The sequence below is a fragment of the Pararge aegeria genome, chromosome 6 (genome assembly GCF_905163445.1).
Source record: "Pararge aegeria chromosome 6, ilParAegt1.1, whole genome shotgun sequence".
Taxonomy (NCBI): domain Eukaryota; kingdom Metazoa; phylum Arthropoda; class Insecta; order Lepidoptera; family Nymphalidae; genus Pararge; species Pararge aegeria.
In genome coordinates this window covers 12,708,501-12,852,679 of record NC_053185.1, presented here as the reverse complement: position 1 = coordinate 12,852,679, position 144,179 = coordinate 12,708,501, and the positions used below count along the sequence as shown (strand labels likewise).

Below are 144,179 nucleotides of genomic sequence, written 5' to 3'. Positions count from 1 at the left end.
ATGTTTTGGTTTTTGTGTTAACACGTGCTGGTGGTACAAAGAGCGGCAGCTGGGGGGGCGTTCAGGGCGGCACCGGCCCGCCTAGCAAATCGGGAACACTAACGATAAACCCCTTACGCATTAGGTTATTTGGTCACGCGTTTTACTTACGCTTTATTACAAAACACAACGCAACGTTTTTGTAAATACTTTTTGGACTCAAGGGGCTCGGACTCGTTGGAAAAAAGGTAGTAAAGTTATACTTAAGTAATAAAACCCAAAAAATTACAGTCTGTTGAAAAATGAAGATTTCATCGTTATTCTTATGAGAGGTTGATTTCGTCGTCGTCTGGTTATGAAAAATTTGGACAGAAGGGTGTTTGTGTGTAGATCATGGTGGTGTCTTCACGAGATAGAAGCCGTGTCTGAAACATTAACACAGTTGATCTAGTAACGTCGTTCAATAAACGTGCTAAACACGATGTTATATCGTGTGCGCGAATTATAATCCATATGGAGTACATATCTCAAAAAGGATTTTCACCTTTTTCCTTCTGGGAGTATTTGTAATTGAACTCTCGAGAAAGCTTTACATCCCTCTATCCGATGAGAGATAAGGTGTACCAAGGTGCTAAACATGTGCGACATTAATATGGTTGGTCATAATGAATTAGACATGTATATGAGACTATCGTGAGGTCATGAGGAAACTGCAACAAAGTGTACACAACGTTCCCGCAATCGATCCCCAGCACGCAACTCAAATTTTTCGGATAAATTAAAACCGTTATTAATTAGTTAATTAATAAAATAAATTTAAGGAGTTTAAAATATCACTTTCTTAACCGGTGAAAAAAACATCGCGAGGAAATCTGCATGCCTCATAGTTCTCAATAACATTAGATTAAGTGTGTCAAGCCTACCACTACCTACCTACCTCTGCATTTGGTCAACGTGCTGGACTACAGCCTTAACTTTCCTCATTCTTAAAGAATACCGGTAGTAGGCCGGTAATATTGGAGAACATCATAATTTTATTTTTTTCCCTCGCATGTTCTCTTTACAAGGTGTTTACAATTTAATAATAAATGCATAATTTTGATCACTTTCAAGCTTTCTGTCCATAAAACTATATCTCTCTGTCACGTCATGAAAGAAAACCTTTATGAGGCAGTGGGACATTTACGTGGCTGGTGCATTTAAAAATCAGCCATAAGATAACTGCAATAATTGCGAACACATTATTGCAGCCATCTTATGGCTGATTGTTAAATCTATATATCTCATCATCGTGTAATACACGATGTTGAATCGTTCCCGCAATAAAACTAAATGAATTGTACGGGACGGGAACCTGAAAGGTTTTCAAAAAATTTTGTACCACTTTGATTACTTTTAAGCTCCAACCTCCAGAAAATTCTATGACGTTATAAGAAAGAAAGGTTATGTCGAGCAGTGGGACATTTAGCTACATGGCTAGTGAAGAGGTAGCTTTCACAATCAGACATAAGATAACTGCAACAATGTGTTCGCAACGTCATCGTGTAATACACGATGTTGAATCATTCCCGCAATAAAACCAAATGAATTTTACAGCTCCATAAATAATGGTCAATATGTCGAGCAGTATTGTCGATGCTGACAAATTGCCGCTCTCGCTTGCCGCCGCATTGTGCGCTACTGTGGCGAGGATCTTTTGTCATCCTTCAGCACAAAGCTGCGACATAACACGATGACTATTCTCTGTATCATTTTCACCTCTCGTAAAGAATGTTGCGAATCGGTTTTTATTATGCCTCGCGGGTCAAAGGCGGTGGTGTCTACGATTTGATTAATGGCGGAATTTATTTGCTTTTCATGTTTGAAGCTAGAACATGTTGGAAAAAATCTGTTTGTGTAATTTGTGAATGAATAATGTTTTATTCAAACAGGCTAGAGTGAAAAGTAAACAAAATAAGCTTTTGTATAAAAACCGTATGTTTGCCTGAATGGTATTGTATTTATTTTTATATTGATATTCATGTTTGCCTGAGCGTTATTGTACCTACCTATGCAAGAAAGTAAATTAAATAAAAAATCAAGCGTTTGGAACTACCTTAAAAGCATAACGACGCTTGGTAGACCTTTGCTGTCTTGAGAAACTTATCTCAACCGCATCGAATGTTTATGTTCTATTATACTATCAAGTCAGTAGCCTTTTCGGGTTGGATTTACGTCTAGTTACTTATTACTTACTAGGTCGTAGGCATCATCTTCAACACCAGTCTATGATTTTTCTACCGAATTTTTGGACTTTATTGGGCAACACCAAATTCTTAACTGTCAATTTCTTGAAAGAAAGCATAATAAGCATGTTGACTCTATCAGGGAATTGAACCCATAACCTTGTGAGTTGTTATAGAACAGGCCAACGCTAGATAGCCTTACTCCTTAGTGTATGTTTTCAAGTAAACTAAAGTCACATGGATGTGACTAGCTAGCTTCAATCTGTCATTTTGTATGGAGAAACCTTCAGGAGAAACCTTAGAATGATGAATATACCTTAGGAAGACGTCCAAAGTTGACGATTCCATAACAATTTGGCAGATTTTCAAAGTTAAATTTGTTAACTTGATTAGTTACGCCTCAGTAGTCTCTCATCAATCAAAGAGTCAAACATATAGCTATATTAGGTACTAGAAGTACTTCTCAATAATTGCGAATACACGTAATTATCAAATTTCATTGAATGTTACAAGTTCCGTTTAAACCAGGCTGTTTTTGTTTTTCTTTAGTTTAGTTTAAAGATTATTTATTTTTCGTTATTTAATTGTACTAGTTAAAGAGGGTGTGAACCGTAGCCCGGCACTCCTTATAGATATTTGCTTTAAAATCGAACTACACAATAACATTATTGTGCCTATACAAAAATAAATTACTGTGAAAATGAAATAAAAACCGCGTCCCCTTCTATTAAGTGATGATGTAGCGATACTACGAGCGTAGTTGCTGACGCTAACTTCGTTCTTTGATACAATTTTGTAAATTTAAAGGTCATTGGAATATGGAATCTAATATATGAGTATAAAGTTTTAATTTCAATAAGTGATAGTCCTGTATCGTTGCAATGAAATACAATATCTATAGTACCCGTGACGGGTGAATGGAGTATAAAAAATACATAAATCAAAGTCAAAAAGGCATAGAGAATAGGCAGAGCGGCGGTCGAGTTGTTTGTCACCAGCTGGAGCTGCCGATGACTGACAAAGCATTATTCTCGTGTTCCCATCAATAATGAGGGTAATTTTGTCACATTAGTTACTCGACGTATTTGGCTATTGTTGCATTTTATTATTTTGAGATATTATTTTTACGAAGGTAGGTTTAACAATTTTATGTTATATTACTTGCCAGATTTTTGTAGATCGGACTTACTGATTTAATAGGGCTTAGGGGGTACATAATTATGTGAATCCACATCACTTGCAAAAATATATAAGGTATACTTTATGATATTATATATTATACCTTATATATTTTGAAGGTACCTTTTATAAGTTTTATATTATAATATCTAATTTCATTCTAAGGAGATCCACTTCTGCACACGCCTACTCATTAGATAAGAGTTGTCCTTTGTAGGGATTCCTACACTCCTCGGTTCAGTGCTTCCTTTATCCATGGATTTTTGATGTCACATGGTAACCGAGTGGGAGGTCAGCCGAAGTTCGTGTCCCGAAGCGGAGTTGCCATTACATAACTTTGTGCTTAAAGTCCATCTTGTGTGATGAGCATGAATGTTTTTCAGTGTCTGGGTGTTTATATGTATATTTTAAGTATTTATGTATATTATTCATAAAAATATTCATCAGTCGTCTTAGTACCCATAACACAAGCTACGCTTACTTTGGGGCTAGATGGCGATGTGTGTATTGTCATAGTCATATATTTATTTATTTATTTAATTTCGAACTCCTTGAGCTATGTTTGTTATTTTGGTCTTATACGGAACACTTAATTTTTATAATCACAGAAAAGTAATGTTATGATATTTTCTTGTAAGAATTTTATTAATTTCCATGTATTTTTTGGGAAAAGCTCCGGCGGAAAAGGCAATGCTTGACTCGTGTTATTCCTACTTAACTAAATACCTAAGTAATATTTTTTCGGCTAAGGCAACAATATAGATACCGCTTTTATTTATAAACGTCTTTGTAAACACTTTTGCTAAATTAAGCGACTGTGGGCTTTCGGTTCCACCTTCATAATCTGAAGCTATCGTCAATCCGATGACTTGGGCTCAAAACATGGTGGGTATTCAGCGTACTCATATTTACCTACGTTATTTGAGGCTAAAAGCTTTTGTGGTAAAGGTCCTAAATGAACACTGAATAGCAATTTCTAAGTGTGGTATTAAAATGTCTTCATTATCCATAATTTCGCCTTTTGCCACATTCGTGACTAAAATATTTAGTGGCATATTTTGACGGGAGCTACAGTGAATGCTATTATGTATTGCGGCGGAAGTATTTTACGATATTGCTATTTCTAAACTGTCTTGGAGGAGTTTACTGAGAAATTTTTTAATCTACTGTGAGGTAAATTAATTGAGTAAATTGAATAGTGTTAATCAAATCACCTTTTCAGTTGCAATTAATTCATTATTTTTGCAATACGGGATCGAAAATGTTTTTACTCCTCATCGCTCATCAATAAAAGTCCACTGCTGGACTAAAGGCCTCTCCAGGAGGGTTTGCCAACACTGGGCAGGACCGGATTGGTGACCACAATAGATGGTAGCCGTATTTGTAGAACAGAGAACGCTGTTGACCGTGCTCTGTTATATTCCCGTAGTCGCCTCGACACGACACCTGCGGGTAGAGGAGGGGTGACAACTGTATTCTGTATCTGCCGTGACCGCACGACGTCATTAGCTAACACAATTGTTAACAAAATAAAATGAAATATTTGTAGGTATATATAATGAAGTATTTAATTTTACAATAAACACTAGATTTGGGCTTTTTTATGTATTCATTTACAGACCATCGAAAACATCGCGTAGCGGCGTATCGACAGACCAGCACTTCAAAGGGCATGCAAGGAACATGTCCTGCAAAGACCCGTCCTGTGTCCAACAACCTTTGGCGTAGGTGTTAAGCCTTGGGTGCCTATAACTACACCAAAAACCACGCCCTTAAAACCAGAACACAGCATTGTAACAATATTGTTTTGCGGCAGAAATAAGCTTGGAGATATTATATATATTCTCAACGTAGGGTACCTTCCTGGACGAGCTGTCCCAATAAGCATACCTATTATATATATTTTCAACGTAGTTTCCGGACGAGCTGCCACAATAAGCTTTACTACAACTAAATATATCTATATTATATTATATTAGGTTATATAGCGGTTAAAACCTTCATAAAATCAGTACGGGTCGAACGCTCAAGATTATTGCCGTGATCAAAAGGGTCATGGATGGTAGATACGAGTACCTACTCCCTATTTACATGGATGTAGATGGCATATGGAAGTACAAACGTTCGTCACCGGAGCTTGTGGTTACGCGCAACGCCATCTGGCGCCCTAATTACTTCCTACGCTTTGAATCCACTGCCTTTACGGCCTTTTGTAAGTTAACATTTAACTTTTTTTTTAATTTTTAAAAGCAAATTACCTACGTAATAAAGAAATAAGAAAGTACACCACACAAAGGCAAACTTGTAGAAAGTTGCCGGTTTCAATTCCTGTTGGAATTAAACTGCCGTAAAATTGATAGTTTGCTGTAAACCGCAGCTTTGGAATGTAATTGTATGTTAGATTTTAAATAGGTATGTTTAAAATTATAATTTTAATATTTAATTATACATAGATACCTACCTCAAAATGACTGATGTTCTTTGAGGAATTAATAGGTTGTCAATAGTAACAAACATTTTTTTTTAACTATATGATGTTTGTTACTTTTGACATATTTATCTATTTACTTATTTTATAAAAGTGGTGACAGCCAGGTTAAGGCTTTGGCTTGCCTTTCGGGGGACCGAGTTCGATTCCGGCGATGCGTATATCTGTAACTTTTCGGAGTAGTGTGCGCTTTTAAGTAAAGTAGTTAAATGAATACTAGATTTAACGGTACAGGAAAACATCGTAAGGAAACCGGCATGCCTAAGAGTTTTCACAGCGTTCTAAAAGGAGTAGCACAGCAACGCGCAGCATACCTTGGCTCCCCAGCATCGGTCTCTGAAGCACTTGGTGACCTGGGCGGCCTGCTAAGCTTCTGGAGTGAGCCCGGCTCGCTGGAGTGACCCAGCGGGGAGCGGTACCAGTGGCACTACGTACAACGGAAGTACGGAGCCGACCAAGTACGGAGACAAGCCCAGAGAAAGAAGAAGAAGAAGATTAACGTTCTCAAAGGAGTGTTAGTCTACCAATCCGCACTTGGCCAGCGTGGTGGACTTACTGCATATACCTTCCTCATTTTGAAAGGAGACCCGTGCCTGTAGTAAGCCAGTAATAGAGTAGTAGTAACAAAAGTTTAATGAAATTAAGACTGCGCTCTTTTATATAAAAATAATTACAATACAATTTAAAAGTTCCTAGTAACGTTTACTGTATAGTTACCTCCGCTACTCCTTACTAGATGTCGTTAGAGACTTTCCTTCTCAGCGTGATATTTAAGAGATGTTAGCCATGTAGTTGGCACTAGGTTAAGAATGATGATGATAATACGAGTAGCATCTTTGTATCCATACTATATATAATAATATATTAAATAACCTCAAAGACCTAAGTTTGGACGGCCGAATGGCGCAGTGGGCAGCGAAACTGCTTTCTGAGTCCAAGGCCGTGGGTTCGATTCCCACAACTGGAAAATGTTTGTGTGATGAACATAAATGTTTTTCAGTGTCTGGGTGTTTATGTGTATATTATAAGTATTTCTGTATATTATTCATAAAAATATTCATCAGTCGTCTTAGTACCCATAACACAAGCTTCGCTTACTTAAGGGCTAGGTGACGATGTGTGTATAAAAATATAATATATATATAAATAAAGTAAAAAATAATACTCCGAAAATTAAGAGGTGCCCGGGATCGGGGGTTCGTTCCCCCTCGAAAGTAAGGCTGAAATCCTAACTACTAGGCTATCACCACTTACCTCCTACTCCTCACCTTTCATAGATATTACGAAAAGAAATAAATAGTTATTCATCAATGTGCTACAAAGACCTACGGAATGTACCTAAGTACCTATATACAGAAATACGTATAAATATTTCTGGAATAGTGTGTATTCGAAAGACCATAAGTATTTGACCTTTTATTTTGTAGATTGCACAGGAAAATCAATTTTCAAGATTAACTAAGCTAATCTTTTTTTTTATGTTTATAGACGAGCGCTCGACGGCAATTACACGTGATGATGATTATGCAGCCTAAGGTGGAGTGTGCTTGCCTAGAAGATGCCTATTCACTCTTGATTTGAAGGTACTCATATTGTAGGTGCTGGGGAAATTGGAAGCTGGAAGATCATTCTAGATTCTTGCGGTGCGAATCAGAAACGAAGATGCAAATCGCTTCGTACGCGTCCGCGGTACGGCAACCACTTAGGGATGCAGATCCTTACGGTGCCTCGCAGTTCGATGCTAAAAAGGTGAAGGAGGACCTAGATCAAACAGTTCTTGAGCACACTCTCCGAAATATATCTTATAGAAGGGCAGGCAACCTTGCGCCGATGCTATAAACTCTAAAGTAATTCTTAAAATGAAATAAAAATAGGTTCCCACAACCCACATTCCTTCTTTTCAGTGTTTGAGGTCCAAATTATTTATATAAGGTATTGCACGTGAATAATAAATCTTATATCTTTAAACAAGCAATTCTTGTATATTGAAATCTCGAAATCGGCTCCAACGATTTTCATGAAATTTAGTATACAGGGGTTATCGGGAGCGATAAATCGATCTAGCTATAATTCATTTTTAGAAAATGTCATTTTATTCAAGTTTTATTGTTAAAAATATATATAAAAGGAATCTCGGAATCGGCTCCAACGATTTTTATGAAATTTAGTATACAAGGGTTTCAACAGGGGGCGATAAATCGATCTAGCTAGGATTTATTTAAATTGGAATCTCAGAATCATTTATTACATATATGAGTCGAGACTTAAAAATAGTCGTATGTCCAATACGACTATTTTTTTTTAAGTCGACGATTATTACGATATTTTAAGTCGACTCTTCGCGGACGAAGTCGCGCGGGTATGAATAAAATGAGGACACCTATTCACATTTAATTATATTATAATGTAATTACGGTTACCCTATTAAGCAGTAAGCATGATTCATTTGTGAACGGTGCACAAAAACAAATCCCATAATTAAATATGCACAGCCCATTTCACCTGAAAAACCGTTCCGAATATATGTCCAAATATTTAAAGCAACCGACGTGTTGGTCTCAACTCAAGCGATCTAATTCAATTAATTTATTTCATCCACCAATTAATGGAACAGCAGCGAAGCGACCGAGCGCAGAAAACGCAAACAAAATACGACTATTTATTATTTTCCCTTTGTGTCGCCGGATTCGGAATAAGCCTGGGCGGCGCCACTCCACAATGGACTCGGGGCTCTATTATATTGATAAAACAATAAGCGCTTTATTAAAAAAGACATTCAATAATTTATTTTATTCATATTTTATTCGCACCAAACCGGACTGGTTTGGCGAAACAAAAGCGTTCAATACAGCCACGGCAGATAAATTATATGTTTATTGATGATAAATACTGTATTTCTATAGAGATGGCCTTACTGATAGAACATTTAAGGTTAGAACGGCTAGATTTATTTATTTCAAACCACCTTCATGTGAAATACCTAATATGCATTAGCTTATTCGTTTCAATGCAAATCTCAGAAATAAACTTGAACTGGAAATTGGTTGGTCTAAAAGTTATGCTATCCTAGTTTTAACCTATCAATTTTGTCAAGTTACGATATTCTGTATAACCAAATTGGCGTTAAAAGAAATAGTTCTCGTTGGTGCAACTATTCAAAGAATTTATGAATAATCCTCGTCATACGCCATCTGTTTGGGGTGGATTGAGACATTTTTGCAAAATAGCTGCGTAATTACACACTTCCGCATCCGGGTGCGCGTGCGCAGACGTTGCCGCCCACGCCCACCGAAGCTAGGAATTTGTGAAATGTTTCACTATTTTTGCCAATAGTAGAGGCAATTAAGGACATTAAATATGGCATAAATTAAACCCCGAAACTTTTAATTGTCGCAATTCGGAGTGTACTGGAATTACGTCCGTCCGCCGTACATTAGAGTACATATTTGGATAACTTTCTTTTCATCATCATCAAAACAAGTGATATTTCATTTCCTTAAATTAAAAACGCGAATAACTTCCAAAAGGTAGAAGTGCGTGCGTTGGAACGAACTCGGTTCTCCCGAAAGGGAGGCCAAACCTTGAACCCCTATGATGATAGGACAACCCAACTTAAAAATAAGCCAATTCATTTATAGGAATTTACGTAACTATTTATAGGTCTCGCACGTCTACCGTGTTACATAGCTGTAAAGATTTATTATAATTAGAGAATATTAGTTTTTGCTCCAACACACGACTATCATTAACATTTTGACACTTGGCAAGTTGGCAAAAAAGAGGGCAAATGTCACAAATTATCGCATTGACTTATGACCCATAGTAATGTGTGATCATCAGCCCCACTGTCTTCAAGTTTGAAGAGATGTTTTTTCTGACACAACATAACGTGGTATCTTTACCACATTATGCAAAGAAGGAGTTACGCGCTAGACTGGATTCTCTGGAGCTCAAAGAAGAGGTGATAGTCTAGTAGTTGGAGCTTCGTTGAGACCGAGTTCGGGGCACGCTTCTTTAACTACTCGAAGTTATGCGCGTGCGTTTAATATAAGGAATTGTATACTGGCTTAAACCGTGAAGAGGAACATCGTGAGGGGCTCTGCATGCCTGAAAGTTCTCCGTAACGTTCTTAATCGTGTTCACTAAGCCGTACTTGGCCAGCGTGGTGAATTACGGCCTAAAGAGCGGAGACCTCCCACGCTACTGCAGTTAACTCTATGATAACTATTAATATCAGATGTTAATGACCTGAAGAATGCCAAGAAAAAATCTGCGGCAGAATGGGACAAATTAGAAGGTCTAAGGCACTCCAAGAAATTCTTGCGCGCAATTGGAGCTTGTTTTCCAAACAAGATTAACAGACTGAGTAGGAGACAGGCAAGATACGCCATAGCGGCCATAACAGGACACTTTGGCACAGGGTCCATGCTGCTCAAAATGGGCATAATTTATGACCCTACATGTAGGGCCTGCAACGAGGAGGCTAGAAAGCGGTTGGACCTCTTGGGAGTGGCATATCCACAACCAGAGGATTACTGTTCCTCCAACCTAAAAGCTTCAATCTAACTCTTAGAATGGATTTTTGAAGCTATTTAGCACAAAAGATCCTGGAGGGTCGAAGTGCATCCGCTGAAGCGGGCCTCATAACAAGATAGATAGATAGATAATGACCTGAAGCGTACAGCTTATAGATTTATGGAAGTATAGTAAAGATCAGTACAAAACCAGCCAAGATCGCCAGTCAACCGGTATTCTACAGTGTGCTTAGGTATTAACGATTTAGATTAAGCCTCAGCTGTCTATCGGCACATATTTCGAAAAGATCAGCTTTGAAAAAAAAAAAAACTTACGTTGTGGATTTCCGTTAAGACTTAACTATGAAGTATTTACTTCGTCGTTTTTGATAAACAGCGCAAATACCGATGATATAAATAAAAAAACTAAAGATGATGAGTCGATACCTGCAAATTAAGTAGGATGTTTTAAGGTATTGGTAGTGTCTTTTCGGGTTCTTTCTCATTGATTTAGAGGTTTATTGGTTAGGCAACATCGTCATTTACCATTTGGCTTGATTATATACAAGCGTTAGTCTATTTATTTAAGTTGCAACCTTTACATAAAGTTTGCTTTACATGCTTGACGCTAGAGTGAAAGAAATTTGGGAACGATTGAACGTCATTAGCATAGCAACATTCGGCACGGAATAGGAATGAGGTTGGCGTACGACATGAATGACAAAGTGGATGCAAATGGGGGCTTTGTCGGCAAGGCGCACCCGTCGCCAATCAAAGGTAACCGACGGATGTACTGAATATTGCTGTACGTTTTCTTCCTATTTACTGAAACGTCGGTTACGTTTAGGTGGAGGTATGTTGATACAGAATGAAAGGGAGATAAAAGAAAAGGTGGGAAGATGATCTTAAAGAGGTGGCGGGACGACCGTGGCGTAGAACAGAACAGGAGTGGCGTGGAAGTCTCTGGAGGAGGTCCATGTTAAAGGAAAAACTGATGCAAATTCAGAATAAAGGATAAGGATAATTACTAAGATTATGATTCCTGTGCGGATATTAGGAGCTCAGGTTTACGTAAGCTTATAACAAAGTTTTCTGGCTTTCCTTTTCTTTTAAACAAGAATACTTATTCTTGTTCATCTTTTAGGCAAGTGCACTACTCCAGTTAGTTGTGATTGCAGCCAAGCGACAGTTTAACTAAACAAGAATAGTTTAATCGTATTAACATTAGGCATTTTTCCCGTCCTTATTATGTCGAGGAGGTCAGATAGCAATCGTTACTTGAAAAGTTAAATAGCGTGTCAAATCTGTGATGGCATACTAAGCAGAAGTGGGGAAAACAAGAAACAACTCTGTCAAAGATTACTTTTATTACGATTATCCTCCCTATATGAGAGAAAGAATATTATTCCCTAGAGCTTAGAACTCTCTACGCTGCTTCAATGCGGCTTGGCAGGTTTAGATAGTAATTAAAACGCAAGTATTATTCTAGATAAGTACATATACCTATAAACTAGTTTTAAACAAAAGAAACCGTAGCAAGGATTTGAGGCTTGGCTTCGACGTTAAAAGCTTTGCCAAGTGTTTGACAAGTTCTACTGACGTTAAAAAACTAATTTTCGTAACGTCCCTTATCTAGGGTTGGTACCAGCTGTAAGGTTATGATGATACGGTCTGTCTGTCTATTACAAAGTTGATACATCAAAAATATATTTGTAGAAAATCGGTAATTAGTAAAAATATGTCAACACGATCAAAGCGTCAGCTGTTAACCATATAAAAAAACGTTATCTGTTTGAGGGCTATATTAAAACACATACATATGTATACGGTATATTTTATAATAACCATCTTTTTGCCTATACGTTTTGTCTATACCTTCTATGTTTGTATTTTCTCTGATTAACTTAAATAAATATAGCGAATGTCCTACACTAACAAAAGTATTTGCACAAAGCGTCACGATTGCTTTCAAACATCAAAAAGAGCAAAATGAAGCAGAAACTAATAAAGTGACGCAATAGAAGATTGCTTTAATGTTTAAACCCCAAACGAGGGCTGATTGAAATGCTCCCCTCGCCCTGAATAAGACCAGTCTTCATTTTAGTCAATAGAAGCGCTAATTTGCATCGTCCTTTGACTAAATTACAATTTAGAATATAAATACAAGAAAATCTAATATCTGTTTTATGGATAGGGATAATAAATGTGCGAAATAATTATATGTCTTGACTAAATGTGCAGGGGGTTAGTTTAGGGTGGCCCTAAAGGCATAATCCATCAAATGAAAAACAAGCAAATGGGTCAACTTAATAAAGACTTTTATAATGTTAAGTGAACTACTACCTTAAAACATAAGTAGGTAAATATCTTAGGAATTTGCCAAAAAGTACCTAAATCGTATTCGAATAGGATTAAACAAACATATAAACGGGTGTAAGGTGTTAGGATTTAGGTACACATTTGACAGATTTCCTTAACATAAACTATCGGTCGTCAAAATTATTCCTCACTGTAAGTTTATAGGGCGATTAAAAAATACCTAAGCCTTAAAGACAAACAGGTGTATAAAATCGAACTAGAAACCCCTTCCAAAATGGTTTAGTCAATTTGGCAGTCTTCAAGTTCGCGTTAAGTATTCGCAAGGGGACGCGTCGAATCCCCAGGGCAATTTTCTGTCATTATTTTATCACGTCACAAAAAGACGATTCGGGATTGCGATAGCATGGATCTGTTTATTTACGTAGGTGGGACTTTTAAACAAGGAAAATAAATATCCACCTACAAGTTATAGCACTTTCTTTATTCGTTTTTTTAAATAATAATTGATGTAAAATCTCGAGCCTTACCTCATTTTCCTGAATTTAAATTATATCACCAGATTATTTCACATACAATTTACTATACCTTAGTCAAAATCATTATAATTAAGATACCAGTTTTTAAACCAGAAATGCAGGTTCATTTCATACTTCCAGATTTGTAACTATATTACGTGGTATCCTAAATACGGATCCGTATATTCCATTAGCCCCAAGGCAATTTGCTGGCATTATTTTATCACGTCACAAAAAACGAGTCAGATTTGCGCGGCGTCGCGTCGTCGGCGTATTTACGAATTTTAAACTCGTTTGACAGTGTGTGAAAACATGACACCCTCCGCGTTTTATTGGGGTCTGGCTTCATTATCTAGTATTTATTCTTGACTGACGTCAATAAATTGTTTGTTTTCCTGATAGTGTTTCGTTGTGCTTACGTATTTAATTTAGTTCTGCTATGTACCTACTGTTATATAATATAACGAAACATTGTATTGTATTAATTTTGAAATCAGTACACATTTATAATTGTCAGTTTTATCAGAATTGTCAGAATTATTTTATCTACTTACTCTTAATGTCTATTAGCGTTTCATTTTATATCATTAGCAGTAACATTTATTAGCTTACGATTCACAATAACAGGAGAAATAAAGGGTTGTTTTCATTTCCGTGATTAGTGCTGCCAAGTCAGTCAAGATTTATCATCTCTCAGAAAACGAGTGTCAAATGTCGGTGTACGGCGGATATGCGTTATGACTGAGCGCGCTACTAAATTATAACATTTTGACTTGACAGCCCTTGTCACGCTTATATAGAGCACGTTTAACGGGGATTTGCCTTAAGCGAACATAGAAATAAGTGGAAACGCTGCGATTTTATTTAAATGTATAAATATTGATTAATTTATAAAGCTGTACCTTGTAGTATACTGCATAATGCATACAATGTACCAAAGAAAAATTTAAATATAAAATTACTTAACTTATTATGCTATCTGCTCTTTATTTTTGAAGGATATTTGATGCACCTAACCCTGATGTTAATGTAAAATAACTAAATAGTAAAAAAAAGCTAATCCGGCGTGCAGTTTACCCACGGCAGAAGTAAAACTTCTGAAAGTAGTCTGCGAGAGATTGTATATATATATATATACTGAGATTATATACCTATAATATATCACAATCAGGAGTATTAGTATTGGTCTCCACCCACAATGAGAAGGAGTTAAGGCCGTAGTCCACCACGCTGGCTCAGTGCAGATTGTTGGACTTCACACACCTTCGAGAACCATTATGGAGAACACTCAGCTATGCAGGTTTCCTCACGATATCTTCCTTCACTGTTGAAGCAAGTGATATTTTAATTGCTTATAACGCACATAACTTAGAAAAGTTAGAGGTGCGTGCTGGGATTCGAACTCGCTCCCCCGAAAGTCAAAGTCCTACCCAATGGGCTATCAGCGCTTCGATTTCGACTTTAAAATAAAACCATGGAAACTGAATAATTAATGTAACATTATTCAGTTTTTGTAAAATAGAAAACATAATGTGTAATTTATTCTATCTCTTTCCCTCCTATACCTTTTTATGTTAGTGTTTATTTATTTATCTACAAATTATTTAGTTTCCATGGTAACCAAAATATTCATACATTGATGTGTTTCTTTCTTCATCGTGACTTATTTTCGTTTCGTCCAGTTTAAAATCATAACGGTTCTAAAGAAGTAACACTTCAAAATAATACTTCGTTTGCTGATTAAAAATTTGTCTATTTTCATCAGAGCACAATATATTTTTTAAATTATTAACTCAATGCATTTTATGTTTCTGCAGTAGCGATATGTCAATGTAGTTGGGAAGATCGTAATATGAGCTTCTGTTTTATGATGTATGTTGACAGACGCTCTTGATTTTTCTAAAAAAAAAAACATCCAAATACTTTATTGTTTTCCATCGAATTCATTATAATTACCTTAGTATGCAACTAATATAGAAACCTGTTAACGTCCTACTGCTGGGTACGGGCCTTGACTCTCAAAGGGGAGCTGTACAAAGACCCACCATGCTTCTCCAATGTGGGTTTAATAGCAAATTATTGTGCTAGAAGACTCATTGGTAACCTAGGCAGTAAAAACTTTGCTGGTCCGCTGAAATCTGATTGTGCCTAACGAAGTAACTTGTTACTAACAAAACTTAAAAAACAAAAAACTTGTAAAAACATCTTTTTTTTTTGTGATTAAAAACTTTTTATTTAGGTCGTCTATTTTGTAAACTCAGGTTTTGCTAAATTGGCGCAGAGCAAAGGTGTAAGCTTCATCTTTCAAGACAACTGTTTGTTTACTGGTAACCTGACCAGTAAAACAAAGTAAAAAAAAAACTTAGCGCTTTACAGTTTATAATCATTGTACAGAAATTGAATATGGAAAAAAATGTGCGTCCAATGATTTTTATTATGTACAAAGATGCGTTCCTAAAAATCCAGCTTATTGTAGCTTCCTTTGAATATTGAGGAATGGCAGATTAATGTGTGTTCGAAGAAGTCGATATTACTTCTGAAGGGGGTCTAAAACTTATGATTTACTGCGGGCGGCTCGCTGTTAAAAAGTTGTAAACTGCCTGTGTTTCCGTTCTTCGCAACATTGTAGTAACGTTTATTTTGCTATCTGCTTTACCATCGCATTTGAATGCGTTATTGGCTTTTGATCATACCTTTGGAAATATTTTTATGTTCCATTTATTGCTTTCTGAATATTGTTTGTCCATTTTTATTTTGAAGGAAATCACTATATGTCATTATATAATTAAATTGATGTAAAAAATATTGTCTAAAATAAACTAAAATTGATCGTGATATCGGAGCGTTTTAACTTTTGAATTGTCAATAACTTGAAATACTTAAATGTTAATTATGTCGTATCAATGACATAAGCATTACAGTTTATGAAAAAATACGGTGCTGTGTTATGCAAAATTCCTTTTTGAACTGCGACACAACAAACAATGCATCTTTCAAAAAGTAATATTCAAGATAAAACAAAATACTTACTCTTACCTAATAAACTGTAGATACTTACGGTACATTGTAGGTATGTTACCTTATAATGTATCGTAAGTGCAGTTTCTACATTTACTTATAAATTCAAAATTCAAAATTCAAGTAGGCCTAATATAAGCACTTTTGAAACGTCAAGTCTGTCTGTTTGTAGTGATTCTACCACCGGCCACCGGTTCGGAAGGCAGATTCTACCGAGAAGAAGCCGGCAAGAAACTCAGCAGTTGCTCTTTTCCAACATCAACAATTTACATTTTGCATTTTAACATTCATTTTTCTATCTTGTGAGAGCTGAAAGCGGAGCCGGATGCTTCCAAGCAACCTTGTCATTAAAATGTAGTATGTAGTAGTATGTATAGTATGTAGATATGTTATTAATTCTTACGATGAGCAGTTTTTGTTTATGGCGGTTTTAATTAGCAGCAGTTTGGTCAAATTGCAAATTCGGCCAAAGCTTGTAAAGTTTTCTAAGAAACGCGTCCACATGTGCCTGGCGGCGTCGCTTTGCATCTAGGGCGCCAAAATTTACGAGCCCTTATTAATCATACACGCAAATTACTGTAATGTGATCTTTCTTGTTATAGTTTTTATATATGAAAGTTAATGGGTATACCGTAATTAAAAACATAAGTAGATACCTACTAGGCTATTTTTGATGTCATCCAAATCGTGTTAGTTCAGATTTAAAATTATGTTTTTGAGCATTGGTAGTAGCCGTCTAAGTTCTATGTACGATCTATAGAGAATACGATAAATCTGGTAAGTTGAGGCAGTTAGACTCGCGTTAGACTTGAATTTTTTGAAATGTATTTAAGTATTCGTATTAACCAATGTTTTGGGATATTGCATATTTTTTTGAAACACGGATAAAAATCGAATAAGTCCTTAGAAAAATTGTCATAGTTTTCTACGTTAGAGTCTTTCTTTTTAGCCCTGTATGGGTCATTCTCTTAATAATTAGGGAACTTATGAACACTAATAACTAACAAAATTTCTGTTAGGTTACTTAGACGTGTCGCCAAGCTATTCATGCATCGTTCCGGTACTATGCGGTCTACATGCCAACCAAATGTGATACCAAATTTACGAGGTGCGGCCCATTATGCAGCGCCAATGGTCCCAATAAGTGTTCTAATTGATTTCGATACTTACGTCTCTCTACTTATGGACTTTCGTAACTAGTGGCTATAAGGCTAATAAACTGCCACATAATGATTTCTGCATCGACGGTACGAGATCCGTGGCTTAAATGGCAAAGCATTCTCGCTGCGAATGCTGAATACCAGGTTCAACCACCGGTTCGTAAATTATAATATGCATTTGCATAAAAGATGTTAGCTCTTCCAAAAGTATGGAATCACTTTAATTAAAATAGAAAATTACTTCTTCTGGCTAAACGACCTGCTGAAGTATACCTACCTGTTTAAACTACATCCAATGTCTCCGGTCTTTCGTTCCTTTTGAAGTTCCGTTCCATTTCACTAAAGAATACGAGGAGCAATAAGACTTAACGTATTGCCTCTCACGCCACATGTAACATCGACCTCAAAGGAGAAAACTTATGAATCTCTTAGGTAAGTACTTGGAACATTACAGAGAACGTTTAAACATTACAGCATGCGCGGGTTAAATTGAACACCTGTTGAACTAAATATAAATAAATTTATCGCTTAGTACGTGCAGACTTCAGAGTAATGGACTACGAAATATAATTTAAATTTGTTCTTTTTTTGCAATATGTTTTTTAAATCTAAGTTCAGACTGTTTAATAATTTTAAAAAGTTTATTTTCCTGAGATTTGTTCCTTGTTTGTTATCTGAATTGATTTTTGATACTAAAATAATCTAGATCTATCATTTATAATGTTCATCGCCATCATCACATTAGCGAATGGTAAGTGTGTTTGTTTGTTTCCTCGTTTGTTTGTTCCGCTTCTGATCAGCTTGGGGCTTAATACGATTGTATAGCTGAGACAAATGTGATGAATAGGTATTTGAAAAAAATATTGCCGACGATTTGGGTCTGTCTTCCCCCGTAGAGTGCGCTGTAGCTTAGACCGATTATTCCTATAAAATTTTGACCCTATCGACGTTTCGTATATCCCTGTTATCTCGTCGAAAACTGAACCGATTCAATTATTTATTTTATGAACATTTTAAGATAGACTAAGTCTAGTTTTGTTTCATGTTATTTCTTTTTCAATTTGTCTTTGTGTCCTCTGAACTTGCCGGTAAAAAAGTTGATTGATTAGTCATTTTAAAGGCAAGATTTTTTAAAGTTTTTAGCTTTTTACGAAAAAGATTTTATGGCAACGTGTCTACAGTAAATTTTGATTTTACAAAAAAAAATTATTGCTCTAGCAGCATGTTCCAGGGAGAAAATAGGGGAATACTTTCTTATGGAGAATTCTGCTTTGTTTTGCTCTTATGACTCCATGGAACTCTTTTTATAAGTATCTATTGCTCACGTAGTTGTTGTAGTGGATGCTCTGTTTATAGGCGATGGTTCATGTTTTTCAACTTAGAATCAGGTGGGTTTCTGCATCATCAATTATTAATATCAGTCGAAGTCATGATCATCATCATCATCATGTCAACCAATCGAAGTCCACTGCTGGACATTGGTCTTTTGTAGTGAGTTACACACAATACACGGTCCTGGGCCGCTTGCCTCCAGCGACCTCCAGCGGCTCCCAGCGGCTCGCCTGATGTCATCTGTCCCCCTCGTTGGGGGCCGACCTACGATGCGTTTACCGGTGGGGGGTCGCTATTCCAGCACCTTCAGACCCCAACGTCCATCGGTTCTCTGAGCTATGTGCCCTGCCCTTTGCCACTTTAGCTTCGCGACTCAGTAGTAGTAGTAAATTATTATCATCAGTTGTGGTATGCTTTTTGTGACAGAGATCATCACAAAAAGCCTATAAACAGAGCATCCACAAATACAACAAATGTGTATGAACCAAGCAAGGAAGTAGTAGTAGAACTTTTTGTGACAGACATCCGGGCAAGTAATACTGTCATGCTTATTGCTGCTCGGCAGCAGTAATAAGCAAGACGGTATTATTGCTGCTTTACGGTCTGGAGGGCGTGAGTTTCGGTGTAATTACAGGCAAATGAGGCTTCAGCGCGGTTTAGCAACGGCGCTGTCAACTTCCATTTTCCTAGCTGTTTGCCCTGCTCATTGATCACTGCTGCTTCGAAACTCTTTGAGCTATATTATAGTTTACTACGGTGAATTTATACCTTTCTCCGAGTAAATCGTGAAAATGGTGTAATTCGTAGAAAAAAGGTTTCTAGCGCACTTTTTACGTGGCATAACTTAAATCCAAGTAGTTATTGCGTTTTGCTCGCTTAACAGATGAGGGGTCCATCGCTACTGGAATACGAAACAGGCAATGGGAACGTGAAGACCCTCATGCTCAATCAGTTTGCGAGTAATTCAGTTAGGGAGATAAATCTGTGTTTAGTTAGGGTACGAGGCTTAACTTTATTATGGAGCTCTACGTAATACGAACTTGATTTGATTATGGAGGTCAAATGATTTGGTTTATTGTCTGAAATGTAATTTCTATTTGCATTTGCACGATAATACGTCGGTAACTTACTGATTAAATGATGGCAAAATGTAGTGCCCATATTTTATTTAGAAGAATCGGTAGTTTTACTACTATTTAAAAAATACGTTGTTGATATCCGCATCTAATATGAGTTAAGAATGCAAATTAATATTCACCTTTTGGTTTTGCAGGCCTGTCTACAAACTATTGATTAATGCGAATCCAGCGAGCCCAATCTCGATGGGTACTATAGATACTATTTCTACAACAGATTACTAAGTATAGCTAAAGTCATTCTGTACTGGAGGAGATTAAAGTGGGTAAGCGGATATGCAAACCTGACGGCAATGTCTTAAAACTTATCACTTTTAAAACCAAATCTGGATTTTCTAGTCAAATTCTGCTCGCATATCCAGCGACATATATTTCTATAACTACTACCTTCTCAAAGTGTCAAACAAGCCTGCCATCATTATCCTATCAATCGATGGAAGTCAACTGTATAGATTACACGTCATAGGTCTTGTGCGCCTGCGTCCAGTGACTATGAAGACAGCTCTTGTCAAAGTCAAAGTCAAAGTCAAAAATATATTTATTCAAGTATAGGTGGCCCATAGGTGGCACTTTTGATGCGTACACAAGAATTACACGGTAGTGAGATGATGGCGATAACCACATTCGTAAACTTAAAACTAAAGCTACGAGGGTTCCAAACGCGTCCTGGTCTAAGAAGAAGCCCACAACAAACTTAGCCGGGTGTTTTTTTTTTGTTCATGTCATTTTAAATTATTAGATTTAAGAGCAACCTGGTTAGAGCAATAATATACACCCAAGCTTTTTTATCGATTACGTAGTCCTTTATACTATAATATGACTTTTCTATGAGATTACGTTTAATACAAACTTTAAACTTTTTAAGAGACATCTCCAAGATGTCAATTGTTAGTTTATTGTAGAATTGTATGCAATTTCCTTTAAACGAGTTATGAATTTTATGTAACCTATTTGCTGCACTGTAAGTTTATTCTTACTTCTAATGTTTAAATTATTGCAGTCACATTTTTCCTTAAATTTAGAAATGTTTTTATGAACGTACATTAAATTTTCAAATATGTACTGACTATACACTGTCATTATTATAAAATCTTTAAATTTATCTCTTAATGACTCTCTCGGACCCATTTTGTAGATCGAACGAACAGCCCTCTTCTGCAGCACGAAAATAGTGCTAAAATCAGCAGCATTACCCCAAAGTAAAATTCCATATGACATAATGCTGTGAAAGTAACTAAAATATACCAGTCTAGCAGTTTCTACGTCGGTCATATGGCGTATCTTCTTTACTGCATAGGCAGCAGAACTAAGCCTGTTCGATAAATTATTTACATGAGGGCCCATTATTCCTAGAAAAACTGTCGTATCCTCCAGTTTCAGTTCCTCATTATTAAGTAGTACAGTGGTTTTCACGTGTTTAACATTAGGTAAAGTGAATTTTATACACTTGGTTTTTTTCCGTTAAGAACCAAATTATTAGCTTCAAACCACTGTACCACGTAGTTGTTTACGTCGTCAAAAGCTAGTTCACGTCGATTTATTTTAAAAGAAAGTGATGTATCATCGGCAAACAGAACTATCCCGTGTTTGTCATCCAGGAAGGTCATTACATATATATATTCGTCCAAACATTCATAACTAGCTGTTGCCGCTATCTTCGTCCGCATTTATTGCGGTTATTAATAGAATAAAAAGTAGCCTCCGTCCTCTTAGCTAACTCTACGCCAACAATCTAGTCATTGGTTTGCCTAGTTTGAGCGTAAAGTAAGGACAAACAAACAAACTTTTGCTTTTGCTTTTTTATAAATTAAGGAGGATTATTATTACCAAATTTCAGCTAAATCGGATATCTGCACGTAATTGATCCAAGATAAGAAAATTTAAACTAAGAGCAATTTTAAAAAACTTTATCCATTTATGGAGTCGGGCAGTAAAAATAACTGCACACTGTGGCGTAAATTTCAATGAAGTAAACAAATACCTCGACTATTTATTATACAAACACCAGCAAGAACATCATTCAAGCAAATAGAGATATCAATGGCGGCTCCGACCACCATCGCGAGTCATTAATAACATCTAGGAGCTGGTGGCTGAAAATTTTCAATAATTATTCCGCGAGGCAGATCTTCAATGGGTCAGACGGCTTTCGCACATTTTCCATGTAATGTTTAAAACTTTTTTCATTTATTGGATCAATAATCTATACCCAAGTCCCAAGAATAGTATACCCAAGTCTGTGTCCCACTCCTGGATGATAAAATATATCTAAGTATCAAGAGTTTCATCAAAATTCATACGGATGTATACTAATATGCGATAGTTTGGATGGACGCTTGTTACTCAAATCCGAACGGCTTAACGGATCTTGGTGGAGTTTAGCATAGAGATAGATTAGAGTCTATGTGTAGTTATAGTCTCTAGAGTAGCACATAAGCTAGTTTTTATCGCAAAAAGTGTGCCGGGGGATGGATATGGTTTTGTTCTTCATCGAGATCGACACGTTTTTCGCATTTTGGTAATTTGGGATAAGAGAATAAAATAGACATACGCATCAAAATTTGGGCAAAAATTGGTCTACCGGTAGATCTGGTAGACTTAACCCTAGCAAGAAAACAAGCGCTAGGAAACAACATTAAATATAATATTATAATCTTTGGTGATATACCGACAGCAGCTGCACCTACCGGCTCCAATTGTATTAAAAAAAAAATTAAAATTAAAAATATTTATTTCGTTTCGCACAGCAAAATAATACTTTGAAATTGGGGTCATCCTAGTAAGTTACTAGTATTACTACTAGCACTTGTGGCAGGCGGCCCCGCTCTTCCATAACATAATATACAAACTGAAATAAATAAGTAGATCAAAGTTATATAAATCAAAATTAAGTATAATTTAAAGTTATAAGGTTAACCAAACATAATTACAACATGTGTGTCTACTTGAGTTGCGTTTGTGTGTGTGTGTATGTGTGTGTGTGGTCGTGTGTGGTCGTGTGCGTGTGTTTGTGTGCGTATCTGTGTAAGTGAGAGTATGTGTAACCGAATGGATGTATAAGTGTGTTATAAACGTGTGCTTGTGTGTCTTTTCGTGACAATGTATGGGATGCAAAATTCATACGTACATTTGTTGCATCAAATCCTCCGTTTCATAATAGTTTAATTTATGTAACCACTCAGTAAGCACTTTTTTGCAATTATGAAGTGCTAATGGATAAATATTTAACTTACTATAAATTATGTTGTAGAGATAAGTCGATTTTCTGGTAAATTATTGGGAAGCAAATTTAGTCCTTCTTGGAATTGAATGTAAAACCATATTTGTTCTCCTCGTTTTAAGTTTGCCAGTATTGTAACGTAATTTTTTATGTACTCTTAGTAATGATGAAAGTAAATATAATTTTCTTACCGTTAGTAACTCACAATGGTTATATAGGTCTACAGTTGAAAAGCTGTATGGTTTGAAAAACATAACTTTTAGTAAAGATCTTTGACCTCTTTCCACTTCTAGAAACTTGAAGCAGCACCCCATGTTGAAATGCAATATCCCAAAATGGATTGACCCAATGTTATATAAATCTGAGTCAATATTTTTTTTGTTATTACGTGTCTCAGCGTTTTAAAAATCCAGACAAGCTTCCTTATTCTTCCATTCACAAATTCGACATGAGGGTGCCATGAGAGTCGCCAATCTAACATTACACCTAGATATTTGTTTGTTGTTACTTTGTTAAGTACAGGACAATTACAATTACCAGAATTTAGATTACTACATTCATGATTTTTAACAAGGAAATTATTGTGACGTTGTGTTTTTGAATTGATTGTAAAGATTGATTTGCAAACTATCCAGGAACACATTGTAATATATACACAAAATTTCATTCCAATCGATGCAGCCGATTTGGATGAGTTAATTGACTAACATACGTGCAGAAAATTATATAGTTACATTAAGAAGACGTGTTTAGCTACTATAACCATCTAACATGCATGTTTGATTTACTTTTTTGAAGGCCGATTGGCGCAGTTTGCCGCGACCCTGCTTTCTGAGACCAAGGCCGTGGGTTCGATTCCCACTAATGGAAAATGTTTGTGTGACGAGCATGAACATTTTTCAGTGTCTGAGTGTTTGTATGTATATTGTATTCATGTATGTTACTCCTACTTTGTGTCATCTTACTACCGCTACGCTTACTTTGGAGCTAGATGGCGATGTGTGTATTGTCGTGGTATATTCATTTATTTGTTTATTTATTTTAACTTTTTGAAATTGAAATTGAAATTAAATTTTTACTTCCAAGGCTCCACGGAAGACATTGCTATACAGCGTTAAACTACTAGCGCTGTTACCTTACTTGGCTTTATTTTCTTGTTTACGTTTCAATCTTGTAACAAAATAGCCACCAGCTCCCTAGCTATAATGAAAGATTAAGCTAGGCCGCGACACGAGCGCCGTAATAGAGTCTGCGGCTTGCAGGTTTACTTAGTTTTTCGAGCACGAGCTGATGCCCACCCGCAGAGGCGACACTCGCTCCCCCGCCTCATTATTTGTGGTTTCAATTGCTTTTTAGGCTGCCTTTCCATTAAAGATATGCGAGAATGAATAGGGCTATAGCTAAGCTTAGCGTACATCGCGTGGCGCGTAAAGTCTTGAATGAAAGAATTAACAAACTCAAACTCTTGTCGACAAGGAAAAAAGCTTCGACTTATCTATATTGTTGACAAAAGAAATAAATACAGCACAGCGTATTTGAACATTGCTTTTTAGGCCATTTTAAATTTTTCCATAAGAGATCAGTAGCCTACAGCGATCAAATCTTGTTCTTACAATATTTGATGAAAACGACTCCTAGATTGTGAGCGAGCTTTTGTACTAAGGCTATTGTGAGGATGAGGAGCAAGGAGTGTAGCTTAGAGTAGCTCTGGTTAAGAAGAATTTAACGAATGAACGACTACATTTTGTACACCATACTACAGAAAACATCGATAAAAATACATCACATTACTTAATGTTATCTTGATATCTGAGAAAGTGTAGCGTAGTGTGTAGCTTAGCATAAGTTTAGTGGAAAAGACTTATATTAATAAATGCCCGTTAATTGGAAACCATAAAAATTAAGTAAAATAGAGAAAGAAGCGTCACACACCTGACAGCACTGGAAAACACTTGATATAAATGCATACATAATGCACACTAACAAAAGTACAGAGAATAGAGAAACAGTCCAAATCAACATATACCTACATTGCATTTTAGGCTGCCATTCTATTAGAGGTGTTTGAGGATGAAAATTAAGTAAACCAGATCGATCGCGATATACTTAGCTAGCAAACACGTTAGTTAAAAATACATACAAATAACCTGACCTTTAAAACTTCTGTTATCCTCTCTGCCCTTCTTTGTGTTTCTAGATACTAGGATTACTTCATTTTTAGAGCTGAGTTAAGCTTCGATTTAGTGTTATTGAAAACAACATAATCTCTCCATGTATTTATTAGTGAACGGATACTTTGAGCTTTTTTTTTAAATTGTTTGCACGGAGGAGAGTGGGATAAGGGAAAAGTGCTAATACTGCCAAAGTCTGCGTTCAAAGTGCAAAAATTAATTTTGTGATAAAACTAAAAATTTAATAAATTATTACGAATTTCGTGCGATCACTGGATACTGCACCAGTAACCTTGTAACCTTTATAGCTGTCTTTTTAAGAACTGGGTTCAACTGGGTTGGGAAATTTCAATAATTTTAGCGCTTTTGGTTGTTTCTTTCATCAATATCAAAAAACACAGCTACGCTCTGTCGCTTAGCTACCTCGCACATCCTTGGTGGATGCCAGCCTCATTTGTGGTTTCAATTGCTTTTTACGATGAGCGTCGCCCTCTTTGCGGCCTCACTATAAATTACTTCCAAACGTCGTAATCAACACGCGGTGTGAAGTGGATATCCAACATTTTACAGTAGCTTTAAGGATCACTTTCAAATGAGCTTTTATATGGTGTTAAAGTTGTTTATTTGTTTTGAGTTCACCGAATTTCTTGATTAAAAAGTTGTTGAATATCAAAACCATGATGGTATTATTATCTTTACTGATATCTATTACCTATATCTATAAATATACGGGTATATATATATATATCATCAGAGGGAAACTTTTATACCTACCTATAAGGTAGTAATTTTTTTAAACCTTAAATAAGATTAACATAGTTTGCCTGCAACTGTGTTGTTGAATACTGTTAAACCAAGTTATCTAATAGTAAAAGGGTTATAGTTCTCTCTTGTTTTATCCCGAATCGATTCAGTAAGCAAGTTCTGAGTAATATCTATGTATCTTAAATCCATTTAGCTAACAACATCTTTCGTGCTAGTTTATCATATAGTTTATGTATTGAAATTCATATATTGATATTCATATATATTGAAAATAAAAATATAATGATTGTAGTCACTCTGCCATCGGTTCCAAAGGCGGACTCTACCTAGAATCTGATAAGAAAATCAGCAGTTGCTCTTTGAAATATCATCGTTTACAAATTGACAATAATTTTTCTACCTTGTGAGAGTAGAGAGCAGAGCTAACTCAGCAACAGTGTCTTTAAAAAAGTCATTGTTTTGATTGAACACAATTTTTAAAATATACTTAGGTACTTCATTGGAAATTACCTCCGGATTCAGGAATGCCAAAATTAGGTATAATGTACATTAATTAAGGATGAGTTAATTATCTAGATTCGCGTGCAGTACGCTATGGTCATATATTTATTCATATTCATATAGTATATTTTTCAATGCAGCCGATTTAAGAAGTTTACCTACGGAATCTCAGTTTCGGTATGAAAAATTCAAAGCTGTCCGACAGTAAACTGAGACAATAGGCCATCTAAAAAAAACAACTATTCTTGTTGTTATGAAAGTAATCTTCAGTGAAGTTTTTTTTAAGTTATACTTCTTTTGGCGCGTTCGGGAAAAATTATGAGAGTACATTAATTATACGATGCGCGCACACACGGTCACAAAAAGCCGACACCGTGAAGTTAGCTATAAGGTTTGACAGTGTACAATTTCAATAGTCGAAGTCTGCGGGCTCATTCCAGTGATTTAATTAATTTAAATTGTACAAAAATCTCAAATTTTAATGTTGAGATGAACTATTACTCTATTCTATTGGGTAGTACTTATTCCAAATTTAATTATGTTAATTGTATTAAGTGTAGTAATTTAATTATGTTAAGTGTGTTTCTGGCACAAGTAAAATAATTACTTAAAAGGATGTCCCAACAACGGATAAATGTTAAATGTAAAACGTATTTTTTGAATAAAAATTTTTTCATTTTTTTTTTCATTTAATTATGTCAATTTCTTTAATTATGTATATTTTATTTTTTGTTATATTTAAATAAACTTTATTGAACTAAATAATGCGTTATAATAAAACGTTCAATGTATTTATTATCTATTGTTAGTGTCGTTTTTTCTACAAACGTAGAATAAGGCGAAAGATAAAATTTTTGAAAAGATTTTTATCTTGTTTTGCCAAAGAAGTATAACTTCTGACGGGTGTTCATAAGAACACAAACTTTTTTTAAAAGTTAGTATTTCAAACACTGATATCTTGTTATGGCAAAGAAGTATAACTTCCGACGGGTGTACATAAGTGCACACACTTTTTTTTAAAGTTAGTATTTCAAACACTGCATAAAAACCACTTGGGTTTAATATCTCATGGTTGTCAATGTAAAACATGCTTCTTCATAAAATTGGATTTCGTTATATAATATTTATAATCCAGTTAGCGGTAACTTTGTAAAAAAAAATCGGTAGGCTACATAATGTGTAATTTAAAAACGGGTCACTAGGCATTATATCTACCTAGCTTTGCGAAAACAGCGATTTGCCTGAGATATTTTGTTTTAAAAACTATGCATGCTTATTTGACATAAGAACTGCACTGCTCTTGACGAAATTTTACTCTTTCGGGGTATTCTTGAGTTAAGTAGGACTCACAACTTCCCGTAAACAAATTATTATATTTATGACAGCAGGTGAGTCTATTTTGGGTATATTGTTTAACGGGGGATGTCAGAATTGGTGATATTAAAAAAAACAACATTTTAAAAAACACGACTTTCCTTTTTTTACTAAAAGACTAATCAGCAAGTTGCATAGTTTGACATGAAAAATTACAGACAAATTTCAAACTATTTCCACACTCTCCCCCTATACTTATAACTTATAACCCATTACGAGTTAGTATTCAAAATAAGGTGGTTCAAAGAAGGGCTAAACACGAAGCTGTGTGCAAAGCTATTAACAAATATCCGCTTAGCATTGATGGAAAAGGACATAGAGTTTCGCATCTTACAATCATCGCATCGCACAGCTAACTCGCAGGTGTATGCCCAACTAAGAATATACGCCTGTAGACCAACAACTGACGGTTTGAAAAATCGTATTTTTGTGCCAAGTGATTTAGATTAGTCGGTACCCAAGTACGAAGCGGTAATAGCCCAGTTGGTAGGACTTCGACTACAATTTCGGGAGGCAGAGTTAGAATCCCAGCGCGCACCTCTAACTTTTATAAGTTATCTGCGTTGCAAGCAATTAAAATATCACTTGCTTAAACGGTGTAGGAAAATATCATCAACCTGCATGCCTGACTGTTCCTGACACTCCACAAAACTCTCAAAGGTGTGTAGATTCCACCAATCCGTACTGGGCGAGCGTGGTGGACCATGGCCTTAACACCTTCTCATTGTTGGAGGAGACCCATGCCCTGTTGTGGGCCGTAATGGGTTGATATGATGATGACGATGACCCAGGTACGTGCGATTATTATTGCATAACATTTATATTATCTGCATCTCTTGATATAGAAAATTTAAGCCAACTTTATATAAATAAATACCTACTGTATTTATTTCAATTTTACCTCTAAGTTGATTAGTTTTTGAGTTGTTTGTTCAAACTATAACATATTTATTATGCACGATACATGTCGCTTGTGCATTGATTTCTTGCGTATCTTATCAAAAATATTGATCAGTTTCATAATAACAAAAATACCTCAGTATATATCTACAACGTTACTTAAGTAAGACGTTTAGGTACAGTGATGTGGAACATTTGAAATATATAAAAGATCTTATCGGATGGTAAAATAAAATAAAAATGCAAATTCCACTCGGAAAATATATATTTTCAATTTTTATAAAATCATATTATCAGGCATTTTAATTCGCACAATTTTGTACACAATATAACAAATAGAAATTTACAGTTTATTTACTTCTAAGCTAAAATAGCACTTTTTATTAACTACATGCATTGAGAATTTTATCAATAAATCATATTATCATAATGAATAATAAAATGTAGTAAAAATGCAAATTTCACTCGGAAAATATATTCATTTTAAAATCATACTATCGGGAATTTTCAGTTGCACAATATTGTTCACTAATACTATGGTAATCAAACAAAATTAATTTACAGATTTTTGTCTTAGCTAAAATAGCACTTTTTGAATGTTGAAATTGAATTTTGCACCAATCACTCATTTATTGATTAATTTGTATGAAATAAATAAGTTATTTCCTTTTGTTTATTGATTGAAAATTGTTTAAAACAACCCTCATAGGACTGTTATTTCCTTAATGGTTTGTCAGATTTTTTATAATATAATAAATATTTTTTTTATAAAGGCAATTGGTTATACATTAAGAAATACATAAGTGTTTACTTCAAATATGAAAAAGATAAAAGTTCAATGGTTTTTATCAATATAAACGCCATAATTCTCGGTATCTAATTGTTAGATTTCAATTCTAAAAATTTTACTGCAAAAATCAGAACGAGGATACCTTGTGTGTTGAGATAGTACCTACTGTGTTCATGTAATAAAAACAAATTTAAATAAAAATAATATTTAGATAATCGTATTTCGCTAAATCTTCAGCGATCAAAACATACTGTAGAAATGAATAATTAAAAACTTTAAAAATTTTACAGATAAAATTATTACAATATTTTGCTTTGAATCTGCAGATTATTTTAACAATGTGTTTTTACATAAAATTCTTTGAAATGTAATTTACAAATTAACAATTATTTATATTAGGTATAGACAAAAAATATATAATATAAATACAATTTGCTATTGTGATTTGCTGAGGTAATTATTATAGAAATATTAATAATCTATCTTTACAATATGAATAAAGGTCGAATCATTTTAGACAGTGCACGCGTGCGATGCATGCCGTGTACTAGTAGTACTAGTAGTAATAACTAATACTACTACTTCTACTACGACTAGTGCTTATGTCTTACGTAAAATATCCTTATAGAAATATTCAACATATTTTTATATGAACAAATGTCGTATCTACACCAGCTGTCTTATTGTATAACCCCTCTGGCAGGTTGATTATCGATCGTATATTATTACAGACATGATTTGCCAGTGGCAAATTTTGTATGGCGTTGAATTAAGCAACTATCAGAAAGTTGGGGACACAATACAAGGGCTGGTCGCGTCGCTGCCCCTTCCGGGTGCAAAACTATTCGAAAGTTCGAGCCCTGACACGGCTGCACGGTACGTGTATGGCTTAGCATGAATCAACCTTAAGTCTATACTGTAATTATTTAAATAAATTACAACTGCGATTTTGGACTAAGAGTGCGGTTCTACTTACTCTATTCATCAATTACAATATAATATCCAGTTATAACTATTAATAGACAATATTTAATAATATCTATTTCTATACTGTACACTTTCAAGTCTCACCACAATTCACTATAAGGCAGCGTTCACACTGCTAAGTCTTCAATTCATCACTACAGATTGTCGTTAAACAGTGTTTGATATGTTGGCTATGTACAGGCGGAGGCGGTGGCAGCGGGGTCTCGCACGGCCAGAGATATCACAGCAGCGACGTATGATGCGGCACGGTCAGCGCCGCGCCCCCGCGTCACACCAGTGTCCCCGGCTTCACATCTAGTGGATGCTCTGGCGACCGACTTCCTATACCACTTTCTCCCTGGCTATTCTCCTCTGAATCTGAACAAGAATCTGAACTACCTTTCTTGCCTCCGTTATGTGTCTTTACATGCTTTGCTAGGTGATCGGATCGCATGAAACGCTTATTGCAAACTGGACAGGCAAACCTCTTCTCACCTGTGTGCGTTCGTAAATGCCGCTGTAATTCATCTGATCGCGTAAACCTTTTACCGCAAAATAGCCAGTTGCATACGAAAGGTCTTTCACCAGTGTGCCAGCGTAAGTGAGCTTTTAGGTGGGACGTCTTTCCGTACACTTTACCGCATCCGGGTATATGACAACTGTGAATATTTTTCTTTCGGAGGTGTGCGCCGGCGGGACCAAGACGTTCGGCCTCTTGACAATTGGGACAGTCGCATGTGGCCCGACCAGCGTATCTTCTTTGTGATCTAGGAGATGGCGCCTGGGCCGTTGGTGCAGGAGAACCAGGTCCATGGAGACCAAACGATCCTTGAGTTGGTAGTACGGACTTGTAAGCATCTTGTAACAGGTGAGGTGCTGGAGGGAGTAAGTGGGCTCCACCCGAAAGCGAATGTGTCAACTGGGAATAATCTTGTCCGGCATAATTGGCCATCTGCCCTCCTACGTCGAGCCACCCACTGTGTACATCCCACCAAGTGCTACCCACGGCGCTAACACCGCCCATTTCAGCTGCTTTAAGTTGGCTGCCTCCAGTTCCAACGTTAAATGGCCAAGATTCATATGGATGCCTTGAGTACATAGAGCCGAGACTTGCGCTCGATTCACTTTTACCAAGAAGTTGATCACCAGATGAGGGGAAGTAAAGGTCGTTGCCATAACCAGGGGCTGCAGAGCATGACGTTGGTGCGCGCGCGTATGAAGCACACGCTGGTGGTTGTGACCGTGGTGCGATGCCCCCACCGGGCGGCGAGTGAGTGCCGGGACTCTTCTTCCATGGATGGAATCCTTTGCCGACAGCCGCGTCAGCTAGTGGCGGAGGTGATTTACTCGAAAGCTTGTTGCACTGAGCCGCAAGCATCGCCAAAGGCGTGCCGCGTAAGCTCGGGTGTTCCTGTAAAGAAAGAACACATAAAATTAATATTGAATGTATTTTTATTTAGCTTTAATTATGGAACCGTGAGAAAGGACTGCTTCTGATTTATGACCTAATTTATATGTGAACTAATACAGCAGTGCTCAAATTAGGCCTGCGGGTATACAAAAACCATATAAATAAATCGTAAGAAGTTTATAGGTAGCGTTTTTACAATTAAGTAGATCGGTGACAGCTCCCGACCGCTACCGCTCGCCGCGGGACGTCGTAATTAATAAATACTGTCTGTTGTCGATTTTCCATTGTACATTTTTGTATGCACGCACTTTGATTTCAAAATACACAGCTCCAATAGAATATGTAGTGTGATAATTTTACAAGCTCACTATAATGGCTTAACAGATTTTGATGTAATTTAGTATCCAGTTAACTGACGTGGTGCTTTATAGATATCTTTTATCAAACCTACTTATATTAAGAATGCGAAAGTTTTTATGCTTCTTTCTGGAAGCAGCAATTTTCATATTTATCGCATTAATAGTGGGTAGCGATACAATGCACGTGGATAAGCTTACGGGCAAAGCTATTTTCTTATATTCCATCACACAACGCTATATAAGTCGTCTGTCACAGCGAAAGAATATGTGCATAAATTACAAACAATCCTTCCGTCGGTATTCATTTCGTTCAATAAAGAGCAGAGAAGGAACATCCGACCGGATATTTCACCCTAATATGAGACAAAGGCTCGATAAAAAAGCTTCATTGTACGCAATAATATAATCCGGGGATCACGACTCGGCCGGGACGGGGCGCACGGCCACGCCCAGTACATTGTGATTGGCGCAGCTGTCGCCGCAATGTGCGCGCGGCCTTACAACTGTCGATTTCGATCGAGTTCTACTACTTGTTAGAACTGAGATCTAATTCGAATTTATTACGATACATATACAAAATGTACATATACAAAATGTATATGTATCGTAATACATGTCTACAGTTTTAGTTAAGCATTAAAAAAAAAAATCTCTCAGTGAAGAAAATTACATAGGTGAGTTGTAATTGTCTAGTTAAATTTAAAATTAAAACGTGACTCATTAAAATATAAACAAAAAAAAAAAGATATTGTGTAACAGCAGTGTTTTCTTACTAGGTGACGATATGTACTGTTGCCCGCGGTCTAAGTCCGCGTTTATTATTTCCCTGAGAACCGTTTGTTTTTGTAGGATAAAAAGCCTATACTACTTTCCATCATAATAATATTATAATAAGGGTTTTTTTTTAATATTTTTAAAACGTACTTCACTCTAAAACTAATAAAAATATCGTTTGGTTGCATAATAAAAATGGATAGTACCTATACATTTTCAAACTGCACGCTACAGATAGTACGTGATATCTAATGTAAATTACACTAAGTAATAACTCCATATCAGTCAGTAATATAAGCCGTTACAAATATGGCGGCATTCTTAATTAACCCTGCGACAATTACGATTACCATAAAAAAATAATAAAGCTCTACCAAATTGCCTCGATGACTGGAGACGTGATGTGTAACGTGTAGGTTAGAATGTAAATTGAAAGAGATGAGTTTTTTTTGCTTGGTTCTTTTTAATTTCTGTACGTTGTAGATAAAACGTTTGTTGAACTTATGGAAGAAATAGATACATTCATGTAAGTTCAGCTGTACAAGTTCATAAATAACAGAAATTCTCAGGTTTGTCCACAAAAGCGCGGTTTTTATGTGTGATATTTCTGCGCGGTAGTTCTTAATTCCAATCATCTGATAAATGTAGCGTCTGTCACCCGTAGGACTATCTTTAGTAAAGCCTATATTATTGTACTGTATAGTCTATATTATTTTACATTCATTGCATTCAAATACCTACTATATTTGACTTATATTTCTCAGTACTTAGTACTCTTTACGGCTTGATTTTATTTGTATTTCGGTATACAAATAAACGCAATTTTTACAGCATTAATTGACGAAAGTAGGACTATCTTCAGTATAGTCTTTATTATTGTACTGTATAGTATATTCTTTGTACATTAATTGTATCCAAATACCCATTATATTTTATATTGCCCAGTAGCAGTACCTCCTGGATCTCATTATGGCTTGAATATTTAGTTTTTATACCACACAGGTATAAATGTAGGATAGGTGCTAAAATTCGACGTCATATTAACCTAAAAGCATTTTAATACAATACAATACAATTCTACAATAAACTACCAATTGACATCTTGGAGATGTCTCTTAAAAAGTTCAAAGTTTGTATTAAACATAAGCTTATAGAAAAGTCCTATTATAGTAAAAAGGACTACGTAAACGATAAAAAGGCTTGGGTGAAAATTATTGCTCTAACCAGGTTGCTCTTCTAATGATTTAAAATGACATTGTGAGATGGTGATAACAAAAAAAAACACCCGGCTAAGTTTGTTGTGGGCTTCTTTTTAGACCAGGACGCGTTTGGAACCCTCGTAGCTTTAGTTTTAAGTTTACGAATGTGGTTATCGCCATCATCTCACTACCCTGTAATTCTTATGTACGCATCAAAAGTGCCACCTATGGGCCTACTTGAATAAAGATATTTTTGACTTTTGACTTTTTTTGACTTTTAATACCAAATACTGAATTATTCACATAAGCCGTTTTGGAGAGAGCGGTCTGGCATCATTTAAATCTATCTCACTCAGCCCTACATCTTGAGTTAAATGAATAGAGGATACATAGATACACACCATACATGACAATAACATTATTCTCATTTTAGTGCAGTTGAGTAAAAATACACCTACGTCACAGCAATTTAAAGATAATGCCGGTACGCCAGTGAGATGGCTGAAGTCATAATTACCCTAGGCATTATGCTCCATTTGGGCGCGGGTCAGAATGATATAGGTAATTGGTCGTCAACTCTCCAAACCACCAGATTGGATCAAAGCGCGGATGAGCCCACAGCCGACAGCTCGGCGCCGGCCGTCGCATTATTTGATGGCCTTTTCCTTGTCAAAAATGACGAAGATCATTGTCATAAAAAACACGAGCCGGAATAAAACGAAATCACCTTACGTGAGCACGAAATTGGTGTATGGGATCAGGTAAAGAACAATACGCTTTTCGAGCATCAATATCATGTATCGTTATATTTTTTATAGAAAATAAGGTAAGCTATCTACAAAAACAAGCTAAAATACGTGTAAGGTTGATAAATTGAACTTATTTATTTTGTAAATATTTTTTTATGTTTATGTAATTATATTTTATTGCAGTTCACGCTTTTTCATTTCTTAAGGTTATAAGAAAACTTTGTTAAACTAGTGTTGCTTTCATATCGATTATTTTGCAAAACTTATAAGAAATGATTAGTAAACATATGGTTTTTTTATACTTTTCAAGTTTTGTGCACTCACACACACCTGAATTTTTAATTATTAGACGTATTATTTATATTTACGTGTCATATATATATATTTTGGTTCCATGCATTTTTACATCATAGTACGATTAGTTTTATAAATGCACCAAGGTTATTTAGGTGGTTAAACTGCAATAAAGAAAAAAAATGTACCTACAATCCCCAGCTAGTCTAGGTAATAAACTCAACACCGCAATAGTCGAGTTTATTATTTTTATTTGATTAACGATATTGTTTTAGACAATTGTCTGTAAAAAATATTTATAACTTTGTTTATAAAAGCTATTATATTGCTTCAGCTTTAAAAGGTTGTTTTTTTTTTCTAAATCTATCTCAGTGTAAAGAAACCTCTACGTAAAGTAAATTACGTTTGCCGGATGCGTTTAAGTCGGGCAATAAATCGAATTACTAAAATTGCGGTCAGGTTTTGCTATTAACTAGAGACGGGAGTTATTAACTTAATCAATGCCTATTTAATACGTTCTATACTCTGTTTGTATACTATAATATCGAACTGAGTATGTAATAACGGTACTGTGGATTATATGGCAGATTAAGTGTGCGATAACTTCTAAAAATGCCGTACTAATATTGATTTTATTAATAAATAAAATAAAATATTTTGAAATGGATAAAGTATATCGCTACGGTAATAAATATCCAAAAAAAATAATAAATAATTGGCGAGGAAAGAGCAAATATTACCGTTCACACTTACGAAGAGAATATTACTATAAGAACTCAAACACTAGATGTCCATCATATCTTATTAAAACCAATTATTTGAAAGTCTTTCACGTCCCTACTACTACCATATTTTCCACCGTAGAGTTGAGAACGATTTTAGAAGCGCATGTCTCACTAACTAATGCCTAAGCTAATAAAAAAGTGCATGGTGTAAAATAAAAAAGGTGCCGCCATGAATTATTTTTACAAAAATGCCTAAATTTTTTTGACATGCGACAAGAAATGCTTTAGAGACTCTAAAAATGTTTATCAAAAAAACCATCATTTTAAAGTTAAAGCGCTTATAAAACCCTCTTTTGGCGATTTCGTACTTATCATTTTACAAGACTAGAAACAAAACAGTTTTGTTTCTAGTAACATGTAGTTTATGGTCTACAAGTTCAAAACTCGTGCACGTGTGACATCCCTAATTTCATTGAATTATATTGTGGTACCTATAATATTCCTAAAAGCTTGCGTAGGTATATATGTGATATTTTTAACTTGTTTTGACTCAACATTCAGTGTGAAAGAGTCGCCACGCACTTGCCGTTTTTTTTTAAGCACGATTTTATATTTGCATTTAAATTTTATATTTTAACTTCAGCAAAATTTATTGACGATAAAAAAATATACTGCAATGGCTTAACACAATAAATTAATGTGAGAAAAATAAATCGTGATACCGAGGCATATCTGATGTTGGCGGCTCAGATGGGATAATTTTAAATTATCTACCAAAATTATGATGACCGAAATGAATATTCAAGCGAAACGCTTAGCCCTCGACGTGTTATTAAGATGATCGTGGAGTCGTTACAGAGAAAATTGTATTTCATAAAACTCATAACTATACTTATGACCTAATATTTTTCGACATCGGTCTTTATCTTTTGTGTTTGTATTATTACGTTATGTTCATATTATAAGATGAAGTCCTTTAAATATTAAGAAATGGGGATAGGGTGGCTAACATATCAAATAGTAAGTGCCGTTCAATCCCTATAGAATATTAAGTGAATAGGTAATATTGTAAAAGTTATAGTGTGTCAAAAGATAAATAGCAGAGAACAAATAAAATTAAAATATTTATTTATATTTTTTAAAATAATGATTCTAATAATCGAAGTTCACGTTCACGGTGATCATTCGAATTGCTAATTTTTTACTTAACTCCGAAGCCTCAAGTGTTTCAACATGTTAATAAATTGTTTTATATTAATATGTTCAACCTTTTATAATAATATAACTCCTTATTACACCAACCAATAAATATGGAGGTAAGAAAAACTATAAACTAACATCGGGGGTAAGGAAGACATTACTACTGTTTATCTATTGAAAGAGTTGAAATGGTGGTTGGTGGTGCACAGACAAAAAATAAAACCTGTTTTTTTTATTTGTTATATAATTCATAGAAATTACTCACATAGAGGCAGCCTATGAGACTATTTTGCTATTTGTTTAAATAACCTAAAACTGATATTAGATAACACTAAAACTTACAGACTACGATTAAAAAAAGAGAGAAAAATACTTTATACTAGTAGGACATATGTTTAGGGTATAGCACCCCAATCGGTTTCTTCGCGGCATCAACGCTAAATCGCTTGGCTGCACGTATTTGTCAGTAGTTTACTGTAGCTAATAATTCCTCTTTATCTTTCGTTCATAGCGAACAAAAATCCGGTTGTTATAATTCAACATCGTTAATCCTAAAGCAAATTGTCGATATCTAATTGCACAATTACGGAATTATCCGGTTAATTCCGGGTGAAACACTACGCTCTGACCGCCCGTCTCTCCCTTCTATTCTAATGCAAACTAACGCATCTACAAATGATGTCGTATTGTATGCTATTGACGTCTAAACTGACTTCAAATTTGCATGCGAAATTAGTTTCATCTATTAACATAACGGAACGTACAAGTGTATCTGACAAAATCATAATATCGTATTTCCATTAAGCAATTTTAATAAGCAAAATTGCATACAATTCTACAATAAACTACCAATTGACATCTTGGAGATGTCTCTTAAAAAGTTCAAAGTTTGTATTAAACGTAAGCTTATAGAAAAGTCCTATTATAGTATAAAGGACTACGTAAACGATAAAAAAGCTTGGGTGTAAATTATTTCTCTAACCAGGTTGCTCTTCTAATAATTTAAAATGACATTGTGAGATGGTGATAACAAAAAAAAAACACCCGGCTAAGTTTGTTGTGGGCTTCTTCTTAGACCAGGACGCGTTTGGAACCCTCGTAGCTTTAGTTTTAAGTTTCCGAATGTGGTTATCGCCATCATCTCACTACCGTGTAATTCTTATGTCCGCATCAAAAGTGCCACCTATGGGCCTACTTGAATAAAGATGTTTTTTGACTTTGACAATATAAAGTTAATTTCTCAACCGGGAATTGTATCGAGTCTAGAATGAACAATTCTTATCTATACTAGGTTTTGTAAACAAAACTGTTCACTTTGGAACGAATCAATGGCCAAAAATCTAAGAATAAGGGTCATGGATTAATAGCATTTAACTATACTTAATATGATATAGTGAAAAATGAAAATTAACCAAGTTATTGGGTTGTTTGAGTCCAATTAGAGTGTGGCCTCAAATTACACTATAATTCGAAACTCTTCTTTAATAAAGAACCTAATTACGGGCGACGACATTAGCAGGGCAAAGGGGTTGCTGTGACGCCAGCAATTTGACACTCGATGGGGGAATTCCATCGATTCTGCGGGCACAGTATAGTTATACAGATAAGCATAAACAAAAACAGCTGACGTTCGTTGTATTTTGTACTAAAAAAAAAGCCTTCAGTCCCATTGAAATTTGATTTTTAATTTAATGTTGAAGCACGAGTTGGTGAAAAGAGAAATATTATTAGCAGTATAGAAATCGGAAGAGGAAAATGATTAGCCACCTGCTAAGACATGATGACATGATGAATATAATTTAGGGAAAGTAGGGGGAAAGAGGGGAAGAGGCTTACTACAGGAGACGGGTCAGAGTATGGGAATTGTTTAGGCCATATACCACCACGCAGGCGGATTCACACGCCCTTGAGAATTGGAGATTCCTGACGATCCTTTCCTTCTCAGTTAAAGCAAGTGTCAATTGCTTAAGTTAAAAACGCACAAAGCCCATAAAAATAAGAGTTGCTTGCTGGAAATCGAACCAGTTCCCCCAAAGCCTTACCCATACCCATCACCGCTTCATCCTTTGGGTACGGAGCTCTAAATATAATCTTATAGGTATTCAACAAGGTAAAATCTGTGGTAGTTACGGATTAAGTAAAAGATAATGGGTGTGGACATTATTTACTCATTAACCACCATTCCACCATTTCCACCCACACGCAAGCGACCGAGTGTGAAACGCCGCGGTGCGGGTTCATCGAGACTTGTCAGAATGTATATATGCATCTAGTATACATATAAATGGTTGGAGGAGCTATTAAATACACACTTCTGTCCGTTACAAGGTGCGTACCAACGTATAAATAGTTATAGGGCACTTGCAGGGTTTGCTAGTAGAATTGAATAATTTGTTGTTGGGAGTGTTTTTGCGAGGGCCATTTGGGAATCAATATTTTCTGAAGTTACTCTGGTTCGCTCTCCGTTCGTGACCCTACGAACCAAAACGTACCGCTTAGCGATTCAGCGTTCCGGTACGATGTCACGTAGAAACCGGCAACCGATTCGTAGGGGTTTAATATAGCTGCCATGCAGGTAACAGGTTACCCCACTTCGATCTTAGACTGCATCATCAATAATCATTAGGTGTGATATCAGTCAAGGGCTAACTTGTATTAAACTACAAGTTATATAATTATTGGTTAATATAACAGAATAATTATTGTAAATTAATAAAAAAGTAATGTTATATAAGAAATAATGTTAGTGAAACGTGCGTAGTGAGTACATCACCGAAGATATGTTTGGTCTGAAGCATAAAAATGGAAAAATTATAAATTAAGTACACCGTACAGATTCTCATGCTTTTCGCGGAGTATAGCAAATTAAGATTTATTTTCATAGTACATATATATTTTTTAACTTTGAAATGAGGTTGTGCAAGAAAAAAGGAAAGTGGAAAGTGAGTAAGTTAAGGTAGGTAGGCCATTGACCACCGAAGCCCTGCGGCGAACGTTCAAAAAGAGCCGGCGTAGGCTTTCCTGACATATAACCACGCGTTTTCAACGACCTATAAAATTACCTTGATCCTATAACGTACATTATTATTCAGCAAAACACCATTGTGTTAACGCAATTGCGTTATTGAAGACAGGAGGAACTTCATACCTATTTTAAACATTTAAAGCTAAACTGACAACGTATCTCTCTTGCCTATATTATTATTGCGGTATGCATTATACCACATGGACCATGGTTAAGATGATTGTCTAGTCAACAGATTGAATCTTAAGAATTTAATTTTTTTTTCGTTTTTTGCAGCAGGTATATAGGAGCAGGATAGAACTCATTTTAAAGTCCTTTTCCGACCTTAATGAAGGAGATCCATAAACGTCAGTTGTTTTTATGTGATAGTAAGTAGACTAGGTAGGGCTCAGTTTATTTAAAAAAAATTGATTGTATTATATCATTAGTTCCAATATATTAATGTGAGCTTTGTTATTTGGAAATTGCAGACATACGATTTATAAAAAGTACCACTTAGTAAATAGTACATTTTGTAACTAACTTGTCTTAGTATGTAAATAATCTTTTCATTTAAGGTAAGTTTTAAAAATAGAAGTTAAATATAATAAGAAAAAAAAGAAGAGTGGAGTATAGTTAGAAGTTAAGTTAAATGTTGAAAGAGAACAATCTGCTGAGTTTCTTGCCGGCTCTTGTCGGTGGAATCTTCCTTCCGTGGTAGTCACTACAATAGTCACTTAAACTGGGCCTACTTGAAATAAATGAATTTTAAATTTGAATTTAGAATTTCGAAGAAAAATAAATAATATGTTGAAATAAATATAAAGAAATAAAATAAATAGAGGTACCTATTCTTATAAAAAGGGGTATAACTGTATGCTATTATTATTTTGAATACGATCTTTATATTAAAAAGTACCTGAATGATTGTTTACATAATAAGACATGTTCGAAAAAATTTAGTGTTAGTACTACTGAGTTGTATTCACTAACTTTGGATACAAAACGCCGAACCAATAGAGCGACAAAATTTTAATCTGGTCACAGAGTCACAAAAACTAAACCCCAATAACGCATATGTCGGTCAAATTAAACACACATGCCCGTGAAAAGCGGACGTCACAAGCGAAGGCGATAATTTCCATTTAAATAAATAATTCGCCGACACAATCCGGGGCCGACATGTGGGCGCGTGAAGCGGTCTAATGACCATTATAACTAGCGCGGTTTCACGCTTCCACCAGTGCCCTTAGTATAGGATCCGTACGCTTCCAATCGAAGGACGATTTCAACTATTATTATTTTGGAACGTCAGGGTAAAATGGAATTCTGACACCTTGTTTTAATGCTTAAATAAGTCCAGAATGCTATATCAAGCGCTCTTGGCAATATAAACAATAAATAAATATAAATATCGACAATACACATATCTCCATCTAGCCCCAAAGTAAGCGTAGCTTATGTTATGGGTACATAAATACTTATAATATATAGACAACCAACCAGACACACACACAGGATATCAGAACTTGGGACTGTAAAGCTGGACATTCAATCCATTTTGCTTTGACGGTATTGAGTTTCGGTACACGAAAGCGACTTCACGTTTTTTAGCGTGCAAATATATAATATCACTTACTACAGTTACAGTTACTTACAGTTTATAGTAGAAAATTTTCTTTTGATTTTTATTTTCAAACGTTCTGCTGGAAGCTTGTAGATTTGTGGGAAATTTTGATCTTTAAATATATAAATATAAGTTTGATTTCACTCTGATATTTTAGTGCCACGACACTCAAAAACTCAAATCTTGTACTGTACTACAGTACAGTACCTACAGTTATATATGCAGACACTATTTCGGACGCCAATGAGGGGTGTGTAAGCATTCGTTTTTAGGCAGTTTAAAGTGGGTATAATAAGTAAGAATAGAGTTTAGGTAGGTACTATGAGAAGAAAAAAAGAAGCGTCTGGTTATTTAGTTGTATATTTCCGTTAGATTTAAATGTTATGAAAGTTCATTTGTATGGTGTAACTAGCGGCCATAGGGCTAGTGCTACTTAATACGCTAAAAAATGCATTTTTTTATTGATTTAAAACTATTTGAACGACACTACGTTCAAATAGTTTGTCTGTTTAAAGTGACCAACCTACCACCGGTCTGAAAGGCAGATTCCACCGAGAAAAAGTCGGCAAGGAACTCAACAGTTGCTCTTTTCAAACATCATTGTCCAATTTAACAATCATCGTTCTATCTTGTGTGAGATGAAAGTTGAGCGGCTTGCTTCCAAGTCATTAAGAAAGTCATTGACGGTATCGTAACCTCGATGTATTAATTGTGTTTTGATACATTCTTTAAACTTATGCAAATGTAAATCTAATATTAATTTTCTGCAATTTTTAGGCGATATATTGATATCACCAATTTATGTCCGTGTAAAGCAATGTTTCTTTTTTAAATTACTATGTTATAAATATATATGTTGATTTGTTAAATTACTGGCTATACCTATATCACACCTTGCAAAACTTATCAATGATTTAACTAAACGGTTCCTACTGTTTTTTTTCTTTTTTGGTTATAATAGTGCATTTTTGGTTATAAGCGCAAGAATGAATAAACAATAAACTAAATGAATAAACATAATATTTCTACCTAGATATCTTGTATACCTATTACGAAAGTTTGTGATCAAAGAAAAAATAAATAAATGACATCATAATTATAACAGAGTTGCAAGTCATAAAAACCCGTAGCAATATTTTGCGTGACGGAATCTGTTCCAAATTTTCAAAGTAACGTCCGACCTTCACCGGCGGTGTCCAGATAATAGGAGTACCAATTCAAAAAACCAGTTCCGCGGCTCAACAAAAAACATACGGCCAAGTGGAAACAAGGAATCCCCTTCGGCCAACCTTTGTTTTATCATATAGTGATATCACTTCTGTTACAACTTCTGCTACAATAATTTTCTAAAGTAAACTAAATAGTCGGGTAAAAAAATATTGATATCCTTTTTCACACAGAAGGTAGCACAGCACTTATACTTTCGGACATGAAAATGGTGCCAATTCCGTAGTCCACAAGTCTATAATCTAAACAAAATCTATATTATATGAAGGGTACCTACTGGCCAATTATGTTGTACACAAATCTGCAAACATCGTCCATTTTCTTTAAACTGAAGTGCATTGGTGCAAATTCTTTTGTGCTAAAGGTCTAAAGTAGTGTTTTTCTATCTTTTCTACAGAGAGCATGGTTCCTACAGAGAGGATACCTACTTCTAGACCTATCAAGATTTGTGTGCAACAGATTAGACACCAAAATAGTTTGGTTAAGAGATCTGTGTAAAACTAAATACAAAAGTAAATAATTATAAATGCTAGGCTGAAATGTAAAATTACTATAAGTATAACCTAAGTATTTTTGTTATATAAAGTGAAAGGAAGCTGAAGCTGGCGAGGTGCCCCTGTGAATACAATGGTGGCGTTATAAATATTCGTTTCAACCATTTGATCGAGTTCTTCATATTTCATAAAGCTTAAACTAAGGCTGAGATCGAGAGAGATAGAGATTACTTTTACTTTGCTCTGTTACAGCAGATATTGGAAACCCATACCCCTAAACGGTCTCTACGCTACATCGTACCGAAACGCTAAATCTCTTGGCAGCACGTCTTTGTTGGAACGGTGGTACGTTTGCCAGACCAGAGAAAATTCAAACATTATAAATTCCCAAATTTCTCCTGCCGGAACCCGGAGGATTGACCCAGACACCTCCGCGCTTATAAAACCTCAGCGCTCACCACTACGCTACGCAGGTCGAAAACTTGAATTCTTATTCTGTATTTCACCCAGATAACTTTGCCAATTTTGCGTTGACTAAAGTAAGAACAAACGGATGATACATGGAATGTAAACAAACTGACGTTTTAAGTTGTGTGCGAAGGGAAAGTACATCTCATCACAGTACCATTTTCTCTCGGAAACAACGAACGTCAAATTTGATTTACCTTCAATATATTGTTCCACTGGCCACACTTTTTACGTATCTATGCCTAGATGTGCAAAGAAAAAAAAATCTACTTAAGACTTGTTATCATCCTAATAACTTTGAGCGTTCGATATTAATGTAAATTGAATAAAATATATTAATATATAATTTCAAACAAATGAAACCAAGTTATTTATCTTTGTAAATAGAAGAAGTAAATACATTTTCGTCGTCTTTTTTAATGTCAAAGGTTGCCTGGAAAAGATCGCTTTAGAGATAAGACCGCCTTTGCACGCCCCATTTCTATTCCATGTTTCATCTTTTTATCTTTTTATTTATCTTTGTAAATAGAAGAAGTAGATTAATTTTCGTTCTTTTATGATAGAATATTAGGAATTCGAATTCAACAACGGAAAAAGTCACTTGGTGGTTTTATTATTATATTTAATTAGAATCATTCGCAAAAAACCAATAACTTTACATATCTTGTAGATCTATCATTATTTTTGCAAAGCTATGATTCCAGTAAGCGCCAAAACGTTGCTTAAATTACAATCTCTTTACGCCTTTTTGAGAGGGCGGAATTAATATTTGAATGTATTAAGTAACTCGCATAGAGCTTTAAAATTAAAAGTGAAGCTATAAGTTCAAGGTTATCTTGCGAAATCACTCTTACAGCATTGCGTGCAGCTCGACATCGCCTTGGGCCGCGCGTCTCCCCAGTTCCGAGAAAACATCGTTAAACTCACGTATTTTTGGTAGCAACATAATTCCAGTAATTTTAACTGAAATTATAATAATTAGCTCCATTTATGCGATAGTAACAAACAAATAAAATGGTCTGAACATATTCCCGCAGGGCGATGCCGTCAGTCACTTTAGTTCTATAGTTAGTCGCTTTAAAGCCGTTTATTGAAGCCAGAATAAGACTTAAAGGTATGCCATGTGTTTTATCTTTGTATTTGAGACAATTAAAACGAAAAAATACGGCGTAGCACATGTCAGTATAATAGGGTAAACAAGAAAAATTTACTTGACATTTCACGTAATAACCTAGAGACAAAGGGCTCCAGAAAGTCTATGGTATAGTTATATTTTCGAAAAATTAAACTGCACATTAAAACATCTTCATTTCATGAGTGATAGTACCTAAACTAAAATTAACAATATGTAACTTAATTCACACTCGGAAATGCACAGCAATTTTTTCCATACCTTTTGGTTCTCAATTAATTCTGTATCAAATAACGATGCAATTATTTCCATACTGTTTATTATTCACAAGTAATTATAGTACGTACAATCTAACCTTGCATTTGATTAAAATTGATGGAGTAGTATAGAATAACGTTCAGACGTTTTTGACGGGTGATATTTCGAAATTGATAACCATAATAGACATCGTAACAAATAACATAATAAAGTCTAAGTTAGATAAAGAATATGGTTCTCCAGAACAATAGCAATAATTAGGTAAGTAATAAAATAAAACACAGTAATTTGCCGTCACGAACCAAGTGGAATAGTACAATCACGCGCGGGTTAGAGAGATAGCGAGCGATTACAAGGCGCTGAATGTTCAATCGTCACGTAGTTACGGTTCGGCACAAGAACAAAGCGGCGATATTAAACAATGAATGGCCACAAAAAGTCCCATAATTCAATTTGCATCTTGCTAGATGAATGTAATCGTCGGCAAGAACTGTGAGTACTGCGGAGAGCGGCGCCCGCGGCTGCCTCTCCATGAGAAACGCCAACTTTCGCCATTTTTAACACTTCTTGAAATCGATTATATTGCGCCTTCTCGTGACTTTACTACAATCTTGTATTTGTGTGTACGTAAAGTTTTAATAAAAAAAAATTTAAACCTTAATTTTTTTATCAAATTAAACAACTATTGGTTGGATTGACATTGAGAGCACTAGGCCTTAAAAATACCTCAATGAATCCGCCATCAACAGTGGATTTCTGCGCATACTCCCACGTTCCCTTACTTGATTAATTTCATAGTCATCTGATAAAAACATTAGGTCTAAACGTTTTCATTTTTAAAACAATATTCTCCTGTGACGTTAACGTAATAGGATATATTTTTTCTTGTTGTGTATCAGATATTGAACGTGTCGACACAGTCAAGGCGCGTCTGCGAGGTGACTCGCGCATTATTATGATAATGCGGGCGGAGTCGATGGTATCGCTCGCCGCTATCCGCTCTCATAACACAATTGAATTAGCATAGCGCAGTGTCGGCCGCAACGGGCGGTCTAAGCCACGCGACCACCTAAGTACCTACAGGCAACGCCGTATTCCATTTGGATTCCACTTGGAAAGTTCTCTTATCTTAACAGTTCTTCATGAAACCAGTTCAGCCAGCAGTCCAACAATTGCATTTTGTACCAAGTTTATGTAACCTAAACTACATACAACTGCGCTGACTATGCACTGTAAGTAGATTTATTACGTACTTCATATAAAAGTGTAGCAGGCGCTTTTAATGAGTTGACCACATTTACCACTCATCTATAACTTATGTACATTACTTGAGATCTTAGCTAGTCAGACAGATATAAGTTACGAGAAGGGCTCAGATGTCGTTTTTAGGACCTTACTTCATAGTAAATGCGCGAACATCTTGGAGCCAGATTCAAGTTTGTCAAGAGATAAATATGGATAGAACTAACAAGTTTGCCTTGTGGTGACGGCATGCAGATGCCCCCATCCCTCCTCTTTCCCGCGGGAGGCGATTAAGCGCATAAAACGAAGAACAGGCAGTAGCGTCCTTTGTGATACAGTCATCAACCCGTCACCCTAATAGCCCGATGGGATGCCAAGTCCGACACGACCGGAAAGAGATCAGATGCAAGACAGACAGCTTAACAGTCAACGTGCTCTCCGAGGCACAGGGGCGAAACCGTGGTGGTACTAAGAATTGTTTGATGGAAACCGCAATACTTATTATTCCATTGACTCGGAAATCGACCCCAGGACCTTGTAATATGCAGTCAAACATGCTTACGACTAGACCAGCAAGTCCTAGGTATAAACATTACGCAATGTGTTAACTATTGATCGATTGAACCAAATCTTTAACTATCACTATAGAATTCAACTGATGTAGTAATTATAGGTCTACATTCCAGTTGCTACAAGTGCTACTACAACAAGAAACATATCAGATTATTTGCGCAGGGTTTATTATTATTTGTAAATATTAGTGTACTATAAATTAGTCAAGACCTTTCAACAGATCAACGATGTGTACATTACGGCCATCAATGGCAGGCGCGATTCAAAGCCCCTTGACTCTTGAGTGAAGTGCGCAGTATTCATGGCGGTTTGTCTGCGTCGTGGAGGATATAAAATATAGCTTCGGAGGGAGCTAATGGCACACGACCCTCTGCTTGTAATAAGTAACAGAGATTTTAGTGAATAAAATTTCGAATTGTTGACAATTTATAAATTTGGATTTTGAACCGTCTGTGTAATAGATATGTAGAACCAACACAAAAAAAAATTTCGTTACCAAAAAGTCCTTCTGTCAAGTAAGGTCAATAATACAAGCTGGTGGATTGAGAAAATATCGTCTGATAAGTAATAAATTTTACGACATTTTGCTTTAAGTAACAGTAGGATAAGTTTGCATTAGTGTTGATACATTACAGAGAAATTAAAGGACTTCTATCTTTGAATAATACATATTAAAACATCACTTTTCTTTGTGCTGTAGGCTTGTATGATATAATAATTGATATATATAATATATATATTTATTTATTTTTAATTTGGTAACTGCTTCTTGTGTAAAACCTAACCCTTAAGTCTGTATTTTTTTTTCGCTTTTTAGCGATAAGGCCGCCCATTATACCTGAGCTTTATTGTGTTCTTTTTGTTTATATATTAATTTTCTGTTAGGTGTACAATAAAGTGTATTTTCATTTTCATTTCATTTAATTTTTCATTTCATTTCAATAAAATAAACATGGCTGGTATCGAGAAAATTTAGTATTTTTATTTTTTGAGGAAATTCTTCTATTTCCACAAAAAAAATAATCATAACAATCGAATTAGGCACTTAACTTGTGGGTTATGTGAAAAATTCCATCTAACTAAACTTAAAATTTAACTCGTTGCCCGGAAGGTACTTTTACAAGGCACATAATAAACCACAAGACTTTATTGCCACAGAAATGATCACGATCCCCCAATCATGACGGACAGAGTGAAGAGAGAGAGAATCAAACTAGAAGATAAAAAATGCTTTTTCCAATTGAAATCCCTTGACATTTTCATTAAAATATCCATTTTGACAGCACGAACTTATTTGTTTAAATCCAGGCTTCCACAATAACAAATTGCGGACGGAAAATTTACAGTTAAAAGCCGGATGCTACAGTTGATAGTTGCAATTTCCGATAGCACTTATGATGGACATAATGGGACATGTGCAATGGATTTTACAGTAGCTGCGGATTTATTGGTGGTCCGTTTAATAATAATGACTTTTTCTATTATGTTATAGGATATTTTATTGCAATGCCTTTAATGAAGGACAGGAAATTAATCTTACAGAGCTGTGTGTGCTCTGAAGTACTTATAATTATATTAATAAAGATTGAAAATCTGAAGACTTGCTTATAGCAGATTTGAAGGATTTTACTGTCAGTTTACGCACACCGAGTGATTCTCCAACTTAAAATGACACTTTTTTTTATTCTTTATAGCTTTTATGAGTGAATATAAATAGACAAATGTTGAGAAAAAACACTATTTTTAGCACTCATGATATTTTTAAATCTCTTTTTATTATTTAAAGAATTAAAAAAATAATTAAAAAAGTTCCGTGTGTCTGTTTTTGCGGTTCCTGTATCTTGTGGTCACGATAACGAGCGAAATACTTCACTTATCGAGTTGGTTTTTTTTATAGGCTTCAGTATTTTGAGGAATCCGAAGCCTATTACTTTTCACGGTATAATTAGATGTAGTTTAGTTATAATTTACAAATAATGTCAATTTTATTGTAATGAATGAGATTAAGAGGCGCGTACTTTTGGATTTTCCTATTATTTCCTAACTATTTTTTACATTTAGATAATTTTCTGATACTTATTGATGGAGTTCTGTAGTGTAGGTAGATTATACAGCCATGCTTTTATTATATACTTTTAGAGTTACACATCTTGTGAATTAGAAGTAATTAATATACAGGTTTTATAGAACTGTATAAGATAGCCAAACTGACCTTTTAAACGCTCATAAAATTTTATTACTACCAAGACATGATAATACTCGATGTAATATAAAACAAATCATCATATTTTAATTATTTATGTATTTCATATAAATTGAGGATGTTATATGTTATATATTTATATAGGTATTTATGTTATATATTTTATTTGTATTTGTATGTAAAATATTTATATATATATATATTTTTATTTATATATTTGTATAATTTTAAATCTTATTTATTGCACCACCTACCTCTTTTCTATGTTTTTTCCTTTTACGCCATTGGTTGCCTGGAAGAAATAGCTATGTAGCGATAAGGCCACCAAATTTTAATGTATTTATATCTTTGTAACTACTTTATTTTCTTTGGTGTACAATTAAAGTGTATTCATTCATTCATTCATATAAACCCATTACCGGCCCACTACAGGGCACGGGTCTCCTCCCGTAATGAGATGGGTTTAGGCCGTAGTCCACCATGCTGGCCAAATGCAGATTGGTGGACATCACACGCCTTTGAGAATATTAAGGAGAACTATCAGGCATACAGGTTTTCTTACTGGTAGAGGCTGGGATTCGAGCTCGGCCCACGGAAAGTGAACCTGAAATCCTAACCAGTGGGCTATCACCATTCATTAAACAAATGTGTGGATAAAATGAATGTATAATCTTATTGAGTAAAAAACATTCCTGTTCCAAGCTGTGCATACGTTCTCATTGAATAGTATCTTCCTATTAAATCTATTACCAGTGAGTGAGTTATATAACAGTGTTGGCCAATATCTAGTTTAGATCGACGAGTCATCAAATTAGGTGTTATGTTATCTGATATGATAAGTTCGAATCGTCAGAATGGTACGATCGATGTCGCCCGCCCGCTGTTCGCAGTACTGCCACGCAACGGGGCGTCTTTCTTCCTTTTAACCATTTTAACCAGGCTAATGTGCTAAATTAATTGTTGCCGCGACGACTCCTAAAGTGACAAGCAAAACGTTTGATTTAAGGTGTCTCCTTCTTTTACTATTCATTTTATGATAAGCTAACATGACATGAAGAGTTTAGGACTTTCGTTCGTCATTTTTTCACAATAACTGTGCATTATACCATTGCTTTCTTAATTACTGTACCTATTACATTCTAAAGAGTGGTATGATGGGGTGTCATTGGCTTAGTAATCATTAAAACCTACCTTTAATTGTTTTATTAACATATCATATTATTTTATTTAAAGCGTGTGTTTTTGGTTTGTTTTAATCTTTCGCATAGCAACGGCTCATGAGAATTCTACCACTTCACATTGCATTGGTATTACATTTAAATTTTTTTTTTTACTCGTAGTTTAAGAGCCGGATTGTGATGATAGCGATAGCGTCAGCCGATCATCAAAAGTCAGCCTGTCTACAGAAGTCAACTCTCTTGAGAAAATGCTGCAAATGCATGAAAGCCATTTAATATTTCGATAAATGGTGTAACAATTATAAATCTCTGTAAGTAAATACATATTAGAAAAATCATTTCAAATTGAGGTTAATAAGTAGATACTGTCCGATGATATTAATCTAAAGTATTTTCGAGATATATAATACAGTTTCAAATTTGTTTATCCAAGAAATGGTTAAGGATTTGAATATTTGTGTTAAAAAAATTAATTTGCATGGCTTAGTTACTAATTTAAAATACTCGATCTTTTTCTCTCAGCTACCAGAATTGGTTTATATAGGTATTTTAGTAGGTAGTATACTTGCAATTAAAAGATCTTCTGGATGCTAAGATTCCGAGTCCCTTTATGCTGTTTTTTCGAAAAAATTATCGTGTACTAGATCTACCTGACATTCTCAGCCCGAAATGATCTGATAAGAAAGTCATTAATGTCGTCAGGACGATAGTTGCCGGCTTCTGTGTACATAGGTAAAATCCTACCGCTGCGGAAAAACAAACCCTTTACACTGATCAAAAAGGCGATAGTCGCTTGCAAGGGTGAATAGGCAGAGGTTTTGCAACTCACTGCATTAGCCCGCCTTGTTAGTCGGTGCGAGCGGTAATAAAGGAAGGTTGCAAGTCATGAGGGCAGAGGCGCCGCGCCGTCATCGCGCCCTGTCAATACGTTCCCAATGACGGGCGAGGTTATTTTAGGAGATGCACCACTAATTAATAGACACTACTCTATAAAAAGGAGCGGCTACACTTTGTTCTACTGTCAACGCGGTCTACCAACACGGTTGCCTATTTATGACGGTGCTTCAATCTTGATACAGGTTATATTTCAGTCATTGGTGCCTTCATATGACTATTTTGCTTCTGACCGTGGTTCAAACTGTGTAAGTGTTATCATAGATATTAATTTGGGTTCCACTAATTAATAGCTCTATGAAGAAGATAAGCTCCACTTCGTTATATTGTCAAAGCGGTCTATTGTTGATAGACCGGTTGCCTATTTATGACGTTGCCTCTATCTTGATACTGGTTATTTATATTTTAGTCGTCGGTACTTTCATATTACTGTCTAGCTTCTGTCCGTGGATCCATATTAATTTGTGTACCATTAGTTACAATAGCCAGTACTCTCTGAAAAAGAGCGGCGGTATTTTGTTCTACTGTCCACGCGGTCTACCAAAACGGTTGCTTATTTATGACAGTGCTTCAATCTTCATACAGGTTATTTATAGTTAAGTCGTTGGCGATTTTATATGATTAACTAGATTCTGCTCGTATTTCCACCTGTGTAACTTTTATTATCACTATTATTTTGTAATACTTATTTATTAGTAGGTACACTACTTATGTACCCTATCAAAAAGAGAGGCTCGACTTTTTCTACTCTTAATGTGGTTTAATAACACGTTATTTACGGCGCTTAGTTATATTTGTCCAAGTTGTAGGTAGCAGTTTGTTCAACCATTCCTAAGACCATTTTTCATTATTACTTACCTCTCATAATTAGTTTTTGAGTTATCATAATCGAAAAATCCTAGTAGTCAGGATATTTCCACTTGTGCTTGATTATTAGATGGAGAAACCTGCATCTATCCTATCACTTTCATAGGCTTTTTTAGATATTTCTAGGCTGAGCACCAACGAAATTAAATAGAAGTAGCTTTAAGTTCTAAGTAGCTTTGCGTGAAATTCAATATTGATTTAGATCAGAAAAATAAAACTTCAAAGCGCTTACTACAAACACAAGCGCAGAGTTAATTAGTTTTTGCATTCTAAAGTAGGCAATAACAAAACTACAGCACACGTCCGTCTGTCACCCAAGTAGATTTTTTGTTTACACTGCAAATGATCGTCGTTCCAAATGTCACTAAGCGCGTCACGGCAACAATTAATTTAACACGTCGCTCCGGCACAAAGGGAGAAAGGCGCCCCGTTGGGACTCTGCCACACTGCGGGCGGCAAGGCGACGTCCGTCACCGAGCGGCGAACGTTTTTACTTTTATGAAACACCGAGGACCCGGTAGGCAAACGTTGACCGGCTACAGACCTCCATTATCGGGCGCTGCATGAAGCTAAAATTTTGGTCAAGTGGCCGATTTTTCAGTTGCGAAATATTGGACTTTTTTTCATGCTGTTCACAAAAATAGCTATAATAAAGTAGGTAACAGCAATTGCTTTTTTTTTATTTCACAACTAAAAAAACTGTTTACAACAGGCGGTCTTGATGCTAAAGCATCTTCTATCAGCCAACCTTCGAACGAGGAAAACGAGTGATGGTGTGTGTGGCCAAAAACCTTAGGTCATAAAAAAAAAATTACATGTAAAATAAATTAAAGAAATATATAAAAATAAATAAACAGTGTAAAGAAAAAATCATGTAGAAAAAAAACTTGTGTCAACTAAAATACTGAATGTATTTTAGTTGACACAAGTTTTTTTTCTTTTTAAATATTTTTTTACTACTTAGATTATAACTAAGTATTAGAGCCAACCAGCACTTGATGGGGTTGCGTCATTTTATAACAGAATTCCTATTGCCACTTTCCGGCTATATCATCAGATCAGCTCCATGTCATATTGCATTTAAATCTGAGTTACATATGCATGTAAATCTCAGAGAAAAGAGTCAGATGAAACTAAATAAAAGCTTGTAATAAGATTGGCTCGTACATCAATTTCACGATAGCCCATTAACATAACTTTACACAAGACATTGTCGTGGGTACATAATTTTTCTAGCTTAACAATGTAGACATAAAAATGCATAGGCAGTATTATTGCTGACTTAATATTTGACGAACCAGTAGATCGTATCATGATGTGAAATTGACCGGTAACGAAGTGCCCTTTACTTGACTGTAGGTAGGCACTGTGCTTATATTCACACATTAATTACACATTACGTATTCTATAGCCAGCGAGAACACCTCTTTCATGTAATTTCATTTTTCTTAGATTTCCATGGCATAATATATTCTACTTAACTGAATACCTATAGACTATAGAACCCCATTAGGGAAGGGCAGGTAGGGTAAATGTGATAGTGGCAAAAATTAGGGGTGCCAAATTGAGGGCGCCGGAAGTTTGCACTGATTCTTCTGAAAAATATAACTTTAATAAATAATATACCTATGTACGTTATGTACGTTATATATGTTAGCTTATATGTACGAATACGTTATTTGAAAATAATTCCTCTGAATCGAGTATTAGGTAATACTTTTTCGGGTGTCCCAGGAACTCCTTTTAAAGTAGCCTTGTATATAAAATCCTACCTTTAGATAAGGAATCTCATCACTTTTAAGGGGTTAGTGTAAAGGCGAGTATTAATTTAGCCCGGAGCGGTTAAATGGGCGGGATTATGTCCTACTAGAGTTTTTACAGATAAATCTAAACAAATAAATCATATTTGAGAGCATAATCCAACAGGATTCTTAACATTTTTTGTCGAATTTTAATTTTTTATTATAAAGGTCTAACTTTTAGAAAATCTTTACCGATCTGATACCTAGTTCAAGTTTAAAATGAGAATTTCTTGTTTTTGTAATTCGATATTGGACAGATAGTGCCTGAGTTTAGCTTAGTAGCTTAGCTAGAAAGTTTAGTGTGTGTAAAACTAAATAAAAAGCGCGTTTAACGTTTCTCTAGAAACACCTTACCCTAAAGGCGTGCACTTATATTCAAAGCATACAGCTGTTGCGTCTTGCGGACCCAATTACATGGCACAATTTGCCATCAATACGATCGATAACAATCCTATATTAACATGACTAACAAGCAATATTTAAAGGTCATTTGTGGTGATGGCAGGAAACTGCAACCACTCTGCGGTCAAGCCGTTTGAATACATTTTTACGCATGAAGCCTTAACCACTGAAATAGACAAGACTTTTATAATAATTACACATTGCCCAGTAAATAGTAGTCGATAAAATGGTCGATATAATTAACTACGTACACGCGATTTATACTCCTACGCCGTGCGTAGAGTTTTTTTATTTTTGCCTTTGGACTGCTTGTTCTTAGGCGGGGTATACTTTTTATGTTTCACAAACTGCCATCACGTTCAGATTAGTTAGTACTTGACCTATCTAAATTGTTTGTGTTTTTCTTGTCCTTATTTATCTATATAAAAAAAGGAATTGCCGAGCAAGCATGTCGCAATTACAAAAAAAACTAACAAAAGCGAGTAGGTATGACTCGCATATGAAGGTTTCTGTACCATTATGTATAAAAAAGACAAAAAAATAACATGTTGGCCCTTTAAAATTTATTTTATTCTTTTTTTAGTATTTATTGTAATAGCAACATCTGAAATATCACCTTTGAAAAGTTCAACTGTTTAAGTATCACGGTTCACGAGATACAGCCTGGACAGACGGTCAGCAGTCTTAGTAATAGGCCCTAAAAATATAAAAATTCCGAAATCTAACTTTTCTTTGAACTTTTCTGTTTGTTTAGTTTTAAGAAAAACTAAATTAAGGAAACCCTAGAGGAAAAGACAACAAGGCTTAAAATGGCTTGCGATTTTAGACTATTTTCCACAAGGTGGACTTCGTGCAAGTTTACTGGGTCATAGTTTTTTGTAATTTTGAAATAACTGCCTCTTATCAAGTCCATTTTTCAGTTGCCTTAATTGCTCATTAATTATCATAAGGTATGAAGATGCAGAAGTCCCTGTACAGACATCAAATATCAATTCTTCATATATCTACAAAATATATTTTTAAATATACATATAAATTATGTTATTTATCACTGTTTCTTTAGGATACGTGCTCTTTCGAATGTAAGAAAATTTATTTAACACAGAGTCCTATAAAAACACATCTGCACACTGCGCGGGGGACGATCTTTGGCTTTGCTAGTTACACAGCCTTAAATTTACTTTCAAAACTCATTAAAGTACATAGATTTTTATTATTTAAAGCTATTAATCTAAATGCCCATGCCCAATGCCATCCACATATTTAACTTCAAAAACATAGGACTTTCATACTAACTTCTAACCCCTATTTCACATCCTTAGAGGGGTAATTTCTCGAATCCTTTTCTTAGCTGACACCGATGCCTTAGAACGGGGCCTACCTTTCAAATTTCAAGATCTAGAAAGTTACTATATTTAGACCATAAACTTCGTATGCTTGTCATACTATACGTTTGTATTCCTTTTAATATAGTAGCAAGGAAAGCACTAGTAATTTTCTACATTTTACTTCCCACCGACTTCAAAATGTTGTAGAAAATATGTATTTCTTGCTTTTTTGTTGTATAACAAAGACGGTTGGGTTTCTAGCAGTTCACCATCTGCAAGGAGCAGATGTGATGAGCATAAATTGCTTATCTACTATATACCATAATCGAAGCGCATACTTATTATTCTATAGTTCCGGTGGCCATCAGTGGTTCAGACTTCATCATCTGTTTTACTTGACCAAAATTGTGCGATTCGATAGCAAAAGTTGAAAAAAAATACTTAAATCGCTTTAGGTGTCCCTATAATACTTAAAGAGTTCGCTCAATTTCTCAAGAATCCCTTAAACAGATCTCGACCTGATGAAAATGTGACCATATGGGAATTATACCGTCTCAAACCAAGTTCCACTAAGTTCTGAGCTATCAAACGTAAAAAAGAAACGTCGTTTTTTGTAAGTCTGTTAAAAATAACTTTGTGTATGTATATGTATATAAGAGATATGATTGGATACAATAATAAATCTCGGATATAACTTTAATCGGCTTAAAGCGTGATGTTTGCAATTATCATACTAACCATTAGGTAAATGTGTAATTATAAAGTTTAAAAAATATGATTAATTAGTCGAAACAAAACATGGCATAAATCAGAGAAAATAAAGCGCTAACAAAAATAATAGCATTTACATTCAACACTATAATAAATTATTTTTAGCCCTTTGAATAATTAATATGGAATCGCTTATGGGCGTAAAAAGGAGGCGCGGGGGTTCCCCCCGGAAATCTTTGAGAAATGTATGAAATCTCTTAAAAAACGTATGCTGGCCAAGATACAGACATACCGACATTCAGGTACAAATCAGAATCTGAGTAATATGCGTTCTTAACTTTGTAAGCACGATTGATTTAACACGTTATTCTACTTTCTACTAACAAAACCAATATTCACGATATACTTACCTACGAGTTTTCATCATTATCATCATATCAGCCCATTACAGGGCACGGGTCTCCTTCCACAATGAGAAGGGTTATAACCGTAGTCTAAGCTGGTCAAGTGTGGATTGGTGGGTGGCATACAGTTTTCACTATTAAAGCAAGTGACGTCGAATTACTTAAACCGCCCTAATTTGGAAAAGTTAGAGATGTGTGCCGGGGTTTGAACTCGGTCCTGCCGATAGTAAAGCCGAAGTCCTAACCACTAGGCTAAGTCTAATATGTCTATAGCTATTCCAAGAATAATGTAAGCAATGCCCAACCCGAAACTATAAACTGATCCAAAAACTTTAGATGGCAGATTGAAATTAGTAGTGCTATATTTTTTGAAATTGTGGATTTGATTGATTATTAAATTATATTTCAAATTATACAGTTTTTTATATAAACGTCAATCAATACACACATCACATTATATATATATTGTGTTAATCAAGAACATACAGAAACCACATTTAGTAATTATTGCATGCACTGCATTGCGTCCAATAAGAACATCCCGCACACGTCTCACTTCACAAAAGCGTAATGTTGCTAGCTCACGAATTTTCCCCATGTGATGGAAACGCTCAGAACATGAGATGTAAAATAATTACTGTCAACTTCTAAATGGAGTAAAGTTACTAACCGCCTATTCGAGAAACACTACTAAAGTGGATTGGTTTTTGATGCTTCAATATAAGACGTGTTCACAGTGCTGTATGTTTTAATTCTGAGGTTTATTGCTTTATTATTTTCTGATAAAATATTAACCAAAAAAAAAAACATTCAAAACAAAAATTAGCTAGAAATACTGCTACTGTTTTAGTCAGAACTAAGAAAAGTTATACTTGTAAGAAGTTAATGTTTGTTTTTGCAATTTCCAAAATTAGCGAGCCATTCAATAAATTTCAGGAAACACTTATTCAGACAGATCCGCACATCATTAACCTTTCTTTTACCATTTTGTGCCCGAGCTCCGAATGTAACGAGTGGCATTGTTAAATTTGTCGCGCCGTTGACGCCCGAGTGACGGATGGCACCATAAATAACGTAGACAAGATTTAATGAACGCCTCACTTAGCTTTAATATTTCATACGTTATTATGGTTAAAGTAATTAAATATTTTTGAAATGGTGACAGTTTACAGGATATATCAACACGTCGCACATTTCATGATGCATCCTTTGAGTAGTTCTTCAGAGAACCTAGGTAACCTAGGTTACCTATCATTTTTTTATCGTCACTTCTTCTTGATACGAAATTGAATGGGCGATATAACTTTGAGCTGGCATTGCTTTACGATAAATCTTTATATATATATATATTCCTTGTGTGCGTGTGTATGTCACTGAACTCCTCCTAAACGACTGGACCGATTTGAATGAATTTTTTGGTATGCGTTTGGCTGGCACCCTGGATGGTTTAGAATCACAAAACAGCCCGACAGATGGCGCTGGGGTCCGCTAGTATAAATATATACTGTTAATGAATGATTTTCATTAAAAACTGTAGCATTATAATTTACTAAATTTATTGTTAAATGAATAAAAAATAATATTTATGCACCACCCACTTTTCACTTTTTATCGCTTCGTACGCTCAGGTTGCATTTAAAAGATACTTTTTAGTGATAAGGCCGCCTTTGCACCCTAGCACTAAGTACTATTACTGTTTTCCTTGTGTTTTCCTATTGTGTTGTGTTGCAATAAAGTTTTTCTATTATTTTCTCTATTCTGTTTTATTAAAATAATACTGTGTTGTTACAAGGGGTATTGGTAACTTAAAACTTAAAACTACTTACTACTATTAAATTGTATTAAAATTACATACCAAGACCGTGGTATTTGGAATCCTGTAAAAGACCTATGTACAGAAGCAAACTTCCATTGGTTGGCATGATGATAAAGATGTATTAAAATTAAGAAACAATGAATCAACGAAATGTCTACTCTATAATAAATAAAGCTACTTAAACATGACTGTTTCATCACAACCTACTAACAAATCTAAAACGGTAACAGAAATCACGTGTGCATTTAACGGTTGGACGGAATGTCGTTGCGCAGTAAATATCATTTCCTGACAGCTTCATTTAAATACCTTTTGTCAATGAACGGGTTAACACGGCCCGCGACGCGATAAAAAAGATATACGGAGATATACGGTGATATATGGAGTGCAGTCGCTACTGTAAACGTGACATATTTTTTCATAATTGCTTCATGAGATATTTTAATTAGATTACTTCAATTTAGTTTGAATTATTGTTAGTGTATTTGGATAGAAGCAACTTACTTTTCAGAATTATAGGTTATATAATGAGCAATTTTAGTGGTAGTTTGTGACAGAGCTCACCCGGGGAAGTAGGTACTATAGCATGCTTATTTCTGCCGCTAAGCAGCATTGTTGCAAACTTAACACTTACTCCTCGGATTAATGGGCACGTTGCTCTGTTTATGGTGGTTTTTTCACTTACCATCAGGTGGGCCATCTGCTAAGTTCGTCAATTACTACTATCTAATAAAGTATTATGATTAAGCATATTATCCGGGATAACCAGTAAAATCTGTACGGTGCGATTTATTATTTCTTTAATCTTTCCAACATGTACTTACTCTACGCACGTTTGGCTCTGACACCGGGGCATTTTCAGCTCTTTAAAAATTTGCTAAGTAAGTTAGTAAATTGCAATTGTTCATTGAGTTATTAATTAAGCTTAATGTTTATCGTTTAGTATACTTATCATACTGCACTAGTATTTACGTTTAAGACGCGAAAAAAATTTGAAATACATAGGAAATTTCATGTTCTAGTATAAAGTACTTACTTGGACATTTATAATGTCCAGACTTTCTATGACTTTGATGGTAACAGCGAGACTGTGACCGCGACTCATTTTTGAAAATTTAGCTTGTAAATTACTTTTTTGAAATGTGACACGCAGTAGAGTTCAACATAGAGTTTCCGGCCAGATTAAAAAATACTTGGTGATCTATCAATGACCTTAAATCAGTACGATTTCGCATTTCCATGACATGCACGCAAGTAGTATGAAAATGAAATAAAATAACAATTAAAAATTTATTGGCTCGAGAACCGTAAAACCTATTTGATACACACATTTGAGTCATATAATATTTGAGTATTATTTTTAAACTCATAAAAAATCTATCGTTGGTCTTAAATCGAAGGTACGATTTTGCATTTCCATGCTATGCACGCAACTAGTATGAAAATGAAATGAAAAATGATACTGGCTCTAATAATGACAGTAAAACTTATTTGAAACACACATTTGAGTCGTATAATATTTGAGTATTATTTTCAAATTCATAGAAAGTGTATTCAAGTGAACTCACTAATCCGAGTTTGATGTTGTGATTGCTATCTAGACTCCAATGGTCGAATTTTAGTTTCGCTGCTTACTAATTAGTATTTACAGAAAACCATAACGATACTGTTACACTACAGCTTATTCTAGTATTATATATCTAATCGTGATTTAATAAAACTAACTATCAATATGGAATTATAAAATATTTTTATATTACTGATTATTTAAAACGCAATGTTTATTTTTCAATTAATATTTCATTTATTTATTCATTAATGAACCTACGAAAAATATATTTTTCTGGGGAAATAATAGTTACGAACTAAAATTAATATTTACAATAAATATAAGCCGTCTAACTGTTCACTTATGGGCATGGTACCCAAAGTGCTGGCGCTATTGCCCCTTTGAATTGCTAGACTTAGCCGTTGGACTAAATAAGCGCCAGCTCTTGGGTCACCAGACGTAAGGACCAATTTTTGGGACACGATGTTTATTTATGTAGCAAAGAATACTTATTTAAACAAATATATGGTTTTACAAGCCATAAGCAAACATCACGAGGCGTAAATATTTTTTTATCACAAATGTCCCGGAGTTCTATCACAATTTCAATAGTACTTTTCTATTAGCTCTGCTTCAAATGCATTAGAGGATTTGAAGCGTTTAATCCTTCAACAAAAGGTATCTTTTCTATCAAAAGTGACAGATCTTGAGCTTTTGTGTGCTACAACTTTATGGTTAAATTCGATTCCCTACCATGTTTTTCTAACCTCTTTTGGAAGTAGGGTATAATGTTCGTTGCTGTTTTACTGAACTATATACTTTTACTTACACGTTTATTAAAAGTGGATTCTGAATATAAATAGACTATATATATATATGCATGTATTGATTTGAGAGAAATCACTTTTAAAATGTTGTTGACAATGTACATATCATAAAAATGTCTGGACGAAAACATATTTATATTTATGGGACGAAAATGCTTCAAGCTATAGCTTGATGCAATTTCAAATAAATCCTATGGAAATTTAATATAGTTTCCCTTAAAAACTACTTTAATTGTACAATGGAAAAATGATGACCTACCTAATTTTGACGGCCGATTGGCGCAGTTTGCAGCGACTGCTTTCTGAGCCTACGGCCGTGGGTTCGATTCCCACTACTGGAAAATGTTTGTGTGATGAGCGTGAATATTTTTCAGTGTCCGGGTGTTTATATGCATATTTTAAGTATTTATGAATATTATTCATAAAAAAATTCATCAGTCATTTTAGTTCCCATAACACAAGCTAAGCTTACTTTGGGGCTAGATGGCGGTGTGTGTATTGTCGTAGGATATTTACTACTTATTATTATAAGTTTAGTTTAAAGTGCTATCCACCAACAAATATTTTAGTATCAAAAGTGTCTCTATTGTGGTCGCCACTTAACGCCATAGAGCTAACCCTGTTATTTCGGATTTGTCGATTTCGCAGCACTCAGGGATGACAATGCATCAAGCACCTTAATCCCGACAACAGCCATTTAGGGGCATTACAAATAAAAGTTTGTCGGTCGGTTCGGTGCCACAATGGCCATTGACGGGACTTCACGCTGCGCGCCGTGAATGGACCAGCGCCAAAAAAATCTATTAGACACGCATAATGGATTTGATGTATCGACGTGTCCTCTTCGATTTACGGATCTCAACTGTATATTGGTTTTATTCTGAGATGTTACATTTCAAAATAGGCTTTGTGAGCTATTTAATTTTTCTTCCTTATTTAAACATATAGATGTGTGTTGTTTATGTGTGAACCCTTCCTAAGTATATATTCAAATTCAAATTCAAATTTTCTTTATTCATGTAGGCCTATCACAGGCATTTATGAAGCGTTCATACATATATGTTTACATAATTGTAAGGGGATGGTGATAACTTCGTTCTCCAACTTAAACCTAAAGCTACGAGGGTTCCAAACGTACCCTGGTCTAAGGAGAGCCAACAACAAACTTAGCCGGGTAAATTTTTTTTTGTTATCACCATCTCACAGTAAATTTATATTAAGCTATGAAGCTAGAGCAATTCACACATATAATAGCGAAAGCTTGCAAATAGTTGAATGTTCAGTGTGGCTCATTACATAAAAATTATAAGAATAAGTCACAATGCATTATTGGATAGAAGCAGGCGTTACTTTGCGGAAAACCATGATAAATTATGAAAATTAAGCTTAATTTTCTAGAGTCCGCGAAAAGCAGGAGAATCTGTATGGTGTTAATCTTAACAATTATTCATTGTAAGGTCGGCGTCTCCTGAGGATGCTCCGGTTTCGGAGCGAAGCGTACGTAGAGGGTACATTGCCGAAGATCTGTTTGGTGTGGAGTATAAGGATTGAAGAAATTATAAATTACACCGTGCAGATTCTTCTGCTTTTCGCGGACTATAGGAAATTAAGCTTAATTTTCATAACACAATGCATTAGTCAATAGTATTATAAACATTTAGGTTTTCGACGCTTCAATATTAGTCGTGTACACGGTTTCCGTATGTTATTATTATTAAATTATTTATAGCACACACTAGAACAAAAAACAAAAAAAAAAAACTAGTTTAGGTGTGAAAAGGCGGTCTTATCGCTAAAGTGATCTCTCCCATACAACCTTTGGCGAAAGTAGTTCTTATAAGGGTTGGTGCGGCAATAAAAATGCATACCTACATAAAAATATTGCAAACTAAACTACATGTTATAAATTCTAATACTACACATATAATTATTTTATATAATACATATTGTATATGTTCTTAACTCTGTGTAGTAAACTACCTAAAGTTACTACTGAATGCCTTCTACATGTTTCGTTTTTAATGTTACTATCTTTAAAGAAATGAGCGAAGCAAAACGTCGTGAGGAAACCTGCATCATGCATGCCTGAGAGTCCTCAATAATATCCTCAGAGACTTGTAAAGTCTGCCAAACCGCACTTAGCCAGCGGGTGGACCACGGCCCGTAAACCCTTCCCATTCTAAGGGAGCCCCTTATGTTGTAGTGGGGCAGTAATAAATTGATCAGGATTTATAGAACCCACACTAAGTTGCTAACATAATAAAGTTAACAATTCTAACTAGTACAAATTCGTGAAATAACATAGTTCTCAAGAGGTCTTAAATTGTAATAAGGTGCATCTATTGTTCGCTCATAAAATAAAATTATCAAATAAATTATATTGGTGAAATAGCAGATTATTTTCAATTGTAAATCGTATTAGAACAATGCCTTATTGTTCTCCATTTCAACGCTTCATAAATCTAATAATCGAGTCCCGTCTCCCAAACGGGATATTGACGATATATTGGTACGGTCTACAAAAAAGTGAACGTATAGAACAAAATATATAAACATGATATAAATAAATACATATTGATGCCTATTAAATTATGGGTATTTTAATGACTTGACATATAATAAAATAAGTACATGACAATTTTTCCTGAAATTGAAATATATCTTATTTAGTTATTAGGCTACTAAAGTGAGTATTTATGTGATCAATTCAAATAGAAGGATAAATGCTACGTGCACTTATAATAATCCATCACTTATAATGTACCTAATAACAAGCAGGTAGTAAATAGTAATCTACATCTATGTATAGAGATATAGAGATGATAATAGTCGTTACTAATATATAGATTCATCAGTGACATGGCTTACGCTGAGTCATTTAACATTCTTCAATTCTAAGTTGCATCGTCTATTTACAATGTATGTAATTATATTATCCAATAAATAATGATTACTGTACTTTATAATTATGTGACTTTAATCCAAATGAAAAATAGAGGAGTGTCTTTTCATAACTAGTAATGGTAATTTTGTTTGCAAGAACTAATTCAATCCATACTAATTTCATAATAGTGAAAGTGTATTTGTTTATTTGTGACTACTTAACGCCCTAACTCAGACACCAATGGACATAATTTTAAGGTAAGAGTTAGTTGAAAGGACGGGGAGTAACATAGGCTACTTTTGGTCCTAACAAAGCAACCGCGCGACTTATTCACTGCGGGTAACACCGGGGGTGTAGCTAGTATGTCGTAAACTCGTTAACCTATGCAACTACTTGTATTATGAATACCCGGTTTAGCTTAGGAATTTCATTACCAATATCACAATTTTTTTTTTACAAAAAACAGCAATGAAGACGTCTCACTAAAAAAATATCAGTAAGAAGGTAAAAAACTTTTTTTCTAACGCTACATAATGTAAAATGGCTGTTCAGTTTTCAGTGAATGAGAGAATGGTAATGATTGTATTTCATTATAATGTATCTAACTGGACTTTACTCAGCTGTACCTACCTATAAGTCAAAGTCAAAGTCAAAAGTATCTTTATTCAAGTAGACCCATAGATGGCACTTTTGATGAGTACATTACATGAGAATTACACGGTAGTGTGATGATGGCGATAACCATATTCGTAAACTATAGGTATATAAAGGAAAAGATGACTAACTGATTTTTGTAAACTCGAATTACTAGACGGAATTCGCTGAAATACGGATGACAGGTACCTAGTTATTATAAAGAAGGCGCTCGCTGCGAAAGGATTTTCCAAAATTCATCCTCTAAAGGAGCATTAAATGGTATTTTACAGTGCATGCCGAAAGATTTAGACTGCCTTCTTCATACAGTTACTTAATTTGTATAACTTTCTGGAACATACAAATAAGGCGTAAAAACGCTTTTTTTTCTATGTTCACATAATATACTTTCCAGTTTATATATAATTTATATTTAGGCAATTTATAAGTTACCCGCGACGTCATCCGAAAACCATTTCTCATTCCAAACTTTATACCCATATCCGTACGAGTATAAGGTTACTTTGAAAGGTATCATTGAAGATATCAGGTACTCGTAAGTGTAAAGTTGTCAATCAATCTGCCTTTGTCTTGCAAATATATGGGACTTTAATAAAATTTCCACCAACCATCGATCCTTAAGGGTGGATTTCTGAAATATAAGCATATGACATTCCGTATGATCTGTAAGTATGGAAAAGTTCCGCGACAATTGATTCAACCAATGCAAATGATATTAAGACGGGACAAACAGGAAGACAATTTTTTTTAACCGCGATTTGCTATTGTGCAAATTTATCCGCATCGCATATGTTAATATGCGGATATTTAGGAATCACTTTAAATACTTAAATTTTTTTTTTTGTGTCTATAGATATAAGTTTAGAAGCCGCCGGCGAAAACTATGGCGGCTTTTGACAAGCCATAACAAATTATGGCTTGTCAAAAGTGATGCGTGAAACTAAAAATGAGCTTTGGAATTCGCATCCGCTTTTATTATAGGTACTCAATAGTAGTGAGTATCTTTTTATAATGCTACTGTTGCATATTTATGACTCATTTGCAAAATATGATTCATATCGTGTATCGATGTAGGTATGTGAGTAAGCAGAAATGCACCCGATTTTTGGTACAGTCCTATATTAAAGTTCTAAGTTTTTTTTAAAAATTCGTTTTATATATTTTCTCCTTAGTAGCAACAAAGTAGAAAAGCAGATATTTCAGTACGAAAAAATTGCTCATAATTATTAATTTAAAATGGAGGTATGTATGTAATGGAGGTAAGTAGATAGCTTCCTATAAGAAAGGTAAGTTTGCCCTGATCCTACTTTTAACATTTAGGTACGAGCATTATGCTTAGCTAAAGTAAAAAATACCTAGCAAAGATTATCAGTTAAGTAGCTGAGTATTGCTATACTTACATTATTTGAATTCTAACAAAAATAGACTAGAAATATAATAATAGAACCAAACTACCGTAATGTAGAGTCGGCATAGAGAATGTTTTTAGGTAAGTGTGGTAGTACTCACTTGTAGGTACTTAGTATTTACCTGTGACTTGCAGCTTAGGGATTAGGGCAAGGAGAAGAGAGAGATCGGAAGTTTCAGTGACGAACAGTTCTCAAACACCTACTTCCGAACGTTGTGAAAGCGGTAGCGGCGGCTACTTCAAAGTCTTGGCACCGTATACGGTATGAACACCCGCATTGTATTATGAGGTACGTCGCGATTTTGTGGATTCTGATGACTAGGACTTAGTACTTCTGTGTTATTTATCCCTATCCCTATCCCTACTATCCCTACTAATACTATCAATGTCAATGTAAGTTTGTTTGTTACGCTTTCACGCAAAAACTACTTAACTGATCCTCATGAAACTTTGTACACATATTCTTGGAAGTGTTAGAAGTAATATAGGATAATTTTTATCCCGACATTAAGCTCGGTTCCTTTGGGAGAGGGGATGAAATAAATGTTTGACGATTTAACATAATAACTAAGACAAATTATAACCGATTTAAATAATTACTTTTGTACTATAGAGGTTATAATATGTGATTAATTTTGCCCAAACTTTGTGTAGCTCTGACAAATGTGGTTGGAGATAGAGGACAGAACTCCTTAGCGGACAGCACCAAACCCCTCATTTAAGGCTTAGCGATACTGAATACTTAAATTTTTTTTAGAACTACAACAAAATTAAACGTAGACGAAGTCGCGGGCAACAGCTAGTATTATATATTTTAATACTAATAATTGACGGCCGGATAACTTGAGCTACTGGGTCACGTGATTGTAAGTGGACAAACTTCGTCTATAAACAGAGCAACGTGCCCAACTACTTATAAGATGTTAAGGCCCATGTGCCTGTTATTACACCGGCAACCACACCCTTCAGACCCGAATACAGTAACCCAAATAAGCATGGCGGTAGGAGGTATTTACCTGAACGAGCTCTGTCACAAAAAGCTCTACAAACATGTACTAAAAATAAATGGACACTGTAGATTATAGCTACATGTATCTATGCCTTGTTATCACAGACCTCTGCCACTTATCATTACGAAGCGTTCGTACCTACCACATATTCAACTACCTTTATTTTATCATTTTTTATTTGACGGCCGATTGGCGCAGTGGGCAGCGACCCTGCTTTCTGACAACTGGAAAATATTTGTGTGATGAACTTAAATGTTTTTCAGTGTGTTTATATGTATATTATAAGTATTTATGTATGATATTAATAAAAATATTCATGAGTCATCTTAGTAGCCATAACACAAGCTACGCTTACTTTGGGACTAGATGGCGATGTGTGTATTGTCGTAGTATATTTATTTATTATCATTATTTTGGTGGTGATAACAACTATATTCCTTATTTTTAAAAAACTATAGCTACGGATGCTCAAAAAGCACACTAGTCTAAGAGCTAAGAGGTTGGTATAGTAGTACTATTTTTGTTAACAAATCATTTGTCACTTAAAACTAAGAAGTTACATAGGTAATATATATCAAAATATAAATAAGGAGGTAATTAAGCTTGTATAAGAAAACTTACAATGGATTTATTTGGCACCGGCAGCGGCCCGTACATGTCAGTTATCATCTTTCACACTAACACATTTCAATACTAAACAATATTCAATATATTCTTTTTTCGTAAACGATACCGTTCTCCAGTTACAAGTGTAACGATATCACGAAAACTAACACAAAATTGTTCTAAAAACAAATATGCGATGCGACATCCAAAGAGGCCGCTTGTCACGAAAAGGCCGTTTCTCACGATGAGACTGATCGTCACTCCGAGGCGCGTTTACACGGTCCGAACGTCTCGTGTCGCGGCGCTCGGGCACACGTTTACGAGTGCGGGTGCGACTCGCTATGTGGGGGGCGGGGTGGGCGGTCTGAACCAATCCCAGCCTCTTATTGAGCCCCGCCCACGCTAAGCTCCGCCCACAAGGTCGCATATCGATCGCACGCGCGACTCCATTTTATTTCGGCTCCCTCAATTTGCATAAAGTTTTTTGTTTCAAATTACCGATAAGTTGGAACGATTGCTTGCTTTGCGGTTTAATGCGTTATATATTGTACCTACCTGTCGTAAATTTACGAATTTTTATTGCTATAGCTTGTGATTCTTTTGTCTCAGTACTAAAACTTGCCATGCTAGTCATTGTCAAAAAAACTGTGTTTACTCACAATTATGTACTACGTGTAAAAATATATATAAATGTAGATGTCGTTATCTTTAAATCATTATTTATAGTGATAGCTAACCTACCGTAGTGCTAACGTTTTCGTACACTTAGTTAGTAAATAAGGTAAATATAAGCCCAGTTAGAGCCAAAGCGCATACTGGAGGAAAATTTTACACTGAAAAAATAATTGCTTGGTTGGCGTGCATAGAGGGTATGCAAATGATATAAAATGAAGAAAATCTCCACTACTCTTTAGTACCTATTTATAACTCGTTTTCTTCATTTTATGTCATCTGCGTACCCTGTGCATACCCTCAATGCACGCCACTGATTGGTTAGGTTAAATTTTTTTCTCTTACAATAATTAAGTATGCGGAGGCCTATGCATAAGTCCCATTATTATCATCATGTAAACCATTGACTGCCACAACTGTCGTACAACGTGCCTAAGTCTCTCTCAGAGATTTCCACACTCTGCGTTAGATATTGGGCTTATGTCCAGCAACTGCTTGTGACTCATTTTATATCGTAGTTACAACCTAGATGGAAGGCCTTCCAACGCTACCGATACCATAACATCTTGGGCCTTCAAAGTATATCGGTCATATAAGCAATGTTGCCTTAGCTATATTGCCGCTTTTACTTTGAAACATGCTGAACTATATAATTTATTATATATATTTCTTTCATTGTAAACTGTAAAACGATGTTGAAAAAAAAATCTGCCGAGTTTCTTGCCGGCTCTTCTCGGTGGAATCTGCCTTCTGAACCGGTTCAACTGTGCTTATAAACTGGCCCTACTTCAAATAAATGAATTTGGAATTTTGATATTTTGATATGAATACCTTTTGCTTGTACGGATCTCCTATTTTCTAATTTGATCACATATGAGTAGAGATAGCTAAGAGTATTTAAGTTTTTAAATCTTAATAAAGTCATTGCGTTGTACAACATTCAACAAAAACGGATAAACGAACATAAAAGAATTACCCTGCCTTACCTAATAATGTAAATCGTTAAGAACATCTTTTGTATCCCCATGAAGCTCTGCACATAGAGCCTCCCATCACCTTCCCACCAACAAGGTGTTAAAGATAATGAAATATAATGCGCACCACAAAAAAACCCTTATAAACACGGCCAAATAATTCATAATGGAACACGAAAACACCATAAAGGTATAAAATTCCACGTGAAAGAAAAAATAGGCGCCCTTCCGCTCCCCAAAATACCCTGCGACCGCTAAGTATTCCGAAAAGAACGTCGCTTTAAGAATAGCTTAAACGGCTAATAGTTTTATGACACGCATAACACGGGGAGATTTTCCACAGAAACTGTCACAGGATAATCTGTCTTATCACTGCCCAATAAGGTGCAACATTCTATTTAAAGGTGTACGGAAATGACAGTCGCGAGATATTATAGGGATATTAGGGTGCCGATATAAGATAGGAACTGTAGCTAGGTGTAAGGGGTGAGGGGTAAAGGATAAAAATGGGCGTGCCGGGGATAACGAAATAAAACGTCCGGGGCCATACCGTGCGAACTGCGCTTAACGCAATAATATTTTAATTTGGACTCAAAACTCATGCTGCGTTGCAAAATTACAGTGCGAGTGGGCGTCGTGTTCGAAAATCGAGTTGCGAGGGTATTACACGAGCAATATTGGCATTAAAATGAAAAGGTACTAAGACTTCTTTAATTTGGGGTTGATTGTTTATATATATAACAATAAATGAATACAATTTTATAGTACACCACATAAACATAAACAAAAAAAAAATTAACGAAAAGTATACAATTTGGCGGCCTTTTTGCTACTCGTATATAGCGATCTCTTCCAGGCAACCAAAGGCGTAAAACACAGCTCAAGAAGAGAGGTAGGTGGTGCATATAAATAAACATTTTTTTAAGCACAAAAACGTTTTTGTAAGGACTAAGATGCTATGTCTTGGATGCCAATTGAAAATCACGTTATAATTTTTAAATCGTTTCCAACCTAAAATGCCTTATTTATAAGAGATGGTTATTGATTATTATTGATTATAAACAAACCTACCCCAGACTAAAGCAAAAATTCAGAAATTATAAATTCCCAAATTGCCCCTGCGGGGATCGAGCACGGGACCTCCTAAATAGAATCGAAACGCTAACCTCTGCGCCAGGAAGGTCGTCAATGATACATACATTCAACTAGGTAGACATAAAGCACAAATAAACGTGCCAAACGTGCCTGAGTGGCTGATATGCTCCGGCGTCAGTCACTTCCGCAACTTCCGCCGGTCATTTGTGTTGACGCCGGTCAATCTAATCATCTGAACTATCTCTTCGCAGTTAGCTACAAATGTAAGCTAACTCAAACGTAATTTTACCATAATACTATACCTAAACTGGCATTTAAATAAATAAAATAATATACTAGGACAATACACACATCGCCATCTAGCCCCAAAGTAAGCGTAGCTTGCGTTATGGGTACTAAGATAACTGATGAATATTTTTATGAATAACATACATAAATACTTAAAATATACATATAAACACCCAGACACTGAAGAATATTCATGCTCATCACACACACATTTTCTAGTAGTGGAAATCGAACCCACGGCCTGGGGCTCAGAAAGCAGGATCGCTGCAAACTGCGCCAATCGGCCGTCAAAAATTTATTGAGAGTACTTAGTATTCAGGCCAGCGAAGACGAATGCAGGTAATTAAAGGTATGGTTATTAATGGTTACGGCTTACTAAAATATTAAATGAGCGATATGCCCACTGCATATATACTTCATAGATGCATTAATGCACCGCCTATCCTTAACTTCAATGGGGCCCTCATGTAAATAATTTATCGAACAGGCTTATTTCTGCTGCCTATGCAGTGAACTAACGCCATCTGACAGACATAGAAACTTTCACAGCATTATGTCATATGGAATTTTACTATGGGGTAATGCTGCTGATATTGGCACTATTTTCGTGCTGCAGAAGAAAGCTGTTCGTGCGATCTATAAAATAGGGCCGAGAGAGTCATTAAGAGATAAATTTTAAGATGTTAAAATAAAGAGAGTCTATAGCCAATACATATTTGAAAATTTAATGTATGTTCACAAAAATAATCAAAATTTAAGAGAAAATGTGACTGCAATAATTTGAAAGTTAGAAGCAAAAATAAACTTGCAGTGCAATAAACTAGACTACATAAAATAATTAATTCATTTAAAGGAAATTGTATAATATTTTGCAATGAATTACGAGTTGATATATTGAGGATGTCTCTAAAATATTTTCAAATGATAATGTGAGATTGTGACACCCGGCTAAATTTGTTGTGGGCTTCTTCTTAGACCAGGGCGCGATTGGAACCCTCTTAGCTTTAGTTTTAACTTTACGAACGTAGTTATCGCCATCACTACTCATTGCTACGTTCACATTTTGTAAATAATCAACGCATCAAAAGTGCTATCTTTAAGAAAGAAATATTTGACTTTGACTTTGACTTAAACTTTTCATACAACTTGTATAGAAACTCACGCTCCTACTTCACGTCTAACCTGGTTAAACGCCACTGGCGATATGTGGGACAAATCTGAAAATGTACACTATTATTTACCACAAATAATATCTACCAAAGCGAATAGGTATTTATTTTCTAATTTAACCTTACCTTTAGTTAGTAGCAGTAGCACGGGTACAATTATAGACTTAACTTTTTTGGATCATTTATTTATCAGTCGCTAAACTTACTCGTAGCATCAATTTGCCCACTTAGTATTTCTATTCGCAAAGTTCATTTTTACAAACATAATACTTAATTGAATGCTCCTCGGTTATATATAGTAATTTAATTTGTTGTTAATAAACGTGGTATAACGTCGGAATAGTTAAGCATTGTTTTGATATTTGATAAAGATTGTCAGGGTCTTATTATCGTAAGAGTATATGAGGCGAGAAAAAATACCAATAAAGAGATAAGGTAGCTGTCTACATAACTTTTAAGGACGTTTCAAGTATTGACGGCCGACTGGCGCAGTGGCCAGCCACCCTGCTTTCTGAGTCCTTGGCCGAGGGTTCGATTCCCACAACTGGAAAATGTTTGTGTGATGAACATGAATGTTTTTCAGTGTCTGGGTGTTTATCTGTATATTATAAGTATTTATGTGTATTAAGATATTCAATAAATACGCAACAGCTATCTCAGTATGCATAACGCAAGCTAAGCGTAGCTTATTTATTTTAATAAATAAATTATAAATAAATAATATATAACTATTTAATAAATAATTTTATAGTAATATAATTATCAATTAGAAGTTACCTAATCTTTGAGTTATTATGAAGCTAGGCCATGTTTTATTTAGGTGCATGCTGAAACTATAGTTTTTAAGTCCTAATATGTTTTGTAAAACTGAAAGGAGAGGAAATTGTATTTTTGCTTTACAACCCACCGGAGAAAGTAGTCTACGGAGGTGACTTTGCCCCCCTTTACTCCTCAATCCTCCCGTCTCAGGGTGATCAAGTCCACCTACCTTCCTATTTTAATAGCTCTTCACTTAGAAACTAAAAGTCCTTATAACAATAGACGTAAAAGCTATAATGTGTTGAACCTTAAACTCCTTAACACCCTGATAATTGATTTCCTATTTTATTTCTCTATAAATAAGGGTGAAAATCCAACGAAAGCTACACGGAATTTTAAATATATATATATATATATATATATATATGTAACGGTACCTATACATATAAAGTACCTTACAACCACTCTACGTATTTCAACGAATCCCCCATGAATTTTCTGTGCATTTTGTTCGTGTCATGGATAGCCACTTGTACCCATTTCCACTTAAGAAAATGTTAGCCGGGGATTTGAAGATAAATTATTTTTTACTTCCTTGAAATTTTCTTAAGGTAGGGACAGAGAAATATCTTGATGTTAATGTTTTAACGTACCTTATATTGTTTATTAAACATATACGAAATAGGTAAGATTTATCATTTTAGAGTAAAATTTAACTACGTATACAGTATATATCTGTATGTATATCTAATAATGCTAAAGAAAGGCACTGAACTATTTTATTCTATAATCTAACCAATCCTAGCTATATTATTTACTCTTATGGGTTATGATTAATACCAAGTTCGAGCAATGTCAAAAATCTGAACTCCTACACCTCAGCTATCTTAGTGCTAAATTCCTGAAAATCGGTACAGCGGCAGTACTGTCCGTACGTGACCATCCTGGCACATCAGCGAGCTATGTAGGTTTAAGTTGGTGGTCCATGGTTCGAAACCCAGCAGGGACAATTTGGGCATTTTTAATTTCTGAGTTTTCTCTGGTCTGGTCTGGTTGTCGTCGGCTGTGGCTAGTCACCGCCCTACCGCCAAAGACTTGCCGCTAAGCGATTTAACGTTACTACCGTAACGCTAAATCGAATCTCAACAAAAACCTCAACAAATATAACAGTTTTCCGCGTGATCCATGAATCGAAACCAAGACCTCTTTATCTGCAGTCAAAAAAAGCACACCTTTATTGTATAAAATTACGAAATATTTTTTTTCTTTACAGTCCTGTGTATATAATTGATTCTATTATATACTTATAAAATGTATGTATTCTATTCTATGTCTTTCGAGAGTAAAACTTACAATTTCTGCGGACTGGAGAATGGGAGTTTATAAACGGTAGTTATTAAAGGCCCTCGTTTAAGGCTTGGTGTCCGTTTTAAGTCCTTTTCCTCTAATATTGGCAACAGGTAAATAAAAAGACGCAATTTAGCATTAATAATCTTTATACAGGTCTAGATATCTGTGGTTAGACCGCACACATTTTGTTTAGTGTTTATTTCACAATGGCGAATCTGTACCATTGATATGCGAGCTGTAGCTAATCGGTATTTAGGCATACAATTGGGCCCCACGCGTGCAAGCGGGCCCGCGGCGAAACGCGTGTATGCACATTGTACTATTCACTATTATTCTGTAATAGCCCTTTCAATTGCTTAGTATGTTTTACATTCGAGGTAAGATTTTGTGGTAGATCAAATTAGCTTGTGCCTACAGCTTTGCTCATGAGCTTATAAGGTGAAAAAAAAAACATGAAAGTGTATCACGACAACCGAGTAGCTTATAACTTCCTTTTGTAGACAAGAGAAAGGCTCCCGTTCCACGCTATCATGTTCTAAAATATTTTGCCGGACATTTTGAAGTACGTTAAATTTCCTATACCTATTATGAAAATTAAGCTAAAATTGCTATACTCCGCGGAAAGCAAGAGAATCTGTATGGTGTTCTTTATAATTTCTTAAATCTTTATACTCCACGCCGACTGGCGCAGTGGGCAGCGACCCTGCTTTCTGAGTCCTAGGCCGTGGGTTCGATTCCGACAACCGGACAATGTTTGTGGGATGAACATGATTGTTTTTCAGTGGCTGGGTGTTTATGTGTATATTATAAGTATTTAATGTGTATTATATTCATACAAATATTCAACAACTATCTCAGTACCCATAACTCAAACTACGCTAGCTTTAGAGCAAGATGGCGATGTGTGTATTGTCGCAGTACATTTATTTATTTTATTTGCGCACGTTTCGCTCCGAAACCGAAGCATCCTCAGGAGATATTTATTTACAATGAATAATTTTTAAGTGAAGAGATGTTGACTTGTATAGCAAATTAAGCTTAATTTTCATAATATATCATGGAATTTCGCAAAGTAACGCCTGCTTCTATCCAAGTAATTCCCTAATGCCATCTTACTTCTGTTTTATATATTTAATCTATCTGTAATTTGTTGACAAGTTAATAATAATAATTTTATATAATTTAACAGTTAACCCTTCTTCTTAACTTCATGTACTCAATTTGGAAGGTTGCCTGGTAGAGATCGCTTATAAGCGATAAGGCCGCCTACTGTACCTTTTCTCTTTCTTTTAATAAAGTGTATTTAATTCATTCATTCAGTTACACAAAAAATAAAAATAAAACAAAATAAGGCGAACATAAGGTAACGTATATTAACAAACCCAAATTCGATAATACTGCTATAGTGCAAGACTGTGTCGCAGTTGTTATTGCTCGTCTCTGGAGCGAGAACAATACACTTCAATTAAATCTAGTGAGATGAATAAAAACAAAAACCTTAAAATCCTTTCGAATTAAATTAAATTTAATTCAATTGAATGCATTGATATGCAATGTGCTGCTTAGCACATTGTTTTAACTAGGGTAAAGACGAAACTTTGTTCACAATAAAGTATGATTTCTTGATCTAAGCTTATTGTTGGTATAAACCTACCTTGCTGTAGGGTTAATTATTCAAACAAAAAAAAGAAACTTTGATGTAAGAATAAAGAGTGCTATTACCTAGAGTTTATTAATTGCATTTCCAAGTAATTCAACCATTTCAATTGCATCACTAGTACAAATGTAACTAGTGGTTAGGTGGTTGTTATAACAAATGGTAGAAAAGCCTCATCGACACTTAAGGCGCGCGTTTGGCATTTAACTAATGATGATTGAAGGACGCTTTTGCCTAAGGGTGTTAATATTTGTGTACGTTAACGTAATACTAGATTCTGTAGCGTTCATTTTTTTTTTATTTAATTAGATTAATGAACTCCTTTGTGGGGTTGAGTATACGCTTTTACAACATGATTCCTAAGGAAATTCTTGACCTACCAATGCATACATTTAAAAAATGTGTAAAAACGCATCTAGTACAGCGAGGTTACTATACCTTTGATGAATTCCTCAATGACAAGGTAGATTGGAAGCAGCCAGCCTCGCTCTCATCTCCCGCAAGATAAAAAAATGATTGTAAATTTTGATGTTGGAAAAGAGCAACTACTGAGTTTCTTGCTGGCTCTTCTTGGTAGAATCTGCTTTCCGAACCGGTGGTAGAGTCACTACAAATATACATACTTGACGTTTCAAAACTGCTTATAAAGAAGGCCTACTTGAAATAAATGATTTTTTTTTTTTACTCCGTTGGGCTATTGGTTAGCATATTTAAATTACATGTAGTTAGATTCCAAGTTGGGCATATAAAAGAAAGGTATTATGTCAAGAAATTTTTAGTACTTTCGGTTCTATTTTACCTTTGAGGAGCACGTTAGGCCTCATTCATTTTAACTATTACAGCAACGAGAAAATAATGATTAAGACCCACCCAACCAAATTGGAGCAGTATAGTCAGATAACGTTCTATTTATTTATTTATTTATTTTACATCTTCTTAGTACGGTAAGGCCACTTACACTAACTAGATAGAACTAGATAATTTATGGATAACTATAAGACAAATGAATGAAAGATGACATTAAACAATATAAAAGACATGATATTAATATAGTGTTAATCTATATCTATTTCTCATATTAAAAGAAGCTCTGTGCATGGCAGTGGGGCTAGAATAGGGTGGGGACGTTAAGAAGAACATAATGCATCTAACAAGTGATATTCAACTATTATTTTTTTTCCAATGGCCCCGATAAAGATGCAGAATAATATAATGACACAAAACAAAATGCCATCGCGCACGATGCTGGTAAATTATATCGGAACGAATATCGGATGACGAAATCGGTAATTTGTTTTGATTGGCCGATACTGTGAAATGGGCATTGTGAGGTGCCATGGTGCTGGCGCGAAGGTAATTCATTCGTCACGCGGAGCCACGTGATGTCCACCCAGACAATGGCGATTATTATATCGATTTTACAGGCGATTCATGTCCGACTATTCAAGTTCGATTAGAATGTTGTGTCATACTATAATTTCCAAAGCTATTTACGGTTCTTCAATTTTATTAATACCTATAATAATGTAAGGTGTATCAGATAAAGATGATATCAGATGAAGATGTCTGTACTTTCATGCTAACATTGTAAATGCAAAAGCGTGAATGTTTGTTCGTTTGTCCGATCCGAGCGATTTTAATGAAATATGACACTTATGTACAAAGCTTGAATCCTTTGTGCATATGTAAAGCAAAGCTACGTGATCTTATAGCCTCATAACATCTTACCACGGACCAATAGAAGCTAGAATTCTTTAGCATGTACTAAAAGTAATACTAGTGGGTATAGTAATAAGTTTAGTACTTACTAATATCTTCATGTCCTTAGGATCCGCGGATACTGGGTCGATACTAACCTAGAAATAAAAGAGTTTCTTTTAATTCATGGGCATCTTAATAACAGTAGCGAAAATACAGCTAAACAGCGGTAGCTTCACTAAACTGTGGTAGGTCCTTTTCTCATGGTGTCGAATAATGTGTGTAAAACATTGATTCATTCTATAAACGTATTAGTATAAGTTGACTGTTTAATAATAATATTATGCAAAGCTAAACTTAAGAGATCATAAAGACACTAAATAGTCGAGAAGCAGGTGTGTCTATAGTCAAAGCAGCATAGACAACTATCCACAAACATAATCTATTTAGTGTTCATAACTTCATAACGGGCAATGCGAGGTAACCTTTCGATAATGAATATTGTGGTGTTGAACATGTTATTTGTGGTTAGTTCAGATCAAGTGTCCCACAATCATCTTAATTTTGAAAATTATGTCCTTCAACCGACGTTAGACCATTTACGGCCATTTTAATAAAACTCCCAGCAAAAATATACGTGTGGTAACGTAGCCAATGAATTTAGAATGAGTCTCTGCAAAGGGTCTACACGAGTGGGTCTATTACAGTTCACAAAAACAGAAACTAATTAGAAAGTCCCTAAAAAGTCATCATAAGGTGGGTACACGAGCGAATTTAATTTAGAACGTTTTTAATTATGGCAGCAGAGTCGGCCGGTTTCGGCGCCGAGCGGCGGCGGCCCTGTAATTATGGGGCAGTAATTGCGAAGCCGGACCCAGCCCGAATGGACCCTGTGCCCCGGCCGTCTAGCTGTGTAACGATGCCACTGAAATTAGGTACCCTTTATTGAGCTACGCTCTACTCATCTTTGGAGCTTTTGATTATGGTAGTGTAATATACGTATCTGATTTTTTAAAAATCGTATGGGCTTTTATTTTAGTAGGTATAGAACTCGAGATTATCGCCTAGGTATTGCACACACCTTGGGTCCATATTCTCTATGGCATTGTAATCCTAACTGCCTATGGATTGAATTTTGAGTAATGTCGGCATTTACGTCAAACATTGTCACGTTACGATTAGAATGTAATAGAAACTTAAATATTTTTTTTTGGTTCAACTACAAGGTAGTCCTTGCCTGCAATCTTAACTAGTGGTAACTGATGATACAATCTGAGATGGCTAACGTGTTACAGGTATGGCAGTTTTATTTAACCCCCTCATTTAAGGCTTAACTTAACGACCGCACCTTTGACACTTTGATGTTTTATTTCGATACTCGCAATTGTGTACCGCGTGAACCCTAGCTCCCTACGACATCTCCTCGTGAGGGGTCTAACTGCTTCATCTTTCAATGCGGTTTCGCCATTTAGTTACTGTATCTAGATGCAACTTTTCATTTATATAGCTTCTTGGCTTCTGCAGTCTATTAAGACTGATAATTAGCGGCCATGTTCATGGGATTTTAAGGAAATACTTCTAACAATTGCATAGAAAAATTTGAAGACCATATATATTTCTTCGAGTTTGCTATACATTGATGAATTGTTAAATGGCAATTTTGAAAATTTCGAAAATGTTTGTAAAGTATCTAATTTGAACTGAATTTTATTGTATACCTGTCATTAAATATGATAAATTTCTAGCCACTTATTACTTATATTGAATTTTAACTTTGTACAAACGCGAATGAGAAATTATCTACGTATTTACACTTTTCCAGTAAAAACATCCATCTGAGTAATTTAAAAAAAGACGTTGAATAATTACCTACGCAACTTGTAAAGTGATAATGTGTAACACATTAAATAAAAAAAGGCTATGTGAGTAATTTTCATAGGGGAATAGAAAATTGTAATTATAGCATGGACTGCTTAATGCATTCGTCCGGCCATCTTTTTGTATTACTACTAGATATAACATAGCAACAGAATAACGTTGTGACAGGGGTTTATTTTTTGATTGATCGGAAATAGGCATTTATTTAAAAGTTTCGGTATATGAAGTACTTTTACAAACACTTCACTAAAAAATACTCATTTTTAAATGCAAGAGCTCAAAAGCAAGCAAAGTCTACCTATATAACTTTATCACCGATTTAGAAAGCAGATTCTACTGTAAAGAAGTCGACGATAAACACAGTTGTTGCTGGCATGTGCGAAAAAAATTAATTCTGATGTGCTGAAAGATATGTCGGATTATTAAGAGATATTAAGGATTACGATAACAAAACTTGGGTATGTAATGCTCAACATTTCATAGCTGAATATTAACAAAGTGTGAGATGGTTATAACAAAAAAAATACTTTGCTGAGTACGTCATGAGCTTTTCTTACACCAGGACGGGTTTTGAACCCTCGTACAGCTTTAGGTTTAAGTTGACGAACGTAGTTATCACCATTACCACACAATTTTGTAAACATATATGTATGACCGTTTCATAAGTGCCTGTGATAGGCCTAAATGAATAAAGATTTTTTGGATATAATAGGAATTAAGTTAGTTTATACAATGTTTATGAATGTGGAATACTAATTTTAAATCTTTCGTATCACTTCCGATTCACAATTACTCAATAGGTACCTCCTATACCATATCAAAAATCGATTGAAAAAACTTAGAAAGCTTCGCAGGTGGAGTTCCAAGCGGCCACTAGTCAAAGATAGGCTAAAAGGATTGCATTTAATTATGATGACTCGCTCATCGTGAACCCTAAAAAATGTTTTTAAGTCTACATTATAATAATTATACTCTCAGTCGGTAACCACGTCAGAAAAAACAAGCCTACTGTTTTTGATCTTTTCTTCGTAGCATATTGTAAGTGCAATTCATATTAATTATTCTTAGGATTACTTTATAATGATGATATGTTTTTCAGTAATAACGACAAATATATACAGTGATATACTATCGAGATAATCTTTTGACGTAACAACGTCTTATAATTCGATGGAGCCGGCTGCACGCACGAAAAAACATGACGTATGCGGCGTTACCTCGCTCTGAGGCGTTCCATTCAAGGCATGAAGTGCAAGCGAGAGCGCGGAACGAGCGACAAAGAGGCACAGTCGGCCTCCGCGTTCGACATCTGTCTCTCTCCTACTTGCTTCAGCTTCTATACAATAATACATTTACATGTTTTCGGCAAGGATGAAGTGCAGTAAAAAGTGAATGTAGTGTCAATTGTTTATAGCAATGATAATATCTATCAAACAAATAAAATTAAAATTTTCTTTTGAAAAATGCAACCATTGCATCAGTATTTTCTTACGACGTTGTCAAGTTCAAGTATCGTTAGTAAGCCGACTTTACAGACAAGCCATTTTTTACCTGTTAAAGGTTTTCTTTATTGATCAACTTAGAGGAAAAACAATTAACGGCAACTACTCAGCTCTTCACAATCTACACAGGTTTTATTTGACAAGGCAATGTTATTATATTTTTTATACATATATTTTTTATTAACATTTAAGTTGTAGTCACAAACCTACGTAGTCGTACACAACATGGCAAGTTTATGATTACAACTTTTCCACTGATAATGTTATATAGGTGCATACAAGAATAATTATTTAAATTAAATTAATTAAATTCCATACTTGATCTTACTACTTGAAAATCTCCCGTGATTTTTTTGAATCGCAAAATACTTTATTGTTACTGGAAATAACAGAGCACATTACATGGGAGATGACAGTAAAGATTGCGCGAAACGAATAATTGCGACCATAAAATAGTGTTTAAAAGTTTATTATAGCTGTTATTATGTATGCATATGAACAAGTAAAAAACTGTTAAGAGATAAGTGTTTTTTTTTAGTTAAAATCTAATTATGTTGTAATATGATGGGAAGTTCTTCAACTCAAATCATTTTTTAAACACAAACACCTTTTTAAGGAAACAGAATGCAAATTAGTGCGGTTAAATGAGGAAATGAATGTTAATTCAATTTAATAAAGATTGAACTTAAGTATTTTAAAAAAACTAATGGGCTTAATAAACACTAAAATCCTTGTATAAATTTTACACATCGCTTCGTGCATCAAAAACACCATGGAAGTCAGAGGTATATTCCCGTAACTATTAGGCGCAGATCTCCTTTTTTTAATTCCACTACAAGCCAGTCCTTGACTGCAATCTCACCTGGTGGTAAGTGATGATGCAGTAATGACATGATGATAAGATGGTAGCAGGTTAGCTAGGCAGTATGGTACTACTACATGACTTACCTAATCAATTTCTACGCGACATCGCACCGGAACACTAAATGTCTTAGCGGCACGTCTATGTCGGTAGGGTGGTAACTAGCCAAACCAGGGGAAGTTCAAAAATTATGAATTCCCGAATTCCCCTGCCGGGAATCGAACTCGAGAACTCCGACTTAAATTCACAGCGCTTTTCGTGGCGCCAGGGAGGTCGTCCATTAACGGGTTTTTGGAGCATATAACCACCACCCAGCTCCAATCCGGATTGGTTGGCTTCTACGTTTATTACAACACATTGGTGATTACAACCGGGGCCAACGGCTTAATAATATTCATTTATTTGTTATATATTTATATATATTATGTATATTTTATATTTATATATTATGTATATTTTAAATTTATATATTACGTATATTTATCTAAATTATATTTGTATCTTTGCATTTTGGTATTTATGTATCAACAGTCGTGGCACTAATTAGGTTGCCTGTAAGGCTGTAAGAGATTGCTTGCAGCAATAAGGCCGCCTTTGCATGTCTAAATCGTGTACTGTATACTCCTTACTGTTTCTTTTCCTGTATAAGTGCAATAAAGTGTTTCTTCTTCTTCTTTTTAATATTCACCCAGAGACAGGAGGTAAGGCAAAGTCAATCTCCTAACAGCCCGATACTGTAGTCCTAATATTAGTTGTAGAAATTTGTGTGACAGAGCTCGTCCGGGGAAGGTCCCACTACCGTCATGCTTATTTCTGCCGCGAATCAGCATCTTTGCAATGCTGTGTTCTATTCTGATGGGCGTGGTTACTGGTGGAATTACAGCCATGTTGGGCTTAACATCTACTTGCTCAGGTTAATGGACACAGTTGCTCTGTTTATAGGCCATGTTTTCAAGTCGCAATCAGTTGCATCGGCTATTTGGTCCGTCAATTTATAATAAAAATAAGTGTTTATAGAAGTAACAATTTTAGGATATCGTGCTCATGGTGCACGCCGCTCCAATGCGAGTTGGTGGGCTATAACCACAAGTGATAGTAACTGGTACAGACAATTCTTTAACAGTAAATACTGAATATCTAAAAAATTTTCGCCATACCCGGAATTCGAACCTCGTAATCTGTAGTTAGTCAAAGTCAAAGTCAAATATTTCTTTAGATTGCACATTTAATGCGTACATTACATGTAAAATATGACATGAAGTGAGTTGATGGCGATAATTCGTCAACTTAAAACTAAAGCTATGAGGGTTCCAAACGCGCCCTGATCTAAAAAATAGTCCACAACAAACTTAGCCGGTTGGTTTTTTTTTTGTTATCATCATCTCACATTGTCATTTAAAACTAATAAAGAAGCAACCTGGTTAACATAAAGAAGAAGGCTAGACTAAAAAACCCAAGAAGGCTATTAAAGCGACCTTTACATGCGTGGAACTCTACATTTGCAGCTACATAAACACGAAGCTCTTTTAAAGCGTCTATAGTGTGACGAGTCGGCAGGAGGTGTTTGTGCGCCATAATCACTTATAATCATACCAATTAAATATTTTTGTTCCCATTCTCCCCTTTGTTAGCGAACTAGCTTTGTTGACTTGCTCTTGAGAACGTCTTTTGTTCGCTATACTTTTATACCTTCGCTACGTGTTTGGTTTCGCGTGAACTACCTAATTAATAGCTTTTTATTCGATATACTGCACACAAATGGACTCACAATTATTTTATTAGACGCATTAATACCATTTGAGGCCCCTTTTGTTTACCACGCGGTTGCGAGTTTTTCCTTAAAAAAAAAACTAAATAGGTAAACAACAGGTATGCAATGAGAGAGATATATTGCTTTAATATTGGATTTCTTTTACAAAAAACATTTTAACCAAATATTAGTTTAAGGTGATATCATCATCAAAGCTCTACAGCCCTGGGTGGGCCTTGGCTTGAAGCATATTTCTCCATTTGAGGCGGTCAGAAGCTGCTTCTTTCCAGCTCCGAACTCCCAGAACCCTCATATCCCTCTCAACTCCATCACTCCACCGACCCCTAGGTCGTCCTCGGCTTCTACGCCCCTCCAAAGTGCCCTCCATCAACCTCTTTGGCGCTCTCGTGCCTTCCATGCGTTGCACATGCCCTGCCCATTGCATTCTTAACAGTTTGATAGTTTTGACGACATTCGGTTCTTTAAGGTGATAAGTATAAGCTCATTATTTAATTTTAAAGTTGATTTAATTAAATTTAAGAGTATGAAAGGTTATTAAATAAATAATCCTTTAACTTTTTTTCATTATTTTGTAAGTAATTTTTTAAGAGATTATAATTTATAATACTTATATGCTTTTAAGTATTTTTAAGGCTTAACACACTTTTTTTCAGAATTATTTTCCTTACAGTTGTTTTAAAATCATCACATAACCAAAAAGTAGGCACTTCTATAATATAACGCCATCGGAATCATGCCTGTACGTATAGATGAATATTATACTGAATATAATCATAATGTGGTTAGCAAATAAAACTGATAAATTCAGTTGTATACGTATGCAAGAAAATTCGATGAAACTAGTTTTATAAAGACCGATGATTACAGTAGTCATTAGTCATCCTGATATTTATCGATTAAGGATCGATTCTTGAAGTTGACAAGAAATATTTTGCTAATTTATTAAAGTGCTATCTCTACTTAGAGGTCTATTCTAAAGGAACATATTAAAAGAATATTGAACGCATATAGTCGAGTACGAGTACCTACTGTGAGCGACTTATTCCCGTTCTCACTAACTGCGAACAAGGGAATGGCTATGTAACGCATAATCAAAGAATATTCCTAGGCAAACATTTACCTTTCACCAATCGATTTTCACTACATAACCTAACTTGTCTATCGTTCTTGCCACGAGGTGTGTCATTTATTTATCGTATTTTCACTTTTCGGATATGGATTTAAGGTTATTAAAATTATACAATATTAAATCTTAATATATATAAATCTCCTGTCACGATGTTTGTCCGCGATGGACTCCTAAACTACTTAACCGATTTTAAATTAAATTGGCACACCGTGAGCAGTCTGGTCCAACTTAAGAGATAGGATAGCTAAGATCTTTCATTATAGTTGCAATTTTATTCTATTGCAAATTATTTGTCTATAATTAATTGACAGTCACATGACAGTCATACTACTATACTCATTTAAGGCTTAGCGATACTGAATACTTTAAAAACAAAATCAAACGCAGACGAAGTCGCGGGCCACAGCTAGTTATTTATATTTTTTTCATCAGGTAAGAAAAGTCAGTTTACGAGTTTCCTAAATATTATGCAACTAACTTTTGATGGCGCCTAACGTTGTTAGTCATCATCTAAGAGTTGGTGAAACGTTTTTATTCCCTGCCAAATCATTAGGATCCGATTTAAGCGTTTCCTAGAATTAGTGAAGACCGGCGTTAGCGTATCTAAATAATCTTGCGTACAAACTAATTAGGAGGAGTCATACAGGTTCAGACTGTACTTACCTTTAACTAGGTATAGGTTGAGAAATGAATTGCCGAGTGATTGCTTAAAATTATTATTTATCTTGTTATTTAAGTTATTATTTATCTTTTAAAGTTTAATCGGAACCATTCAATATTTCAGGAATATGTTCCTGAAATACTTAATGGTTCTGAGGAGTTGAACCATTGCCCCGACGCAATGCACATTTAACTGTTAATATGTGCTATGTGTTTTTTTTTAAATTGTTTGTAGGTATCGGCAATAGTTGTTGTGGATAGATAATGCTCGTAATAAACCTATATGTCCGTTATTTAACACTGTAAAACCCGTATCATTCAAATTCAAAATTCATTTATTTCAAGTAGGCCTAATATAAGCACTTTTGAAACGTCAAGTATGCATGTTTGTGTGACTCTACCACTCATTTCAAATCAACCATTATTTTTGATTTGACCACACATTCAAATGACACATGTAAGATTTAATTAGCACAAGCTTACTTTAAATATATCACTAATAAACGCATTCAAATTATTTCATCGTTGCACTTACGCACATACAAAGAGTCTGTTTTTTTATAAATATAAATTTAAAAAAAAAATAACTGTTAATGTTTTTACGGCAAACGGTAAAAGATCCTTTCAAAAATTTATATCCATCAGAAAACAATTCATTTCTATCTTTTTTTTTAAATCAAAATTACCTCATTGAAATAGTTATTGTTGACATTATGAGGCACGGGGTGTGAACCCCCGTGCTGCTGGTAGTACGCACAGTTCATGTCAGCCCATCCGTTTCCAGCTGTACAATGTCACGTGCCAAAAACACACCCGGCGAAGGTTTGTAAGGAAAATCCGCGATACGATTATCTCGTAACGAATCGATGCCGCGGACGAATCTCGCCTACTAATTGTAGGGTTCGGTGGACGACTGAGCGCGACTACACTCTCGCTCGCATCGTCCGTCCCTCTCGCACGTTTGTTTGTTTACTCGGGGCGGATCGCGCAGGGCGGCCGGCGAGGGCGGGAACTCACGCAAAACTAATATAAACCGATAACGCACTTATTACTTATTGAAGCTCTGAAGTAAAGATGTTTTAAGTTTAAATACCACTTGGATCCTTTTTTTTCTGTCACCTACTTGATTTATTGTATTTACTGAATTTCGTTTGACATGTTTGGAAAAAGGATAACCACCTATTTTATTCGACTATGCATCGCAGAAACTATAACTCTTACTAACTGAGTATTTCAGAACCACGTTGTAAGACCAGCAACTTTCAGCGGTGTTCCTTATAAATTTCATATGGGATTACTCAAGACAAGGATATACTTATTTATTAAAAGCCGATATGGTTATGACTGTTTTTAGTGCTGCAAATGATAACGTAGTTCGGCTTACCACTAGGGCTAATATGCGCAATTATGTCCATTTTCTCGTCTTATCTCATGCAAACAGAACGAAAAATTGGTAGGTAGGTATCTCGCGGCACGCCACAGATCGAGATAGTTTTTATTCAGTTATAATTTAGCGCATTAACCTTGTCCAAAACTTCGGAGAGTTATAACTAGAACCTACTTCAACCCCTCGTTAAAGATTTACTCGTTTGAATTCGAGAGCGCATCGGTCATATCTTCACATATAAAATATCCTAACATTTTGTGAAGTAGTTCACATCATCAACTTCATTTAATGTAATAGAACTGTAGTGTAAAAAAAATCACATTAAGTGTAACATCTGTTCAGGTATCACGTGACTAGATTTCGCGTGATATCAACAGTAAAGGAAAGTGCATCCTGCCATACGAGGCGTATCCGCCCCCGCACGGATTGGGGACGTAAAAAATGGACCAATTTTTATAATAACGCTGGGGTAACGATCCAAATGTACTTTATTACAAACCGGAAACATTTATTACTTTTGTTGTGTAAAAAGGAGCGATTTTCGTGAAATCTTATACGTTTAAGCTGTGATTAAAATTGTAACAGCTGATATTTACATCTGTAGACTATAACCACTTTACTTTGACTATAAAAATCAGTAGCGTGCACTCTCTTCATGCACAAAAACCATGCATACCTAAACATAATTGTAGGAGAAGGATTTTTTCATTTTATGCCATTTTCCTGCTTGATAACCAAATCAAAACCTTGTGCACACCACTAAATATAGTGTATCATATATATTTACTAAGACGTGGGGACCGAATCTGATTCCCTTCACGCACCTCTAACATAGACAGAGTTATGTGCGTTTTTAATTTAAGCAATTTAAATAAAACTTGATTAAACGATAAAGGACAGAATCGCGAGGAAACCCGCATGCCTGGGAGTTCTCCATAAAGATCTCAAAGGAGTGTGAATTTTACCAATCCGCATTTGGCCAGCGTTGTGGACTGAGGCCCTATGGTGGACCAGTAATGATGATGATGATGATGAATCAGAAAAGTTTAATGTTAGGCCTATTTAAGAGGCAGGTTTGTAGCGCATCATTCTAAAGCAAGCTCTATTCATAAACTATTGAAAAACGGGCTGTAATAATTCTGTGTACTATGTACACATGGTTTATCTAGTAGCAATCAAAAACTAAAGTCATAGGTCTGTGAACTGTAGCAATAATAGAAAGAGCGGAGGAGCTCGGCGGGAGCGACGCTTGCGCAGATTACAATAATTACGTAAGCACGCGCCCGCACCGCCCCGCCACCTCTAATCACTATGATTTGCACATGTTTCTATATTCTACACAAAATACTATCGCTGACGACATCAACCATTGTTGTTCTAACGATTCAATAATTCTACGTTTTCAGATTCCGATAAAAATAAAGTGAACAATTATGTTGCGACTTCAAAGCCTTTTTAATATTATTTTTTGTATTTATCTATTTAGTACAACATCGTATAAAAGGACTTTATCTCGAGATTTTTCCAGTACCCTCCGAATTTGGGAAGGAAAAGAATGAGATTAATATAACAAAACACATACAAAAAAATAAACAGATGAATTTATTTAAATAGACGAAATATGTAAATATAACTATTTATAGAATGTTTAACTACAAATTTTGTACCTACTCACATAAATAATGATGGTACCGTAAATATGACACATAAAAACTAAAAAGAAAAAAACAAACTATAGATTTTAAGTTTAATCTTTGTCAAACTACTTATTGAACATGTATGTACATGTGTAACTGTGCTTATTCTTTAATCAAAGAATTTGTATCTACTCGTATATTAAAGAATACTAGAGTCCATACACATCCTGTGTACACAAAAACTAGTAGCGATTATTGAAAAATATTATCTGTGAAACTTAAAAAAGTTTACAATACTTTTTTCGCGCGTAATAATTGTAATTATATTACAGCTGTAGTGCGCACGCGCTTAAGCATCTGGTGAAGCCGCCCTCGTCCCGCCCAGGAGTCAGGACTGTAGGCTCAAATAACAATCACAAAGAGCTAGGAACACTACCATTGTGATTCATTGTACTACTGTGTTATTATATTTAAAAGAGTGATGTAATTATACGTTTGATAAAGTAATATATAATTTTCAGTTCATTCGTCTTTATTATAATATAACAAGTTTGTTATTCTAATAATTAACTGTTACATAAATTGGGCGTGCGTTTAAGACGGAGTGAGCATGGAACTGGGAAAGTAATCTTATTTTGGTAATGCGGATAAAGAAGAAAAACCAAACATGATTTATATCTACTTATTAAATATTTCAAACGTACGTACTGAACAAGGTCATCCCTTCAAATGGTATGGGCAACATATCGAAAACGTTGAGCTCTTTTCTAGATAGCTTTCAGTGAATATTTACATCTATTATCTATAACCTTAAAACTTTCATCTGGGGCAAACATGATTTATATCTACTTATTAAATATTTCAAACGTACGTACTGAACAAGGTCATCCCTTCAAATGGTATGGGCAACATATCGAAAACGTTGAACTCTTTTCTAGATGGCTTTCAGTGAATATTTACATCTATTATCTATAACCTTAAAACTTTCATCTGGGGCAGTTGGATGAAATGAAAAATTCCCGACTCACCCAGAAAGCTTTTCTCACAGGTTCCTTTTGTAATGCAGACAAGTAATAAAGCTAGATTTTTAAATACCTGAGGGTTAGGGAATTAATAGGTTTTTGACGACCTCCCTGGCGCGAGGGTGAAAGGCGCGAGGCGCTATGAATTTAAGGTCCCGGGTTCAAGTCCCAGCAGGGGGCAATTTGGGAATTTAAAATTTCTGAATTTCTCGGTTCTGGCCTGGTGGGAGGCTTCGGCCGTTACCCCTATCGATACCCCTAAGCGATTTAGTGTTCTGTACGCGTCGTAACCAATTAGGGGTATGACTTTCAGGTTAGTCCGCTACCATCTTAGACATCATCACTTATCACCAGGTGCAATTGCAGTCCAGGGCTAACTTGTAGAGGAAAAAAAAACGTGTGTGTACTTATGTACACGCGTTATACATCTTTGGCGTAACAAGATAAAAATATTTTCAAAAATTTTTCGACACTAAATGGAAAAAAGGTATTGTTTGAATTATTGAAAGTCAACTCTTTCAAACCTTTTTTAGAAAAACTAAAATGTTGACTATAGCTAACTTCATGGTGTCGGTTTTTTGTAACGGTGAGCGCGCGCATCGTAAAAATTTACTCTCACCATTTTTCCCTAACGCGCCAAAAGAAGTATAACTTCAAAATTTGTGAAATTTATAGTTGCCTTTTTCCGTGACTTAATATTTGCTGTAAAACATCACGCTGGTAAACCGAGTAGCACCTCTAGTTAAGTAAAGCAAGTATATCAAGAATGCAAATTGTATTAATATGCAATCGTTTCATAACCACCAGATATGTGTAGATGTATAAAGGTGAAGGACAGCTTTGTCGTAAATGTCGGAAGTTGGTGTAAGATTGCAACAGGAATCATATTCGGTTGCACCCCTTCCTTTGCTTGAATTGCTTTTAACCAACAATAGCATCGAGTATCTCAATTTAGAATGGTTCATTTAAATTTCTTGTAGCGCATTCATACACCAGCTATCAGAAATTGATTTTTAGACTTATATTGGATATTACCCTGGATTTTATTGGTGTAATTTCATCTGGGACACGGGCCACCAAACTGTGTTTATTTTAAATCTGATGTTTTGGCAGCTATTAAAGTACCTATACTAAATTTTGTACCTATCTCGATGAATATAAATATGTATGTATGCATGTATCAAAAACCCTGTATTATTTGTAGATAACCAAAGGTAAGGTAGTAAGTTTTTTTGTGAAATAATTTCCAAAAAAAACTTCAATGTATCGTAAATTCGAATCCTGATAACACTTACATCTCGTATAAGATTTAATATTTGCTTTTATGCGCTTATAGATTATCTCTTGTCATATACCCAAAATATTGTCCAAATTTCATTCACAACACGTGTGATTTCTCCTTTTTGATACCAGCGTATTGTTGCCGTAGTCCGCTTAGCCCCATTCATTGCTTTTCAAAGCGTGCATACGTTCAATGGCGACATTTGACGACCGTTTCCTATGCAAAATTCCGCTTAATCCCGGAATAAAGGTTGTACATTTGAATGTTTCCGCTGTACCTACGGACTTTGGTGGTAATGCCCGTAGCACACTTACGATTCTTAGCTCAACGTAAGCACAATGTTGTAAACACACATAGCAGACAATTTTATTAACTGGCTTAAAAAACTAGACAATCTATAACTGTTCACAACAGGTCCCGTATTGCAACATACGAGTACGTATACATTTTTTCGTCGAGGCGAGAATAAGAGAATATCGTATTATGATAAAGCATCTCAAATGCTTAATTTATTTACTTTGGTGTTAAATTCGGTGATTTTTAATTGTGATAGCGAATGACAGCGGTGATAGCCGAGTGGACTTCGGCTTCACTTTTGGAGGGCGAGTTCGCACCTCTAATTTAGTCATGTGCGTTTTTTTATTTAAATATCACTTAAATCAACAGTGATGGAAAACATTGTGAGGAAGCCTGCACGCCTGAGAGTTCTATATAATGTTCTCAAAGGTGTGTGGAGTCCACCAATCCACACTGGCCCAGCGTGGTGGACAACGGCCTAATCCCTACTCATTGTGTGAGTAGACCCGTGCCCTGTAGTAGATCGGCAATGGGTTGATATGATGATAATTTTCAACATTTTGTAGGTATTCACTGAATTCTTAGTTTTTTATATGCGATAATTTGCAAATAAATTTTTAAAAGTAAAAATTTATGGATAAAGCAGATGGTCCATTTGCTTTTAAGTGGACAATAATAAATAATAAATATACTATGACAATACACACATCTCCATTTAGCCCTAAAGTAAGCGTAGCTTGTTTTATGGTTAAAATAACTATTAAAATAGTTGTTGAATATTTTTAAGAATATAAAACATAAATACTTATTAATTACATAGAAACACCCAGACACTGAAAAACATTAATGCTTATCACACAAACATTTTCCAGTTGTGGGAATCGAACCCACGGCCTTGGACTCAGAAAGCACGGTCGCTGCAACTATAATAAATATACTATTTAACCAATCGTTAAATAGTATATTTATTATAGTCCTCAAAGTTGCGCTGAATTTATTATGCCAACAGTAGATCAATCAATACTGTAAACAAACAAAATCGACACTGATTCTTAGATTCGCTAGTGTGTCGCGACTCGTAATATGTCGACACAATGGATTCGCGATGATGTTCATTTGACGAGGATATTGAGATGTCTGTACTTACTCGACAATGTTTACAAGCATAATGGGATTAGCAGCAACATTTGAATAGTGTTTAGAAATCATAAAAGCTCTTAACAGTCTATCTCCTTGATAGAATCTACGTGAGAAATAGTTGTAAGCATGGTTTTACTGCCGTATTGGTCTGGTGGTTAAGATGTTCGACTACAGATCACGAAGTACTCGATGACTTTTCTGGGCCTTGGTGAGCAGTGGCGTGCACTTCATGCATGCACAAAAGCTCTGCATACCCTAAGATTTTGTATAACTCATAAATGCGAAGGATTTTTCCTTTTTCTGGCATCTTCCTTCTATATGCATACCCTGGTCAGAAACCCTGTGCACGCCACTGTTGGTGAGTGCTGTGGCGTGCACAGGGTTACTGACCAGGACTACATACATCCCTTTCTGAGAGTAGTATAAAACATTTAGGGAAGGCAGTTCTTTAATGCATATATGAAATAGAAGACAACAGGTTAGATCCATGGTGGGGGCTATTTGGACATATAAAATGTCTGAATTTTCTCTGACTGGTCTGGTAGAAGGCTTTCGCCGTGGCTAGTTACCGATAAACCCGTGATAAGTCATTTGACGGTTCGACCGCTTTAGCGTTCCGGATTTCACGTAGAAAGCAAATAAGGGTTTAATAAAAATTTCATACCCCTAAAATCATCACTTTCTACCTGATGTTATTCTAGTAAGTCAAGGGCTACTCGTAACTTGTAGATCAAAAAACCAAAGGTTCTGGATTCGATTCCCGAGCCGGGCTAGTTGTCTCGTTTATTTTCTGAATATTTATATTCTCGGTAGGTACCAGCCCGTAGTTAGGAAATGGCGTTGTCCATCCCTGCGCACCTAGCATGTGCAGGGGCAAATTCTCCAGGTAAATGACAAAATCTATCGCGTACGTGTAAAATTAAACGGGGGAAACTTCTCTTTATAAAATTGTATTCATTGTCAGTGGATATAACTGTAAGATAAGTTTTCGGAATAAACAGTATCGTATCTATAATTTCTAAGGCAAACCTTAGACACCTCAATACCAAATATAACTGAAATACTATCAGCGATTTTACCATGAAGAGTAAATAACAAAATTGTGCTTAAGATCTATCCCAGCCTTGTAAAAAGTCGATTATCATTTTATATTTTGCATTAAATAAAGTCTTAAAGGTAGTAACTTTATGTAGATATTAAAAACCGGTTATGTATAAAGTATGAAAGCGATACGACCATAATGTGTACAAGCATACGCGCGAGTCGAGAGGCCCATGACATGACAGCGTCGACGCGATGTGCCAAACAACAAAACAAACCAGCCAACCCGTGTAATAATGGTGTTTCCACCCTGTAACAATAACTACATAATAGTCGAGAGCTTTTACGAGCTTTTGTGAGCATGTCGAAGCTACTTGCCGTTTTTGTGATGAATGCAGCTCGTTGCGTCGTACACGGCTTTACGACTGAGAATATTTTATTGAATACTTATTCCGCGCTTAAAGATTTGGTGCCATTGAGTTGAAGGGGTCTTAAATCCCTTTACCGTTTTGTGCCTTCATCATATTGGCCTCGTGAAACACTATCTCGCGCTGACATACAATTGAATAATGCAATTTTCTTGGAGGCTCCACCGCTACAGGCATAAATTATACACGAAGTTGAGCCTATATGTAGTTTATTGCTCTTGTACCTATTTCACAAATCTATGTGAGTCTGTATGAAGACTTCTTAATCTAAATATATCGAATGAAAAAAGGAAAAAAAAGTAGTAAAATTCTCCGTCTATCCACAAAAAAATTATTAAATGCTAAAATTAGTTGTTTAATCGTCATTTTTACGCAACTACGTTCATATTCATAAAAGTTAGTAGGAATGTTTGGATACAGATTTTTTTATTCCACAACAAGTAAACCCTTGCTAGCAGTCTCATCTAAGGACTATGATTTGGGCCACGAGATCATTAATTTGCCTACAATTTACACACACACACACACACACACACACACACACACACACACAAATACACAGACACATACAAACACACACACACACACCTGCAAAACAAATTTATAGATGTGTATATAATTTATTATAATAATTATCTTGTAAAAGCAAACATATACGCGAGTACAAGTACCTACACGACGCAAACATACACACGCACAATTATACACTCAATCATCAAGACAACAATTTGAGAGCACTGTCGCCTGTAATACAGGTTTTTACCTAGATCAGGAACAGTAGATTTTAAATCGCACCATTACCTACATATATTACATACACACCAATATAAGTTGTGACGTACGCATTTGTTTTGTATAATTATTATAATTACGTTACTTTACTTGTAAATGTACCTACCTATGATAAATCAATAAATTAAAGAAAGAAAATCTCAACCTATTTTTAATGCCATAAGACGAGATTTAGGACAAGAATCGACATAATTATCTATATCTAGAGGTGCTTACTTAGCTCTGCTGGTATAAAGTGATGATACAAGCGGGCTAACCTCTTAGCAGTACCGGTTTCTACGCGGCATTATACTCTAACCGCTTTTCGGCACGTCCTTGTCGGTAGGTAGTAACTAGCCTAAACTACTACTAAAGAATAGAGAAATACGGATATTATAAATTCCGAAAGTGCCCCTGGCGGGAATCGAAACCATCTCCCACTTTTAAAGCTAAAACCACTTCCCCAGAGAGGTTGACATACGACAGAGACAGTAACAGAGATATTTTTTAGTATCGAATAAGTTAAAAGTTTGTGGTAAGATATTCTGAAACAAGTAAAAAAAACTACGACTCTCAAGAAAGTCGGTGAAGTGTTCTTTTGTCCTTAAACAGAATAAGCCCGTCCTCCAACCATACAAGTACAACATGAAACTCTGATATCCTTATTGGTTATTGGTTATATCGAATTATTCGTGATAGCTGTTTGGTATTCGTGATAAATTACCGCCATACGTGAGTACGTTTGCGAAAGGCGATGCTGCATGACATAGCGGCCATAAAGAAAATCAATTTTAATAATTTAATCAATTTTATATTAATTACAGCCCGTAAATCAATAGATGGTTATTGTGATTAATTTAAGAAGTTGTAAATTAAACTCATAAATAACAGTGACAAGAGAAGTAGTCCCTACGGCGACGTCGAACATGAATGGTAAATTTCCCGTAAAATTGTTTAACCCACTTTTACAATATCATATCACTTGATCTTATCCTTACATAATCGTCAGTAATGCATATTTCTTATGCATTCGGGACTGAAAACTAAAACATTTCATAACAAAAACACTTTAATCTAAATAAAAATAGTCGCTTAATATGCGTTCCAAAGCACTATCTAAATATATGAGTTTCAGAAGAATTAGGTCATTGACTAGTAGTAGAGCTGTTTGTGACAGAGTTCATCGGGATTAGTACTACTGCGATGCTTACTTCTGCTAGCCTGGTAGCCTGGCCTGTTTGCCTGTGTAATTACTAATTACTGTCACATGAAGCTTAACACATGGATGGGCATATAGCTCGGAGAACCGATGGACGTTGGGGTTTTAAGGTGCTGGAATGGCGACCCCACACCGGTAAACGCAGCGTAGGTCGGCCCCCAACGCGGTGGACAGATGATATCAGGCGAGACGCTGGAAGCCGCTGGAGGCAAGCGGCCCAGGACCGTGGATTGTGGAACTCCTTACAATATACCTATGTCCATCAGTGGACGTCTATTACGATGAAGCTTAACAAAGCGACAAATTGCAGAACGTTCTTCAGGCATGCCTCGGGAATTGCCTGCCTTGAAAATTTTTGATCTTTTTATAGACGATGATTTCCTATACTTATCATGCGTTGGGTAATCTGCTTGGTCCATCAATCACTTTAAAAAGGCCTCTTTGTTAATAATTCCTCTCTTCTAGTTTCCTGACAGAGAATGAAGACCTTTGCTCAGCAAATAGGCATTTCCAACTGAGGATGATGACGTTAAATCGTTAAATGGTTCCGCTGTTTTAACATCTCTGTTACTAAGCTCTAACGTGAAATGGTAAGAAGTTTTTATTTGTTTTTTATTTTTTAAATGTCAGAGCGTGATTAAACACTGAATAACTATTCCGACATTATTCCAAGTTTATATGTTAGCTTGTAGAGTTAATGATCTAATTTAGGTGGCTACCTACATTGACAAGCATTTTCAGCATCATAAAACTAAGAGTGCTATCAAAGTTTCCATCACCAACGGCCTAGATTAAATCAAAACCGATAGACTTAATGGTAGGTAGATAAAATTAATTCGTAGCATTTATTTCAACTAGAGATGAGTCGATAGGGTCGGCGGCGTCGCGTATAGATCCCCGTCGACAAGATAAAATTAATGGCTGCTATTAAACCGCGAACACTTTGCGGAAGACTTCATTAATTTTACACAAACTACGCCTTAAAACGCTCAAGATGACCAACGATAGATTTATTATTAATTAATCATATTAACTTTTATGTTGCGGACAAAATGATGGTACGATATAACTAGAAAATTATCTCTTGATTCATTTTCTAATCAAAATATAACCTCATTTTCAAGTGAGTTAATAATGTTAAAAAAAATAGTTATTTTCCCGATACGTTTCATGATTTACTGTTTTCAGCAATAATCATCACCCGTATTGGTTATTGATAATAACCGAATACGATAAAAGCCGGGCTTCACGTGCTCTCCCAAAGTCTCAAAATTGGGGGTAATTTTCTACCTAATATGCAACGAAATTTACCTATATTTAAAATTTAAATAATAAGTTAATGACTCATTATTTTTCTACTTGCTTACATATAAATGTTTCTTACGGGCTATTTTGCTTCACAGTTACAATGTGGGGACTGATGCTTGAAATAGGTAAAACCAGTATGTCAAGCCACCAAGCCCAAATTAAGGTTAGTTTACATTTAACCTACTGTTAAAAGTTTCAACAACCTACAAGATTTTAAACTAAGATTTTCGTGGTTAATCAACATTTCTTAAATATATTATAGTTCAACGGGTACATACCACGATAATATATCTGGATTTGTCGATATTTCGACCCAGTTGCATGGATCATGGTCACGACGGGACTGAGTCCCATTATTACCTATTTCTAAAGGTATAAGCCAGAAATACAATTTTATTGCATTGCTATAAAAAGGCTGTCAGTTCTACACAAAAAAGAGAAGTAACAACTAAGTATACCCAAATCTTGGAAATTTGAATAGCTGTGTCCGTAACATATTAGCAACTTTCTCACTCCCATCTTTTACTGATATAAATCCAAAATATGCCATTGTAAAAGCAATAATCAAAGACGCAACAAAGTATAATTATACGCCGCGATGTATAATTACGAAGCTATTCATTAAAATTCAACTAAAGATGAAAACAAAGTCTGAGATTCACAAATCAAAAGCCAACTCGGTGTTGGCCGGGGGAGCTATAAATCAGAGGCGCGCTTAGGCCTTCTTAGCTTTTCTAGATAGAGATTTATCCCGTAATAACACGTTGCTTTTCACTAAATCAACTGCCGAATTATCCGGTAGAAACAATGATTAATGCGCGGCTGCCGCTGTAATGATGGGACGATAGGTCGGTGCACGCCACAATTGCTCATCTAGCGAACTGTGGACGAGCGCACTCCACAGCTCGTTGAAAGATCAACATGATAAGCTTCCGTAGCGACTTAAAAGAAAACTAGTGCAATTATGCTATCAAAAATGATGGAAATTTACAATAATTACCTACTTAATTAATTACGATTACTAAAGTCGATGTTTAGGTTATGATTTTTCGTTGATTACGTATGTTTTACGTGTTTAAACTTAATTTTAGTTTTTTTTTGTAATCCACTACAAGTCAGCCCATGGCTATAATATCACCTGGTATTAAGTGATGATGAAGTCTTATGATAGACAGTTAACCTGCTTCATACATGCTCAGAAGCTATGCATCTATAACTCGTCTATGACGCCCTATTCGAGAACCCTGTGCACGCACTACCGATCTGACGTTATCTCTTCAAGAAGTTTCAGTAATACACCATTGAATTAAAAAAACTTTATCTACAATCGTGACTTAAGTCTGTCCGGCCGTCATTACAGAATAGAGTACGGTACACACACATAGATATTTGAATGAAGGACCATACGAATTTCAGTCTATCCTCTCATGTGTTAAGGCTTCAAAGTGTTCTCCATAAGAACTTAATAGGTCAACTTGTAGGTATTATAGGTAGGTAATCCTTTCCATCGACAATTCAAAAAAGTGTATTATCTCAATAAATTATTTCTTAGAAATTTAAATGCACTCAACGAAAAAAATATATAATCTACCTATTAAGGTCAAGGTTATTTAAGCTTACGCTTAGAGCCTCCACGTACAATCAAAATGCAATTATGCGTATCCCATGCTTCGCTCCGTGTCGACGCCGATCTCATCTGGCTATTTAACCGGAGAACGATTAAGTTTAATTAAACGCTATCTTTAATTAAACCTCAGACCATAATTCATAAAAATAAAATACATTTGTAGACTGGAGTGCATCTAGGAAGTCTTTATTAAGATTGCGACTGCAAAGAGGCGGAGTTGTTCACTTGTTCAAAGATTTGAATAATCACATTACAACCGAACATTATCGAGCGGGCCATGTAAATGATTTCGACATCTAACTATGCAGTTAAATTGTAAGATATCTAGCTAACTAGCTAGATAATGGTGCCATTTCTGTTGTACATAAATTCATAAACAAAAGTAAAGTGCAACCAATTTATCCGCGGATCGAATGTAAACAAACAAATGGCATGTCGCGAATATTTTTTATGAACAGATTATGTTAGCTTAGGTTATTTTAGCATGGAGTGCCAATTTTCCAGAAGTATTGTGTAAAAAGAACCTGCTGACCTGTCTCTTCTTACTTTCGAGACCAGTCAATCTTGTTTAAAGATTTTAGCATAACGAATGTGCACCAAGATATACGTTAGCGGTCCAATCACACAAATTTTAAATCTAAACATTAAGGAATATCATGGATATGTTTGATACTTAATCGCTAAATCCTCATCGGCTTGAATGGATTTGAATATATTTGGTACGCAAAAGAACAGTAATGACTATGACTTAACAAACGCTACGTGTTATCCTGGAAATGGTTTCGAGAAGAGGACCACGGAGATAGCGATTTAATATATAAGTCTACGCGGACGAGAACGCTCTAGGAAAATGGTTGATACTACAACGACATTAGACAGGAGAGAGTAACAAATTGTCCCCAAATTACAAAGTGTATCCTAAATTTTTTTTTTCAAGTATTTATTTTACCACTTGATTTGCCTTATATCAAAGAAAGAATGAAAATAAATTTATTCTTGTTAAGTGTTACATCTTATATTAATGTAGTACAGCTCAGCATTTGCTATACATTTTAGGTTGTATATATGAATATGTGTACCCATACCAAGTTACAGCTTTCTAGTATAAAGGGTTTCTGAGCTAAGCCGCTGACTGTCAGATGGACATGGTGAAACTTTAAGGGTTCCATGTTGACTACGGACCCCTAAAAAACATTTTTTTGGACCCACCATAGCAAAACCTTAAAGAAAAAAAAGTTTAGATATTCATAAACGAGACAAAGGTGCCATGTAGTCTGAAGACATTGCAAAGATTCGACTTATTTCCCCAAGTTTGCATACATCTCGGTTCATCGGTCATATTTCAACAATAATGATAGCAGCCAGCGTGATAATAATTGTTATTACTATGATCCTCATCTGCTATTATTTTATAATTGAGGGCTTTTGGGTGAAACCCTGCAATTATAAGAAGAGCCTCGAGCTACAACAAGCAACATGCAACGCGTTTTTGCTCCGTCCTCCGTCGGATCTCCAATTAGACTCCATAAGAGTAGCTGCCCGTGTAGATAAATTCGACTCATTTGTAACCAAAAATAAGAATAACTTTACGTTTCCTTAACTTAACTAGTAGTCAGTCCACAAAAAATTCTAGAAGTACGTTACATAACTTTGCACTATACTATTATAACTAAACTATTCATTTTTAATTATAATTTGGCAGACCTTTTTAGGTTAGAGTAGTAGATCTCCCACCCCTATTGGAGCAATATGTAGGGTCCAAGCTCGAAACTCTTTATCACATTAGAAAAGAGCCCTGATCTCTGCAGTTTGATATTGATAGGCTGTGGATGATGATGACGAAACCTAGAACTGTAACGTTTGTCACCATTATAATCTTCAATTTATTAGTGGAATACTTACTGATGGGCATAGGCCTCCTTGCTCATAGAAGACAAGGAATAATTACTTAAACCCTCAACGCTGCTCAAAAGTACACTGCCTCAACGAAAAAAATAGCAAAATGAGAGGGTTATTTAAATTCCACATTATTTATCATCTGCGAAGCCAATACCAAATACCGATCATTTGATTAGTTCAAGCATTAATCGAGCGAAAATCTATACTCGGTAATCTCGAGGCCTGAGAACGGAGCGTTCATTATTTATTATGAATATTAGTCAATTTTTATTTAGTCAAAAAAATCGGGGAGCGGGCTGTGGCGGGCGCCCTGCCTGCAATTAACTGAGGTAACCCTGTAATTATGGACAGTAAATTTCTGGACGCATCCTGACCGCGGTCCGTATATTGTTCTATCTGCAGACTTTATACGGATTAGGTCACTAGTCTTATTCTTAAGATTAAACATCACCAAGTGCATCACGTTTTTTTTTAAATTTAGGGCACATCCGAGGTGCGATCTCTTTATGGAGGCTTTTAGAACTTTCTTTTATAGTTCAAGTGTGGTATTTAGATAAACTTAATAGAGATTAGGTTTAGTAATACGATAGTTATTAAATAGGTAAGAGTTGATTATAAAAATTCGCAAGACAGGTCTTTTGATTTTAGTAGGTACCTAAAAATGCGCTATATATCATACAGAACTTGAAAAATTTTCTTTCTTTCGTAAAAACTTTTTTAGGGGTAGAATGAAATACATATGTTGACCGTTTTGGCTATAGGTTGTCTGCTAGTTAGGAAAAAAGTTCCAAGATAGAATATATCATAGTGTCATAAATTGCAAAATGTGATTTATTGTGCTTTTATAGGTGTAGACAGGTCTGTGGATATCCGTGCGTGTAGATATTAATGTGAATAGTTATTAAGTTAACTAGAGGAATTAACTTTACTAAATTAAAGAAACACGTTTACGTCATTTGAAATTATGAATGTTAATGAAAGAAATAATAATAGAATGACCGTTTATTCGTAGGTAACTTTCAGCTGGAATAGCAACAAGGCGATAAAAAGTGAAGTTAATTATATATTGGCTTTATCTCTTACATCTTGATGCGGTTTTTGTGTGAACCAGTTATTTATTGCCTTCTACTGATTCTTAGTGCCTTAAAAATAAAGTTCATAATGTTACAACAAAACGTGGATTGCTATCAAGCGTTATACATATGTATTATAATTAAATTTTGTTGTATATAATTTATTTAATCATCTGCATTGACTAATTTAACAGATATGAATTACACTGTCGAATTTCAATGATTATCTTGGTTTTTCAGAATATAAATCTCTAATTTTTACTTTTTTTTCCTTAACAAGTTAGCCATTGACTGCAATCTCTCCTGGTGGAAAGTGATGATGTAGTCCAAGATTATAGGGGATAACCTGTTAGGGACTATGCCAGTTATATTAAACCCATGAGTAGGATTTTTATAACTCGTACAATGCCTAGGCCTATTAAGTTTTTAAAAGTCGTAATGTAGGTTTTTTCCATTTTATATAACCCTATTATAGTTTATATATTGATATATATATATATATATTTATATATACAAATATTTATGTTTTATAATAGGTTATTGGTTTTAGCTATATATGTAGTAATAATATGTAATGTATATAATTTTAAAATTTGCCTATTGCACTATCCCGTTTTATGTAACATCTTCTTTCTACCAGAGGTTGTCTGGAGAAGATCGCTTCACACGATTAGGCCGCCTTTGCTTATATATTTGGTATATTTATGTGCAATAAAGACTTTCTACTTATATTATTCTATTCTGCCCTCTTACATACCCTGTGCGTACCCTGTATGCACGCGAAAGTACCATCAGTTACCAAATTCACGTGCTTCTTATCGTCACCACGTAACACGAGTGTGCATGTGTTTGCTTTGCGGTATACTTACTGTTGAAGCGCGTAAGCAAAGCCGCAACAGATCCCTCACATTTGTTTCGCGGTGTTTATGGGCTGTCGTGTCTGGTCGCAAGTGTAAACGAGGCCAGTTATTTTAGCGGCAGCTAGAAGGTATTTCATCAAATATAAAATTTAAAAACCCTTCAATATCTTGTACATAGTCAAGTGATTTCATTTGATACCCATATTGAGCAAAATGTGAAAAAAATATATTCACAAATTTGTGGTAGCGGCCATCTTGGATTTGAAAATGTTCATGGTGTCTTAGTATTTTGTAAATCAAGTGGTTACCCATATTGGGCGTATACTTGTGAAAAGAAAGGTAAGCAATTTATTGTTTCGGTACGGTGTCACGTACAAACCGATTAGTGGATTAATTTAACTGCCACACCTTTAACAGGTAAACCCATTAGTTTCTTAAACTACATCACATCACTTACGATCAGTGTTATTGCAGCCAAGGTTGCATTAATAATGATGATACTTGTTGTGGAAAAAAACCGCTAGGCTTTGAACGCCGAAAAATTGGGATGCGATTTCAGCGTACCATTGGAACACCTAGCAGGTTTTTAGGTCTACATTTTTTAAATTTGCATAATGTAACACGATATCCATAACAAGTAATATAATGGAATGAAACGAGTCGATCTCTGACCCTCATTCATTCACAATCAAACGATGTCGTGGCACGTAACGCTTGTCGTTGTCGTGTCCGTGATTCGAGACACAATGGAATTCCCGCCATGACTAGGCAGAATGTATACCATTCATGCTCTTTGCACCACATACGAGTGCCGTTTCACTGCCTTTAATAGTGATAGACTCGCAACCTATTCAGTTTTTTTAATTTTTTTAGTGTAATATTTGACCGACCACAGATGAGCCACCTTATAGAAAGTGGAAACCCATAGCCTATAAACAGAGCAACACGACAAGACAAATCAAGTCAAGACACGTCCTACAAAGTCATCCCATCCCATCCTGTGTCCATAAATCTGGTGTTAAGCCTCATGTGCCTGAAATGACATCGGCAACCACACCCTTCACACCCAGAAATGCTGCTATGAAATAAGCCGTAAAACCGAACGAGCCCTGTTATACTATGACCCATCTACATAATTAAATAACAGAATAATTAAAAACAGTAATAATCAAAAAAAATATGAAATGCTCTACTACTACAAAAAAGTCTATCTACTACTACAAAATAGTCTATATCTACTATTGATGTCTACTATTATAAAATTGTAGTAAGTATTTTTTTGTTAATGCGTGACACTAAAAACCAATGGACGTTGGGGTCTTAAGGTGCTGTAATGGCGACCCCACACGGCGGTTAACTCAGCGTAGGTCGGCCCGCTACGAGGTGGAGAGATGACATCAGGCGAGTCGCTGGTAGCCGCTAGAGGCATGCGGCCCAGGACCGTGGATTGTGGAACTCCCTACAAAAGATTTATGTCCAACAGTGGACGTCAATTGGTTGAAATGATGATGATAATGATGACTAAAAAGCTTATAAGCCGATTAAGATTCAAATATTTTGATGTTATCTGTGATTTTCAACTATACTTAATATGGTTGAAGTTTGACCTATATTTCACGTAAGCATGAGCCAGAGGCGACACGCACTTTTTCATTTAAGCAATAAAATATCATTTGCTTTAACGGTGAAGGAAAAAAATCGTAAGGAAACCTTCATTCCTGAGAGGTTTCCATAATGTTTAGTCTAGCAATACGCACTTGGCCAGCGTAATGGACTACGGCCTTAAACCCTTCTCATCTTGAGAAGAGATCCGTGCCCTTGATGGATCCGTGGGTTATGATGATGATGATGTGTTTAAGGCATTAGCTAGTTCAAAAACAAATTGATCAGTCTGAATTCTCTTGAGCACTACTCCTTTGCATTGCTGCAATGAGGGTAATATTTTCATTGATATTTTCATAGAGCTAAAAGATGGTTTTTATTAGAATAGTTCAATCAATAGCCTACGAATATAACAGTCCACAGTTGAACATAAGGCTTCTCCCAACGAAAGCGTTTGCATATAATATCCACGTTGTGCTTGGTGATAGATGGTATTGGTAGCACAGAGGACGCTGCTGCCCGTTATATTCTATATTCCCTTAGTCGCCTCGTACGACACCCAAGGGACTCTTCCCTTGGGTGTCGAAGGGCGGTGACAACCGTATTCTGATCTGTCGTTACCACACGGCAGAGTTGTAATAAGCACTTCACCCCTGTGATAACTACTGTGACGCTAATAGCCCGCGGATGAATCCGTAAGTATATATTATATATATGCAACGTGTAAATGAATATTGAAGTAATACTTCACAGGCTTCAGATATTGTCTCTGAGACTTATCTGTGTAACCAAAAACCTTATAGTTTTTACTGAAGGAAACCAGATACAGCCCTAACATCACATGCAAAATGATAATCATGTGATTCCCAAGACTTTATTAGATACGCGTTGCGTAGATACTATGTGTGTGTTGGTATTTCATCTTAAAAAGAGTTGTCGTAAGTAAACACTAAGAATGTTTTGAATTCGTTTGTACGGAAAAATAAATATGCTTCATTTGATTTAATATTTTTACAGGGTGATTCCTTATGAAATATACTAATGCATTCTTCAAACATATGTACACATCGTTCCACAAAAAGAGTAATGCCCGATTTCACTAAACCTAGGAACCGCCTAAATCCAATGTCCAAATCCAATCCAAAACGTTTTTTTCTCTAGACATCGCTTAATCATCAGGTTAAGTGATGTCTAGAGAACAAAACGCTTCACCAACTCGAAGTTGATAACTATAGGTCAAAGATAGATATATGCATCGTTAAGCGTTACTCATTTAGACATTGCCTTGTTCGTTGTTAGTGAGAACAGCCATGAGCCTTTGAACATTAAATGCTTGAGACTGCATACGTGTTCATAATAAGCTTTATAGAAAGGATTCAGAATAGAACGAGGAAAAAAAGAGAAGGACAGTCATGGCCGCGAATAGCGACCTGCGACCCGTGATTTGCATACAATGATCATGCGTGGGCACATTCCTGCCTAGCTGGCTCTGACTTGGCTTTGAACATCAGGTTTTGTACATCCTGTACTTTTATGTATGAGAAAGTATATAGTAAATGAAAACTTAGACCGGGATTTTACAATAAGCTGTTGTCAGCTTTGTCCAAGACGAGAAGCCTTAGTTTGTACTAAGGATTTGTTTGCCAGCAATCGAGGAGTATTTCTCAAATACGGAAATATTGAACATCGAAGTAAAATTGATGTAATTTGGATTTTGTTAAAGCTCAAATTTCTCTACTCTTCTTTAGTTCTAACTTTTGTCGGAAGATTAGTAAACATAAAATCAGGAGTACAGGACTTAAGACTCTAAAGCGTGCGTTATTAGGTCAATTTTACTTCGACGTCATGCGAAAATGATTTCTAGATTGCGAGCGAGCAAATCTTGTACTAAGCCTACAGGGCGCTTATTATTTTTTTACCATTTAACGAATGTAGTTGTCTCTAACTACTATTGAAACAATTCCAAATCTTCTGACTACGGCATAAACCCTTCTCATTCTGGTAGGAAACCTGTGCCTTGCAGTGGGCCGCTCATTAGTTGTTAATGATGACGATGATAATGCCCTGATCAAACATACACCTTTTATTCTAGGTTTATCAACACCCAGAACTATGTGCAGAGCATATAGACAATTACTCCGTACAACACGATTCCCGCCAACTTATCACAGAAGAACGGAAAAAGAAAAATTGTATTACGAACATTCCAGAACGTTTCGGATCATAAACAACAGTTCAATTATAATTTTCAATGATTTCGTTCTAATTTTTGTCTACTGAATTTGTAACTTAAAACTTGATAAGTAGTTCTTAAATGAAAAAGTCTAAAATTTGAACGCATATAACAAATACATTCTGCCTTTTCTTTATCTAGTTTATCAACAAATTACAAAGTAATTTTTCTTCAATTTCATAAGGTTAGCAATCATGCTGGATGTTAAAGCACACTTGCCTGAAATGTCTAGTTACTCTTGCAAATTACCTTAATCGTATTGTAATAGTTAATTAATATCCAAACATGACATTTCCAACATTAATGCCACTTACTATATATCCCGTAAGTATAATATAACATATTGTACATTGGACTAAAGTCCAAGAGATAGAAAGAACTTTTCTACTACTTGTATTTGATTGTTATCGATCAAACTCGTATCTACTCAGAAGTTACAAAAATACCAACAAAACAAGAGAGCAAAAGTCCAAGCAGGCGTGACCGGCCTGGCATGTTTATTTCAATCGGCAATTTTTCAGCGCGCCTGTACCGCATTGCAGCACAGAGATTTATCGCATCAGCTCACCCTCGGTCGGGAATCGGCCGTGATTAATGAACTGCTCTATTTGCTGCTACATCTACTAGTACTATCGCTGCGACTGTACTGGTATGATATTTTCTAACGTGTTCTCTATTAGTTAACATTTTAAATAAATCGTAAGATAAACAATCTACCGTGTTCAAACTTCAGAACGGAGAAAAATGTAAAAGTAGTAAACTTTCAACGATCTCACTTGATGTTTATTGATAAAGGCGGAATATGCAAATTGAAACGAGTGCACAGAGTGTAATTTAGTATTCGATCGCTCGTAGCTCTGCCGGGGCTAGTTTTCAAATCGATCTTGACGAGAATTATTTAGTAATAAGAACCTTGTAGAAATAATATTGTCGCTCATAAGATAATCGCAATTATTGAAAGTGCCAAATCATGGGTCAAACAACTAGATAAAACCGCTACAAAACCGTGATGTGTCGAAATCCCTATAAAACGGTATGTCCATTGGACGTCCTTCTTTTGTAGTAATAACTAGCCCGCCGAAGCGGGCTGGGCGCTTCGCCGGGCTAGATTTTGCTTTATTTTATTTAAACAATTAACTTACATCATTAAATTTTTAATTTAAGTCTTATAATATATTAAATCATTTATTTCTCTCCGTATTCGTTCTCTTCTATTCTCTTCTCGAGCGGGTGAAGATCATTATCTACTCCCATGTACACCCAACAATAGAATATCATCATAGTAAATAAAAGCTGTATTTGACAGTTTGACAGTTCAAAAATAGGAGTGCTCCAATCGTCACCAAACTGTACAGGATTACTAGCCAGGTCAATCCGGAGATTCCCTGAAAGTTTCATTGAAATCGGTCCAGCCGTTTCGGAGCCTATACCAAACATACCCACACACTTTCTCTTTTATATATATAGATTGACGGACCAAGCTGAGCAAAACTTTGCAGGGCGTGCAAGGAGCACTTACTATTGCCACCTATTGTCTATAAACTTGAGGCGTAGGTGTTAAGTCTCATGTGCCTGTAATTACAACGGCAACGTAGTCCTTCAGACTGAAATATAGAAATGCAGCTTTGTGGTAGTAGGTACTTCCCCGGACGAGCCCTGTGACAAAAAGCTATACTACGACGTATCAAAATTACAACAATGTTAGTAAAGTTAACATTTGTCAGTTACCAAAATAATGTATAATTGTTTTACCTTGAACATGTTACAACTATAATCAATCAATGAAAAATACTTTATTACACACAAGAAAAAAATAAATAAAAGAGAACAAAGGTACAAGTCAATTTAATTTATGTAACAAAGGCGGCCTTATCACTTATAGTGATTTCTTCCAGGCAACCATTATGAGGAATTGGCTCACATATCCTTATAAATAATAAATAATCTAAAACTAATATACCTTTATATACCTTACTTAAAAAATAACCTAACATATTTACTATACGTGTATATGGGCGCAAATCGCCACCTGTCGGCAATAATTGGCGACTATTGATATTTACGTTTTAGTTTATCGTTAAAGTGAATATTTTATTATAAAAATATCTGAAATATATCAGATTTAAATTCAAATAGTTATTTGTAAACATGAAACCGCTACTTATTAGGGCCTGATATTTAATAGACACTGTTTTGACTGTTTGAATGTTTTAAAGATGTTTGATGTTCCATTTATTGTTAAACTACTTTATTTACTGTGAAAATGTTCAAATTAATATCTTATAGAATTAATATCATTATTCTGTATCAAACTTTATTATTTTATGCAATAAGTCTTTCTTTAATTCATTTTAAATCTGGCCTGCAGCGCCATCTTTAGACTGACTAATGTTTGTTGCAATTAAATGAACAAATCTCTGTATTATATAAATGATTAATCATTTTAAGTAATTTAAATTGATTAAACATTTATTATAAATATTAAGGAATATTTTAAGAATTATTTTGCAGTACCTAATTTTATTTGTTTGATTCAAAAGAAGTTGTATTTGCTATATCCGTTTTAGCCATTGTAAGGAAACTATAAAAGCGTTTAATTTATGTAAATCGTCTCTGTTCTATACTAGCAATTGTGCGAAAATAAACTACGTGATATTTTGTGAGTTATTTTATTATAATGGACACCGAGCGTGAAAACCCTGGCTTATCGCCGACATGTACAATGGTGTCAAGAATGCGGGCTGCATATCCGCTGAACAGTCAGGTCGATCCTTTACCAAAAAAATTTTTATTGGGATGTTATTTTACTTACTTCAATTCCAACTGTAACAGACATTAATCTGGGCATAAACAAAATGTTTTCATAACTTATTAAGCCAGAAGTATTTAGACAAAGCGTATCCATGGGGTGGCGATAATTTCCCATACTCGAGTTCCCATCAAATGGGGTTCAGCCACGAGACCCAGGGTACGCGGTGACCGCATTACGAGCGCGCCAAAGCAGGGGGCACCCTCGGGGACCATTTATCAAATGATCATTTGATTTTCTTGTGTTTGATCACTGAGCACATTAGAGTTTGCAACTGCGATGAGAGGAAATGGAGATGGACCGTCTTTTTATCCGACTACTTCAGAAAAGGAATGTTAATTTTTTTTTATCGAGTGTGTTCTTTTAAAAAAAAAAAAAAAATTCTGAGTTAACATATCTTTGTTTTTAACCTATAAAAGCTTCTCTTAAGCTCTCTAAATATTAGGTTAGTAATAAAATTCTTCACGCTAGAGAGCAACGCGTTAATATGTTTCTAAAACAATACTTAACTATGTTTTTAATAAATCAAATTGTAATTTAAGTGTTGATTTGTCAATCACTAAATATTTTTTAATGGAAATTGAAATAAATTTTAGTTTGTATTTGTGGAAATCATCAACTGTTTATTCCCGGCCCACTACACGGGTCTCCTTAAAGAATAAGAAGGGTTTGTGCTGGTTGCGCTGCGGAACTCTCAGGCATACAACTATGCCTGCTTTAATTCTGCAAAACCTTTCCTGCTGAAAACTTGAACGCACAATTTAGCAAACAACATAAGTTTTTTTTTTTAACTTTCACTTAGAATCGAATCGCATTGCTTGCGAATTTTTAGCACTGATCCGTTAATGTCTCGCACCCTCGCCCTCCGCGAGGATACGTCTTATAAAATACGATCTGTTTTGATTGTGGCCTGGGGCACAAATCAATTAGGCCCCCCAAAGACCCCCTGCGGTGCAGGACCCGCGACATCCGAACCAGTGGCGCATTTTATGACACGTTGCTCAACGATCGCTGATTAACATTCACAAACTTTATTAGGACCATTGACGGGGCCTTTTTATAGTGCAATATTGACATTGATTGGTTATTTCATTATGCTAATCGAGCGGTTGTTAAGTTAGTTTAATAATAAAATCGTTTGGCTACCTAGATAGCATGATAAATTACGGTTGTTTAATCCTTTGCCATAAAACATCAACTACAGATTCGCCTATCCTTAGATTTTTCTTTTGTCCCTTGCTCTGTATAAAATATGAAGCCCATCAGGGAAGGTTAGTGAGAGGACTAAAGACGGCTAAACTTTTTGAGTTAGTTAGCAGTGGTGGTGTAATTTAAGTGCCACTAAGTGTTATCAAAAAAGACTAAGATGCCTTAATAAACTATATCTTGTATATTTTAGAAGTTAAGGTTAAAATTAAATTGCTAATTACTGAAATCACTTTGTTAGATTGTAATATTCTTGAGTACCCTATTTATACTTTGTATTAAGAAAACAAGCTCTGCCAATAAGTAACCAAGAATCGAACGATGATAAAGCTAAGACCACACAAACCAACCAAGATATCAAAACCACGTACTCGGTGGCCTGCAAAACGAGTACACTGGTTTTACAAGATTCTGAGCAGATGTAGGTAGGGTACACACTAATTTCTATGAACAGATTTAACACTATAAACTCAGAATATGCTGTGTCACGGGTTTGAAGCACGGTTTGGTTTTGGGTCCGCTTGGGTCCAGCAGCTCCCTGCGACTCGCTTGATGTCATCCTTCCACCTCGTCGGGGGTTTACCAACGCTGTGTTTACCAGAGTGAGCTCGCCATTCTAGCACCTTGGGACCCCAACGTCTATCGTATCTTCGAGCTGTGTCCGCCGCAAATTGCCACTTTAGCTTCGCAACCCTTTAGAGCTATGTCGGTAGTCGGTAACTTTGGTTCATTCACGTAGCGATACTCCAAGCATAGTTCTCTCCATCGCCCGCTGAGTGACTCTTATGACCCTCGTGATTAAGTATTTAAAACTGTTTTAATGTTGTTCTTATTCTTACAGTGATAGTGCAATTGAAACAGTAACCTAAACCTGCCTAAATATGTTATCTAGAAAGTTATACAACTTTTTAAAATATGGCTGTGGCTACACCGTATCGATTAACAATTAATCTTCGTTTTAATATAAAATCTAATAGAAAATAATGACGTAATAGAGGCCGCCGGCGACAGGATCGCTTCCCACGCCGCCACGAACAATAATTTTAAGTTTTTTTTCTCTTCAAAATAAATTAAGTTTTGGTAATCAGGCGCCGGCCGCTCTCCGGCCCACTGCTTCGCAATACATATTTCTAAAACAACTATCTATTTTATTCCTACTGATATTATAGTTGCAAGAGTGTGTTTGTTGGTTTGTGGCTCTTTCAACTACAAACAACAATACTATAAGGAATAGAATAGAATAGAATATAGAAGTATATTGATAAGTATTTTGAAATTGAAGAAGATAAAAACGGACAAAATAAAATAACGAAATATGTGTAAAAATAAGACTTTTCAATATATACAACTTTTAACTATATAAATGAATTAAATTAAGACAGAAAAGCTTTTATATAATTTATTTTATAAATTTAATGGTGCTGGAAATGGTGTCGACCCCAACGAGGTGGACAGATGACATTCAGCACGTCGCAGGGAGCCACTAGACGCAAGCGGCACAAAACCGTGGAAATTGGAACTCCCTACAAAAGACCTATGTCCAGCAGTGGACGTCTATCGGTTAATATGATGATAATGATCAATTTAATCATAAGAATATCAAAAACATTAGGCATTCTTTTTTTTTGTTACTTAGATCCAGAATCTATACTTATATTATAAACTAGTAAGTATAAACTAGTAGTAACTAATTAGTTACCTATGTTGGGCTCAACCGTTAAACCGATATTGATAAATCTTGGCACATATTGCCTGCATCCTGTACATTACATAGGAATTTTAAGACAACCCGAAAAATTAAAATAAATGCTTTGTTCCAGCGCTTGACTGCTTAAATTTACTTGGAGATATTTCACATAGGCATATCAAAGATTATATATCTTTGATATGTCTATATGTTGATAAAATACGGCCCTATATCCCTACGGCCCTAGGATCAATTTAATCCAGAGAAAATAAAGGTTTATTGCGGAGTTTTCATAAACCCAAAATAACGAGGACGAAGTCACGGTCAATAACTAGTAAAATATAAAATACCCTGCCTGTCTGCCTCTCATGAACGAAGCCGCAGATAGCCACTAGTTACAAACACATTTATATTACCTACCGCTACAAAAAATCTCTCGAGCAATTTTCGCCACATAATGATGCTATTACGGAGAATTTTGTTTTACCAACATAATAACACCGCCTTTTATTCAGACGCAAGGACCCGCTTTAGAGGGACAATATTATTCCAGAGTTGATGAGATTTTCGTGCTAAAATTTTAAAACTAAATTGCCCTCATTATGTCTTTAACTTTCTGGATTAAAACTTGGAAGGTCAAATGAGGCAATGACCTAAACGAGCCCTAATACTCACTGCGGTGTCTCCACTTAAAAACTTAAAAAAAAACTTAATGAGGAAATAATATTTTATTACGTAGTTAAGCTTAAATTATGGCATAAATATCGATCATTACTTTTATGAGTTATTTTATTATTAGGCATGTAGGTATATTAAAATATTAAGAAAGAAAAATGAAATGATGATATATAATATATACATAATGATATATACATAATGATATATACTCTAACATTTGCATTTATTAAATGCGCTCTACATGCTATAAAATTCGTTTCAGTATTTTCATATTCATATTAATCAGGTGTCTTCATGAGAATGGGATCAAGAATAATATTGTGGTATTAGATATGTTTAATACAATTAATAATAAAAAAAACATGAAATGATGATTTCCTTAAACATTTGCGGTTACTTCATTCACCCCTACATGCAAAATATTATTTAACTAATACTAATATTCTAATTTTTTGTTTTAGATTTTATAGTTTTAAATAGTTTATTTTAGGTTATATTTATATTTTAAAGAAACAATATTACTTTAATAAAAAATTCATTTCATTTTTACTAATACCTATCTGTGCACTTCCTTTCTATATTTACATATTCATAAAATTAGGTTCATAACATTATACCTCATAAGATCATCAGATTGGATACCTATATAAGATTTAGAATTATACCGTCAGTATGACCAACTTATTATTTAATTACCGTCACACATCATAACGGTACGTATAATATTATTGTTAGTACACTGTTCACTAAGTATTCACAATTATTATGTGAGGTGACGTCACTTCTAACGCTGATGTCCTTATAAAAATGCAACAATACCATGATATCCAAAATCAAATACACGATAGCTGCTGTTACAAAGAATTATGTCGGCGAAGAATAGTAGGAAGTAGTAGTTTATTAGAGATGCTTGTGTCCGAGCTCCTCCAGTAAAGCACTACCGTCAGACTTATATCTGCCTTATCCTCTTCCAATTTGAAGAGCGTGGTTGCCGGTTTAACTGTGCACAAAATGCTTAACACCTACGCCTCAGGTTGCTGGACACAAGCGAAACTTTGTACGACGTATTCCTTGCATGGCCTGCGAATTTATATGGTAATAGATGGTTTTCCACTGACCATCAGGTAGGTTATCTGCTTGGTCCATCAATTACGAGTATGTCTATAAAAAAAACGAACGCAAAAAATGGGGGAGCAAGTAGAATTAGAAGCAAAAGGATACGGGAGTAGATTGAAATTAAGTCTAGAACTATACTGTTTAAAAGATAAGATGAAGTTGAAAATTAAAAGTAAGAAGAAGATGAACTGACTGCTAATCTTTAGGTAAGGAGGCAATCAATTTGATTTATGCATCCTATAACTATTAACTAAGTACCTAATATTTTGTTTTACGAAAAAGCATCGCATCGGCCCAGCAAAACGAAAGCAATTAGAAGGAAAGCGTGGTAGTTTCTGGTGCGGGATTCTCGCATGCGCCCGCGCACCAGACAGCTGTAATAGCGCTCGTGAACCAACCATTACACAGTCACCGAGCGCACCCGATCTGCTCCCGACGTGCATAGCTCACGAACTAATTATGTTCAAGAAGCACAGAGTTAGCATATTAGATAAATCTCAATGTAAATAATCATATAACTAGCTTAGTTTTACCATACAGAGGCATTACCACACGCCTGCGTTTCGAGTACCATATAAGTGATAATTTGGACGGCATATACTTTTTGTAAATATTGATCGCACTAACTCGGTTATTCTTGTTTTTAGTTAGCTCAATTTATGTCATAGTTGTCACCTCCCCTCCTCTTCCGGGGGTTTAAGTACGGGGCGACTAAAGGACATAACGGGAAACGGGCAGCATCAGCGTCCTCTATGCTGCTACTACTACTTATCCTCTGTTGCGATCAGCAACCTGACCATTAAGTAGTTGGGATACAAGGTGTCGACCAAGACTGTTTTTTTCAAATATAGTAGATACAAATTATACACAATTGCTACATTACTAAAATCTTAATAAACATTATATGGTTAACAGTTAAGATGCTAAGTTAAATGAAAAGAAAAGTTTAAATTAAATAATAATCCTAATGTAAGAATTAAAAACTTATAGGTTTGCAATTGAATTAAACTTAATTAAAAAGTTCAACCGCTGATATCTCATAAAAGTTGATGTTACAGTGCGCAATACTCGATAGTCCAAAATAGCCGAACAAATATCCGCTTGTATGACGCCGCGATATTTATGTCGCGCGGCCACGCCCACCGCCGCGGCTCCATTCAGCCTGTTTGTATTTATTTCGTGCCTATTTATTTGTATTTGCCTTCGCCTTTGAATTATGCATGAGCGGTGCGTTTCCGCTCTGCGTAGGCTGCGTGACGCCAAACCCTATCCTAAGACAGTTTTTCAACTTAAAAAAATACATAAGTGGCTTCGTTCTTTTTTGTCTATGATGACACTGAATAACTTATTATTTTATAAGGATACACTTGAAACATACTACATATAATATTAAGTGAAGTATGATGATGTTGATCTGCCTGATCCGGCTTAAAAAAATCACTCTACTGTGAAAGAAAAGCTGGCGTAATGCGTCTTGGGCTTTCGGTGAGCACGAAAATCAATCAAAACGAATAATAAATATTTAACGGTGTCTTTTAAGCTTTTTCGGCTAAAGTAATATTAATGAAATAGTTTTTGCATATTGTTTTTAATGTAGTAGTTACTCGTTTTAGTTTTAGTAAATATGCCTAAAGTAGAAATTTCAGAGAATTTTAAAATGTAAAATGTAAATTGTTGATATTGGAAAAGAGCAGTTGCAAGTTTCTTGCCGGCTTCTTCTCGGTAGAATCTGCCTTCCGAATGCCGGTGGTAGAGTCACTACACACAGACAGACTTGTCGTTTCAAAAGTGCGTATATTAGGCCTACCTACTAGAAGTTTGAATAATGAATTTAACTTTTATCATAATATTCTTAGGAATGATTTATTAGTGAGCTAGCCTGGCGTGTACTGGGCTTCCTACCAGGGTATGCATTCACCAGGAAAATTGCATAAAACGGCACAAATTCTCCTCCTATACGAGTTATATTATATCAATGTTAGAGTATGCAGTGCTTTTGTGCATGTATGGAGTGCACGCCACTGGAGCTAGGTCTTGCTTTTTTTTGTTCTACTAAATCGTTAAATCGCTTTGCGGTCAGTTGACTGGTATCTAGACGAGGCCGAAGCCTCCCAAAGACAAAAATAAACATTTTATGTACACATATCTAATCATCAATATCACACCATTACCGGCTCACCACAGGGACGGATCTCCTCTTAGATTAAGAAAGGTTTAAGTCGTTGTCTATCTACCGCGCTGTCCAAGTGGGAATCGGTTGAATTCACAGGCCTTTCAAAACGGTACGGAGAACTGTCAGGCGTGCAGCTCTTGTCACTATGATATTCTTCACCGTTAAAGCAAGTGATATTCTAAATGCGCATCTAACTCCGAAAAGTTAGAGGCGTGTGCCGAATCGAAGCCGCCGAAAGCAGACCAAAACTCTTACCACTAAGCTACAACAACTTTATGACGCTATCACCACTTCAACAAGTAAGCTAGTCTTAGTATCTAACAAATAACTTAGACACTCGAAGCTACTTCAAAACGGATTGTTGGACTGAGACGTAGGACATAATGTTTTCAATTATAAGATACATGAAAGCTACTTTTTTCTGCAAAATAATTTAGTAGGTAATTCATAGACTTGTCTTACATTTATGAATGTAGACTGATTTTATAATCGTTTTGGTGAAAGTTGTTAGAAATGTGTTTAGAATATTGCCTTGACTGTACGCGTTACATCGACTATTATCGATAGCGGCATTCAGTGCGGGTATTCGATTGGTAAATCACGGCATGTACCGTCCCGCCCCCGATACCGGCTTGCGACAATCGAATTGCCGCCTGTGGTGATGTCACCTCTTATTACGTCACTCCAATATTATAAATTCCTCCGTTTTAATTGAATGCTTGCTAAATTGCTTTATGGTAATTAAAATTAATAGCAATTGTCACGCGAATACTGTAACGACAATAACGCACCTCAAATATAAAGCTCTACTTACAACTTAGCTAAAATCTTCGAATTCTATATATTTTTTGTTAATCTCATGTTACAATACATGTCAATATTCGCAGCATTATTTCATTAAAAATTGAGTCCTTTGGTAGTACTCTAGTAGTATTTTACAAAACCTAATAACCCTTACATTAAAACATCGCATTGTTTAAAGTTTGCGGTTTCATATCATACGAAAATCATTAGTCAAAAAAATACTGTAGCACACCTGCCAAGAAACAAAAGCTAATCAAATCTTAATACGTAACACACTTTACCGTTTAGGTCTAAATTATATCTAAAATATTTTTATGCTCAAGTTTATATTTGATAAACCAAAGCTTGGTCGGTTTACGACCCGTTAGCATTACGTGCCGTAGATATTAAAATCACATGGTATCCTGTTACTTCATACTTATAAGATTACAAACAATATCTAGCTACGAACTAGCAGACTTTGATACCTTCAATTACTTATGACAACGTGTAATTGTTCACTTATAATTGTGGCGTGAGTCGATAAGATGTTTCAGGAAATCGTCTATCAACAACTGCTGGTAACTCTGCGTGCATGCAATATTTCATAGTAAATTAAATTAAACTTTAATTACGGTTCACTTGTGCGTTTAATTAACAACCGTCCATATTCATTAATATAAACCAGGTAGGTTTGTTAACTAAAATTAAGGATATACGATAGTACAAATAATAAATAATCAGACCTTTTGATACTTTACGATCCGAAAATATATTTATAGCAAACATATATGTATCCCACTAACCAGTATACCAGCAGCTTAATATAATTCGGTTCCAGCTCTATATCGCTCGCCTGTCTCCTTTAAGTGCCCAGAAGGCCTACGTCAAGACCCCTTACGTCAAGCAATTCATCATGCAACATCGAGACAAAATTCGTTTCATATTTAACAAAGCCAACGGGCTAAAAGCCTCACGAAACGAAAATAAATAATAATAAATAAATAATAAATATACTATGACAATACACACACCGCCATCTAGTCCCAAAGTAAGCGTAGCCTGTGTTATGGGTACTAAGATATCTGATGAATATTATTTTTTATGAATAATATACATAAATACTTATAATATACATATAAACACCTAGACACTGAAAAACATTCATGTTCATCACACAAACATTTTCCAGCAGTAGGAATCGAACCCACGGCCTTGGACTCAGAAAGCAGGGTCGCTGCCCACTGCGCCAATCGGCCGCAAATAAACTAGATATTAATTTGAAAAACTATTTTTTCTTGCGCGTACGCATACAGTTCGCATTTATAAGTTAATCTTTTAATGGAGCGACCATTGGCCCATTACCCACAATATCAGCCGAGACAATGAACTTTCAGACTTATCTGACAACATAATAACCGCAACAAAAAGCAACACGTGCTCGCATGATCCCGCTCGTCAACGTTCTCTTGACCTGATTTCGAGAACATTGATTGTTCTCGGCTAACACGAATATGACTTTTTTACAAGCAATAAGTACTTTATATTTCATAGGCTATAAAGCCCTCTTCTGAGAACCCTTAAGAGCATAGCTAAATTAATTCATCACGACTATCCAATTAGATGAGCTTTGGTATCTTAGGCAGGTACATGTAAGAATGCTTAGATATTCGCGTGATTATGTCTAAGGCCACCAACACTAAACAAGAAATTTTTGTGCTTCATCTGCAATTTTGAAGCAAACGGCCCAACTCTCTTCCCATTCACTGTCTAATCCTACTGATATCCTACTATCCTACTAATATTATAAATGTGAAAGCGTGAATGTTTGTTACTCAATCACGCAAAAACGGCAAAACGGGTTTGGATGAAATTTGGCATGCATGTAGCCTTTGACATGGAAAAGAACATAGGCTAATTTTTATTTAGATTCCTTAAGTAGATCCCGAGGGAAAATCGATAATTGTTTACGAGCTAAGCCACGGGCAGACAGTTTTGAAATTTGGTATGCATTTCACCTATGCTATGGAAAAGGTCATGTACTTTCTATACCGATCTCTCAAATATTTATAGTATTTAAATGATGTTGTGTCTAGGAGTATATTAATTTAAATAATGTGCGTCAACAAAAAATATAAAGTTTTGCGACTCTATCATATTAAATACGTTATAGCTGAAACACAAAACTGCAGCTATTTTTCTCTATTACAGCGCAAGCGATAACACGAGTGTAAATTTTATTCCATTTTTTATTACTTTGACATTTTTCGTTTCTAGAGTTGTTAGAATTGAGTTCAAGACAATTCTGAAGTCCACACAGACGAAGCTAGTGTAGTATAATTTTGTGTAGATGAAGTAAATAGTTTACTTTGATAGTAAAAACCTACCAAGTCAATTATTATCAGCACCGCAATTTCAAAGATGTTGCCATAGAAACAGGCCACCAACTAGCTCCACTCCATAGGTAGGTAACTTCGGAAGTTTATACGTTCATTAAGTGCCCCAAGCTTATTTATGCCCCAACTGGCTATTGTTCGCTGTAGGGGAGATTAGGTAGCACTTTGTCTTTAGCTGAGTTTGCACATTTAGAGTTTCCTTTTTCAATGGCTAGGGGCTCAAGTAATTGTTGGACTAAGATTTATACTATTTCACGGAAATTGGTGAGCAGAACAGTGTGTTTTTAAGGTCACATTAAGCCATCGGTCCTAGTTACTCCTACACTAATATATGATAAGATTTTTTCATAACCTGCCTCCCTGTTCTAGGGCCGTGTGGAGGGCTCTCCTGTAATACTTGGCTTATACCCAGTTATGGTACATTAATAGGTTGACGATTATGATGACACGATTATGTAATGCAGTTAGTGTATCAAATAATACAAATTAATCAATAGATAAACAGTGTTATCAATATAAATCATTGTAGGCACTTGTTTCAAGATATCACTCCAAGAAAGATTCCAAAAAAAAGCTTTCCAAGAATCAGGTACAAGACTTATAAAGCAGATTAACGCGCACGACACCACAAAGAAAACAACCAAATGGCCAATTTTTACGCCTCATCCGACGACATCCCGGCGTGTTTCTGTCACAAATATATGATTAACGCTTCAAGCGGCTCACATTCCTCTACGGCGGCCGCCTGTTACAAGTTCATCCCATTTAAATTTAGCGCGGCGCGTGCCGTACGCGGGAGTCCCGGGCGCGAGGGATGCGGGACGCAGGTCCATGGGCGGTACCGGCTACCATCACTCAAGTGACGAAAATTGACGGAAAATGGGCGGACACCGCTTGCCCGCGACGTCATCAATTACCGCGTCCCGACGGTCACCGTGCGCTCTCGGCAACAGAGACGCATACCTAATATCCTTTCTGAAGTCATTATTAGTGGGACACATTCGGTCTGTCTTGTCTCACAGTAAAACGCGCCTATAAATAGACTAAATAAAATAAAAAGGGTACGGCTATGCGCAGGATTGTAATGAGCAAATAGGAGGTCGGCACGCTCGCCAGCAATCTCGGACGATAGCTCGAACAAGCATTATTGAGATGCAATCTAGAAGCTATCGATCGCCCCCATAATTCGCTCTACTGCATTTGTTATGGCGCAACCGCTCATCAGATCAAACTCAATGTTTCGACGATACCTTATTAAATAGTAGCTAGTGCAAACCTATATTTCACAGCATTGTTAAATGACTAGTATTTGAACCAGCGATTGTTTATAAAGTAAATAACTTCAAGTTACAGTCTGAATACAAATTTTACCGAACCCGCCTTCTTTGGACGAATGATTTTTCGCCAAAGCTTTCTTTAGTGTATTTCGATTTAGTAACATATAACAATGAAATTCAGAAATTTCATTGGTATATGTTTTAAGAGTTTTCATTGAATCTGTAAAAATTAAAAATACCAACACTAATAAGTGTAATATGTTAAATAAGTCGTAGGTATTTGAACCAGTGGTTTTTTATAAGTAATGCACGGCATACCTTATTCTCTTCAAGTTATTTTCATCTCTGAATTTTGTTTTAGTAAGCTTCTAACTTACAAAATTTACAATTTTGGTAATAATAAGAAAACCACAGCAATAATAAAAGACTTATTTTTATTTGTACCAGCTATTTTTTATAAAGTTGCAGTCGAAAGTCAGATCACAATTTCACTAAGGTTTCCTTATGTGGACGAAAAATTTCGTAAATGTAAACTTCAAAATTTTTCTACATTTTAATAATTCCATAAAATTTCGAACTCCAGGATTATGAAGGCAGGCAAGCAGCCTAATTATAAAACTAGCATGACACGTTTCACTTACATATTCTAGAGTACGTGCAAACGCAGGAAGCCACAAGCTGCGCAAAAGCTCGACGATCGATTTTGAAAATTACCCATAATTAGTGTGTATCTCACTCGTCCGTTGTACGTTTTAAACTGGGAACTCGACCACAGGCTACATATTCCAGTAGCGTTTACCGAGTAACGGCAGGCGAAGGCGACGGACTCAAATTACTGGAGGCTGAGGAGCTGCCAGTTGCCACTACGCAAATTGTAGTGCGTCGAGCCGATCGATTGTTCCGAGCATCGCAAAGTGCTCTTCAAGTGCCACGACTTAGCTGTCCGGGTGATTGCACTTTCTTTTGAACATTGCTTTTAGATTTCTAATAAATTGTACTGCTACTGCGTTTTAAATTGTAACTACAATTTAATTTGTAGTTTGGCGGTGATTAGAGAATTAAAGTAATCCGTGCTAGTAAATAAATGAGAGATTAATCATTTAATACAGAGAACAAAAATACTGTTGTATCCATCTTAGACTTTGGATTCATTATTCTCTATTCAAACCTCCAGCTTGGAACAGCTTTGCTTGAACCCACGTCTCCACACAGGCTTTTAATGACCGGGTCTGGCGTGAGATATTTGAGAGTGCATATAAAACCTTTCAATACATGGAAGGAGAGTTGATTGCCGTTACTGTTGCTATCCCTAAGAATTTATTCATAACGGGGTAATACACGGAACTAGGCCTAGGCTCTACATTATATATGTACTCGTCCGAAACTGTTACAGGGAAAACTAATACAATATTCAATATTCAATATGCCAGGCGACCGTTACAATCGCCCTTGATTCTTGGCGCCTACCGGTCGCTCGTGAATAATTTACAAGCTAAGATAATGCATTATATTGCCGCAGTCACGTCTGAGACATTTGATCGTATAACAAGCGTATTTGAGGAGTGGGCTGGTAATATGGTGTAATTGCGCAGGCATTATCAGGTGACCCCATATTTGCGGTCGAACGGTGCGAGCGGCCCCCGGCAAAGCCCGCGGACAAACTAGAAATAAGCTTTTGTAAAATTAAATATAAACACTTTAGAAGTGGAACCGAAGCAATGATGAAGAAATCTTGCTTCTAATAGTCTATGACGGATTTTATCATAATCAAATCTATCTACTTATACGAATAAATGAAATGGAAATGTCTGAGCTAGATTTCGAAATAACTAGGTTAGGTTTAAAGATTTTTATTTATCGTGAAATATAACTTGCTTTAACGGTGAAGAAAACCATCTGTATACCTGAGAATTCTCCGTGATGTTCTCAAAGGTGTGTGGACAGAGGGGTCCACCAATTCGCACAGGGCCAGCGAGTTGAACTGCAGCCTTAGTCCATTCTCATTCGAGGAGACCCTTGCCCTATAGTGGGCCGGTAATGGGTTCGTGTGATGATGATGATAATGATGATAGCTATTTGAAGTATAACAAACTCAAATACATGCTTGTCCGTCCGCACACAAAGAATTATCTTCGAATCCTAGCAATATCCGTTATAGACAGGTTGGTTAAGTCTGCTTCTTTCCCTTTTAGTTCCCATCTGCCAACGAGTAAATGAGATACTCAGCTATAAAGTGAAAACAGATTTCCACCTCACCACATTCTGGTCTAGATAGATCTACTAAAGTAGTAGGTAATTTATTCATTTAAAAGTTATTTATCTCTTGACAATGCAGAGGCAATGCAGTCTAAGATGGTATCGGGCTAACCTGTTAGGGGTATGACAGTTATAAAAATGTACTCGTACCTACCGGAACGCTAAATAGCTTGGCGACACGTCTGTATCGGTAAGGTAGCCACCAGACTAGATTAGAGATAATTCAAGGACAATTCACCAGGACTCAAGGACAATTCCCTTTCAACTATTTATTGGGTCACAGGATATAACCCAATAAATAGTTGAAAGGGAACTAATAAAACCACAGTCTAGAACGCTGCTTGTAAAGTAATAAAATGATGATTATAATCTAAATTATACTACAAACATTTTGATAAGTGGAGCTGTTAGGTTTGTAATTTCAAATGCTACAAATAGGTCGCGTTTCAAAAGGACATAATGAAGTGATGTAGCAAGGAGCGTCCGCTTGGAGCGGAGTCTTTGATGTCTCAATTAGTAACGAGAGCGGGTAATTGTGGCGAAAATTAATTCGCGCTCCGCTGGAAGCTGAAAGCGGGGGAGAATGTGTGACGTCATCCAATGATTAGGACGTCATTAGTCTTACTAGAGCTGATTCCTTTAATTTTATTTAGGGGATTTATTCAGCAGTCGATTTATCCTTACTAATATTATAATTTCGAGAGTGAGTTTATTTGTTTGTCCTTCCTTAACGCCCTAACTGAGCAACCCATCAACTTGATTTTTGGCATGGACAGGGTTGAAAGGACGGACGGATATTTTTATCCCACGAAAACAATCGGTTCCCACTGGATTTGTAAAAAACCGTAACAAAAAAGCCAGTGATTTTGAAATCTATTCTTATTCTATATGTATATCTGTTATATAAAGTAAGTAATTAAAACCCGAAAACATTAAATGACACTGCTTACAGTAGGCATACAAAATTACAACGTTTTTATTATAAGTTGTATTAATTACGTCTTCTTTCATTAATTTATAAACGCGGTCATACAGCTGCAAGAATTTTTTTATGGGTTACCTTTGCTGAAATTATCTAGTGCCAGAGAATGGGCTAATGCTATTATCTTACCTGCATTTACAAGTTGGTATTGATAAATACATAGTTACTCTAGTGTTTTGTCATTAAATATATTTTTTTTTATTTTAGATGACACATGATTATGTAAAGGTTTGCATAGATTAAGCAAATAAGTAGATTGTTCCATGATAGCTGAAAGTTAAAGACTTACCGGCGAACTTCATTATCATCATATCAATCAATTACCGGCCCACTACAGAGCACGGTTTTCCTGCCACAATGAGAAGGGGTTAAACCCCACCACGCTGGCCCAGTGCGGATCGGTGGACTCCGAACACCTTTGAAAACATTATGTTGATCTTTTAGACATGTAGGTTTCCTCGCGATGTTTTCCTTCACCGTTGAAGCAAGTGATATTTTATTTACTAAAAACGAACATAACTTAGAAAAGGTAGACGAGTGCGTGCTGGGGTTCAAACTCGCCACCCCGAAAGTGAAGTCGAACTCCTACCCACCGCGTAACCACCGCTTCATTAACTTCAATATCAATCGGGCTTAATAACGTACGCTTTGCCTTTGGAATAAATTCGAGAGATTATTAAATTTCTGTACTGTCAAAGTGCAAAACTTAAACAGGAAGTGAGTCGGCATTAGGGCGTGTAATATAACACATTTCACACTTACAGAGGAGCCTTAATAAACCAATTCCGCTTCATTACCTAATGCACACCGGAAGAACAACATTACCCGCTCATCATGACGACCGCAAGCTCCCCCAAAAATAATACATTTCAATTCTTAAAAATTACGTACCGGCTAAGTATGAATTGGAATCCCTAAAAAAGTATTTGTATGCCTTTCCCAAATTAATTTCATATTCTTTCATTAATTATGAAAATAAAGCTTGATTTTCATAATATATCATGGAATTCCGCAAGGTAAATTCTGCTTCTATCCAATTCTGAAAAAAATTGTTATCTATCTATAATCTATATATATAAAAATGAATTGCTGTTCGTTAGTCTCACTAAAACTCGAGATTGACTGGACCGATTTGGATAATGTAGGTCTAGAAATATTCATGGAAATCTAGGAAAGATTTATGAGGATAAATAGATACTAATATATATGTAATTTTTCTGTACGTGTGTTTGTCAACTCCTCCAAATAGCTCCTTTGATAAAAGGCTGGACAGATTTTGATGAAATTTTATGTTTGTATTTCAATGGGTTCTTGGTTTATTTGAAAACAAAATTGGACCGACCCGACACTGGGAAGGACTACGTCTGAGGACTAGACTAACTAAGGTTTGAAAAAATTAAGATATTTTAGTTCTGGCCTTGTGTGTATTGGTAGACTTTACACGCCTTTGAGAACGTCATAGAGAACTCTGAGGGTTACTGGTTTAATTTTTCTCACAAATCCTCTTCGTTCACCGGTGAAGGAATACCTTCACCAAGGTGAACCAAGAGCAGATATTTTAATTGCTTAAATCAAAAACGCAGATAACTCTTAAAAGTTAGAGATGCCAAAAGGGATAGCGAAGCTCTAGCTATTAGGCTACCGCTTGTACAGACGTTTAACAGAATTACGAAATAATATTGAAGGATGCATAAGTATATTTCGTAAGGAATCCCCCTGTACAAATATTAAATCAAAAGATCATATTTATTTTTCCATACAAACGAATTCAAGACATTCTTAGTCTTTACACATGACAACCCTCTTGAAGATGAAAGACGGACACGCGCATAGTACACGCGAAGCGTACCTAATAAAGTGGCAGGAGTCACATGATTTTAATTTTGCATGTGGTTGAAGAGCTGTATCTGATTTATTTCAGTAAAGACTATGGCAGTGGCTCACTCAAAAACTATTAGGATTTCGGTTTCACAGATAAATCTCAGAGACAGTAAATAATGGACATCTAAAGTATTATTTCAGTTTTCATTTACACGTTGTTAATTAGTAAGAAATGTCATATAGTTCTGATACGAAGTCGTAGAACGCTCTATCGGTATCTACTCGTATATTCCACACACAGTTCGAGATGCCTTCAATGAGAGAGTAAATAGCATGTTTTAGGCAAGCGTGCCAGAACCTGGAACTCACCAGTGCTTTCTATTAGGAATAATGGATGTCAAACGCAAAAATATCAAAAAAAAAAAAACGGTTTTACACGGAACTCTAAAAAATAAACGCAATTGTTTAACGGCTTTATTACATAGGGTGTAAGGTAGCTTGGGTTTAAAAACGAAAAAACTAAGTTATTTGCGGCCATGCGATGAATGGTGGTCATTTGCCACCATGGCCACAACATATGGTTGATATACCTACGAGGGTTGTGAAGAAAACAATAAAGCTATTGTTTATTTACCAATTATGTACATATTAACTTAATGGGGAGCCAGGGTAAAGAAATCGTAGTAAACTTTTATAAAACTTTTATGTTTTGTTTCTTTTCTTGAAACGTGACTGATTTTATGTGATGAAAATTTAGCTATAAATGATAGCTCGTAAATAAAAAAATAGCAAATCTTTGTTTTATTACTAAGTTTTAGATTTTGATTTTTGAAATTAAATTTGGCCAGTAAATATATGCTAATTTTTAAGTCAAGTCAAAATTATCTTTTTTCAAATAGATGCCAGTTATGATGCCTACATTACATGTAAAATGTATACATGGAAGTGAGATGATGGCGATCACTATATTTCAACTAAAGCAACAAGATATTTTATTACTAGGTAGATTACCTAATGTAAATAATAGGCCATAAGTATTAAATTTGTAAGTAGGCACATTCGTCACACTTCATTACCTATTAAATCTTTATACTAATTACGTAAAAGTAGTTAACTAGTATAATCACCGACTAATTAAATTCCTGACATGTCCTACCGAAGCCTATTTGAGGTGCTATTTAATTAGAAATTTAAAACGTTTCATTAAAATTTTCCACTTTTCCGAACGAACTTCTACGTCCATTTATTACTGGCCACAGACGGAATTTTAAATACCAAGTAGTCTATAATCAGAAACTATAATACCACCGAATAAATGGAGCAAAGGACATAATGATACTGCCGGATTTAATTACAAGCACTTATGGTGGAAAAGGTGTTCGTTTTCACGCGTACTAGGCGCTAGTGGTGAAAGTCTTAGTACTTTAATCGCAAGAAAATTTGTAATTAATAGTCTCCATTCCATAAACAATACTTTGACTTTCAAAACAAATACATTCGCTTTGCGTGCAAAGTGTTCCACTTTTAATAAATTCTTCTATTAACTTTACTTTGCTAAATCAACTTTTATTTTTATTTATTATTTATTTCTATTTGCACATCATTACAAATTTAAGAAACCAAAGAAGAATAGAAAACAAGACGAAGCAAAATACAAAAGGCGGCCTTATCGCTTAGTACCGATTTTTGCCAGGTTCTCTACAAAAAGGTCTTATAACATTTTTTATTTGTCCACGCGTTCAAAAGTTATTCATGATCAAAGTTTAATTTTTCAATAATTTGATCGAATTTTATAAATTACACCAAAACTGCTGGTTTCAATGTCAAAATAAGGATAAAATTTTTTGCCAAACATAAATTACACTTCTTTATTAGACTTCCGATACTTAACAGAAGATATTTTTCTTATTATTCAATCAACTAAATATGATGCTTTTAAGGATTTTTTTGCAATAAATCAAAAATAAACAATTTCATTCTATTCAATTCAATTTTTATAGAGCGTTCAATTCTCTATAAAGATTAAAACAGCGATTTATAAGTCAATTAGTCGTTTGAACGATACAAAAATGAGAAGAAACAATATATTTTTTTCCTATGTTATTCTTATGGGAATTTAAAGCGACGAGGAAAATCTTAATATTAATATTAACGGCTCATCTTTTCACAGAATTTTTTTACACCCAAAAGATATTTTTGAGCCTGTTAGGTATAAAAAAAAAAATTTTTTTTTGATCACCCTAATATATATGTCATATCAAAATGCACATACATAAATAACAGTAAAAAATATTATTAGTCGTCTTTATTGTAGTTATATTTGGTTTTTGTATTTTCAATCAATACGTCCCAAGTACGGCGGCTTTCCTTCGAATTTATTTCAAATGACAGTCTGTGGGCCACTTCGGACTCTATATAACTAACAGCTGTGGTTTAACTTTCATTGGCATGATCTTTATCACCAGGGTTCTCATGCAGTTGATTGAAAAATCTCTTGGGTGTAGATTAAGTTTTAGCTTTGTTTGTGACATTTGCGGGGTTGACACTCTGAGCGTCTTTTCAATGGAGATAATTGAGTGGAATCAATAGACTAAGATTGAGATGCTTGGTTCGATAGTGTACAAGATATGCCGTCCCCACACAAACCTTTCATAAAAAGTGTCGGTGTTTGTTTTTCACTGACTGTTTTCTGTTGAGCGTTTGCAACGAATCTTTATATACATATTTCTTGTGTGCGTGTGTATGTCACTGAACTCCTCCTAAACGGCTGGACCGATTTGAATGAATTTTTTGGTATGCGTTTGGGTGGCACCTTGGATGGTTTAGATTCACAAATCAGCCCGACAGATGGCGCTGGGGTCCGCTAGTTATATATAAGGAAATGAAAATTATAATTATATAAAAGATTTTAGACTTTTTTAGACAACATTTCTTAAATATAGTTCAACGGGTACATACCACGATAATATTTTGGATTTGCCGATATTTCGTACCCGTTGAACTATATTGAAGAAATATAATTACCTATATTATTATAATTGCCATTTCCTAAATTGAAATAAAATATTCAGTCACTTTTATTGCTTTTTCTGACGGTAGGCTTTTCAATAGGTACCTATAGAATTATGCTAATATTAAGCGAAATCTTATTTTTGATGACTGATAGCACACTAGCATGCGGTAATTGACTTTGACTTCTCACTAAACACATTACATGAAAAATGTGTACATGGAAGTGAGATGATAGCGATCACTATATTTCAACTAAAGCAACGAGATATTTTATTACTAGGTAGATTACCTAAATTATAGGAAATAATAGGCCATAAGTATTAAATATATAAGTAGGCACTTTCGTCACACTTCATTACCTATTAAATACTTTTAAGGATGTTGTGCTTTGGAATAATTTGCCTGCTGACATCCGTAAAAGTCAATCCCTTCCCATATTTAAATGTCGTCTTAAAGACTACTATCTGTCATTGAGTGAAGTAATTTGAACAAATATCTTAATTAATGTGTATTATTTGTATTTTTCTTTTTTCGATATTTAATAATATACGTATTTATATATATTTATTATATATGAATTTATATTATATTTATTTATATATATTTGTATATATATATATTTTTATTTTATATGTATGTCTATTTATTTTCGAATATATATATGTATATATAATTGCACTATCCCGCTCTCTTGCAGCTTTTCCTTCTGCCAGAGGTTGCCTGTAAGAGATTGCTTGCAGCAATAAGACCGCCTTTGCATGCCTACAATTCTTGTTCTGTTGCTTATTCTATATTTTATGTATATTTCGATGTTTGTGTGCAATAAATACTCACACATACTCACACACACACACACACACACACCACAATTCCACAAAAAAAAATCAATCACATCATTGTAATTAATTTATTATGTATTGCGATGTTTGCATTTGCCTAATTTCACGTTGTTGTAATGGGTCCGAAGGAAGGTGGCGACACTCGTAACACAAGTGCGAGTGTTTAAGCACTCCTTTGTGCACAAATAAATAGAGTATCACTGTGTCCATTAGGTGAAAAAAAAAAGTATTTCTTCTTCTTCTAAATACCAAACGTCGGTAGGCTTTTCAATAGGTACCTATAAAAATATGCTAATCTTGGGCGAAATCTTACTTTTGATGACTGATAGCACAGTGGTAGGCGGTAATTGATTCTATCATCGTTCTATGGAGGTTTATAAATCCGCGGTATACATAAGTGTTCGATAAATCATGAGATGCAGGTTATAATTAAAATCACGAAGCAGTAAGATTTGGGAAGCTAGTCTGTTATTAATTTCTCCGTTTCGTTAGATGAATTGCCGTTGATTAGATGAGAGTAAAGCAAGGATGCCATGACCGCGTGGACGCAGATGCTTAACTTATAATTAACCAACTTACAAAATTAATGATCTTTTAACGAAATGGAAAAATTTAAAATTACGTTAAATTGTGATTACCTTAAATAGTTTAATTGCAGCCTGTGCTAAGACATTCGTTTAAATAATCATTAAAATATCATAAATCATAACACCACCATCCACTAAGTACTTAGATCGCGAATTGTATCCTTATCTAAGTCCTAAAAGCTTATTTTAAAATAACCTAAAAACCGGTATATACCAGGTAGACCTTTGAAACCTTACGTTGTAATTCATATTTTCTCTTATTTATTAGTTATCACCTTGTTATTAAATCCCTAAACTCTTTTAAATATTTTTATTATTAAACATCGTAAATCTAATGAATATTCTATCTTTACTCAGAGGATAAAAAAATTAGGTTACTAAATCTTAATATAATTTCGGCATTAATCTTAAACAACGTCCATAAATCAACGTGAATACGCTATAAAATTGTTTTTTCGCGCGTCCTTATGAAAGCGATTATACGAAAATTATAATAATTGTGCGCCGTATAATTACGTGATGTAATGTAAGCCCGTCGATATATAGCGATCAATTTGAATTTATGTAAAATATCGTGCAATAAATTTACATTTTATAACTCGTGGCCGCGCGCGATTCGTATCTATGTTTAGGATCAAGGCCTTACTTGACGATTTCATACCTATTTCGTGCAGTCTGGAATTCAATTGTTCACATGTGGTCAAATCAAATACCTACTGCTAAAAATGATTACCTATATCTATCGCGGTTCCAATTATCTAATAAAAAAAAACTAAAGACAATACAAATCATGAAGTTCAGTTATAAAAATTGTAGAATTTGTTGTAATAATAAATCTGAAGAGGTTATTTTTTTTTTAGTTTCTAGTTTAACGCGCTAATAATATCTGGAGTAACTTTTATTTTATTCGATATCAATGTTTTGTTCTCATTCTACTATAAGTAAGACTTTGAATGCAACCTCATCAGCTAGCAAGTGATGATGCAGTCAGAGGTGGTAGCGGGCCAACCTGGTAGGGGTATAGCAGTTATATTAGATATGAGCAAAGGAAGTGCAGAGGGGTCGACGACGGTCGACGCGACGCTGTGGGTCATGTAAACTGCGTAGATCAATAGTATGTTTGGGCAGTAGAGAGTTAACTTGTATTGGAAGAAAAAATAAGTAGTTAGGTATAATGTCCGAGAATTAATTTGAGAACCGTCAACAATTACACAACATAAATGGTTTGATATTACCTATCTACTTCGCACATTATATCCAAATTATATTACAATCAATTGTTTAATCATTTATTTTTCCGCCATGTTTTTATCAATAGGCGTGAAGCTAGTCACGTTTATTCAAATCTCATGCAAACTTAACATAGATGTCTGATATCTATAGGATTGCTAGATAGTCCAAGTGGAATATTCTCAGCAGGATAGTGGTTGATTCTTGACATATTTTATATAATGCGGGCCCGAGGCGAGTCGGCCGACACTATGTCTAATAAATTTATGGAGGTTCATTTTAATGTTGATCGCGCTCGAAGACGAAATTATAATCGTCGCGCTCCAGGCGCGGTGCGATAGGCGAGTGGCGAGAGGGCCCCACTGATGGCGACTTCTCGCCAATATGTTTACATTTAACATGTTAATATTATTTTATGCCCGCCAATCGGTCTTGGAGTAACGTGGTGGGCCAGTGCTCGAAATGCATGGCAAATTCGCCGCTGCTCTGGGGCATGCTTGGAATATTTTCATACATTTGTTTTAGTCTCTAGGCGCTTAGTCGGTCACGTCGTAGGTATATCCCGTGACCATCACGTAAGGAAGCTTTGCCCATCTATGATATCCACGACACAAGCACACTGCTTCCGTACATAAAAAAAAAGTGTGTGTGCACACACGTAAGAAACTTACTCAACTTTATGACATAATTTTATTTTTATTTTATTATTACAATTAATTGATGTTTACTAGATTAACAGTCGTTTTAATTAATAAAATTACTATAACTGATAGTTACAATCAAAAAATGAGGTTAACCTGCAGGTTAACCTCATTTTTTGATTGTAACTAATTCATTGCAATGAATTAATAAAACCTAACAATCAATTATTGATATTAACAAGAGACGTACCTTGTCATAATCTTAAATCCGACGCAATGTACGTGGGATTGTTCTCACTCATTTTTTACAATTGTTATGCATTAAATTTGAAAATAAAAAGCCATTAAATTCACTTCGTTATTTATTTTAGATTCTTTTCAAAACAAAGCAAAAAGCCAACATCACGCGGTGTTCCCAGGCGGTCACCCATCCAAGTACTGACCGCGCCCGATGTTGCTTAACTTCGGTGATCGGACGAGAACCGGTGTATTCAACATGGTATGGACGTTGGCAACAGCAGCATTGAATTACACAATCAGAATATCACAATCAGTCAGATAATATAAATACCTATCAATGGTGGCGTTAAACGTTTAACGCAACCTTGTTGGAAGTCGCATAAGAAGTTTCACTTCAAAATGCACTGTATTACCTCCGCCTTATTTATAAGTCGTTTAAAAGGGACCGATCTTCCATAAGGCAAGAATTACCAGTACCGTTTTATATATTATAAAAGAAATCTTTTGCTTCTTGCATGAGTTTTAAGACTCAAGAATAATTGTACATAATTAAGAATTTTATTTTGTACAACAATGACTAAAAAGTTATTAGGTATCGATTTCATCAATTCGTTTAAATTGAAAGTCAAAAACGTTTTATTCATGTGACCTTATCACAGGCACTTATGATGAGTTAATACATTTAACATGTTACACTAATGTTTGTGATGGTGACAACTGCATTCGTTAAAAATGAAGGTAGGAAGGTTCCAAACGCGCCCTGGTCTAAGAAGAGCCCACAACAAACTTATCCAGGTTTTTTTTTGTTATCACCATCTCACAGTCTAGTTAATGTTGAGCTATGAAGTTAGAGCAATTCGTACTCAAGCTTTTTATCATACATGTAATCCTTAATATTACAAAACGATTTTTCTATAAGCTTTGTTTTATATCAACTTTGAACTTATTGAGAGACATCTTTAGGATTTAATCTGGTAATTTGTTATAAACTGATATACAATTACCCTTAAATGAATTACTAATTTTATGCAGCCTAGTAAACTGCAGTACAAGTTTATTTTTACTCTAATATTAAGATTGTTACAGTTCTTTTTAAATTTTGTTATATTTTTATGTACATATTTAAATTTTCAAATATGTATTGAATATGCACCGTCAGCTTCTTAAATTTTTCTCTTAAAGACTCTCTTGGGCCCATTTAGTCTGTTTTCTAAATAGCTTTTACTATCTTTGAATGTTCCGTTTGCTAAGATGACGTTAGTAAATGTTGCACCAATTTGTTACTTTACCTAGTTGATTAAAAATGTAGGATTGAAGGTGCTTTTATCATTTCAATTTTAAAACGCTGTGGAACACTAAGCAACTGTTTTATTGCATTAACGTAGATTGACACAAAATGATTTAAAGAGATATTAGTGATACAAGTTTTATTGCTTTCATCGAATGAGATTCATTCCGAATAATCTGCATTACTGACGCTAGTCCGTAGTCAATGACGTGTAAACATTCGGGGTGAGAAAATACACGATCTGTAACGTCCGACAATTAAAAGAATATCGTAATAGGCTACAGTATAAAAAGCGGTGAAGCGGTGATAGCCCGGTGGTAGGACTTCGACATCACTTTTGCGGGAATGATTTTTAATCCCAGCACGCACCTCTAATGTTTATAAGTTATGTGCGTTTTAAGCAATTAAAATATCACTTGATTTAACGGTGAAGGGAAACATCGTAAGGAAACCTGCTGCTACCTGAGAGTCCTCCATAATGTTCTCAAAGGTGTTTGAAGTCCACCAATCCACACTGGGCCTGCGTGGTTAACTCTGGCCTTAACTCCTTCTCATTATGGGAGGAGACCCGTGCCCTATCGTAGGCCGATAATGGGTTGATATTATGATGATGATAATGAATTGTTCACCATAATGTTCTCAAAGGCGTGTGGAGTCCACCAACCCTCACTGAGCCAGCGTGGTGGACTACGGCCTTTACCCCTTCTCATTGTGGGGGGAGACCCGTGCCCTGTAGTGGGCCGGTAATGGGTTGATATGATGATGATGATGATGATGACTACTGTTTATGAATCTAGGTTTTACTACTTTTAAAAATAAAAGAGTGAAAAATATTCAAAAGTTCTTGGAACTGAGAGATTGTGCAGATTAGATGATATCAGAGAAAATTGTTAACATGTGGTACGGTTTATCAAAACCACAACATTTGAAATTGTTTGCCATGTGTTTTTTTTTATGTAGAATGTGTGACACTGTTGTAACCTTTTGTGTTAATATGTATTGCCATATCGAAAGTAATGCTATCATAAGGTTAGAGCAAAATAGTTGAAACTAACGTATATAAACTACAGTTGCGTACATAAAGGGCATCCACAGGGTACGCAGATGATATAAAATGAAGAAAATATCCAATATGCGTTATAAATACTTGAGTGTAGGCTTTTTATAACTCGTACTGGAGATTTTCTTCATTTTATATCATCTGCATACCCTGTGCATACCCTCTATGTACGCCACTAATAACCTACCTACTAGTATGTTGAGAGTTATCGTAACTAATATAGTATAAATGCGAAAGTGTCTTTGTTTGTTTGTTTGTCCTTCCTTCACGCCCTAAATATGGGACGAATCAACTTGATTTTTAGCATAGAGTAAGATGAAAGGATGGAAAGTAACATAGGCTACTTTTCATCCCAGCAAAACAAACGGTTCCCACGGGATTTGTAAAAACTGCAATAGACGCGGGCAACAGCTAGTTACTTTTATAAAGTATTTTTTTACTAACTTATGCCATCTCTCACAGACTGCATGCAGTCTGTTATCCTCTTATTTTCCTTATCATAAGGTTGCCTTCTGTATACTTACTGCTTCTATCTGTGCTTTTATTTAATTCTTCTTCTGTTTTTTTTTAACTTGTTGTGTGCAAATAAATAATATAAATAAAGTGAGATCAAGGGCTTAATTGTAGTGGAATAAAAAAACATATATGTCACTACAATGCGAAATAATAAACAGTGTAATACAAAAATTACGTTTGATAGCAAAGATCGCGAGATTTACGCCGAAAGCCTGTCGGGAGATCAGTAATCACCCTGCCGAACTTAACAAGAGAGTCCATTTTACCGAGATCTCAAGGGTTTTGATACAACAAAACTATAAATAAATGCGAAGTTTGCAATATTCAGTGACAGAGAACATTACACAGTATTATAATCTTAGGATCGAGAAAAAAGATCGAAAAACCACGTTAAATATGAGAAACCCTTTAATTTTTAGCTTTTTTTAATTTTTGTTAGTAATTTTTAAAGCGTTAGCAAAAGTACCTTACTATTACTGTTCTTGAGATACATATCGCTGGCAGGCAGCCGGACAGACACACGCCATTTGGGTAAGTGCGGAACCCCGAAAACATGCAAAAAACGTGCAAAAATGCTAAAGAAAGTTGTAGTCATAACTCAATGTCTACAATGAGTCAAAACTTTCCATTAACCTCGACAACGCCACGTGACAACACTGACAGACACAAAACTTCACAAAAAGCAAACTGCCGTTTTATGGAAATAGCCCCATTTATCCGGGAAAATAAAATATGCCCAACGACAAAGCGACTTGTCCCGGAAATGAAACACTCCAAATGGTAGGGAACATATTTTTTATCTGCTCTCGTATTCTACATTAGTTTCGGCGGAAAAGTTACGTTAAAAACGACTCTTATATATATTATTTAAAGTACTAGCACTACTAGCTTTAATTTCGTTTAAAAAATATATATATTTATATTTTTGTACATAAAGTATAAGTAACGGTGATCCTACTGTATAAAACTAATTTGTTGTTTGTTTTTTTTTTATTTATTTTTCAGCTGGACTTTTTATCGCAAATTGATATTGCTGTTTTGGCAGTCCTTACATACTACACAATAATGTGTAAATATTTTTGAGGCACATCGTTTCCCATCGTATAAAACACGAAGCGAGTGTGTGTGACGAAGCGGAGAGCGCTGTGGTTTTAGTATATTTAATGGGGGATTAATCTCAAAAGTGGCTCTTTTAACAATAAATACTAATAAATATCAACAGATTTTTACTAAAAACTAATACCTATGTTAATATCAAAATGTATACTTATACAAGCATACCTATCTTAGTCATAGTAATAATTATTTTAGTAACATTAAACGCGTTTAAAGTTCTATGCTAATGATTCTATAATATCTCATAGTGGTTATCAATTAACCGTAATATCCAGCCAGCCTAACTAATCGTTAAATCCAATGACATAGAATAATTAGTCCCATTAATAAGGTACACCTACATATAAGGATACCTATATTTGAAGCAAATAATAGATAAACAAATTACTAGTGTAATGTAATGTAATCTATAAGTGTAATGTGTCAAACTTCTGTCACACCACGGTTAATTGCCTTATCAAGTGACAGATTAAAAACTGACTCAGCTTTTGTGCAAATCCTCAGTCTGCTCGTTCAACAGGACAATTCAGTCAGTGCAATTGAAGCGTTGATAGCCCAGGGGGTAGAGCTCCGGCTTCGCTTACGAGGGGACGAGTTCGAATCCTTACCTCTAAGTTATGTTATGTTCGTTTTTAGCAATTAAAATAAAACTTGATTCAACAGTGGAGGAAAACATTGTGATGAAACCTGCATGCCTGAGAGTGCTCCGCACTGGGCCGGGGTGGACAGCGGCCTTATCTCATTGTAGAAGGAGACTCGTGCACTATAGTGAGTCGGGTTGATATGTTGAAGATGATGAATTGGCGCCAAATCACGCAGGCATTACCCAGTAACGGTTGTCATAAGTGAATTTTATGCTAATTAAAAGTTTGGTCGCTATTTATTACAAAAAAAAGATAGGTACGTACTTCATAAGGCTCTCGATACCAACACAATATCAAATGCCAGAAATTTAGCGTAGTTTTTTAAATACCTACTTACATCAGGTGTTTCAGTGACACTAACATATTCATAATTTGAAATAAAAAAAGCTTAAAAAAATCATGAAAGTTAGGTATGTCATGAATGTTCAACATTATGATGTTGAACATTCATGACATACCTAATACCTAACTTTCATGATTTTTTATATACTATAAAATATATACTTATAAAATTATATTTTGTAATAAGTCTCTTCATTATACACTCAATTTGTTTACTGTTTTCTGCTCTATTAAATATAATTCATAAGTTTATAAATTAGTAAGAATAATTCAATATGAAAAAATGTAAATAGAAAGTATCTAAATAGTATGTTTTTTTTTAAACTATGATGTGCACTTTAAACGAAATATTATGTATTTACGTCGTAAGTACGAACCTATAATAGTAATAATAATAATAATAATTAGATTTATTGCATAAATACACGTAGATAATCAGATGTTACAAATTTAGCTTTTGTTGTTGAAACAGTGTATTACCATTAATTTGGTGTGCAACTTACAATCATATTATATGTAATAAAAACATACAAGGAAAACATTACAAAAGAAATTACAACTACAATTTGGACGCAAAAATATTTAAATTAACAAAGTCATTCTTGAGTAATATACATTATATTGTTGATAGTACATGCATACAAAAATTATCGAGAATAATAATATTAAGTAAAGTCAAAAAATTCATTAATTGAGTAAAAACACTTAAATAATAGCCACTCATGCAGTTTCCTCTTAAATAAAGGAAGATTAATTCCTTTTATGGAGTCTGGCAACTTGTTATATACTCGAATAGCCATACAAAATGCATTTTCTCTATATAAGGCTAGTTTAATCCTAGGTACAAGAAGACGATCCTTATGCCTTGGTTCGTTGTCAAAATGCTGTCCTCGAGTTTTAAAGTACTCGGGATACCTTTTCACAAACAGACAAACTTCTTTTATATATATGCAAGGTAGAGGTAATATTTTTAATTCCTTGAATAAAGGTTTGCAGCTGTCCATAAAATGAGCCTTACTTATGGCACGAACGCATTTTTTTTGAACTTTGTAAATATTGCCTACATCTACAGAATTTCCCCATATGACTATACCATAGCTGAGCACAGAAGATACATATCCATGGTAAGCACATAAAACTGATTAAAATAATGAACTTAATCTTTTAATAGCAAACACAAACTTGTCTACAACACAGGTCGTTTATGTGCGCCTTCCAGGTGCAATGGCAGTCTAGTGTAATACCTAAGAATTTAAATACAGTAACTTCCTCTATAATCATATTTTTATATTGAATTAGTAGTGGTATTTTTTTTTGCTCTAGTTGTTCTAAACGCAACAAATTTTGTCTTGTCAACATTTATTTGTAGGTTATTGTTTTCTAGCCAATGTATTATATTAGCAAATGTAAAATTTATGTCCGATTCAAGCAATTTTTCGTTTTTATTCTTAATGATTAACGTAGTGTCATCGGCAAATAATAAACACCTATTGTAAATTACCTACCTATTGAACCTATTGTAAATCTAAAGAGAAAACACAATTACCATAGAGATTTTATAAAGGCATGCCAACCTATAACATAAAGTAAACCCAGCATCCATTCAGACAGCTACATCTGTTCCGATCTTGAAACCAGTTGGGATATAATTATGATGCCTTGCTCGAATGACGTCGCAACCTGTTTGGGTTGACATAACCAATGAATGCCACCTTCCCCACCATTGGCCGGGTATCAAGATGATATCTCAGGCGAACTTTTTGTTTCGTAAACTAATTTATCTTGCGCGGTAATGAAAAAGGTTCTATGGTGTAATCGAGAAAACGCATTATTCTTAAATTGATTTTGCGAAGTGAATCTCTTTTTATGGATATTCAAGTGATAAAATCCTTGGTGAATATTATATTATTGAATTTGGCACATTCAGAAAAAAATCAGTACAACGGAAAAATCTGCTTCACTTTAAATAAAGAATACCAATATGAATTTGAGATTCCATTCTTTAGTTTTTAAAATAGCTAGGAAAGTACCCATTAAGTGATGGGTTCGAGTATAAACAGGTTTGGAGACTTGCTAAAAAAAAATTGGTTCTACATTACTTAATACTTACTTACGTTATGCGCTTAAGAGTTATCTACTAAGTACTATTAAATAAGACTTATGATTTAAGTTTCTTAGAGACAGTAAAACTTTAATAAATTAAGAAACATCGTTTAAAATCCACATTACTTTTTAAATTTACGAATAAAGCCATGAACTGCCCAAGATGATTTTAAATCCCATTGCCAGTTGGTGTCTCCAAAAAATATTGGTTTCAATTAATACATTCCTCCTAAGAATATTGCAACATTTTATACCATGTTCAATAGACCAGACCAGTCTCTATCTGCAATCTGTGGTTTAATAAGTGAATTAATTGCTGGCGAGCTATTCGCGAAATAATTGCCACGACTGGATTGGCCACTTAAATATTTCAAGTCGAAACCTCATCCGAGATCTGCAAATTAATGCAACGGTCGTGTGGAATGCGTGCAATGCGCAAGTCAGTTATAAAAATATTATATAATCTTTATGAATGCTCTATTCCGATATTATTCACATAATACTTAATCCAACTGCCTCTTTGGTATAGTAATTAGCATGCTCGACAACGAATCACCAGGTCCTGGACTCGATTCTACTATGGACTATGTCGGACCAAACATTTTAAGTTATTTTTCCTGGTATATCAGTACAAGATTTGCACTCTCGTGATCGTCAGTCGTTTTGGTGTATCGCAATACTGTACCTAATGTTAAAGCAAAATGGACTTATTGCCAAACGGTTTAGAGTCGTAAATTCTGTGCTCCTGTTTTGAATTTTGCCAAAAGCACATTAAGTGTATTGAGATTTAAAAAAAACAGATTCTTCACCGATTGCGGCGACGATGATCAATCTCCAGAGATATTTTTTCAACCACGTAGGAGATATTATGTGTGGGCTAACACAGGGGCAACTCTGTTCACCGATTGGCGCAGTTTGCAGCGACCCTGCTTTCTGAGCCCAAGGCCGTGGGTTCGATTCCCACAACTGGAAAATGTTTGTGTGATGAACATGAATGTTTTTCAGTGTCTGGGTGTTTATCTGTATATTATAAGTATTTATGTATATTACTCATAACAATATTCAACACCCACAAGACTGTATTTTTATATTATTCTGTATTCTGTATTTTGTCTGGTGGGAGGCTTTGGCCGTGGCTAGTTACCACTCTACCGTTTAAGACGTGCCGCTAAGCGATTTAGTGTTCCCGTGCGATGAAATCGCATAGAAACCGATTAGGGGTATGTCTACGATACTACCTAGGTTAGCCCACTACCATCTTAGACTGCATCATCACTTACCACCAGGAAAGAGTGTTGTAGTGGAATAAAAAAAACACTGCTTTCACCACATAGCAACAACTGCAACCGGCAGCAAATTAAAAACGCACATAACTCCGAAAAGTCAAGAGATGCGTGCCAGGATTGAATTCGGTCTACTTAAATGGTAGACCGATGTGTTAACCACTAGGCTATCACGAATGTACGGTTTTTTAAGGTTCCGTATCGAAAGGGTAAGCTAAGCCTCCGTTTGTTCGTTTGTCTGTCTGTCTGTCACCAGGCTGTATCACATAACCGTGTATTAATAGTAAGACAATTGAAATTTTCTCAGATTACGTAAGTATTTATGTTGCCGCTATAATAACAAATAAATATTTAAGAAGGGTTACATACACGATATGATTTTTATGCCGTTTTTAAGGATAATTTTATAAGGCCGCCTTTTGTATACTTCTTCTGTCTGTGTTTTCTTTTATTATTTTTTGTATCAATCTTATTTGTGTGCAAATAAAGAGTATAAATAAATAAATAAATAAAATAATTTTACGGCACCCTAAGTTGCTAAGATATAAAATAGCAAGAGCACGCACCACAGCGTGCTAAATAACTGCAATTTCGCGACGCAGACGTTTGGCGTGTACACTGTACAACCGTTCGGGTGCACAGCAACTCAACCACCGGCCTCCGCGAAGGCGACGGAAGCCTGTCACAGGCGCAATTACAGTACCGAGAATCGGCATTAGTTCGAGCTGAACTATTTATGTAAAATAAGAGCAACCTCACGTACGGGGAAACGGCGATTGCACGCATCGCTCATTAAGCACTTTAGAGCAATTTGAGGAGAAAAAGTCGGACGAGACGCGCCACAGCATCGCGTGGTCAATTAAAATGTTGCCGCGCCGCTGCCGAGTGGTCGAGCCAACGGTATTCCATATGAGGCAACTGTACCCTTAGTACAAAATTTGCTGGCTCGCAATCGAGCAATCGTTTTCGAGTATTAAACTCTGTATCTTCAAAGTAAAATGGACCTAATGGCACTCATTTTAGAGTAGAAAATCTTGTACCCCTGATTTTTATTTTTAACGTTAAAGAGTCCACGCTAAAGAATTGTAGGCAAATTCTAGCTTTACATCAGTGATAAGATCCGTTTTTCTCCTGTTCAAGTATTTCCATACTCGAAAACGATTGCTAGATTGCGAGCGGGCAAATCTTGTACTAAGGCTGCTGGACTGACTTGAATTGCCTGTATCCTGCTATCTAAATAATTGTAGAAGGATATCGATCTATTGACGCTGTCAATAACGGCCGTGTCTTTTCGAGCTACCATCTTATTAAGATAAGACAACTTTTCTAGGCTTAATTAAGCATTTTCAAGTGACAGTATGTAAGTATGCTAAACACTTACCAACACGCTGGAGTGAAGTTTGCAATCTAAAACGTTTATCTTAATACCATTATCGTGTGGGGGCAGCCTCGTTACATTGTATGAACAAGTTTTTCTGACAAATAAAAGAACTTTCATAGATAAAGTTTGACTCGCTGGTCGTCGGTCTGTTGCGATATTTAAGAACGGTTCACAAGGACCAACCAGATGGCCTACCTGATGGTAAGTGGAAAACTTTCACATATAAACAGAGCTACGCTTAGCAAGGCATTCAAGGAGTACATCCTGCAAAGTGCCGTCTTGTGCCCTTTACACAAGACGTAGGTGTTAAGCCTGTTTTGCCAACAGGTAACATACCGGTAACCACGCTCTTCAGACGAGAACACAGGATTGCGTTAATGAACATAGAACTTCCTCGGAATAGCTGTGGCACAAAAAGCTCTCTACTACTACTTAAAGATATAAGGTTTGTAATATAGCCTGCACGTAAGTAAAGAAGCAGTCTAAGATAGTAACGAGCTAACCTGTTAAGTGTTGTTGTTATATTAAAACCATACCCCTACTCGGTTTCTACGCAACATCGTACCGGAACGCTAAATCACTTAGCAGCATGTCTTTGTTGGAAGGGTGATAACTAGCCTCAGCTGAAGCCAGACCTGACCAGATTAAAGATAATTCAGAAATTATAATTGTCCCTGCTGGGAATCAAACCCGGGGCTTAACCACAGCACTCACCACTGCGCCATAGAGGTCGTTAAAATAACTTCACTGTGGGTACACCTGAAGCACGGAAAGAATCGTGACTTGTAAAATTTGTCGGCGCCTATGCATCCTGTGTTCTCGTATCAATTTGAAACTGGTTTCAAAATTCAAATAGATACACCACTATCTAGACAGAGGGTCTGCAATGTAACTACACATAACCTGTAAAATGCAGTTTGGTAACAGTTTTGGTGCAGCTGGCAACGGTTTGAGATAAATTATTAAAAATATCTTACAAACATAATATAGGTACATAATAGTTGGCATTTTTCTGATTGCGACAATAAGAACCCTTTAATTTTACCCGGCTATGTTTGTTGTGGGCTCTTCTTAGACCAGGGCGCATTTGGAACCCTTGTAGCTTTAGGTTTAAGTTGGCGAACGAATTTATCACCATCACCTTACAATTATGTAAACATATTATATGTATGGACGCTTCATAAGTGCCTGTGATAGAATTTGAACGTGCAAATATTTACTGAAAATATGAAAATTAAATAAAAAGTCATAATACATTTCACCTATACCTATTTTTCACAACAATTTCTTCAACAAATTCTTTATTTTCAATCATACTATATATTATTTACAATCACCCGCTAAGATGTCTTACAGGGGCCCTAAGTCTGATATTGCAATTGTGACTTACTGGTCGATCAATGACATAGAGTAGGTACTAATGGAAAAAAAAAGAAATTAATATACATCACGTTTGTGTAACATCATAATATACCTTGTAATCAAAAAACAAATACTAATAATCAGGAGATTATGAAATTACTTGAGAACTATAATAAATCAATAGATTGGGATACGAACTAAAAGTAAGAGTTGTAAAAAGTTTCAGCGCTAGGTCTTAACTCGTGACGAACCATTCTGTAATATAAAAAAATATTTCATTTGTAGCCGCAACAATCTACGCCACGCCAATCTAGCCGTTGCTACGTAAGGAACTTATTGCATGAACAAAACGGCCGATCTCATCACATCACAAATCTCAATCTTCAACGAATCGATTAGTAAAACACCCGAACAAATCGTTAAGCAAAAGACAAAGGATATCAGCCCGTTTCATGATCTAATTGTACCGTCCGTCGTACATCAATCACGCGGTCGACGCTACAACGAAAACACTGTTAGTTTTGCCGCCGAATTATTAATTACATTCCCACAAAAAACTCACACACGAAGCCGAAACGCATAAATTTCTTCCTTTTTTCACCGCACAAAGGGGCTGAGCGTTCTACAATACTAAACAGATTAGGACCGGCCGACACGGCCGTCGCGGCATAATTTTTGGCGCCAGTAGTCCTGCTTTTAGATTAAACTAATATGAAAAGGAAATTGAGTAGAAAATAGATGAAGGCTCTATGTGTCATTAAGAATTGGACACGGGCCCGAAGACTACACCGACCTTTATTTATTTGACTTCGCTTAATTGAATTAACATTTCGGTAGTTTTTACGAGGTGCCGGTAATGTTTGGAACTGACTTAATGGGCAGTTTTAGGTAATAACAATAACATTTACGTCACAAATTATCGCTTTATATATAAAGAAACACCGATTCCATATCGTTTTCTCATTCCTCTATTACACGGGAAATGTTAATGGGATAGTCGTTACAATAAATAATCTATCTTGATTGGTATCTTAAGATATTTGAGATTTACCTTTTACTTTTATTAACTTACCGTTAAATTACGGTACTTGCACAAGAAATAGGTAAAAATATTTTTTTTATACCGTTCTTTTGAAAGACAGAATCGCGTGATAAAGAGTTTCGATCAATAAATATATTTAACACTTTTTTAGGTTTGTGATTTATACTTTAAATATAAGGCTTAGTTGT

The 144,179-nt window shown here is 35.4% G+C and overlaps 1 protein-coding gene and 1 non-coding gene across 2 annotated transcripts; both read right to left on the bottom strand.

Moving 5' to 3' along the window:
• Window positions 1–30,114: 30,114 nt before the first annotated feature.
• On the bottom strand, window positions 30,115–86,059 carry LOC120624519 (transcription factor Sp9). The gene is made up of 2 exons (XM_039891115.1): window positions 85,982–86,059; window positions 30,115–31,963 (listed from the first exon to the last, which is right to left on the bottom strand). Exons 1-2 carry the CDS (start codon window positions 86,057–86,059, stop codon window positions 30,842–30,844), a joined length of 1,200 nt encoding a protein of 399 aa, XP_039747049.1. The 3' UTR covers window positions 30,115–30,841.
• Window positions 86,060–132,008: 45,949 nt separating this feature from the next.
• On the bottom strand, window positions 132,009–132,127 carry LOC120624820. The gene has a single exon (XR_005658779.1). It is a non-coding gene; the product is annotated as a 5S ribosomal RNA (ribosomal RNA).
• Window positions 132,128–144,179: the final 12,052 nt, after the last annotated feature.

Excerpts from the sequence above, each read along its gene's own strand:
- LOC120624519 (XM_039891115.1), bottom strand. The coding sequence starts at position 86,059 with ATGAACTGTGCGTACTACCAGCAGCACGGGGGTTCACACCCCGTGCCT. Across the intron at positions 31,964-85,981 it reads ACAATAACTATTTCAATGAG|GAACACCCGAGCTTACGCGG; the intron begins GTAATTTTGATT and ends CTTTCTTTACAG.